The sequence below is a fragment of the Rosa chinensis genome, chromosome 5 (assembly GCF_002994745.2).
Source record: "Rosa chinensis cultivar Old Blush chromosome 5, RchiOBHm-V2, whole genome shotgun sequence".
Classification (NCBI taxonomy): domain Eukaryota; kingdom Viridiplantae; phylum Streptophyta; class Magnoliopsida; order Rosales; family Rosaceae; genus Rosa; species Rosa chinensis.
Genome location: NC_037092.1, coordinates 8,742,814 through 8,853,536, shown reverse-complemented (window position 1 = coordinate 8,853,536; position 110,723 = coordinate 8,742,814). Strand labels below are relative to the sequence as shown.

At 37.3% G+C, this 110,723-nt stretch overlaps 14 protein-coding genes and 1 non-coding gene across 30 annotated transcripts in view; 8 read left to right on the top strand and 7 right to left on the bottom strand.

Moving 5' to 3' along the window:
• Window positions 1-12,052: 12,052 nt before the first annotated feature.
• Window positions 12,053-15,116, bottom strand: LOC112165433 (pterin-4-alpha-carbinolamine dehydratase 2, mitochondrial). Its single transcript, XM_024301936.2, has 7 exons — window positions 15,016-15,116; window positions 14,892-14,938; window positions 14,319-14,416; window positions 13,375-13,460; window positions 13,180-13,303; window positions 12,993-13,061; window positions 12,053-12,439 (listed from the first exon to the last, which is right to left on the bottom strand). The coding sequence occupies exons 1-7, from the start codon at window positions 15,046-15,048 to the stop codon at window positions 12,351-12,353; spliced, it is 546 nt and encodes a 181-aa protein (XP_024157704.1). The 5' UTR covers window positions 15,049-15,116; the 3' UTR covers window positions 12,053-12,350.
• Window positions 15,117-15,131: 15 nt separating this feature from the next.
• On the top strand, window positions 15,132-18,027 carry LOC112165432 (coatomer subunit zeta-1). 2 transcript variants are annotated; one of them, XM_024301935.2, is made up of 6 exons: window positions 15,132-15,284; window positions 16,269-16,428; window positions 16,587-16,734; window positions 16,816-16,893; window positions 17,429-17,513; window positions 17,664-18,027. In XM_024301935.2, exons 1-6 carry the CDS (start codon window positions 15,282-15,284, stop codon window positions 17,721-17,723), a joined length of 534 nt encoding a protein of 177 aa, XP_024157703.1. In that variant the 5' UTR covers window positions 15,132-15,281; the 3' UTR covers window positions 17,724-18,027. The 2 variants fall into 2 exon arrangements, with proteins under 2 accessions (XP_024157703.1, XP_024157702.1); XM_024301934.1 differs by lacking the exon at window positions 15,132-15,284 and adding an exon at window positions 15,551-15,589.
• A 142-nt stretch (window positions 18,028-18,169) lies between these two features.
• On the bottom strand, window positions 18,170-23,210 carry LOC112165431. 3 transcript variants are annotated; one of them, XM_024301932.2, is made up of 8 exons: window positions 22,931-23,210; window positions 21,625-22,284; window positions 20,668-20,856; window positions 20,452-20,543; window positions 19,967-20,026; window positions 19,792-19,861; window positions 18,874-19,077; window positions 18,170-18,774 (listed from the first exon to the last, which is right to left on the bottom strand). In XM_024301932.2, the coding sequence occupies exons 2-8, from the start codon at window positions 22,282-22,284 to the stop codon at window positions 18,388-18,390; spliced, it is 1,662 nt and encodes a 553-aa protein (XP_024157700.1). In that variant the 5' UTR covers window positions 22,931-23,210; the 3' UTR covers window positions 18,170-18,387. The 3 variants fall into 3 exon arrangements, with proteins under 3 accessions (XP_024157700.1, XP_024157701.1, XP_040362061.1); XM_024301933.2 differs by lacking the exon at window positions 22,931-23,210 and adding an exon at window positions 22,766-22,876; XM_040506127.1 differs by lacking the exon at window positions 22,931-23,210 and adding an exon at window positions 22,343-22,727 and having other exon boundaries at window positions 21,625-22,311.
• A 973-nt stretch (window positions 23,211-24,183) lies between these two features.
• On the bottom strand, window positions 24,184-30,674 carry LOC112165430. 2 transcript variants are annotated; one of them, XM_024301931.2, is made up of 10 exons: window positions 30,238-30,674; window positions 29,717-29,760; window positions 29,429-29,540; window positions 29,187-29,313; window positions 28,239-28,819; window positions 27,626-27,896; window positions 27,272-27,545; window positions 26,537-26,695; window positions 25,145-25,603; window positions 24,184-24,723 (listed from the first exon to the last, which is right to left on the bottom strand). In XM_024301931.2, the coding sequence occupies exons 1-10, from the start codon at window positions 30,422-30,424 to the stop codon at window positions 24,433-24,435; spliced, it is 2,505 nt and encodes an 834-aa protein (XP_024157699.1). In that variant the 5' UTR covers window positions 30,425-30,674; the 3' UTR covers window positions 24,184-24,432. The 2 variants fall into 2 exon arrangements, with proteins under 2 accessions (XP_024157699.1, XP_024157698.1); XM_024301930.2 differs by having other exon boundaries at window positions 26,537-26,698; window positions 30,238-30,673.
• Window positions 30,675-32,755: 2,081 nt separating this feature from the next.
• LOC112167928 (carboxyl-terminal-processing peptidase 1, chloroplastic) lies at window positions 32,756-37,484 on the top strand. 4 transcript variants are annotated; one of them, XR_002924007.2, is made up of 12 exons: window positions 32,757-33,185; window positions 33,282-33,401; window positions 33,598-33,735; window positions 34,250-34,354; window positions 34,499-34,667; window positions 35,161-35,237; window positions 35,738-35,782; window positions 36,022-36,105; window positions 36,214-36,252; window positions 36,337-36,399; window positions 36,742-36,840; window positions 36,921-37,484. XR_002924007.2 is itself a non-coding variant. In XM_024305031.2 (12 exons), the coding sequence occupies exons 1-12, from the start codon at window positions 32,799-32,801 to the stop codon at window positions 36,974-36,976; spliced, it is 1,413 nt and encodes a 470-aa protein (XP_024160799.1). In that variant the 5' UTR covers window positions 32,759-32,798; the 3' UTR covers window positions 36,977-37,484. The 4 variants fall into 4 exon arrangements, 2 of the variants coding, with proteins under 2 accessions (XP_040375380.1, XP_024160799.1); XM_024305031.2 differs by having other exon boundaries at window positions 32,759-33,185; window positions 36,711-36,840; XR_005810658.1 differs by lacking the exon at window positions 36,022-36,105 and having other exon boundaries at window positions 32,756-33,185.
• A 6,676-nt stretch (window positions 37,485-44,160) lies between these two features.
• LOC112165774 (major pollen allergen Ole e 10) lies at window positions 44,161-46,344 on the top strand. The gene is made up of 4 exons (XM_024302418.2): window positions 44,161-44,333; window positions 44,778-45,361; window positions 45,685-45,727; window positions 45,809-46,344. The coding sequence occupies exons 2-4, from the start codon at window positions 44,971-44,973 to the stop codon at window positions 46,020-46,022; spliced, it is 648 nt and encodes a 215-aa protein (XP_024158186.1). The 5' UTR covers window positions 44,161-44,333; window positions 44,778-44,970; the 3' UTR covers window positions 46,023-46,344.
• Window positions 46,345-47,030: 686 nt separating this feature from the next.
• LOC112165773 (cold-regulated 413 inner membrane protein 1, chloroplastic) lies at window positions 47,031-48,913 on the bottom strand. Its single transcript, XM_024302417.2, has 6 exons — window positions 48,595-48,913; window positions 48,355-48,513; window positions 48,158-48,253; window positions 47,968-48,032; window positions 47,451-47,520; window positions 47,031-47,367 (listed from the first exon to the last, which is right to left on the bottom strand). The coding sequence occupies exons 1-6, from the start codon at window positions 48,753-48,755 to the stop codon at window positions 47,202-47,204; spliced, it is 717 nt and encodes a 238-aa protein (XP_024158185.1). The 5' UTR covers window positions 48,756-48,913; the 3' UTR covers window positions 47,031-47,201.
• Window positions 48,914-51,125: 2,212 nt separating this feature from the next.
• On the top strand, window positions 51,126-59,102 carry LOC112166106. The gene is made up of 12 exons (XM_024302874.2): window positions 51,126-51,221; window positions 51,307-51,380; window positions 51,475-51,704; window positions 51,952-52,119; window positions 52,551-52,917; window positions 53,017-53,160; window positions 53,915-54,067; window positions 54,171-54,287; window positions 54,611-54,691; window positions 54,870-55,019; window positions 55,638-57,644; window positions 58,113-59,102. Exons 1-12 carry the CDS (start codon window positions 51,164-51,166, stop codon window positions 58,197-58,199), a joined length of 3,636 nt encoding a protein of 1,211 aa, XP_024158642.1. The 5' UTR covers window positions 51,126-51,163; the 3' UTR covers window positions 58,200-59,102.
• A 1,685-nt stretch (window positions 59,103-60,787) lies between these two features.
• On the bottom strand, window positions 60,788-61,424 carry LOC112203065 (proline--tRNA ligase, cytoplasmic). The gene is made up of 2 exons (XM_024344088.1): window positions 61,158-61,424; window positions 60,788-61,087 (listed from the first exon to the last, which is right to left on the bottom strand). The coding sequence occupies exons 1-2, from the start codon at window positions 61,422-61,424 to the stop codon at window positions 60,788-60,790; spliced, it is 567 nt and encodes a 188-aa protein (XP_024199856.1).
• Window positions 61,425-63,278: 1,854 nt separating this feature from the next.
• Window positions 63,279-69,326, bottom strand: LOC112203488. 7 transcript variants are annotated; one of them, XM_024344453.2, is made up of 9 exons: window positions 69,256-69,326; window positions 68,593-68,661; window positions 68,159-68,304; window positions 67,848-68,047; window positions 67,404-67,522; window positions 66,857-66,968; window positions 66,109-66,624; window positions 64,707-65,044; window positions 63,279-64,018 (listed from the first exon to the last, which is right to left on the bottom strand). In XM_024344453.2, exons 4-9 carry the CDS (start codon window positions 68,008-68,010, stop codon window positions 63,860-63,862), a joined length of 1,407 nt encoding a protein of 468 aa, XP_024200221.1. In that variant the 5' UTR covers window positions 68,011-68,047; window positions 68,159-68,304; window positions 68,593-68,661; window positions 69,256-69,326; the 3' UTR covers window positions 63,279-63,859. The 7 variants fall into 7 exon arrangements, with proteins under 7 accessions (XP_024200221.1, XP_024200222.1, XP_040363278.1 ...); XM_024344454.2 differs by lacking the exon at window positions 69,256-69,326 and adding an exon at window positions 69,007-69,240; XM_040507344.1 differs by lacking the exon at window positions 69,256-69,326 and adding an exon at window positions 69,007-69,240 and having other exon boundaries at window positions 68,159-68,210.
• Window positions 69,327-76,550: 7,224 nt separating this feature from the next.
• Window positions 76,551-81,036, top strand: LOC112168142 (phytochrome E). 2 transcript variants are annotated; one of them, XM_024305262.2, is made up of 4 exons: window positions 76,551-78,793; window positions 79,147-79,951; window positions 80,194-80,490; window positions 80,654-81,036. In XM_024305262.2, the coding sequence occupies exons 1-4, from the start codon at window positions 76,711-76,713 to the stop codon at window positions 80,916-80,918; spliced, it is 3,450 nt and encodes a 1,149-aa protein (XP_024161030.1). In that variant the 5' UTR covers window positions 76,551-76,710; the 3' UTR covers window positions 80,919-81,036. The 2 variants fall into 2 exon arrangements, with proteins under 2 accessions (XP_024161030.1, XP_024161031.1); XM_024305263.2 differs by having other exon boundaries at window positions 76,553-78,793; window positions 80,197-80,490.
• Window positions 81,037-81,229: 193 nt separating this feature from the next.
• LOC112168144 (protein MEI2-like 5) lies at window positions 81,230-87,027 on the bottom strand. 2 transcript variants are annotated; one of them, XM_024305265.2, is made up of 13 exons: window positions 86,798-87,027; window positions 85,957-86,015; window positions 85,744-85,869; window positions 85,200-85,669; window positions 84,821-84,979; window positions 84,610-84,726; window positions 84,323-84,474; window positions 83,764-83,855; window positions 82,703-83,651; window positions 82,534-82,618; window positions 82,362-82,430; window positions 82,043-82,222; window positions 81,230-81,842 (listed from the first exon to the last, which is right to left on the bottom strand). In XM_024305265.2, the coding sequence occupies exons 2-13, from the start codon at window positions 85,985-85,987 to the stop codon at window positions 81,723-81,725; spliced, it is 2,550 nt and encodes an 849-aa protein (XP_024161033.1). In that variant the 5' UTR covers window positions 85,988-86,015; window positions 86,798-87,027; the 3' UTR covers window positions 81,230-81,722. The 2 variants fall into 2 exon arrangements, with proteins under 2 accessions (XP_024161033.1, XP_024161032.1); XM_024305264.2 differs by having other exon boundaries at window positions 85,957-86,003.
• Window positions 87,028-90,736: 3,709 nt separating this feature from the next.
• Window positions 90,737-96,471, top strand: LOC112168206. The gene is made up of 10 exons (XM_024305327.2): window positions 90,737-91,027; window positions 91,708-91,844; window positions 91,925-92,059; window positions 92,425-92,535; window positions 92,895-93,179; window positions 93,510-93,709; window positions 94,278-94,536; window positions 95,025-95,135; window positions 95,671-95,862; window positions 95,967-96,471. The coding sequence occupies exons 1-10, from the start codon at window positions 90,832-90,834 to the stop codon at window positions 96,312-96,314; spliced, it is 1,974 nt and encodes a 657-aa protein (XP_024161095.1). The 5' UTR covers window positions 90,737-90,831; the 3' UTR covers window positions 96,315-96,471.
• A 13,655-nt stretch (window positions 96,472-110,126) lies between these two features.
• LOC112201746 (60S ribosomal protein L32-1) overlaps window positions 110,127-110,723 on the top strand; it is a 1,822-nt gene continuing 1,225 nt past the window's right edge. The window contains exons 1-2 of the mRNA XM_024342662.2: window positions 110,127-110,175; window positions 110,306-110,414. Of these exons, the coding sequence (XP_024198430.1) occupies window positions 110,325-110,414 (90 nt within the window). The 5' untranslated portion in view covers window positions 110,127-110,175; window positions 110,306-110,324. The remainder of the gene's footprint in view (window positions 110,176-110,305; window positions 110,415-110,723) is intronic.
• Window positions 110,509-110,592, top strand: LOC112168560. Its single transcript, XR_002924321.1, has one exon. It is a non-coding gene; the product is annotated as a small nucleolar RNA U31b (small nucleolar RNA).

Here is a 110,723-nt window from a genome sequence, read left to right as displayed (position 1 = left end):
GCCTAAAGCCAAGTACAAACTCAGATTGCCCGAGCGAACTCTAGTTTAGCATCTCAAATATCAAACACCACAACTCTCACTCTCATGTCAGAGACCAACCACCAAACATAACCGTAAGTTACTATATACAAAATCATCACAAACTGATTTCTCTGATCCCTTAAAACAAATATCCAGAGACTAAAACTAAACCTCTGAACTAGCTAATTGACTTCGAACTGCATGTCAACGTACGGACGGTACGGTTGAGTTTATTATTCTTGCTTACTGAACAAAACTTTGAAATGTATGTGATTGAAATAAGATCCAACAAGATCCACTTGAATGAAAACGTGCCCTAGATTAAGCAGCGCTATTACAATTACAAACAAGCAATCTAGCTTACAAATTAAATAACAAAATATATGATAAAGTTGCAGACAGTACGTGCTTGTATGGTGAGTGATCGACCAGCTCTACCGTGGACCTTGTTGCCAAGCCATTTATATTTGTATGTTTTGGTCATATTAAGCACAGAAAGTTTTACAAAACAATATCACAAGCCATGAGATTGCGTAGATGAAGCATGCTATGCATTTGAACCACACATCCGGCCGGAAACGGAATTGTGTATGGATATGAAGAATGCAGTGACACCAAAGAAGATGCCAAATCGCTCGAGCACCTGAGCAACTACTGGACAGTTGGATTGAACTGACTTGCTCATAAAGAAACAATTAAAGGCAAGCAGGATGGCCAGGTTGAGAAAGTAGAAGACTATAGGGAGCTGGGAGTGAATTTGAACAGATAGGAGAGCTATCTGAACTGCCGATGCTAAGCTAAATACAACAATTATCTTTGCCCAATCTAGGTTGTGGTTGTGCGGTGCTTGATCAGACACTGCTTCTGGGTCACAATGAGGACTATCAAACGGGTTCAGCTTCTGAACTAGCTGGAGCAATTTAACTGCAGTGAAAGCTGAACTACGTACTGGTGAAATGAACTTGGGTGATAGTCAGAGATAAAAAGATGACAGAGCCAATTAAGAGGAAGTAAAAAAGCGGAAAAAAAAGCAACTAAATTTGATGATCGGGCTCCACTGCTTCTGGGTCAGGAGGAGTTGGAAGACTGCCATGAAATGGGATAAGTTTCTGAACTAGCTGCAGCGCGCAGTTTTGTACTAGCAGCAGCAAAACTCATTTTGGTGCAAAAAAATAGAAAGCGAAGAACAAAGAAAGGAAATTAAGCAAGAGATGTGAAGAAGGAGTTCTAACGTTTGCTTCATATATAGGTACGTTGAACGATTTGGAATTTGGTGAACAGCTCGGTACTCTAGTAAAAGGTTGAACGCGACAATAATTTGTGTAAAAGATAAGCGTAATCTAATGACATAATTCCATTATAAGCGTACGATTGAAGTAAATGTGTCTTGGGCTTTCTTCTTGAAAGTTTATGTACTGATCGATATGTCACTATGTGTCTTGAGCTTCCACCACACTTTCTTCTTGGTGTGTTGCGTGTTTAGAAACACTTACGCACTCTCATGATATCATGATTATGAAGTAAATTTTGTTTTCTTTGTCCATGGAGGTTAATACATACTGATTGTTGTGCATTTTCTTGTGCCCAAGTAGTAGCAGTGTGACCTCGCCACCATGGGACTGTTGCACTTTCATCTAACTTCAGAAAACATATCGACTTAAATGTAAAAATTATGTACTCAATTTTAAATATAGATTAATTCAAAGACGATTGACCAAATATTAGGAGAACACTACTGATCTATGTGTGAAGTAAATAGTAAGGGTATAACCCAATACTAGTGCATATACTACAATCCAAATCCAAACAAGTCTTTTTTTTTCTTTTCTTTTTTTGGGGTAAAACGGCAACTTCTTCAGCTATTATTTTGACTTTAAAAAAGATGATGAATCAAAATCATGTGTTACAAGCTACATATATAAATTGTCCTCCCAGCTTTAAGTTCCTTGACTTTACGCAAGTATTGGTCAATAGTCAACTGTAGAATTCTATTCAGTATTGACTATTGAGCTTAAAAAGGTCAGTATAGGCTACAAGGAGTACAAGCGGCTAGTACTTTTGTAACGTACGGCTTATTACCCCGGTTTGGAATACAGAACGCATGCATCTGGTTTCTTGGAGTCTCTTGATACAAGAAGACGAGCATGCGCTCACGCAATAACCTGCGAACTATTATCTATGTATAGTAATCTCTGTGACAGTAATATTACCAAAACTATAAGGAAAAAAAAAAAAAATTAGTACTGTGCTTACAACATGGCACGAAATCTATGAGACAATTCAATGAAAAGAAAAGGAGTTCAGTTAGTTCATGACAGAAACTGAATATGTTGTTGATCATAACTTAGTTCCTGCTTTAAGAGTCGGAAGCAGAGGTTGATAATCGAAACAGGAGGCACTCAAGCGCTCTAATGAAGGACACAGAATGAATAGTAGCACTTCCATAGTACAACACAGGAAGTTCTATCAAAACCCAGTTCTTCAATGTTGGAAGAACAGTCTTCTTGGTGTTTACTGTTTCCTTGCTTCCTTCAATTATTCTTTCCAAGAAATGGTAACTTGCTACAAAAGGTAGGGTTGGGCACGGGCCGGGTCCAACTATAATTTCACTGGGCCCGGAACCGGCCCGTTGGGTCAGGACCCGGCCCGTTTTGACACAAACAAGGACCGGCCCGTTTCATTTGGGGCCGCGCTTGCAGGTTTTAGGGACCAAAAACCTGTATTTTACCTTTGCTTAGTAGGATATATATCTACTTTGCTATATACCCAGATTTCATTCATTTCATTTCAACCTGTTCAGATTTGAATCAAAACACAATATCAAGCCAAAGTTGAAGCTGCAAATTGAAATATCCAAAATGCATAAAATTCAAATTCAAATACAAGTCAATCACAATACCTGCAATTGAAAGTTTTAAATACAATGTCCCAATTTAAATATGAAGTCCAAGTTTGAAATACAAATATGCAATTGAAATAGAAAGTCCTAATTCAAATACAACAATTTAGCATCCCTTTTTTCAATTCTCTATCCAGCAATTCAACAGCTACCATCGATCAATTGTCGGGTCTGGTTCAACTAGAGTTGTCGGCGATGGAACAATAACCATGCTGCAAGCCTGCAATCACATAGTACAAACTACATTAAAATCCATTTCCAGAAACCACAACTCATAAGCATATTTGCAGTCACTAAAAATCAAATGAATATAGCAATGAGGTCACATCCACTACAGAACATAATGTGATTAACATATAGCAATGAGGTCACATGCTATATCCCACAAGAAGACCGACATGTAGTTCGAATTTCTAAGAAGAACACCAGACAATCACAACTCCAGAGCCACCAATTCAAAGGCCACCAATTTGAAGCTTCCCAAAATCAAACTAGAACCTTAACTCTATCACAATATCACAACAAGTCAACAAAATAAACAAAAAGAAAGAGAAAGATAAAGAAATTGAACAATTTCTGCAACAAAGAGAAATTGAACAAAGAAACCAACCTGCCCAAGTAGCAAATCACGCACATATACACCCATAGTGGTCATTCGTCCATTGGAACCTGGAAATAATTTTTGAAACAGAAACCCACAAATGTTAAGCTCTAAAAGAATTTATGAAATAGAAACCCACAAATACTAAGCTCTGAAACAGAAACCCACAAATTTATGAACAATATGCTACCTGAAGGCTGAGATTGAAGGTTCAAATCGAGTTTGGGAACTGAAGGTTCAGATCGAGTATGCTAACTGAAGGTTCAGATTGAGTATGCTAATTGAAGGTTCAGATCGAGTTTGGGAACAATTGATGAATTGAAGGCTAAGACTGATTAGGTTGCAAGTAAAGTGAAGTGAAGAGAGAGAGAGAGCTCTTGGCGTTGGCGGACATGGCAGAAAGATCTGTGAGGGAGAAAGAAGGAGCTGAGGAGCTGTGCAGCCGTGCAGGTGAAGTGAAGAGAGAGAGAGAGCAGTCCTCACCGTCAAGGCTTCTGGGCGTCACATCGTCACAGCATCTCAGTGTCACAGGCTCATAGTATGGCGGAGGAGAAGGCGAAAATGAGAAAGAAGGAGGCGGCCTCTTGTGTGTTCAGATCAAGTAGAGATTAGAAATGAAGCTGAAGATTAGGTTTAGGTATTTGAGTGAAGAGTAAAATCTTATGTGTTTGATCCTATGATAAGGATTTTACTCTCTATATTAGGACCAATAATATATGGACATCTGTCTTTTATCTCTTAGACGGGCCTGACGGGCTTTTTCCACTTTGAAACACAAGGCCCAGCCCAAACCATTTATTTGAAAGTCAAGGCCCGGGCCAGAACAGTTTGGACAAAAAAAAAAAAAAATAGGGCCCGGCCCGTACAGGTCAGCCTTTGACTGGCCGGTTTTGATTTGCGGGTTTTCGGGCTTAAACGCCTAGCTCTAACAAAAGGGTCTTTCCAAATGCCAAGTGAAAACGATAATGATCTATAATAGATGGGAAGTCTCATTCTAGAAAGATGTAGTAAATGAACAAACTTTTAAGAGTCTGGGGAACGACGCTGATACATATACGTTTACGTTCCCCAAACTTTTACATGGTGCCCAATCGTCGAGCTTGGATTTGACATCCTTGAAGAGAGACTTAAAAATGAAATTCTTGACAATCAGGTCTTTAACACCATCATACAGTGCTTCGAATGCTTTATCTTCAAGACTGCAACCTAAGAAAGTGACGACAGAATCCCAGAAATTCAATTGAGATTTTTTAATCTTTCCTAGCAAATTGAAGATTACGTTTCTGTATCCATTGATTATCTTTCCCAGCAAGTAGAAGGAACCACCGTCGATTGAAAATAGTTAACAGCATGGGATTGCTATGTTTGGTGATCAGGATTGCTAACGCCCCGCGATTAGGTTCGTGCGATATGGAAAACGGGTCACCTGCAGGTACAGCGTTTCCGATAACTTTGCCCCATCTACATTGGAGGACTTACACCTTAGAATCTAATTGGAAAAGAAAAATATATATAAATTAAAAATCATCTAGTAAGAGAAGTTTAAAAGCAAAAGCCAAACAAAAATGTAAAATAAGAGTGAACAAATCAAGAATAAATGCAAATGATTGAAAATATGGTGTACTAGGAGTCTAAGGACTCTGTTTCAAATTTTCTTTCAAACAAAACATTTTTTTACCAAGAGATATATTGGCCCTCCCAAAAAAGTTCTTTTGCACTCCAAATTAATATTTTATTATTTTCAAACACTAATAAAAAGAATACAGAAGTATATAACAACTTTCTGAAAATGTCAGTAACATTGTATGTAATTTGATTTGCATTACTAAAATAATGGAAACACAACTTATCAAAGACGATAGAAATATAGAAGAAAAGACAAATTAAGTAAATTTATAACACAGCGACATACATATTATATAGAAGCTGGTACATATTCTTATCATTGAGTATGACTCTGTTCTTGCTGTAAAAGGGACAGGAGGAGGCTGAAAATGAAAACCGGTGGCAATCCACCACAATCAAGTGTTCCAATGAAGGACACTCAATATCAACAGTACCACTTGCACCATACAACATAGGAAGACTCTTCAAAACTAAGTTCTTCAATTTTGGAAGAATCGTCTTCTTGTTGTTCACTGCTTCAATTACTTGCCAATAACGTCAGTTCAATTACTTTTTCCAATAAAGGGCACCCCTCCACAAAAAGGTCTTCCAATTGAGAAAGACAATGGGCTACATCAGATATGAAGAGACTTTGCAGCGACTGGCAATGGTAAAAAGTCAAATTCTTAAGGCTCTGAAGCATTACCCGTGAGACAAGGCCACTACATATGCTTTCCAAATGACTTAGATCCAACAGATGCATCTCTCTCAGTTTTGATTGTTTCGGCTCAAACTCTTCACATCCAAACACATATTCTAATTTATGTAGACTATTTATATATAGTTCCTCTATATTTGGTGGTCTCTTTGAGAAATTTGATACATTCCCAAGTTATCACAAGAAAGTACATGAAATAACTTCAGATTAATGAGAGACTGAGGTGGTAACTCACCAACACACAACTCCTTCAAGCAGTTCAGGTTCCTCAAATGCAACTGTACCAATAAGTTCTCAAACACCGGTCATTTTTTACCCGTCTTATTGTGTTCATCAAGACTTCCACCTGATCGATATTAGGTATATAACCATCCACGTTCATTGAAGCTTCCACCTGATTGTTTCGGCTCAAACTCTTCGCATCCAAACATATATTCCAATTTATGTAGACTATTTATATATAGTTCCTCCATATTTTGATAGTCTATTTAAGAAATTTGATACATCCCCAAGTTGTCACAAGAAAGTACATGAAATAACTTTAGATTAATGAGAGACTAAGATGGTAACTCGCCAACACACAACTCCTTCAAGCAATTCAGGTTCCTCAGATACAACTGTAACAATAAGTTCTCAAACACCGGTCATTTTTTTACCCGTCTTATTGTGTTCATCAAGACTTCCATCTGATCTAGATTACGTATATAACCATCCATGTTGATTGAGACTTCCACCTGATTGTTTCGGCTTAAACTCTTCGCATCCAAACACACATTCCAATTTATGTAGACTATTTATATATAGTTCCTCCAGATTTGGTAGTCTCTTTAAGAAATTTGATATATTCCCCAAGTTCTCTCAAGAAAGTACATGAAATAACTTCAGATTAATGAGAGACTGAAAAGTTAATACAATAAGTTTAACAAAAAAGAATTCTTCTAACAAATACTATAATCGAATGAAACATTATTCATTGTCAAGCTATAACATGACAAAATTTCCAAATTAGCTAGCCAAGACCATTTGTAGAAAATAGAAAAATACTTTAGTAAAAGGGCAGCGATGACACATTGTCATAATTTATGGAAGTTGGACTGCTTAGACGAATAATTAGATAATTTCTTGGATTTTTTTTTTAATCAAGAAAAACTTCATTAATAATGAACTGCTTACAACGAGTGAGGCAACATCTCTTACACAGAAATGGCCATTAGACTTCACACTGGAACTCTAAAAAGACTCACTCAAGGAGCCAAACAAGGCCCCGACTCCAAACATGCACTACAACTATATGACAAAGACAACAAAAGCAGGAGCAACTCACTTGTGTCAATACTAACTCGCCACCCAGAGTCCACCTGACCAGCTTTTGATCGACCAAGTCAACACTCGTTGTGACCTAAACCTGACCAAAATAATTATCGAACATTCAAACCTGGGACTAAAGTAAACCCAACACCGTCACCACCATATTGTCAACATCGTCAACCCACAGCTGCTTCAAATCGTCATCGCCTCTGGCCCAAACCCAGATAGGCACAACCCACTAGAAGGCCAATAATGCTCGTCTATGACACAATCAGACTTTTTCGCTAACCCAAAACCAGATATGAACCACCCACCAGAAGGCCGAAGCGAAGATTGTCTCTGCCACTTCCTGTAGTACACACGACCCAATAACTAATACCTAACACAACTAGAACGACAACTAATACCACAAACCAAACCTTGGTCGTGGCTTAAAACCAACAAAACAAAAACCAAACCCTAAAATAAAACTGAAACAAAAGTAACTAGATAGCCCAGTCCTGGCCCAACAAGAGGGACCAAGCCCAAGCTTGACCCAGGAGAGAGGATGACCACAGGAAGCCTGCCAAGCCTTTCCCTACGCCATCACACCGCATTCACCTGACCGCCAACTTGAACCCACTGCCATTCCCGACGAGCCATGAATAAGCGCCGCCCCAAGCAAACAAACCTAATCGCAGGCCGGATCCAAAAATTCCAACCCAGAACGGATTGATCCGATTGACACAACGCCTTGCCTCCAAGACCATGCCACCATCGGCCAACCTCCGATCGGTACAACAACACGTCACCAGCATGTCACCGCCTGACCTCCGATCCCGCGACACCGTACTAGTCTGCCGCTGAAGCCGTCGAGTGGTGAAATCAAGCCTGAGAACTGCTGTGATCTCCTCCTCCCCCATTACCGTAATTGCTACCGCGACCCACACAGAGTCAACTAAAGCCCGTCTGACGACGACACAAAGGCTTGCCGCCGGACAGGGATGGAACGCGAGAGAGAGAGAGTTTTTAGGGCTAGGTTTTTAGAGAGAGCTCATGATTGGGGAGTGGGTAGAGTTAGTAAAGTGACTATTTCTTGGAAGTTTGAAATGTGAAGGCGGGCTTGAGCTGATCGATTATAGACTATTAATATTAATGTTTATATACATCGATCCAAACTGCAGACTCAAATTATATTATGTGCTTTTGGATATTAGACAGATCGATGAGAATAGATGAGAAGCTTTCCAGTTTTTATATGTGTATATATATGCTTCAATGCTTGTAGTTTGCATGCATGTTTCTTGTTCCAATTCACCTCATTTATAGGTTGTTTGAGCCCAAAAGTAATTTTGGCAAGATCCTTTAGTGGATTTAGCATAGCAGGCCGATAACTGCTCCCCAAAAATAAGTCTACTTGGAATTGGGTTACAGCTTCGCCAATTCCGAAACCCATAAGGAAAACGAGCCCTTATTGGAGTCAGGTAGTGGAGATTGAATAGGAAACTGCAATCAATAATCCTTCTATGGCAAGGAACAGTCGAAACCCTAGGTATAAATACCAGGTTTCAAGAACAAATCAAGGACAACTCTCAAATCAATCAATCTCTCAGATTATCAAGCCTCCCCGGAGCAAACCTTTAACCTAGTTGAAACCTGGCGACCGTACTTCCAGTCCTAGTCTCTCCAAGAGCCGACTGTTAGTGCTACTGCCACCGATACTACCAGCGAAGCAAGGGTAACGCCCTCGCAACCCCTGCGAAGCTAAAGTCATGCTTTAGCAAACCCTGTGCTTTCTCCAAACTTCCCAGTGATTGCTCTACTCAACCTCCAACATTGAGTATCGATTCGGTGACGCGAAGAGATCACAACCAAAGCCCTTATCCGTAAGGCAATAAGTCCTTTCTCGGAAGGCAGGAAAAGAGCCTTGTGATGAGGTTGGTGCTCTCCTCGTCCACAACACTTGATCAAGAACTCAGGTCAAGGGACGCCCCGACAACTGTACCCCACGGTGCTGGCACGCTCGCACATTCAAAAGAGACAGTTTGTACCACACTGGATTTTCGTGTCAAACACAGATAACACTAGGCAACTCGCCTGTGCAATTGCTGAGAGTTTATGTTTTTATCCCTGAAGTATTATAAAAACCAGTAAACATATATACTATTGTCTCAATCTCCTCAGGTAAAGGTTAGTGGCAATCCTGCAGTAGCTAGGCCAAGCATTCACAACATTTGGTACTTGTAAGGTATACCAAAGATTATAAGAATCTGATACTAATTGACACTCACGACGAACGTACATAACAAAACATCACCTAGAATGAAAGGGCAAGGTCTCTAGTTTCCAGTATTTTGCTTTTAAACAGGCATTCCCTTAATGTTGATTGAGCCGTCTTTCTTTACAATCCATTACCTTCATCCTGAAGATAACATCATAAGTAGGGCTGTCAATTCTGACACGACCCGATAACACGACTCGAAACCCGCACGAAATAAAGCGGGTTGAACCCGCACGATTAAAAAGCGGGTCGGTGGTGGGTCAACCCGCCATGACCCATTTAATAAATGGGTCGGCCACGGGTCAACCCGCCAACACGAAGTGAACCCGTATAACCCGATTGTGCTATGTTTCTTCTTGAAATTTTGGACGTTTGGAGTATTTGATCATAGGATTAGACAATTTGAAATATTTCGCTTTTTAATTATTGGATTTAATTATTTATAAATTATATATAATTATTTATATTTTTCGTCTTGTGGAGTTTTTAGTGAATTTAATCAATTTATATATTTTTTTAGTTAAATGGGTCCCATTGTTAATGTTTAAATGAGTCATTTTATGTAACAAAACACGACCTATTTATTAAATGGGTTAAGCGGGTTGGAAACGGGTGACCCGTTTAATAAATAGGTTGGGTTTGGGTTTAAATTTTTGACACGATTATTAAATGGGTTGGGTTTGGGTTTATATCTTGCGACACGACAAATACCTTGACCCGACACGAACCCAACCCGACACGACCCATTGACAGCCCTAATCATAAGTTGATAACATATTGTTTTTATAAATTTATAGATACCAGGTTCTCTGCAATAGAACCCACAATCCCATAGAACAATTGAACCAATCTCTAGATACTAAACCAGACTCAGACCATTTTGATTGAACAACATAGTATATAAAGCTAATATTTAGATAATAGTAGATCTTCATACTATATATATTAAAAAATAAACATAAAAATTTTCATAATAGTTTGAATATTACTACATATAGTATTATAGTGCATGTATTTTATGTGTATTGAAAACCATAGTATATAAAACTAATATTCAGATAATCAATAGATTTGGTAAATACCGAAACCAAACCAACTTTTTCGTTTAATTTTCGATTTCAATTTTATCAGTCTCGGTAACTAAAAAGTCAGTTTACCAAACCTAAAACATCCATCGACCGATTTGGTAATTACCAAAGCAAGGGGCAGCCCTAGTCACACCAATATCAATCACAAGTAACTAACGACCAAGTCCAAACAAGAGAAATATAGCTGCTACACCATGTCTGTGTAAGTTTTATCGGATCCTACTCGATATAGGAACTTCAGATTTGCCTTCTAGGACTCAAATGTAACGGACAATGTAAGATCCAATAAAACTTCCAGACATGGTATGCATTTCAATTTTACAGTACTATATGCCATAGTAGTATAGCATTGTAACCATCAGTTTTTGATCATATATGCATCATACGCTAGATTATCTCAGTTACTGTGAAATGGACTTATTTGATCATCCAAATAGCTGTGTATGATTGGTCAGTTCCTTTTTTTTTTTAAGAAAAGGAAGATTTTGAAGATAGACTTGGAACTAGTTAAGTGTACTTGAACAAGGAGAGAATTGGGAGAGAAAGTTCTTTCTTTGTCTGACTGTGTAATCCCACAGTGATTCTTACATTTGTAGCAACTTCCGGTCCGAATACTTTGTGATTGGTTTTCGTTGCCTTAGCAGGTATTGCTGTCAAATTTTTACTGCGTTTAGCTGATAAAGAACTGCGTACGCAGAAGTGAAGAGAAATGGAATTTGCTTGATTACGAACACATATTTAAACTACTAAAAGCATAGAGATGCCAAACAAGGTATGGGAGACAAGATTTTCATTTTGATGTATTTGCTTCAGATTTGTCTTGGCTTGTAGCATAAGGATGGACATTGGCACGCTTGTGAGCATAGTGCAGAATTGCTTGAGGCTTCAGTCTGTTCTGGTGCTTCAGATATGATAGAGTATCTTGTCTGATGGTCCACTGCATTGTTTTTATGATTACTAGGATTGCTGGTATGCTGGAATTCTTCTTCAGGTCTTCAGTCCTGTATTAGGACTGATATCAGTTTTCAATCCTAAATTAGGATTGTGCTTGGTTTCCAATCCCATACACTTAAGAAGATGGAGTACCTTATTAACCAATGAAGCAGATTATACCGACATCTTCTGAAATGGCTGTAAACTTTTAGCTTCTTATTACTTCATTAGTGATGTAAGAAACTGTGGAATGTTATAAAGAACTATATTACATGGGATTATGAGCAGGGCGTAAATTCAGAATAAGCCGTGACTATGTAAAATGGCCTTTTGTTGGCCTCATGACTGTGCTTGTAAGATTTATTATGTAATCTGCAGAAAGGAAAATTTATGTTTGGAATTTTACACGAAGTAGCTCAAGTGTGTTGATAAAGTGAAGACCATGCATATACAGCTGGGAGGAAAAAGCAAAGCAGGAAGTTGAGGAAGAAACTCCCTAGTTAGGAAGGCTCGCCAATCTCATTCTAATTTTGAGACATGAACTTGTAAATCTTCAAAATTAACCAATTAAGTTAACTGAAAAGAAAATATACTAACAAAATTAAGGATTGTCAAAGCGTGGTCTAATATCTCCATAGATCTGTCTATGAGTTCTATATTCAGAAAAGAAAACTCCATCCCAAATATGATGCCAGACATATATTTCATTGAGCTTTGAAGATCTTTAAACATAAAAGAAACAGCCACTTCATGTATCTTCAGAGTTCAGACACTAACAAGAAATTTTTGTTGAACTAAGTAAATCCACAGACGCTTGATTTTACACCAAAATACCAACAAAAGACAAACACGTTAATTTCTTTTCAGGAACAAGTGTGAAAATTCCGACCGTTCCATAGGTATGCTTTCCCGGCTGCTCAATCAGTAGCTTTCCGCCTCATCAGGTTTTGCATATCAAGTGCATTGATTTTAGCAGCCAGTATGAAATCATTCTCAGTCAATCCACCTGCAAAATGCAAATAATATAGACTATTATCATTTGCAGTAAATGTAACACACAAAATTGGTTTTGAAGAAGGTCTTGTAAGTTGATTCTCTAGCTGGCAAATTTTTTAAATTGGTGCAAAATATGGTAAATTCAGTATTTGGCTGGTCAGATTTATACAGGAAGAATTCTAACACCACTGAAAAATTCAAGCATACTAGTCTCTCTATAAGCCATAAATCAAACAAACTTATTGGTCCAGAATCAGGTCTAAACTCAGACAAATTTGAGTCAAGTAGCCACATTAAGTAGAGCATCATTGTGCTACATGAATCTTTTCCTTTTTTTTTGGAATAATATGAATCTTTTCCTAGGTATAGCAAGAATTGTCAAAATATTGGTTGAATACAATCTTTCCCCCATGACATTGCAGGTACAAGGAGATTTAAAATTAATAATATAGAAGTGATCACCAAAACGAAGAACATGAAAACCTCCACCCCCAGAGAGAATCTAATGTACAATATAAGATAAGTAAATACACAACATTACTTCATTCATAGGATGCCCTTACCAACTGCATGTGTCCAGATCTCAATGGTCACATTGTTCCATCCAACAAGATGAAGGTCGGGATGATGACCTGCAGCAAACACATTATTGTTGCTAATCTAAATTAGTTATGTTCTAAAATATTTCAACTTAAATCATCCTATATATATATGCAGGGAGCTAAAAATCAGAAAAGAGGCTTAAGATACCTTCTGCTTCTGCAACATCAGCTATGAGCTTAAACATTTCCAATCCTTTTGTGAAGGATTTAACTCTCCATGACTTTTTCAGTTTCAACAAACCACTTTCATTCACCATATTCCATCCATCCACCTGAACCAAATACATACCTTAGAGAGGAAACACATATACTGTAGGTGATCAATACACGGTGAACCACAAACCTTTGGGAGTAAATTACTTGCTGATTCTTCAGTCATAGGTCGCATATCCTTTGAGGTGCACGGCACACACTTCTTTGTTGACAAATCTAATGCAGCCGGAAAACCGTCAGATAAAGAAATAAAATTTACTAACAATGAAGTATCACAATGCTAGTATTAACAAAATTTGATATTAAGCATCAACAACCAGTTGGATATTAGATAAGAGGGCCCACAGATAAAGTCTGCAAAACCAATTAGTATGTTCCTTCCTTATAATGAAAAAGAGCCTCTATATATTAGACACCAGAAAAGTTTATTAAGGAGCAGAGAAAGAAAAAACAGAGATTCAAGCCATAAGAAAGAAGAGGGGGGAAAAACAACTTAGAAGCATATCCCAATTGCAATCTACAAACTATGACACATTCATTGCATCTATTCTTTAACTATGACACATTCATTGCATCTATTCTTTAACTAACTATCAGAGAGAAAAGTACAGATTGCTAAAATGGTATACCAATAAGTGACATTACCCACCAGTAGGAGACATGTGTACTCCTAACTGCCAAAGTAGTACAGGGAGTAATTTTTTAAACTTTGATCATGAAGGTCTTGATTAAGCATATCTTAAAGTTGTCAAAACAGGTATTGGAAGATTTAGACTAGCCAAGGTAATAAACTATGACAAACTAATAGATCACAAAGTTGCTCAAAATGGGACCTTAATAAGTTTTCCATCTCGTGGACTAGGGATTGCACAGTAGAATTATTAGTCTTTCCACGCAATACTTTTACAGGAATCTAAAATTCATGAACGAATGTGTATGAAACAATGACATGAAAATGGCTTTCAGAGTATTATATCAAAGTCATGGGAAATTTTTGGTATATAAATTGAAGTTCCGAGTTGCATCTCATTATCAAATAAAAAATGGTGAATTGAATGAAAGGTCCACACGCACCTTGGCCAGTGCAAAAAGTTCTAAATCCAGAAACTGAGTTTCTACTGGATGACACCCTCACATTGTTCTGAAGTATCTCATAAACTCGGCTACTGGAACTGTATTTTTAAGTACAGAATTCATTCTCACAAACTCAAGAAGGGAAGTACTAAATCACAATAACCCACATTTTAAAAGAAGAAAAGTGGATGCACACTGCACAGACAGCACAGCCATTAAATTGAACAAAAACAAAAACAGAACGAAACGAAAACGAAAACAGATTCTTTCCCCATAAAATTGAAGGCAGTCCATTACATGGGTTGGATTGAACACACCAATAGTACAAGACACATTGATCAGAATGGAGAAGAAACAAAATAAAACCCAATATTCCTTTTTTTTCTCTCTCTAGTCTTCATATTCACATTGATCAGAATGGAAAAGAACCACACTGATCCCACACAAAAAACAAAAATCCAAAGATCATTTTTTTTTTCCAGTCCGATTAAACATTAGCTGAACCCAAAAGCTAAACATCAAGGCCCAGATATAAAAAGTCCAAAACCAAATAAAGGGCATGCAGGAAAGTACCGTCCATGAGCTCCAAACAGGTTCTGAAACACTGATACTACTGCCACCTGAGAAAAACATATTCAAATTTCACAGCCAAATTCAACCACACCAATAATTCCAGAGAGAGAGAGAAAGAGGGCACCTTTGGAAATGGAAGCTGTAACATCCGATTCATGAATATGGGGCTGATGTGTAGCGGTTACAAACGGAGGAGGGCAAATGTGTCGCATTTAACAAAAAAATTGTGGTCATAAATATAAATAACTGAACTTTTGGGGTCCTTTCGTAATAACGAAAAGTTTAGTGGTGGGTTTTGTGAATCGGGGAAGGTATTTATACGTGTCATGGAACCATAAATTTTCGCTTCGTCTTCTTCGTTTCTCAGAGAAAACTGTTTCTCCGAACAAAATGGTTAGTTTAGTTTTTCTCTCTCACTCACTCACTCTTTTTCTCTCTCTCTTTCTTTATATTATATATAAATTTGATTTGATCGAGTAATTTCTAGGGTTTATGGCTTGGTGCCACGTTTGTGTGAGTTTCTTGATCTGTTTGGGATTGAAGAAATCGGACTCGGATCCGAGTTCGTTCGAGCCGGATCTTGCAGATCTTGAAACGACGACGTAATTGGTATACGAATTGTTGGAGATAAATTTGTGTGTGCATGCATTGTTGATCTGGAAACTAAGAAATTGATGATAAATTCACAAGCTTTAATTGTTTGTTTTTGTAATTAATTGATGCTGAGAAATAGAATGATGCAGTGTAATTTAGGGTTAAAAAAAAAGGGGTCGAATTTGACATGTTTATGTGGAATTGAGCTGGCATTGCCGACTGTGGTTGGCATGGTTTTGGTGTTTGTTTGTTTTTGTCTGATTGAGGGTGTTATGGGAACGAAGAACACAGTGTACTTAATAAACTGATTCCAGTTGAGTTTCTAATAGGATCCGAAAAATTTGTGCAGTCGCAATGTTAGATGTGGAAACATCTCTATTTCCTATACATAACCTAGGCTAGAAGTCATGTCTGGTAATTTTAGGCCAATTCTGTTGCTTGTTTGGCTGGTCTTGGTGGAAGCATTGTTGGACTTGGTGTTTCGGTCTATTGTAGGTGGTGGTGTGAATCACATTTTACGTAACTTGGAAGAAATAACTGACTTGTGACTTTGAAAAGTAATGTGTTAAAGAATCAGCTAATGTAAACTTTTACACTTTTGGAGGTGCGATACACAATTACGTGCCCCTCATAAGCATGAATCAGTAAGATATCTGACCCTAATTGGACGTTGCTAGGGTGTATCTTCTAGTATTGGTGCAGCTAAAATAAGTTGCTGCATTGATCTTATTATGTTTCAAGCCTTAGGCACTCTCTGAACTCGTCATTGGATGTTATTTGTAGGAGTCATGCCCTACCATAAAGAACATCCTCCTCCTAGATTCTGAAGGAAAACGTATAGCTGTCAAGTATTATTCAGAGGACTGGCCAACGAATAGTGCAAAAGAAGCTTTTGAGAAAACTGTTTTCACTAAAACTCAAAAGACAAATGCGCGGACAGAAGGTAATTTGTGCTTTAATTATTTATGTTTTATGTTATATGAGTATCGTCAAATTCATTCAACTCTTGTGAATTTCTACTCCTTTGCATGAGGTATTCTATTGTTTTGAATCTTTAATTCTTGACACTTTCATATTAACTTCCTGCTTCTTCGAGTGCAGCTGAGATAGCAATGTTTGAGAACAGCATAGTAGTTTACAAGTTTGTTCAAGATCTTCACTTTTTTGTTACCGGGGGTGATAATGAAAATGAGCTCATTTTAGCCACAGTTCTTCAGGGATTTTTTGATGCAGTTGGAATTCTCCTCAGGTTGTTCTCACATCCTCTGTGTGTAGACAATACTAAAAAGTAGTCAGATTTTGATAATCATTTTGGCTTGCTTTTGTCCAGAGGCAATGTGGACAAAAAGGAGGCACTTGAGAATTTGGACCTCATTCTACTATGCCTTGATGAAATTGTTGATGGCGGGTGAGTTATAACCTTCATGTGAATAAACATTGTTAGTGTTATTCAGGTATTTAAATTTCCAGGGTTCAGCTCAGCATTTTTACTAGTAGAACTGAAGATTTTGCATGATATGATGCGTAGTGCATGTTAGGATGTATTGCATCTCAATTTGAGATTGCTGTTCCCAGTCTACTAGCTGGGGTATAGTTGTGGGTATTGGCTGTACTGTTTGGTAGGCAGGGGGTTCATCTGTGGCTGTTTTTTAGTTCATGCTGAAATGGGAGATTTGAATATCAGGGGAATCCCACTAGTTGAAGAATTTGTTGATTGCCATGTTTTCTGTGGTTGCTATATTTTTGAGATCTCACTTTTGCATGTATCCTTGGTAGTGTGTTTTTGGTGGAAAGGTATTTATCAGTGTATTTTCTTGCCTAAGCTTGGTTACTTTTTGTGGTTTACCTTTCGTTGTGCTCATATTTCTTTTTCAAATCATACCCCACTATACAGGAGAGGGTAATTATTGCTACCTGGACTTAACATGTTCTTTTTTGCACAGCATTGTTCTTGAGACCGATTCAAATGTTATAGCAAGTAAGGTTGCGAGTCATAGTATTGATTCTGGAGCTCCTTTATCTGAGCAGGTATATCAATTTCTCTTCTTGCATGCCTTTCCTATCCCCGTGACAATATCTTTCATAAGTCTAAATCAGACATGAAAAGCAAATCTAGTTAACAACTAGACTATACTAACCATATTGTATATCGATTTATATATCTTGTTTTATTTGCAGACAATAGGCCAAGCACTTGCTACTGCACGTGAACATTTTGCAAGATCTCTTCTTAAGTGAGTGGATGAAAGGAGAAGCCTGGAAAGAACATTAGTCTAATATTTTCTTATCCATTAGGTGTACTGGCTTATAGTATCGCATTTGCTAAAATTGCGTACTGTCAGAATTTATCACTTCCTGCTGAATTCATCTCCTCTTATAGAACTCGAATGATTTAGGCATCAGAACAATTGGGGTAAAAGGTTCAGAATTCAAGTTATGGATTTGAGATACTGAGTTGCATGTTTTGCTGAGTTGAATGACATGGGTACTTGAGAATGTTTCTATCAATATATGGGAACCATTACGAGATGTTTAATGCCAAGTTACGTTGGTTCCACACATCCAATTGTATTGTAGTCACTGGGAAAGCACAACATCTTCGTTTAACCTCATGTTGGTAGGCATTTCAAATCTAAAATCCATTATTCATAAAAGTTATTTTGGATAGGGTTAGAAGTTAGATATAACAGAAAAGTGATATCTGAAATCTAGATTAAATTCAAACTTACAAATACAACTATTCAAGAACATGCCAGATTTCGATTATCTATTTTGTTACCGTATCACTAGGAACCATTCTCAATCTGCCCAACAACAATAATGAAAGACCTGCAGTATTTCCTTCCAACTAGAAGTTATCAAGACGAGAGCTTGGTGCAAAATGTACTTCTGACATTGTAACCTACTCAATGAGGATATAATTTGCGTTACGTGCAAATGCATCTCCCAGTGTTGGGGGTAAATTATTCCGAGCCACATTTTTACGAACCAGGGCATGAGTCTCTGCCTCGTGCTGAAACATCTGAACCAACTCCTGAAGCTCCATCTTTCTAACTTCAACTTGTTCTTCAGCAATAGGCTGTTTCAACCCAAGGTAAAGCAACCCAAGTAGAATTAGCACGATTCCAATAAAGAAGAGAACGGCTGAAAATACGCCGAATGCATATGGTGCATTGTTTGCTCCAGGCATTCCATCAACATTGATTCCAAAAAGCCCAGTGATGATGGAAAGTACAAGGCCACAGCCGCCAAAAACAGCAAGATTATGTGTCACTCTTAGGCTTCTGTCCTGGATTAACATTGAAGAGAGGATGAAATCAACAGTTAATACTAATTAGAAATCAATAAAGTTCCAATATATTTCACGTTATTGTTTGTGTACACAGACCTGCAACCATGCACGAACAGTGCTCTGCATCACATCCTGAATTGTAAATAAGCGGCCACGAACTGCTTCTTGCTCCTCAATCATTTCTCTTGTGCTCTTTCTTATTTTCTCCAACAAGCTTCTTGTAGTATTTCCTCTCAAATGTTCAAGAAGCTCAAACAAAATCTCCTCTCTTGCATGAAGTGACCACTTTACTCTGATGACCTGCAAAGGGGATTTCCGGGAAATCAATCAATTTTGTTGATGTTTTAACTTTGAAGGACAGTCAAACAAAAAGTGATTAGTGACTGTTCTTAACATAAATATCACTGGGACTCAGTTTTTCCACTTCAACAGTCAAGGGAAAAGAGGTCACTAATAAATAGAGACACAACATAACATATAGTTGCTAAAGGTTAGTTTGTCCAAAATGTAGACATGAACAGAGTATATGGGTAAAACCATAGTCCAAGTAGGTTGGAATCAATGGCATCCAAATATATTCTCAGACTCTAAACATTTACTGTAGGTCTTATGTGTGAATCAGAAATCATGTAACAGTTAACCTTAGAAATCATGCTCATTTCCTAATGACTCAGCATCGGCAGTAAAAGGAAAGCAGGATTTAGTCATCACTATATCACTAAGATTCCAAAAACTCATAGAAGTCTTATTCTTACTAGGAGTTGATTTAAAAGTTCAAAGGTTTCTTTATTTCAACAAAAAAAAAAATTTATTAAAAAATAAAAATAAAGGTGTGAAGGCTTCTTTATCACTTTCACTAATCCCACTTGCATTGTTTTGTGAGAAGGACATACGAGCAGAATAGAGTTGGCCCGAATTGTCTTTAGTTATTACTATATTTTAAAGCAATGTCAGTTGATGTGCAGAGGCTATTTCTCATATTTAGTGCTTTACTAGCAAAGAGATGTAACATACCTGTCTCGATAACTTTCTGATTTCTTGGTTGAGAATTATGCTAAAGAGATTCATATCTTCATGGTTTCTCCTATTCATTGAGGAAAGAACATTTATTAGTCATAGACCAAGTAGTATCTACTTATTACTTAATGAGATAGTATCATTTTATGAGGACTTGTATCTAAGGAAGAACCTGTTCATAAACTTCAATTCAATCTCATCTGCGGCACCAAATATGGACTTGCGGAATAGCCTGAAACAACCAACACATCGCATGGAAGGAAATTAGAAAATTGGGAGTCTAAAATCCATTCTGAGATAAATGAACCAACTTTCATGTTAAACAAACTAACCACCCCTGCTGAAAGACGATATTAAAATGTCCAAATCAATAGCATAAATAATTAAAGCGTCTGCTTTTACATATTGCATAAACTGAACTGTAATTGTGTCTTTGTGTGCATGGGGAGCATTTGCACACATACCATTTAAAACCCAATGCATCATTTTTGAATGCATACATTGAAAAGGGGAAAAGAGAAGAAAGCATTTCACATGATTCACTGTATATTGGAACACAAAAGCTAGCATGCATGAGCCTAGACAAATAATTGATGTAGCATTTTTAAAGTAGTATCATAAGCTGAACCATATACAATCAATAAATATCAACACTACCTATCATCCCATCGAGTAAGGCGGCTAATTAGATGTGCTATGACTTCATGCACTGTTCTTGGTACATTATAGCCTCCAGTCGAAAGAAGTTCCTAATCAGAGCAAAGAAAAAATGGAATAAGTATGGCATTACAATAAGTTATTAAGTTGCAAGAACAATAAATCATAACTCAGTCCAAAATCAAGGCCATTGAAGGGAAATTTATTAAGCACAACCTGAACTTCTGTGATGCCCAACACATTTATACTTGATACAGGCCCTTTCACATGCAAAGCAGTAACAAGGAAGTTTTGTGCTTGCCAGGAACGAAGTACAATGGGTATATCATCCTCGTCAACAAATGGATTACCAACTGACTGTCCCAAGAGCTCAAATAACAACCCCCCAGAAACTCTAACTGGGACCTGAATAGAAGTACAAAGCATGATCAATAAACAAGGAAACAAAAGCTCACACAAGTTTAAGTGAAAGCCAAATTCATTCTCAAGAATGATAAATATAGCTCATTTATGAGAGGGCTCAATTTTGTTACACTTCACCTCTGTGGATCCACTTGCAGGATTCACAAGTATTAAGCAACATATATAAACCTCAAAGATATACCAACTAAAGGTCTACTTTCCCTGATGTCATGAATCATGATAAGGGGACAAAAGAGAAGAGGAGAAGACCAAAGAAGAGAGATGTTTTGTGCATATTTTCAGTACAGAGCTTATTGCCTCTCCTAGCAGTCTAATGGTGAGGAGTTAAGACCCTCTCAGGCTTTCACCCAACCCACCACATTAACAATCGCCACAAGGAATTCATTTATTGGCTTAGAAAGCTAAATTTCAAGTGTAAGATCTAATGGTGAGGAGTTAAGACCCTCTCAGGCTTTCACCCAACCCACCACATTAACAATCGCCACAAGGAATTCATTTATTGGCTTAGAAAGCTAAATTTCAAGTGTAAGATGATCCTAACAGTTCATAAAATTATTGGTAGTTTCTAAGTATAAAACTTTCTATATGCAATGGCCATACGTCACAAATCACAATAGGGGTGCACAATCCTACAAGCCACCATCTGCAGTTACGGCAATTCAATCCCAGGTCTACTTTTTTATTACAAGAGGCTTAAAAACTAATTCTTCCAAGTAAATAGCAATTCCATATATGTAAGATGCACTTTACCTCATATAAAAGGTGTTTCATCCTGTCACTAATCAGTCGACTTTCATCTCTTAAAGCTAAACTGACGGCAGGATGTAGCCACTGGGCATTACGGAGCCAATCATCAACTGAGGGGTGACCTGCAGAGACATGGCACCACCAAACAGGCCCCACTGGACGCTCCCAATATGGAGCTGCTAAGTCTGCAACAGTGAAGTCATCTTCATTATCAATCCCAAACTGTTGAGAATCCCAACTGGCATCAGGTTGCACAGTTGGGACGATTTCTGAAATTCTAGCCCACCCAATTGGCACCCAATGATCACCCACTCTTTCACCATCATGAGCTGGGCTGTATTTGTAATCACCACTTAGGGACTTGTTCCTATCATGTATTGGGGAAGAAGACTCTTGAAATCCTTTAGAAGGAACCCGCAGCTTCTCATGGTCACCAACATCTGTATATTGTCTGCTTAGGATTGTTGAGCCAGATTTCAAACCACTTGGTTTCTTTCGGCCTCGAATGAACTCAAAAGCACAGATAAGCCCGTCTGTCCAAAGTTCACTTCCAGGCATGACATCTTTACTATAACCATTCTTATGGCCATCTGGTTTCTTTGGCTTATTGCTACCGGGATGAGAAATGTTGTCACCTGTGTTACTCTTGTTGCTGTTTTCCATCTACACATACACATACAGTTAACAAACCAGTTACTACTCCCAAGACCAGTTAACAAACCAGCTACTACTCTCAAGACCTCAGGCAGAATGTTACTGACAAAAAACAATTTCTATTTCCCTCAGCAAAAGAAACCAAGATGCTGAAATTGATGATCAGAGACAGAGGTAAGCTGAAATTACGGATCAAAGCCCAAAAATGCAGTGTGTGAAATCATCAGATTGAAAACATGCCTGTATTATTACTTCAGAGATATCGACTAAGCCGAAATATAGGCATTTAGCACACCATTGATGATAAAAATTCTAACTTGCCAGTTCTTGGTATCAGAAACTTAACCCACAATGCAAACTTGAAGCAAAGCAGTTCACCTTCATTTCTTACCATTTCACATATTAACAATTCATAAAAAAGCTAAACTTTACCCATAATCAAGAAAAGCTAAAGAACCCAGAAAAGAAAAGGTTATGTCTGATTGTCTACCTTAAAACTCAGATGAAAAATGAAATGATGAACTTGATGAGAAGAAAGGTATTCTCAAGAAAAAAAAAAGCAAAAGGAAAGGGTTTGTGATGCGTTCTAGAATGAATGAGTGAATGAATGAAGAATCAAGATTACAAGTGTAAAGAGAGGAGGGAGGGAGGTTACCGCGGAAAGAAGGTAGAGTGATTCTGAAAGAAACTGCCCATATAAAGTGAAGGCCTTTCTCCACTGACACAATGCTTCAAGTTGTATGGCTTTAAAGCGTAGGAAGCTGCAACTACCTGATTGGGATTTGCGGAGCACTGTGGGAGGTTCTTGTTTGGTAAAGATTATAGACACTGTTTCGAGTTTCTGGGACACAGAGATTTTATGTGCTGTTTTCTTATGGAATCACTTTCACCCATAACAATTTTGTTTGCAAAAGCGTCCACATTTTTTTTTTTTTTTTGGTGGATGGTTGTTCCTGTATCAAAGATGTTACTTGTTTATTCTACTTTTTTGTGGGAGTTATGTCGACGATGATTTTTCGAACTGGAGATTTTTAGCAATGAATATTCGTGGATAAAAAGTAGGAGATTTAAACGAATAAAAATTCGGCAGACGTTGAGAGATGATTCATTCAACTTTTCAAGGGAGGCCTTCTCTGAAGAAAAAAAAATGTCGGTAGAGGTTGAGAGAGGATTCAGAGCACCAACGTGCATTTGCACTAAACATGAATGGATGGTTAAATTACATCATATACAATTTTCAGTTATTAAAAAAAAAATTGATTATAAATATTAAGCATTGAGATCATCTAATAAGTATTGAGTCACTTACACCATCAGTGCATAGAATAATTTCTAGTAGAAATGTGATAGTTGTATTCATTTTTTTCAGAAAAGCTTAACCACGAGAAAGGTGCATCATTTTTCTATGTGAGTTTTCAAAAGCCAAATTGCGCCCTTGCATTACAACATACAGAATGACGCATTTTTTTAAACCGCTTGTAAATTTCTTAACCACATTTTGCGTCGGAAAGTTAGTTTTCACAAAGTGTGAAGGATGACAAAGTATGGACATGAGAGGAATTCCTTACTCCAGCACATGTGAGGAGTATGTACAGGCTTTATGAAGACAACAAGTGAGAATTTAGGCATGAATGGCAACGGATATGTCACAACCTACCAAAGAAAACCAAACAGCGTCATGTTTTGGGCAGCAGAAGCTTCTTAGCAACTCTTTTTTTCCCTTCAACCCAGATGCAAATAGTGAGGTCTCAGCAACATCCATTTTTATATTGCCACTACAACCCTTGTTTCTATGTTTGGAGGAATGCATGGACAAAATGAGAGCAAAGTGTCACCTCATTGAGAACTAATGATCCAGACTTGGACTTGTATTCAAAGAAAAACATAATTTCACTATAAGAAAGGCGATGAAAGAGAAACGAAACAGGGGATAGTATAGTACTTCACTAATCCAAATTAGCACACTGTTCCTACGTTAAGCATGACAGGAAAAATAAATATCTAGAATACAACCTCAGTGGCACAGGGCAGCAGCCAGTCCAGGTCTCAATTATGACCAAATAATGATACATGATGATTATTAAGAGGCCTAATGCCTCTGATTGGCCACTTTCAAACTCAGTATGAGACCCTGAAAAACCTGGAGGTGACCGGAGATTAGTAGCTGTTTTGCCATAATTGTTGAGACTGCTTAGAAGGTTGTCCCTGTGAGCCACCCAGGGATGCGTCCCTTGAACTTTGCTGTTGATGATCGAGGGACATCCCTGTCTGAGAATGATAGAAGTTCGGGTAGTTTAGAGCTCCAGCAAATTGCTGCGACGGTTGCTGGGTTTGCCGGAAACCAGCATGCTGTTGATTCTGCCCCTGGAAGCTGTAATAATTGCTGGCTGGAACAGCGGGCATTGCTCGGGAACCAGGTCCGTGAACCCACATGCCTGAGTTGTCATTCTGAGAAGAGGGCATAAAAATTAACATTTACAATAAAACATAAGAATGGGGCAATAAAAGAATACGACAAATAAAAATAACGTGTGGATACATAATCATTCTTCTGGTCAACCATGTGACAGAATACTTGGTCGCTAATCGTTGGATCTATTCCAATGGTGTTTTTCTGTTAAATGAGATTTTTGAAAGTAAAGGAGTCTGGTTATCTGACTTTTCTATAGTTTATCTGGTTTCTTTTCCAGCATTGGATTATATCCAACCAAGGACGACCAAGCATTCACTGGTCACCTGATGACCAGGAATGTGTGTATGGGGGGGGGGGAACAAAAAGGGACTTATAACCGAGTGGTTTAGAAGGTGTTTAAAAGAACAAAAGCCTAGCACTAATGTGAACTTACAGAGATGGGTAAAACAAAATTACCTGCTGAAGTGACATCAAATGGTTACTGTCCTTGTACTGAGAGCTTATAACATCATCATAACCAATTGTTGTACCAGTAGGTGCCGACGGTGGATTCAGAGGAAAGTTTCCTCCAGGAATGTTACTTGAACTACCAAACCCATAACCAGAGGGAATATTAGCAGACTGGGGCAAACTGCTGACAGAAACACTATTTTTATACTGTGGGAGAACTGCAGCCAGCGACTGATGGTATGTGCTGTTACCAGCAAAAGCTTGCTGGAATGCTGATGGCATATATGTGTAGCTCTGAGGCAAGAAAGGATAACCAATCATGTTGGAAAAATGTCCCAAAGGAAGACTAGGTTGAGAGTAAGGGTGCAACAGCTGTTGTGGAAGAGCAGGTCCAGTCGCGACACCAGCACCAGGTAGGGTCTGTTGAGTAGGTTGAGCAGAAGAGATACCACCTGCTCTCAAAGCCTGCATTTACAAAAAAATAATTGGAAGAAAAATTAGATCTCTAATGTGTCATAATTATGAACTGTTTTACTTGTTTAGTTTTTTGTTTGTTTAATATATTAAACTATGTTCTATTCAGGCAGTCAATTCTCTGACATTTACTATTTCAACTTATTGTCATCAACAAGTTCATGGTATAAATATCATCTTCCAGAAAATACTTCAACTGAGATAAATAGGCATGTCAGCAAGATTAAAATTAATGATAATAAAAAATTATCCTATTCCTGGTTTCCTACTATAATCTACAATTCTTCATGATATTTTGTCTAATCTGATTCTATTGACAACAATATTATCCAACTGAACTAATTCTCTGAACTAGCAGCAGAAAGGAACACATGTAAATGCATCGGCCAGAAATGAACATTTTCATTATCCAGATTTACCATGCATTGGCGAAGTTTGAAAACAGATATCTTCCATAATATTAGCACATGTGCAAAAAACACATAAAACACAAATGACTACATGTCACATATAAGTTACAATCATAACAAATGCAGAAGGTATTGACTTCAAATCACACATGAAATGCAATCCAACAAGAGAGGTAAGGAGAAGGGATTGAATATAAATATTTCCTAGACCTATCTTTAACCAAATCATATAACCAAATTTATTTAAATTAATTCAATCACAAACAGGATCTGGTTACACCCAATATAAGCCTTCATCTAAGAACAAAAAATACCACATAGATTCAGCAAACTTGACGTACTTTGACAAAAGAATTTACATTGAGCCGTAAGGATCTCGATTAAAAGTGATTCATATTAACTTTTTCATTGCACAATAGTAACTTGCATCTGGAGTATAAAAACTTTTTCTTGAAAAAATATTGGTTTCAATGTACCAAACAAACAATAGCATATACAATAAAAGGGAAGTCACCTCTGGCATGGACATGGTGGGACCGCTGATGGAAGAAGGCACATTGCTATACTTTGTAGGCATAGATTGTGTCACAGGGAAAGGTGAGTATGGAAGATCCTCCCTTACATTCTGAGCATTTGAAGCCAATAGAGTGCTAGGCAACGAATTCGTATATCCCTGCTGAAAAGAGAATACGCAAAGTGAGATTCAACTAGATTAATAAAACTCCTAATCCACCTAAACATGGAGTATTCAAAGGAAAACTCGCATATCAAAAAACTCCTTTTCCACCTACTCCTGCATCACTACATGACAAATGCGCATACCAAATGAACCAAATACAACTGAAAGTATAAAGAAAATAAAGGATAAGCTGCATGATCCCTATATTTTCCCAGTTTAGCTTTTTCACTGCAGATTTAACAAACAATGTGTCTTTTGGTATTTCTTTCACAAACCTCAACAGCACCATGCATGCACCATTTGATTCCCTAACTTCTAATCCACTTCTGTGATTAAAGTGCACATGCCCCGAAAATACATTTTCTAGCAGTAGCAATTAGTGTCGTCATAAAACCAAGAAGGCAGGAACCGTTACAAATCTAGTGTTGCAGTTAATCTAAAAGACTAAGAATTTGACATCTCCAACACAGTATATTGTTTGGCCAAGAACTGATCATGTGAGGTTGACTCAATTTCTAAAACTACTGACGATTCTAAATAAATAAATAAACGTCATAGTTTATCAATTACCATCACACTTGAAAAGGGAGCATTGTTTTGTACTTGTGAGCTCTGTGGGTGAGAAAATGCCATATTCAATTGTTGGGAGCTGTCATATGCAAATCCAGGTGCAGAAGGAAAAGTATATTGAATGCCCTGACCAGCTTCAGGGGTTTCCTGTTTTAAGACCTCTGGTTGTGACACTGAAGGAGAATCATAATCTCCAGCACTGGCCCCAGTTCTATGAACCAAACTTCCATCAGAGGTATTTATGAGATGCTCATCTCCATAGTAGTCGGGATTTCTGCACGAAAACATATTTCTTCAAATGATGTTAAACAACCAACTTCTAAAACCACAGGCAATACTCTCTATAGGACATACCTAGCATCTGAGTGCCCGACTGCAGAAACATCTACTGCTACAGATGTCTCTTCCAAGTCACTTTTCACTGGATGGGAGCTCGAAAGATCAGGCTCAGGGCCGGACCGGAAACTTCCAAAGCTCAAGTGCAAGCAGTCTGGAGTATGAAGTTGTAGGTGATTTGGAATCACTACAGGGGGAGGGTTCTCGTCTTCAGGTGGTGCTCCCCTATCATCCTTCTGTAAGTCAAGCTGCTGCAAGTTTGCAGCCATTGATGAAGCATCATGCTCAGCTGAAAAGAAAAAGGCAAGAAAAAAAAAACACAGAATAAGCATTCAGAGGACAAATTGATTAACGTCTATATCGAACCATCCTGATTCAAAAATACTAGCTTCGCAGCAATGTTACAACTGAATTTCCCACTAGAATAGACCTCCTAAATAATTCATCTCAAAATATTCAATGCTTGTGCTATTCATCTTATACAATCACCTAGCCATATATATTCAAAAAGCAATGGTTAAAAAGCCCTTAAAAGTTCAATTTTACCATTCTATAATTAACACTCATATAGAAATAATATGGTTTGGGAATAAAGAGACAGGGTTGACTAAAAACAAAGCATCATATTTACCTTCATTATCCTCAAGGTCATGTCTCTCTGGATGGTAGGAATTGATATCCTCATACAAGCTATTATCAAAAGCAGATGCAGTTGCCGAGTTATCTTCTTGCACATTTCTACCGGAAACAGAAGTAGGTCCATCATGGCTTGTATTCAGTGCCTCGACCTCGACAGAACCATCATCTTCCGTCTCAACCTCATCTAGTTGGGATTTTATATGTTGATTAGCTTTATCCAAGGGCACGCTAGATGAATTAGCATAGAGCTCAGAATTTGCAGGTGCCCCTAAAATGGAGGACATGCTAACACCTGGAGGATGCTCAATCAAGGGCCACTCATCAGCCAAGGGCTCAGTCTGCGATGAATTCGAATTGTATCCTGCTGCAGGAGGTGCCCCTGTATCATGATGATTGACACTATAAGTTGGGGGTGCCTTGGCTTGCGGCCTACCCTTCTTAACAATGTCAGCCATTGAAACTTGACCTGGCACCCCTCCCCATGCAGACTGATATCCAGAGGAAGGCTGTGAGGATGAAGATATTCCGTCATCACCTACTGACATAATTTTATTTTCAGCTGCCACTGGATCACTGCAACACATATAACACATAAATGAGCACATAGATGCTATTGAGAATGCACATACCCATGATTCCAATGCATATCCAAGAACAATGAAAGTAACAAAAAAAAATTCACAAACTATAGAATTGAGTCGTAACAAGTTACAAGTTAACAGATCACCTGTGATTTACATATCAACACTCGAGACACAGAAAAAGCTTAATTAGAGAATTGAAATGCCATAACAAGTTAAAGATTAACAGCATCTGACCATCTGTATGATTTACTTATCAAAACTCAAGACAAAGGAAAGGCTTATTTTAGTAACTTCCAGTGCAAATGTAGCACACGCAAGTTCGAAATGCCATCAGTTTGATAATTTAAAGTTATAACCTGTAGGATGGAGGTCGTCGGCTCAAGTTATATCCAGTTGTGCCAGCTGCAGAAGAGGAAGAACCTGCATAGGCAGGTGTTCCATTTTCCTTTCTGTACGCAGGTCTACCATGCAAAGAACCAGACTCTGAGGGAAAAAGTAAAAGAATAGATGAGTTGATACTCGGTTTATCAAGGCTTCACATGAATTTTTCAAACTCTTAAAAGAAAGTATCATCCATTAAATTGTCATGGCCACATACCATTTGTGCTAAAGTGGTTTGATCCGCCACGTGCAGCATAACGATCACCACCTCTACCACCATGATTTGAAATATTAGCACCACGAGACCTAGAATCCGTTGGCTCCTTACTCTGCAGCAAAATGAGAGATAGATAGAGGTGAGAAAAGGATACGAAGACCATGACAGCTCTATTTTCATACATTATAATATCAAACCATGAAGACAGCACTGCTGGGAGGTAAATGACAATGATCACTTCAAACGATGCAAATTGCATAAGTTTAAACACTTTCAAAAGGCACGCACCTCCTTTTTCTTCTCTCGTTTGCTCTTCACTTCATGGAAAGGATCTACAGAAGCAATAAGCTTTAGATTAGACATAAATTTCAGCAAAACATGTTCATACAGGCTCTGAGACATCTAAAACACAACACACAAGAAAGCAAACTGCGGACAGCAGATCATATTTCAACTGAGATTTCTCCAACTTCAATAACATAAAAAAATATGCTATACATAAAGGTTTAACAAGTTCAATACTTCCATTACTCCTGCTATTAGCATTGGATTAATAAGTTTCCTCGAATTGGGCATTACTCCTGCTATTAGCATTGGATTAATAAGTTTTTCAAATTGGGCAAAACGTAAAACCAAAAATCCAATCTTGCAAAGCAAACATAAACCTCAAATAGTATGAAAATGTCAATGAAAATATGACAGAGCAGATTAACGGTAAAACAAACTTTCACAGCTGACCGAGAATAGCAAAAACCTAAAACCACAAAACCCAAAACTCGAAAAACAAACTGGAGAAAGAAAGTTTGGACCTTGAGCTAGGAGACGATTAACGGCTTCATTAGGGTCCATGTTACAGTCTTTAAGCATAGCATAGATCTCCTGCTCAGTGCAGTTATTGACTATCTCTTTCAAGCTCTGAACCATCTTCCGGGACCCAGCTGGTATTCCCGATATTCCAGTATTGCCCTTCCCATTGCCGCCGCCTCTCCCGCTCATTCTCTCTCCGCCGCGGAAAAGAAAAATAAGCCCCTCCTCCGTCAGATCTGACGAGTCCGCCGATACGGCTCTCTGGTTTAGGTTTTTCTCTCTGGGGTTCCGCCGCGGACAAAAAAAAAGAAGACGGAGACGAAGAAGAAGAAGATAAATATCCCCCAAACTCTCTTCTCTCTCTTTTTGCTCTTTGCTTCCGAAAACCCTCGCTTTCTTCTCTCTCTCTCTCTCTCTCTCCTTTTGCTTTGCAACTCCTCTGCGACTGCCAATTCTTTTTTATTGTTTCGGTTTTCGCAAAAATTGAAACCACCCGCGGCTGTTTTTAATTTTTAATTTCTTTTACTTAAATGTTAAAACCTTGTGTGATTAGGCATCTGTTTTCCCAATTTTGTCAAGAGTTTTCTATATTTTTTGGTAAGTATTTTGTTGTGTAAGGTAATTTTTTTTTTCCTCTCGTGGACCGTTATGTTGAATGAAAAAATAGATGGAGCGGTTAAGAGACGAGGAGCATCCTCGGTCGAGCATCTTTATACTCCGAAACATGACAAGAGTTTCTCTCGATAAAAGAAACTCAACAGTGGAGTGGAATTAAATTACGATCGAAAGAATGGACGCAAGTGAGTCAGGCCCAAAACGTGGAAGAGTCTATCATCACTGGGGTAGCATTAACTATAGTGGAGAGAGCTGAGTTTTACGAGGGGGCACTAATCGACAAAAGTTGAGTCACGATCAAAACGTAAAAGAGACTCGAGACCGGGGTAACATTGATTATAGTGGAGAGAGTTGAGTCTTGGGAAGTAGCATTAACCGACAAAAGTGAGTTAGGTAACACGTATTGGTGAAAATTATATAGTGCAAGGTAAATTTTTTCTCGTAAATTGTTACACTTAATAAAAAAACAAAGTTTGAAAAATCGCTAGACGCTAGTAGGGCGGTGGCAAGGGAACTAGCACCTAGACGCCTAGACAGTTTTGTATTTTTTAATTCTTACTTTATTTTTTTAGCTTTTATTTACGAAAGTTTTTAGTTTTTACACATGGCTATAAGATGCTCAACCAAATAAGCATCTTATACTCTGAAACATGACAAAAGTTTTCTCAATGTAAGAGATTCAGCACTAGAGTAGCATTAATTACAATCAAACGAATGGAAAAAAGTGATTCATGCTCAAAACGCGCAATACACTCTTATTGCTGAGGTAGCATTAACCATAGTGGAGAGAGCTGAGTCTTACAAGGTAGTGGGGTCACGCTCAAAACGTATAAGAGACTCAGCATCGAGATAGCATTAATTATAGTGGAGAGAGCTAAGTCTTGTGAAGCATCATTAACCAACAAAAGTGAGCTAGGTTCAAAATATATTGGTCATTAGGATGGTACCATTGTCCACAATACACCCAGTGGTGCTACTATTATCATTACAACATAACCAAAATCCCAATGTTACAAGAATTGTAGAAGGATCCACCCATAAAAGTAATAAGTTATTGTTTAGGCACGATACACCAACATTACTAACGTCAAGGAGAGTCCCAATTATCCGTAGTTTTGAGCTTGAATATGCTCTTGGAACCAAATTGTAGCTAGTATCACCACATAAAGAGCACTTGAATCATTCACTTTTTATAATAACTTGTTCAATGACTTCGATATGAATCAAACAAAAATCATCATAGTACAAAAGTAACACAATATAATCGTCGAGAAATACAATATGTAAAAAGTAAATATATCTCTACATCAAAGGCAAGATCACCATTACACAATAAAATATAGAATTTGAGAATCAACTTTAATACTCGTTATTTTCACTTTTCACCGTTCTATTTATCATCCTCCTCCTCCCCCCAGTAGCAAAACAAACCCTAATGAAATTATATTGAAAAGAAAGCATCCGTAATGGTCACATTAGCAAACTTCTAAACCAAAATTGGCCATAACCCTAACTCCAATAGTCATCATTACTATATTCCAAAAATAAAGGCAGCAATTCTAAAATTGCTTATCACAATGACAACAACGAATCGATTGATCTATATTTTTTATTTACATTCTCGTATAAAAAATAATTCTACAAATTCCGTGAGTGGTAGGGACGCGCCTCCAACGCGAGTTGGTTTCGCGTACAGTACATATTAAATGATTGTGCTTATCCTAGTCCTTCACATATACGCATAGTCACCATACACTGAACCAACCTTCCTAATATAGAAGCTCCCAAACACGTGGCGGAAGATCGCTCGCGGTGGGCCCATGCTCCCCTTATCCAGCTGGCCCATGGGTCCGAAGTCAAACCCGAAGGCCCTAAAGTCCTTAACGGTCGTTAACGGCTTATTTAAACCCCCTTAAAAAAAAAAAAAGCTCTGGAATTTTTGAAGAAGATGAGGGTCTTGCTGGTGAGCAACACCACCACACTCTCACTATCTTCCCCGCCATCACCGAAACCCCTAGCTCCGTCGCGTTTGGGCCCAAACTCGATCCATTGGGCCAAGAAAGCTCTTATTGGAGCCCTAGGCGGGGCTCTATCGCTCGGTCTTCTAGTCTCTTCTCCCGCTTCTCTAGCGTTTGAGTCTTCTTCTCCCTCCTCCATTCCAGCTCAACCTCCTCCTCCTTCAGAGTATTGTAAAGAAGACGAAGGTGACGTCATCGCCGAGTCGGCACCGGAGCCGGTGGCGACGAATGAGGGGATTGTGGAGGAGGCTTGGGAGATCGTCAATGACAGCTTTCTCGACACCGGTCGCCGGAGCTGGCTGCCGGAAAACTGGCAGGTACGGCCCGTGTACTGTACAGTAAAAGTTGATAAAGTTGTTGAGTTTTATGTGTGAAATAATAGAAGTTACTGTGATGGTTTTTGTACTTTTTAGATGAAGAAGGAAGATATAAGGACTAGTTCAATCAAGTCGAGATCAAAGGCTCATGATATGATCAAGCGAATGCTGGCTAGTTTGGGTGATCCTTATACGCGTTTTCTTTCGCCTGATGAGGTAACATGATTACGTGGTTGTTTATGCCTCGAAAGTGTTTTCGGACAAGTTTAGGTTGAGAAAATGAGAGCTTTCCGTTGTGAATGTTATGCTTTTAGGAGTGTGCGCTTGTTGGCTTTAGTTATGAGTTTCTACAGCGTATCTTATTCCATGGGGTGTCGGTTTTTTTTTTTCTTTTCGATGTTGAAAATGAAAGTTCTCCAAGATGGCGAGGTATGACATGAGTGGTATTGGAATAAACCTCAGGGAAGTTCCGGGTGACAATGGAGATGTGAAAGTGAAGGTACTAGGACTTTTATTGGATGGCCCTGCACATGCGGCTGGTGTGAGGCAGGTATCTATCTATATTACCTACCTACACTGACGATGTTTATATGAGTTTTAGCTTTTTTCACCACTTGATATTGATTCTCCATCACTGAAAATGTCCATGACTTTTGCGTCCACATTTGGTGCTGCTATAACCTTTCTTTATAAAAGTTTAGATATAATTGGATATGGTTCTTGTTACGTATAAGTATATAACTGATGGCTCTGGGCATTATCTTTACATTTCATCCATAATGTCACGGCATATTCTAGGTAGTGTGGAACCCACCTGTGTGCATTTTATTTTAACTTAAGCAACAGAATGCAAAATCTATGTTCTATACTATTTCCATTGGTACTAGAAAAAAAATAATAGGAAAAAAAGTCAAGAAGCTATTTTGCTCAGTTCAGTTCTCTGATGGTGATTATCGTTCCATATTCTCCCAGAAGATTCCTTGTTTATATGCATCGACTGTATTTTTGTTCTAGTTGGTGTCAGTGAAACTGTTAATGTTTTGAATTCTCTTCTCTTTTCCCAGGGAGATGAAATACTAGCTGTTAATGGTGTGGATGTGAAAGGGAAATCAGCCTTTGAAGTGTCATCCTTGATACAAGGCCCTAATGAAACATATGTTACTATTAAGGTTGTGATTTAATTGCAGCGTTGTTGGTTTTGCTAAATTAGATTTTCATTTGTTAGTAATCTTGTTAATGAGTTCACCGCTGTTACCAATTTGATGTCCTGCTCTCACAATGAGTCTTGAAAATAACCATTGCCATGGTTTTAGGTCAAGCATGGCAATTGTGGGCCTATTCAATCTATAGACGTTCAGAGACAACTTGTTGCTCGTACTCCTGTCTTTTATCGGTTGGAGCCAATAGAAAATGGAACCAGATCTGTTGGCTACTTGCGCCTAAAAGAGTTTAATGCATTGGCGAGAAAGGACTTGGTAATTGGTAAGTGGTTTTAGGATATTCAACTGAATGGTATTTCTTTACCATCTATAAGTAGGATTACCTGTTACCTGTTGCTATGCAGCTATGATGCTTAACATTTCTCTCCTTGCATTTGGGTTCTAAACATTAATGTAAATGGAAGGAAAAAGGAATAGTATATGCTCTCCTTTTTCTATGTCGTTCTCTAAATGGAGGAACCTTATAATGAATTCAAGTAATCAACTTATTTTACTATAGGGGAGATGGATAGAGTTTGGGAAAAAAAAATTCTCAAATGGAATAGTTGAGTACCCGCGTTTTATAGTTCACCACCAGCTTTGGTTTTGTATTGAAGTTCTTATAAGCTGTCCAGACACCCCCAAAAGTATGAATATTGTCTCCAGTGTTAGTTGTTGTAAATGACTAATGATTTAGTTTTTATTGTGACTGTATGCTAGAGTTATGTACTTTCAGTTAGTTTATGTTATATTGAAGGAAATAATGATTGTTGCAGCTATGAAGCGACTTCAGGACATGGGTGCCTCATTTTTCATCTTGGATCTTAGAGATAATCGTGGTGGACTAGTACAGGTTTCATTCTGCATCTTAGAGATAACTCTGAGTTAATATATAGCTTTGATGCCTTGGGCTGTCTGAATATACTTGAAGTCACCTTGACAATTTGATGCCTTGGGCTGTCTGAATATACTTGAAGTCACCTTGACAACACACACACACAACAGACACACACACAACACACACACACACACACAACACACACACACACACTTGAAGTTATCATGACTGACTTTCTGAGTCATGGTAGGATTTGTCTGTTTTAAGTAGTCAATTTAATTTTATTGTATATTTGAGAAATTGCAGCAATTTAATCATATGTGAAAAGTTACAATAAAACAGAATATTTACACCTTCAGTAGAAAGTTATACATCTATTATTTATAATATTTAGTCACTCATGTCCACTGAATGCTTGGCACAAGCTCAACTGTGTCTGTATGTCGAATGTTTGTAGTTGTGTAATTCAAAGTTTTTTTATGTTAATTTTTTTTCTACTCTTTTGTATATTTCAGGCTGGAATAGAAATTGCAAAGCTATTTCTAAATGAAGGAGAAACGGTATGTTGATACAGATTTTTTCTCTTCTCAGTTATCTTCTTCCTTTTAATTTCTCATTAATATCCCAATGCTTGGCAATAGTCTTGTATATGCATTATCCTTCGAATCATTCGTCTTTGAGAAGAAGTGAAGAGCCTTACAGAGAGCTTTGCATTATCTGTTGTATATAAGTTATTTAACTAATTACATTGAACTCACTACCTAAATGTGGTGTATTTTTGTTGTGATGTTTGTGACAGGTTATTTATACTGTTGGGAAGGATCCTCAATACCAACAAAATATTGTTGCAGATACTGCACCATTGATTAAAGCTCCTGTTATTGTATGCCTTCTAGAATTTTTTTTTTTTTATAAATTTTTTAAGTGGGTGTTTGTAATTATAAACTTCTGAAGTTTATGAGAAGGCTCCTGACTGAAACTTCTAATACAGGTTCTGGTGAACAACAATACTGCTAGTGCGAGTGAAATTGTGAGCAGCTTGCTTCATCCTATTATGTATGATTCCTTTTGCTTGTGGAACTGTAGAAAATTACATTGGTGCCTTTTGTTGCAGGTTGCTTCAGCTCTTCATGATAACTGTAAAGGTGTTCTTGTGGGTGATCGGACTTTCGGCAAGGTATTAATTGTAGTTGATGTTTACGTTGCTACTATCTTTTGCTACTATCTTTAGTGCTTCATCATTACCTCTGTAAAGTAATGCACATCTGTCTTGTCGTAGAACTGCATTTAGATATAATGCATTTGTCTAGTCCAGGAACTTGCTTTTTATATCGTGATTTTCCCCAGTCGATAAATCAAAATATGCCCTTTTATGGTCAAGGGTAGAAAGCAGTTTTTTTTTTTTTTTTGTCTTTTTCTTTTTTCTTTTCCCAAATTAGAGTAATTCTTTCTATATGATTTTGATGGTTTGCTTTATGCTTTTGATAGGGTCTGATTCAATCTGTTTTTGAACTTCAAGATGGTTCTGGCGTGGTTGTGACTGTTGGCAAGTATGTGACACCGAATCATAAGGACATAAATGGAAATGGAATAGAGCCCGATTATCCAAATTTCCCTGGTATAGTTCTTCATCAGTTCATCACATCTTGCATTAAGTTCTTCTAAGCTTGTGTAGTCTAAAGAACCCTTTATCTGCAGGTTGGGGTGACATCACACAACGGCTTTCACAGTGCAGTACGCTTCCTAGGGGATAAATGCTAACCGGTTCTGCAGGGCTTCTGCCTATAAAAAACCAATGATCAAACTAAGAATGGCTTGCACGAAGGCGGCGGCGGCAGTTATTGAAGTTTCACATAGCATCTATAGAATTGGTTTCCAAGTATGATTAACTTGCGCAAGGGCTATACTGCTTCGGAAGCTGATATTCAAGTTTCTTAACCTAAAACATCTGCTTCCTTTGCGCTTTCAATACATAACAAAGCTGCAAGAGATGGACATTGGCCAAGGTGTGTGGAACTCGTAGTTTCAAGTTTGGTAACTGAAGGATCCAAGAGTCACAGACGGGTGTGGAATTTGGATGCGATACAATAGTATAGGAATATATGTTGTAGCATTTCACACTTTATTCATGGAGAATATATGTTATACGTTGGCTGTACCTTTTCTTTTCTTTTCTTTAAACTAGAATTAAATAAGATTCTAGCAAAGGATCAGAACAGAATCTAAGTCACTGAAAGCATATCACAATACTCAAAATAAAAAGTAAGATGAGTTCAGTTCTCCAAATCTGTCCTCCCTCTTTGAGATATACTCGCATCCAATTCTTACCTTCAAAAACTAACGAACTAGAGTTTGTAAAAATATTTACAGTTGGAACTGATCGAAGTGCTAATTGTTTCTTCAACTAAAACTAAATTTTAAGCAAATCCAGAGGTTGCAATATAAGAACAAACCACAACAGAGAATCTAAATGAATGTTAAGTTTAACTTGACCACTACTGAAAACAAATTACAATACTCAAAACAAAAATGAAAAGTTGATTAAGCTAGCGCTGATTGTATCCAAAGAAGTTGATTCTGAAGAAGATGATGACCAAAGTAATAGGTATGACATAGATGAGCAGTGCATGAAGAACATACATGAGCAGCGCCTGAAAGGCATACGTGACCGCATGAAAGATGTACTCCATAAGCGGCTTAGTTAGCTGCTCAATTAAAAGGTAGCACAAGACGTAAACAAGCATCAACCTCCCAGCCAACATGAGAACCTTATACATATCCCACTGCAGCCTCGAGGGTCAAGATGGCTGCACGCCGGCGAGCCACATCAATGATCTTGTGGACCAGTATTTTATGGTGCTTCTTCTTAGCTCGCCGGCAACAGGTGGGCACCCGTGGGTTTGGTGTTGTGTGGGCCGGTTTCTTGTGGGTCTTGGTGGCACAGGAGCGGCCTCCACAACATCTATTGTGTGTCGGCAAACGGGACACAAGCCACCATTGCTACCGATCACCCTCCATTTTTCAACACAATTCGCATGAAAAATGTGTGAGCAGGACAAGCGAGCAATAGGCTCATCATTATCAAAGCTAGAAATTTCATCCATACAGATAGCACATTCCTGGATCGTATTTTCTGACCTATCACGTCTCGCTTCATTGGTGCCTTGGATTCCGGTAGACAAGATGTTATTTGCTCCGACCATAAACTCATGTCCGATGCTACTGACCGTAGCTATACTCATTCGCACAAAGGCGGTTATATCGCTGATGGTGGACATTCTTGAAGTTGTTGAAGATCAAAATTAACTAATATTAAGTAAGGAGAGTCTAGTGTCATCAACTTCTGCTGCATTGGTTATATGTAATGTAGGTTTCAGGCTTTAACTAGCCCTAAATCGATGAGGAGATCAAAATACGTAAGCCTAAAAGGATTAGAATAAAGGTGATGCAAATTTTGGTAAGAACATAGTGTGGATTCTAACCAATTTTCTGATGGAATTTGTTTTAGTGTTTTACTTTAAACTGTCAGCTAGAATAAAGGTGATGCAAATTTTGGTAAGAAAATAGTGTGGATTCTAACCAATTTTCTGGTGGGAATTTGTTTTAGTGTTTTACTTTAAACTGTCAGCTAATCCTAGATAGATTAGGAGATCTAAAATGCACTTCTTACCAATGTTTGGATGGCTGTTAAGGCAAAGTATATATTTTATGAACTTATTAATTAACATCTGACCCATGCAATTTATATTCTGCTACAAATCCAAAAGGATGAAGAAATATGATTTCAAACATCATTATTGGGTGTGCCTAATCATATTTCAAGTTTATCCAACAGGGGAAAATTACATTGCCTATCTCACAGAGTTGCAGCTGTATATATATTTTGCCCAGAAGATTGCAGATCACAGCGGCAATTCGGCTTAGCCATTTTCTAGTTAAGTTCTGTCAGGTTGGTATAGTCCATTCCTTGAGTTTCACGGTTGCTTGTAATGGTGACATCTTATTCCAAAATTTGAGTTGTGGATTAATCTCATTAAACGCATTCGAACATCGTGTATGAAAATTTGCTTTTGTTTTCTACATTTCAAGTTTCAATTTTGGATTGATCTTTTTAACTATCGAGTATACTTATATCAGTTACATATTTTATAATTTTGGCAAAGAAAAAAAACAGTTTTAGCGCAAAATCTTGGTACTTTAGTAGTGCAATATATTTACACTTAATGCAGATGGGAAGTACATTTTAGGTTTGCTTAAATTTTGAGTACCAAATTCTCCCAAACCTTTGATTTAATTACCAGCACAACTATCCCTCGATCGAGACTTGGAGTTGTAAGTTTTCTGGCAATTGAAGGTTCCTAATCCATCATATAACAAAGGCAAATACAAATTGAATACAGGGAAGTACTAATTAATCTCTAATCAAATTGAAATCATTTCTCTGTCTCCCTTGATTATTCTTCAACTAGAATTGAAGAGAATATTAGCAAATTTGGAGAAAGCGGTTGCAACATAAGACCAAATGAGAAAAAGAACGACTACACCACTATATATTAAATGTATACCAAACCTTAATAAAATGGCAAAAGCAATAACCTCAACTGGATAATATATTAATATATACTAAGCGGGCAAAAACCCGCACTAACAATTACTAAAAACACAATATAAGAAGGTTTTTGAGTACGCTTGTTCTATCCTATACACTGCCTCCAGTTAGCGAAAAGATGATCACCAAAACAACAGTAACAACCATAACATTTTTCTTCACTCCATCAAAGAACCCCCTAAGCGACTGCATTGGTGGCATAAGTACACACAAGCACAAAAATACTAAACACACAGTGAACATGATCATTAGATTATCATTCCCTCGAGGTCTTGGGGGTGGCGGCGAAAAAATGGGTGTCCGTGGCCCAGCGGGGACAAGCAATTGTAGGCTTGAGGTTTGCGGTTGGTTTTCGACTATGACCCACTGGCCATGTGTGGGGGGTAACGGTCTCGGTGGCTCGGCCATAACAGGCCACGGAAGACTTGGGATTTGCGGGTGGGCTAACGGTACTAATGGCTCGCCCACAAAGGCCAACTGCGGACTTGAGTTTGGTGGGTAGTTCCACCAGTACTCTTGTAGAGAACTTGAGGGTAATGATGGCTCCCCCGCGACAGGCCGATGCATATCATTGTGTTGGTTGTTTTCGTCTCGTCTGGGGCTTGAGGGTCTTGATGACTCGTCGACCACCTCCGCAACATCCACCGACTGACGGCACAGGGGGACAGAAGTTATTAGTATCCAGCCACGGCGTTATGCAATCTGTATGAAATAAGTGCGAGCAGGGCAGCAAGCGAGTAGCAGTCTCATTATCAAAGTGAGAAACGTTCTCCAAACAAATAGCACAGTTATCCCTATCTCCCATGATGATCAGTATCAGGATTCACTTCGTCTGAATAACCTTCAATTGATGATTCGGTTCCAGAAACAAACTCGTTGGTTAATGTATAGGCTATGAGGTGCATATTCTAACTTAACAATTTTCGGATGCTAGTCCCAGATCGATGAGGAGATGTAAGATAGTCTAGAATTCTAGCTAGCAGGATATATATATTTTTTTCCATCTAAGGATTAGGAAGGAGCTAGTTTTGTTTTAGGTAAGTGTTCGTTTGGAGTACAATATTGCATTATATTACCCATGCACGTTTGGATTCTTGTTCAATTAATCATATGGCAATTTTATGATCTTCTTTTGTTTTTAATTACTGTTCTTAAATCTAAAAAAAAAAAAAATTTGTCCAAAGTAAGAACATGTCAGAAACAAACTCATAGTGAGGTTTCAACTCATAATGGAAACTAACTCAACAAGATTTGAGTACCTAGTTCTCCTAAACCTCAGTGTTAGAACATGGCGAGTTGTGAATTTTCAGTGCTTGGTAATTGATGGTTCTTAATGTACCAAGTAAATAGCAAACTCACAAACAAATTGAATACACATAATTTTCCATCTTTATATCTCTAATCACATTTGAAATCATTAGCAAGGGCACATTACAAAACAGAGCGGGATCATCAGCAGAGTAGTTACAGTACAGCCAGCCACCTCAATCAACCCGCGCTCGCGCCACGAGGGTTCGGGTAGCGGGTCCGTGTCGACATCTTCTTCATATATGTATTGGTACTGCGGAGGCCGGGACAATGTCGACAACGAAAGTTGTTGTGACGGCTCCCCGGCCATCTCCACAATAGGAATTGGGCATCGGCACACGGGACACGAGCACAAGAGACGACTCTTCTGAGTCTTCTCTTGCCACTTCAGAATGCAATCTCCATGATAAATGTGTGAGCAGGGTAAGTGCGTAACGCTCTTGGGGCCAAAGTCAGAAAGGCCCTCCAGACAAATAACACACTCCTCCTCCTCCTGTTCCTCTTCCTTAACTTCCAAGCTATCAAATCTCACTTTGTTCGAACTTTCATCCCCACCACTGCGCTCTTGCACGGTGACAATGTCCTTGATGACCACGCAGATAGGCCGGAAGGGGACGGCGACTTTCAAGGCCTCGAATATCTTTGCAACAATAGCAGGCTGCTCATCTTGTGGGACGCCCATGCTGGAAAGAGTCCCTGTGCAGGTTGCCCATGTGTCCTGAGTCCTCAAACACAATAGCTGGGCACGAGAGAGTGGTTTAGTTTGTCTTTCGGAGACAAGCTTTGCTTCTTCTAATCCCTCACTAGTAGCATTTTCATCTTCTTCAGCTGTCCGACCGCTGCTTCTGGTGACCTCGAAGAGCTGGAATGTAATCGGGAACAGGTCGCTGCAGGTTGGAATTGAAACCTCAGTGAGGGTTTCTGGTTGCCACACTTCGCTATGGAAATAGCGTCTTATCATGATTGAAGTTGAAGAACAGAGCTAAGTATGTTAATTAGTAATATGGTAAGGGAATGAAAGGTGTTCATGTATATATATACATTTCCCACGTACATAGCTATTCCTAAGTCGATGAGAATACCTAACCTAACCGGGAAGGATATTAGCAAAGAAGTAGGAAAATATTGGTTTCCTTAATAGACCTGGATCCTTTTTTGGGTAATATACCTGGATGGTTTAGGAAAGTGATCTGAGGGATGAATGTTTTTGCCAAGTTTTACTCTGGACGGTTGTAATTGAATTTGTAATATATGGTAATTAATTTTCATGTCCTATCACATATAAGCTAGGGTTTGTGATTTATAAAGTAAACATACAAACGCGTAGAGAAATGTTAATGTTTTTTTATTTTTTGACTTGATCAAGGGGAACCCAAAGACTTCCTAGACCCAAGATAAAGCACAGTGGCTGACCACTTTGACAGCTTCGGGATTCGAACCTAGGTTGGAGAGCACATCCAACTAGACAAGAACCACTAGGCCACTTGCAGTGGTTAGAAATGTTAATGTTAAAAGGTACTTCTACCTTCTCAGTGTACCCATTGAGACCTCCCACACTATCCTCTCTATAGGATTAGCTAGGGAGAGTGAAACTAGGAGATTCATGGTGAATAACTGAATATTGCGAGTATCCGCTGGGTCTCACGGTGGATATGCTTCAAGTTGTTCGGGCAAAGATGGATTCAGTAATGGGGAGTTAGAATATTATCTAGTATCACCTATAACCAATTTAAGTATTGCATGCCCATATGTATACAGGCAATATAGTGGTCGATCTAAACCTAGAAGCATTAGGGAAAAGGTGGTGTAGCATATGTATGAGCTATCTTCATATTTTAGGAAAGTAGATTTTCGTGAAAGTTCAGGTAAGAAGAACTCTTTATCTACATGTCACTACCTAGCAATGGTAGGCTTTCTCACCAATCCTCTTTATCTACATGGAAACCTGAATTCTGCAAGAATTCATCTTAAGTTCTTTAACAAAATCGAATCTATGATGACTGAGGCAAGCATAGATAAAAAATGCTTCGTTTTCGGTTGATGGAAGTTCGTAAAACAGGGTTTGTGTCTATAGCTTCAATGCATGGTAGAACAATTGCCTCCACACCCAAATTAGTTCGTATTAATTCGACTAAATTTGTTGTTAACTGCGTTCCTTCTCTTTTATCCATTCAACCAACTAATTTTTCGAAGTCACCGTCTCCGAATTCCTTTCCTAATCTGGCCATGCCATTCTGCTTTTGGGTAATCTACCTAAGCAAGGACCTTTTTAAAACATGAAAACCGACTCCAAAAGAGAGAAAGCAATAAACCAATAGTTCCTTTTGTTGTTTCTAGTTTTGACTTCGATCAACCAAATGTTGTTTTTGCAGAATGATGATTAAAATGAACTAGCTAGGCTTAGATTTGGGTTACCAGAGAAAGAACATAAATTAAACCAAGTCAAGTAGGGCAAATACCACATGATTTATATATATTTTATACAAAGGAATCATGTTTTGTTTTTCTTCCTTCATGGGCAATTGGCACTTTCACTAAAATAGACTAAGATCGACCAGGAGACAATATTCTTGATTACAAACCATCAGATGCCACTCGCAAAATCCCAGTTGCCCAACTTTAACTTTTTTGATTCAGTACCATGAACGAGAAAATCTGCAATAGACGAAACAAAGTACAACAAACACAGTAAAAAGAAGAGTGAAAAAGATAAAGGAGAAACCCTGCAAGATCAGTATATCACCGTCATATAGATACTCGATTTATCAGCGCCTAAACAACCAGATTTAAAACCCAGCAGATGGCAGATCACTCATTTGCCTTTCCCATTCATACACACTTTATTGAACCATCTCTTGCTTGCAATATCCAACTACCCAATGCCTCCTTTCTCAAGTTTTCTCATATTCTCGATCCCTTCTCTCTTTTTCATTCTCTCTTGGATCCAAGAAAGCTATGATTCCTCAAGATATATATAATAAAAGGCAGGCAAAAGAGGTAAACTCTTCTTTTGCAAATACACAGAGATTGCTGTTTCTCTTGCGTAGTATATCTTAGCTTCTTCTCCACCATTCTCTTGCAATAACCCAGAAGAAAATATACAACCAAAGTAGAGAAGAAGCAACTAGGAGAGATGGGTGTTAGCTCTCTTCGGCATTCTGCATTATTTTTCCTGTTTCTCTTCTTTAGTTCAGGTAACTTGAATTGAATAGGATCTCCATTGCTGTCTGCTTATGCGATTCTCTTGTGTATATCTGCTTCATCATGAACATGTGCTAACTTTCCAATATGTTCAATTTTCATTCATCTAGACAAGTAATCTGCTAACATTAAATTATTAATTAACATGAATATGAGGAAAAACTACAGACTTGCATGCATGCATCAAACACCTAAATCCGATGGCAAATCTCATCCATATTATAGGAGCATCTATTTCAATTAAATCTACTTTTGATCTCAGAATAAATAGATATTTACAATCTCTAAAACAATTTTTCAGGATTGCAATTTGTTTTACCTTCATAGTAGTTGTGTACATAGAGCAAGATGAGTTCCCCTCATACAAATCCTAGCAACTCCTCCAATGATTTCAATTGAAAAGAAAAAGGAACTTACCATGCTTTCAATTTCTTCAGGTTCAAGTGTCCCAAAAATCCTCCATTGGAAGCAATCCAACAAAGCAAAAGACAAGTGATTCATGAAAACCATATACTTTTCTCATCTGCAGTGTCTACTACCCAGCCTGATTCGATTCCTGTCGTAAATCCAAGTCCAACTGTAACAACTCCCACACTTGTCTTCCCAGCATCCCCACCACCACCAACCACCATGACAACCCCCACCACTCCCACCACAACCCCAACGACTCCCACTACAATCCCGCCGACTCCCCCTATCCCGCCGACTCCCACTACAACCCCGACGACTCCCACTACAACCCCGACAACTCCCTCCACAACCCCTGCATCATCAGGTGGTAGTGGTAGTTGGTGTATAGCAAGCCAATCAGCTTCAGAAACAGCCCTGCAGGTAGCTCTTGATTATGCTTGTGGCTATGGAGGTGCAGACTGTTCACCAATTCAACCAAGTGGAAGCTGTTATAACCCAAACACTCTCCGGGATCACGCTTCCTATGCCTTCAATAACTACTACCAGAAGAACCCAGCTCCAACCAGCTGTAGTTTTGGAGGAACAGCACAACTGACCACCACTGATCCAAGTAAGACATCTATGAACTTTAATCCAGCAATATTCTAAAAAGAAAGTGGAATCCAAACCTTACCATTTGTACAAAAACTCTGCTGTAAAGTGAAACTTTGCGTGAATTTTTCTCATTACTGGAAGTATACCTCTCCAATATTATAGAAAGAAAAGAACCATCCATTTCTTAGAAGAGAAAGAATCTTGCTGAATAGTGTAGCCAGCTCTACCACTTTTGCCAAAATTTCCAGATGAAGTTAATATATTTAAATTCCCAACCTCATAATTCTTGTTGTATGGTGTTTGATTAAATGCTGAAGTCCTCACTCTGTCTTATTGCAGGTAGTGGTAGCTGTCGCTATTCATCATCCACAGCATCAACCAGGTAATCTTTCATAACCAACTCCAACTTGACTATGGAGACATCAAGCAAATATAAATCTTACTCTTTTTTCTCCAAACTCAGCTCGAGTACACCACCTTACCAGACTCCACCATCAACACCGACAAGTATGACAACGCCACCATCCCCGACCACCCCGCTTATAGATACTCCAGGTGGATCAACAATTTATGGTTCGCCATCAGAGTCCCCCAACGCAGCCAACTCTATCTCATCTTGCATGCTTCTGCTGTCCACCACACTCTTGGGGTCACTTCTTGCAGCAATTTACCTCTGAAATGACAGGAAGTTCAGATTATTCTATCTGCAATTAGATGGCAATTCATTCATTTGCCAGCAACCCACATAAAGTCCGAGGCACTGAGAATTGAAGTGAGCTATCATGTTCTCTCAAGGCCTTCTTCTCACCATTTAAATTATTGTCAAACTTCATCTATGTATACCTCTTAGTTGACTATTAAGCCTGAGAGAAAAGTCAGAAAGCATAGAAATTTTTTAGGTACTTGTACTTGTAGACATATAGGTCCTTCATCTACAGTATTAGCACAATAAATTATTAGCTAATCAACCAGGCTTTAGGCTATTATATATATATATATATATATATATATATATATATCATATTTATGAGTATTGATGAGATGCTCAGTTACATGATATTAACTAGAACATTATCTATTTTGATCCCAATGAGCAACAAGAATACAACAGAGTAATAGGTTCACCTATGAAATTCTTTCACCTAGTTAATAGATGTAGAGTAATTGGTAGAAGAATGACTCATGTCCTGACTGCTAGTAGGACATAAACATATGAAAATTTGACCATATAACTCCAAAAAAAAATTTGGAGGATGAAGGCAACAGATATTAAGCTCTTCCTCATTTGCTTCATAGAACAATGTTTTTCAAATTTCAACAATTCAAATCTTGCTCATTTCATTCATACTAGTATTTTTCATGCTAGATCCCTATATAACCATAAAAAAGAATTTATCCAATCTTGTGATGCCCGCTAGCTTCTCAATAGAAACTCTCACATCAGCAATGAATTGTCTAAAGGCTTAAATAACAATTCTCAGCAGTGCAACAACATAGGAGATAAAACGGGTGCAACATGAGTAGTCTAAAATTGATGAAATGCAATACACTCAAGTGCCATGGGTACAATCCATTTTTTGAAGGTGTAGAGTTCCATTATAAAGCAATATTGTTGCACTGTATCAAGACTCTACCCTGCACATTATGAATAATTCATGAACAAAATTTCAGACGAGACGCTACACTAGTTGACAATATTTCCTTATATTGAAAAAAAATATGAACACTGAGAACTTTATTCATCTTATACATATCTAGAAAATGAACATAAGCGGTTCAGCATTTATGACTGTTCTCAGGTAGGCTTTCAACCTTTACAGCATCACTACTTTACTTTTAATTATTTTACAATAAACTCAGAACAGGAGCAAGCATGACAGAACAGTGATACAAATGATGGCTAAGGTTGCAACAATTGAACCTCGGTCAAATGATTGGTTCAAGCTTCCAATGCGTGAGAAATGCTGAAAAGCCAAATATCCTGCAATGACTAGGGAAATAATAGCACCTTCTTGTCTTCCCCTGCCAACAGAACATATTGAAACATAAGAACTAGGAAAGTTACTTAATGGTCAAGGTTGGTGTAGAAAAATGCATATGCTTACCTGAGTCTCATAACTTGGTGTGGAGCAACAATCACCACGAGTAATGCTACTAATGGCAATTCAAGTTCCCCTGAAAAAGAACAAAACGAGACATTATAATTGGGATGGATAGTTGAAAGTATAAGTGAACCACTCAAACTTGAAATTAGGAGCAGAAAACAGAACAAAGACTTAGAGAATGGCGCGCGCGCACACACACACACACAGAGAAAGAACAGAAAAAGAAACTCGGACTAATATATAGATCAGTAGTCCCACTATTCTGAAAACTACGGGCAGAATCTTCAATTACTGGTGAATATATGCATGATTATAAGAATGATGCCCCAAAAAGGTATCTTTAAAAGTAAATTGGTCGTCTCCACTAGCGAAAAGAAATGAACCAATAAAGTCAACAAACCATGCAGCAATTAAAAACTTGGAATCAAGAACACCAAGAATAGTATCTCTACCTGCATAAAGCTACGTCTAGCCGTCTACACTAGCACTCAAACCAAGGAATCGAAAGAGGACCTACCAGGAATGAAGAAGAAGAGACGAACAAGAAGCGCCAAAAATGCGGCCCAGATGCCATATTCACCCCTGCAAGCCAAACTCAAGTCATCTCAAAAAGGCTATAACTTGATTCAATGGATACCTCACAAACACCAAATTTACAAATTAAGGAAAGAAGTAAAACAAAGGAATAACTTCCAGAAAAGGCTCACTTCATCCATGAGATGACGTGACCCGGTGCTTGTAGAGCAAACAAGGGCACAAGAAACGATTTCTGCACAGCAGTTCCTTTCGCAAACATCAGGATCCTGAAAAAATGTAACACAAATTGAATGACATACCGGAAAAGAAATTGATTTCGAAACAAAAAAAAAAAAAAATCCGGAAATTCAGAAAATTGGAGTCTCACGCAGATGAGATGGTGGCGATCCACTGGATAGTATCGACTCTGAGAGGTAAAGCATAACAAACTGTAGTCATTCCCCTCCTGATCTTCTTCGTCGTCGTCTTCTTCATCAACTTCAACTCATCGTTCCCACGAATCGAAACGTTTCTACTAATCGAAACTCTATAAAACAAAGAATCCAGAGCTTCGAATTCAACGTCGGTTTCATATAAACCGGAGCTCGATTGAAATTACGAAACTAACCTGAGTGGATGGTAATGGAGTGAGCTAGAGGCGCGGGGGAAAACGCCGAAGAGCTTCTTCCTGGCCTGAAGCAGAGGCGCGGTGGAGACGACCTTGCTTGTGCTGCTGCGGTGGAGAGAGAAGGTCTGCGCTGGCGTGGAGGACAGTGATAGGCTCGCCATTCTTGCTCGTACGAACAGGTTAGAGAGTGAGAGTGAGGGTTACGATTTTATTGACGGGAATGAGGCGACGAATTCGGATCCAAGTGGCGGGTTCGCGGGTCTAGGTCGGATCCATAGAGTCGGTGGATCAAGCTGAGATCTGCGACACGGGTGTAGATAATCTAGAAATGGCTTAAATTTGGAGCCTTTTAAAAGGAGTTCCTTTTTGACCAAAATTGGACTGAAAACGACTTCAACGTCACAGGTCACCTGATCATTATGGTACGTACATTTTTAACCACCTAGGCAGCTATTAATTCGCCGCTACTTTTTATGTTACAGAGAACAATGATGAGCATAGTCCAGAGTTTGAATCCAATGAGAAACTCCACGAGTTATTGATAACTAGGTGAGTTTTTTTCGACAGAATAACTAAGTGAGTTGATACAAATGAGGGAGATAAAGAAAATCATATTTAAGGCGGTCGAAGAATTATTGACAATACAAGTTATAAGTTTTTAGCTTATAAAAAAACGTGATTTATAGATAATGAAACGAGTAATTACATAAGAAATTACATCAGAATCTTTTAGTTTGAAATCAACATCGTGCCAAAACCTAATTCTCATAATCTACTTTATTATATGCATATGGGAGTATAGAACTAGATTATATCCAAAGAACAATGTTTACCTTTGGTAGCCAAGAAATACTCAATGTAATCGCTTTGCTTGGGTACACGCTCTTTTAATTCTTAATCGGAGTCAAAATCGATTTGAGCCTAATCAGCAGAACTGGAAGAATGGCCGTGTATGTTGGTCTTTCAAACTTTCTCGTGCCTTTGATCGTTGGCGTGGGAGCCGTTCTTACTTTCACCTTAACTGGCCATTAGGGAACGGACAAGCTAGTTGTTCAGCTTTTATTCGCTACAGCTATATATCCAGTGCGCACGACTACGACTCCAGTCATTGCTTCTCTCCTTAATCAGCTTAAGATTCTAAACTCGGAACTTGGACGGCTCGGATTATCTTCTGTACTCATCAGTGACATATATAGCTTCTGCTGCCACCGTCGGTGTTGGATCCACCGCTAAAATCATGGACTTTTATTTGTTAACAGGTGCACGCAACTCGGCCGTATATATTAGTGGCATTTACTCTGTTTGTTTTCTACTTTGGTCGCCGAATTATGCATTGGATGATAAAACAAACCCCTAAAGGAAGACTGGTGAAGAACACACATATATGCCCATTGTACATCATGATGACGTTTTTGTTCTTCGGGTTGATTACAGTCATTGTTGGATGAAGATGAATATGACTTGTTCATAGTTGGGAGACGACACAACGTGAGGAGTGCTCAGACAATAGGTCTTGACGACTGGAGTGAATACCCGGAGCTTGGGGTCATCGGAGACATGCTTTCATCCACCGACTCGGGTTGCAAATCTAGTGTCTTGGTGATTCAGCAGCAACAACAAAAATGAGCAGTTGCTCATCGACTAGCTTAGCTAGCTAATTTTATTTCCTTTTTGTTTTCTAGGTTAATTGTGTAGATTGCAATGCAATGCCGGAATGAGCAGTACTTGTTCAACTTAGATAGTTAGAGGAAAACCAATAGTTATTTGCAGAAATGTTCTCACGGTTGCTTAGTGATCAAGAAGCCGTCAAATGTAGCCACTATTATGTGTTTTTTTTTGTGAATTTTCTTTCCTCAATTTAAATTGATAGATTTGTTAACTTTAAGAGATCCGACACATTTTTTTTTTTTGGTTGAATTTCGAGATCTAATTTCTATGATGGGGATTGCCCATCTTCTAAGTCATATTCGCCTACTCAATGAATTTCTTACAACTGCTAAACTTTCATTTGATCAAAATCCAATGATAGGAATAATGAGGAAAAAAAAATCCCAACTACCATATTATTATCCACAATGTAATTTGAGTGTAATAATAGGCAAAAACAACTTAGTCAGGTGAAGATGATTCATGATTGTCTCTTATGATAAAGTAATTACAATCGTAGATATGTAAAGTAAGCTTGATTAGGACTTGGTTTAGGATAGTACTAGTTATAGCTTTCAGCTTATGAAAGTTGTTTTTTTACAAACTTTTATAAGCAGCAGTTTAATAATGTGACATTTGAAATAAGCTACTTCATAAACACATTTTGCTACTTAATTTATAAGTTGAACAACTTTTTGCACAACATAAACAATGTCAAACCGGACCCAAGTCTAACCAAACGATGGCTCGATTTCTCCCCGATAGTGGGCCTTTCTTCTTTTATCGAACACAAACAAAATTATCACTAACCATGACTTGGGCTTGGCCGATATGAACTAGGCCTACCCATAAGGTCAGCCCTGACCCATCCACCTCTTTCTTGTTTCTTCTTCTTCTTCTTCTTCTTCTTCTTCTTCTGTTTATGAGTTTGAGCTGCAATTCTGTACCAGAGGCTGAGCCCATGGAACCAGAGACTCCAGGTAAAACCAATGCCTACACTACTTACTATATTCTCTGAATGCTGAAGCAATCCAACGCTCAAATACTTTTTTCCTTTCTGCTCAGATGAAATTCGCCGAGCTTCGCTGGACTTCGATCACTGGACCTCACTCATTTCGCAGATAGAGAATTCCCATCCTGTAAGAAAATCACTTTCTTCTTCTTCTTCTTCTTCTTTTCCTTTACCCTGTTCTATTTGTCATAGTAATTTCGGCTTTGCGAAATTTTGTGTAGGATGATGTAGAGAAAATATGTTCAGTGTATGATTCTTTCTTGGCCGAGTTTCCGTTGTGCCATGGATATTGGAGGAGGTATGCTGAGCATAAGATGCGTTTGTGCTCCATTGACAAGGTTGTTGAGGTCTTTGAACGAGCTCTGCAAGCTGCAACCTACTGTGTTCCGCTGTGGGTGGACTACTGTGTTTTCAGTATGTCCTTTTTCGAAGATCCTTCCGATATTCGCAGGTAATGATGTTGATAGGCTCCCACATTGTTGCAATGTAGTTTAGGGTTTAGGTCAGTTACCTGTTTAATTTAATTTACAATCGGTGAAACAGTAGTTAGTGTTACTGCACTATTCCTAAGTGTGTTGTTTCAACAAGCAGTTTCGAGCTTTGCATGCTGCGTCGAATTAGTTGGCTTTCTTGCTCTGTGTGTTTAGTATCTCTGGTCTGAGTGAAATTTATTTGCCTATGTGAAATTCTTCCTGCAGACTATTTAAAAGAGGGATGTCCTTTGTTCGAAAGGACTATGGGTGCTATACTTTGTGGGACAAATACATTGAATTTGAGTACTCTCAGCAGGAATGGAGTTCACTGGCCCTGATTTACATCCAAGCTCTTAGATTCCCTACCAAGAAGTTGCATATTTATTATGCGAGGTATATGTTGCATTTATTGATTCCTTGGTTTTCAGGTTTTTAAAAGCTAGAAATCATCATGTTCAATGAAGTGTGTGCACACTATGTTACATCTGAAATAGAACTTCATAAACTCTTATTTGCTCTCAAGAAGTTCTTATTTTTAATGGGAGTTACTGCATATTAACATAGCAATAGTATGGTAGGGTGAAGAAGTTAAATTAGTAACTCCATTCTTTGAATGGCCAGTCATTTGGAATACTAGGGATTTCAGAATACCTCGATTTGCATGGCTTTTGACAAAATGCGTATTGCTGTCATAATTGATTTCTATGACAAATATTTCTGTTTTGCTTTTGGAATAGTATGTTTAGTGTATTGTTGTTTTGCGTATTCTATTTGAACCGCATAGATATTATTCTTACAAGGCATGAGTTCCATGTTTTCTTCAGTTTGAAGAAGTTGGCTACCTTGTTTGAAGAGGAGATGAAAAGCCAGAGTAATTCTACTGTGGATTTGCAGTCAGAAGCTTTATTTGATGGTGAAGTACCTAGGTTTTTTGGAGATGATGAAATTTCTCTTGTAGTCAAAGACCTTCTGGATCCAGCAATTGGCTCAGGAAGGTCTAAAGCACTGCAAAGATACATATGTATTGGGAAACAGTTGTATCACGAAGCATGCCAGCTTGATGAAAAGATTGGTACTTTTGAGATTAATATAAGGAGGTCTTACTTCCATGTAAAGGAGCTTGATGCGGGTCAGTTGGAGAATTGGCATCGCTATCTGGACTATGTTGAGATGCAAGGGGATTTTGATTGGGTATGGTCTTGATGGTGTTCTTCTGCATATGCAGCCTTGGCCAGATGCCTTTCTTCTATCAATGTCTGAAGTCTGAACCCTTTCCTTCATTGAGTGCAGGCAGTGAAGCTTTACGAAAGGTGCTTGATTCCCTGTGCTAATTACCCCGAGTTTTGGATGCGTTATGTGGATTTCGTGGAAATCAATGGAGGAAGAGAAATTGCAAACTATTCTCTTGACCGAGCAACCCAAATATTTGTGAAGGTATTTTTCTTGAAACCATGGATGTCATGCTTATAATTTAAAGGTGCTTAGTTCTATGTTTCATTACAAATTCTTTCAACAGTATCTCATTGTAATTCAAGATAAATTGCACCAATATTTCGCTTCAATATTTCAACTGTTTGGAATAAGTAGATTGATGACTAGTACATTTGATCTTTTCATACTCTTCTTTTATTGTTATACAACATATATGGACGTAAGATAGCTGAAGCAACTTAATTTAGTTACCATTTTACTTCAAAAGTTGGTACGACTTCCTGAGAAATACATACTATAGTCTGCCTGATCCCTTGATAAGTTACAGGACAGTCTTGAATTGTTGACAGTTTTTGCGGCAATCATAATGAGCATACTTTATGGTGCATCTCTGTTTAGTGATCAAAATTGAAACCTTCACATTGTGAAATGGGCGATCAGATGAGATAGCCTATCTTAAGAAGATATGAAGGTTGGGCTTAGAAAGGGCTTCCCAAAAATAAATTCCAAATTTTGTTGCCTAAACTTTTTGTTTTTCTAGTATTTCCATCTTTTATTGTTCTGAAGGCTGCTGAGGACAACTTACAGTAGTACCAATAAATTGGCTTTATCAGAATTCTCCTTAGTATTAGCACCTGTTTGACAAGTTTATTGCATGCTGAAACTTGCTCTATTGCTGCTTTCTATAGGATGCCTTGACTGAATTGCTTTGTACATGACCGGGGATGTTTATGGCCATCCTCTTATGTTCGTGCAGAGAGTGTCGGTGATTCATCTTTTGAATGCCAAGTTTAAGGAGCAAATAGGAGATGTACTTGGTGCCCGTGCGGCTCTTCTTCAATTTAATGCAGAGTCAGATACACACTTCGTTAAGAATGTTATCTTAAAGGCTAATATGGAAAAACGTTTGGTATGCAATAAGATCTTTCATCACTCAAACAAATATTAGCTGTATATGTTGTTAGATTAAGAATCAGGGCTAACACATGCTATTGCCTTTCCTACATTATTAGGGAAATTTCACAGCAGCTTCCACTATATTCAGAGAAGCTCTAGCAATGGCTGCAGAGAAGAAACAGTCGCATACTCTTCCTATTCTATATGTTCATTTCTCTCGCCTTACATTCATGGTAGGTAATTAATGAACAAGGAAATGCTGTTTTCCTATTCTACTTTTGTGTGTGTGGCACTATGTTTTTACAAAATACGCCTCTGTTTGAAAGAAATAAGTTATTTGGTTTTTTATTTTGAGTATGCTTGTTTAATTTGAGAGCTCATGTGCCGAACCTTGGAACAACAATTGTATAACCTGCAATCTTTTAGGAAGTGCATATCTTAATTTAGATTGACATTCTTGTTGTGTTTGCATTGTTCTGTTAGCATTTGACTTTTGAAGTTATCATTATATTTCATTGTACATGAGGTTATTGACTTCTTGCCTTCCTGTTTAAAGATGACTGATAGTGCAAATGCTGCACGAGATGTCTTGATAGATGGCATCAAACAATTGCCTCACTGCAAAGTACTTCTAGAGGTACCTCTCTTCTTTTAGCATTTACTCATGAATATTAACATTTTTTAGATCATGAACACACCTATTGTTAATATATTCAAAGAGTCTGCACCTGAACTTCAATCTATACCCCAATGTGGTCAACCTTTGCCATACCATGATAGACCTCTAACCATTATTGAAAAATTAATGTCTGCAGGAGTTGATAAAGTTTGCAATGATGAATGGAGGGAAGCAGCACATAAATGTGATAGACTCTGTTGTAACCCGTGCTATATCTCAGGAATCAGGAGTATGCAATGGTCTGAATGCAAAAGATGCTGAGGATATTTCAAGCTTATTTTTAGAGGTCAAATTTCTTTGAACTTATTTATTTGGCAGATGCTGTCATTTCTAGTCCTAGGGAAGTAGTAAAATTAGATGAAAAGGTATTGGTTTATGTCTCTCCACATTTCCAAACAACATGCTCCATATACTAATTAATCAAGCAAAATTGCATTAACGTGCCTTGAGGTGTACTTAACTTACAAAATCTTCCTTTCTAATTTCAAAACTTAACCAAACTTCCCTACTCCTGATAAATTTTAAAACAACTTTTATTCCTGGACTGAAAAGATTCAGAGATAAATATTACAACTAATTTTGTACAAAAGGTTGAAATTTTGTTTTTAATTATTTTCTAAATTTTAGAAGTTCTTATATCCAAGCGATATGAAAACCATGAAAAGGATGGAAGTGGTGAAACTGAAACAATTTTTCTGGATACTGTGATAACCGAGAAGGGAGAAAGAAGTTGTTTTTCTGGATACTGTGATAACTGAAAAGGGAGAAAGAAGTTGTTTTTTCTAATATGGGATGATTTTGTAATTTTGTCAAATCTCAGGGCAGTCTCCATAATAACTACAAAGAATTAGTTATTGTATTCCATCTAATTCCTCTGGTTTTAACTTATATATGGTGAACACAGTTTGTTGACCTCTGTGGAACCATCCATGAAGTAAGAAAGGTGTGGACTCAGCATGTACGATTGTTCCCTTCTTCCATTAGGCCATCTTCCTTGGGTCAGCAGTCTGCCTTTAATGTTTATGATCAGCAAGCTACATTCACAAAGTCTTTGAAATTGCCTAGAGAAAAAGAGGAAACTTCTGCTGCTATGACTCAGCAGCCATCTAGAGATTGTACTTCTGACTCCATGATTGAGCTCCCGTTGCATGATGAAGAAATGTTATTGCCAGAAAATCATACTAAAGAGTGTGGCCAGGATCCCGCATACCAGCTATCAGACCAGACATTGCCATCAAAACAATTTGAAAATCTACAGGAAAGATTGCAGCTGACATCTCCGGAAGTTTCAAAAGAGCAGTCCCCAGCTAATGCACCAGAAGCAAATATATCCTCCACCGTGGTAGAAGTGAATCTGGTATCTCAGGAAGTATCTGACAAGGCCCCAGAAAATGCCCCTGTAGCAGAAGTGAAACAGGTATCCCGGGAAGTTTCTGAAGAGGCCACAGAAAATACCCATGTAGCAGAAGTGAAAAAGGTATCTTGGGAAGTTTCTGAGGAGCCCACAGAAAATATCCTTGTAGTAGAAGAGAAAAAAGTGTCTCAGGAAGTTTCTGAGGAGCCCAGAGAAAACATTCCTAAACCAAAGATGTCGTCTGTAGAATTAGGATTTCAAGTTGCTGAAGGAAATGATTCTATAGAATCTTCACAAGAAAACACCATGGGAAGCAATGTTGATCGAGAGTGTGACTATAAGAGTGAACAAGACCCAAAGCCACTGTCCTTGGAGAGTCTTTCTTTGAATTCCGAGGAAAATACAAATTTGGATTTAGTATCCTCCACTTCTCCCAAGTCTGAAGCTTCTCCAGAAACCTGTACTTCAAATGGAAAGAAGCTAGAGAGTGATTGCAACTCTGATCAAGGCTCTTATATGCACAGCCCACGAAATGATAGATCGTTAGAATCAGCTGGAAATGAATTAGTCAATGCTATGCCTATCCCGGTGTTTTCTCAGCCACCTGCAAATAGTTATGGAGACTGGAGTCAAATTAATCGTTCTGATAAAGTTGGTAAAGATTCCAAATTGGGCTTTCGGATGCAGTTACAAAAATCACATCCACAGCAGCATGTTCCTCCAAAGAAATACCCGCGAACTGAAGCAGGTCATCCAATGCCTGCAAGTCAAGGTCACCCCTCTATATTAACACCTTCACAAAACCAACAAATTCAGCAAGGCAGCCAGCAGGCCCAGCATCACAATCAGTATCAGGTAGCAAGTGGTCATGCTAATATAGCAGCACCTAATTCCGGGCCTATACCAAATGTACAAGCCGCCAATGATGCCTCTTCATCTCAGTCTCTATTGCCTGTCCAACCTGTTGCTCCACAGATGCCTCAGTCATCAGTATCAGGCAATGGGCAGTATGCGATGCAGAATCCTCAAGCATATAATCAGATGTGGCAATATTATTACTACCAGCAGCAGCAATCCCTTCTGCAGCCACAGCAGCATCATCCCCAGCAGCAGCAGCAGTTGTTATTGCAACAGTATCAGCAGCAGCAGCAACTTCAACAATATTATGTTCAGATGCAACAGCAACAACTTCTTTTCCAACAACAGCAGCAATTTCAACCAACACAGCAACAACTTCCTTTGCAACAACAGCAACAACTTCCTTTGCAACAACAACAGCAATCTCAAGTACTAAAGCAGCTTCCTTTGCAAGAGCAGCAGCAATTTCAGCAACTACAGCAACAACTTCAGCAATTTCAACAACTGCAGCAACAACTTCCTGTGCAACAACAACAACAATTTCCGTCGCAACAACAATACAATCCGCAATTGCAATTACAACAACAGCATCCATTCTATGTGCATAAGCATCAACTGCCACTCCAACAACAATCACATCTACAGGAACAACATCAAATCAATCAGTCATCAATTCAGCAGAACTACTCACACCATCAGGTAAAAACCTTTAATTAGAAATTACGTTACTGCATTGTCAAGGAAATTAGGAAATGCATGCTTTTATTCGTACTTTAAGTCTTTAACTTTGAATTGAAGTATTCAACCACTTGGCATATGTTGGTACATAATTCAGAATGTACCATCATATAATCTAACCAGGAAAAGATTATATTAAAAAAAGGTCTTTGTTAGCAGTATGACGTTTTGAAACCGTCACAAAGCTAGATAGTTTACTGCTTCTTTGTTATATATTCCCTCTTCCGTACTGAGGTTCTGTTTATGCTCGATCTGTTGTAAAAGGAAAAACTGTGAACCAATGCGTTAGAATTTCATTTTTTTCTTGATATTACTGGAGCTCTTTACAGTGGCCATGTCTCAGCTAAATGTCAGAAAAACAATATCAGCAGACTGGTATCATCCGTGTTGTAATTATAATCATAACTACTATGTTTGTGGGTTCTGTAGGATCAAGCACAAAATTCAGATATTCATGGTGGGACGGTCATATCCTCCTTATCTCCTCACAGCCCAGTAGAACCTCCCCAGAAGTGAAGGCAGATGCCATTTGCTTTTTTATCTACTTGATGAGGCAAATGAGGCAACTCAGTGGGTGCCTTCGAATATGGAGAATTGCAATCTCTATTTGAATGTCGTTCTTGTACAAAATTAAATCTTTTTTTTTTTTTGGTTCCAGAAGGGGCAATCAGCCCAGAAAAAACAAAACAAAAAAGAAACTAGCCAGCATCGCTGGCAGTGAAACTCCTTGCAATAGTAGCTCCAGTAATGTCATCTAAGATCGCTTCAGTGATCAGAGCTGGGGGATCATGCAGGTTGCAAATTCCTTTAGCATGAAGCGTGCTATTCTTGGCCAGCAGGTCAGCAACCATGTTACGCTCACGATGGATGTGCATGAACTGAACTGACTCAAACTCATTCAAAAGCTTCCTGCAATTTAAAATCAAGGTTCCCAGCGGATGCAATTCAATATCGTCGCTATTCATAAGGCTTACCAGCCCCGCGGAATCAGATTCAACCTCCAATTTAAAGATGTTAAGGCTCAAAGCAAACTGAAGACCATGAAAAAGACCACAAGCCTCAGCTTGGAGTACATTACCAGAACCAACGTTAACCATGAAGCCACCACACCAACAGCCAGCATCATCCCTTATGAGGCCACCAGCTCCAATAGCACCATTACTTGTTCTTGAGCCATCAACATTAAGTTTATAGAAACCAATGGTAGGTTTAGTCTAAGCGAGCAATTCAGTCACCTTATTCTGCACTTTGTTGACCTTAGCAGTGGCCCTGGTCCAATCCTCAGCATAGCTAAAAATAACTTCAGAGGGATTGTAAGGATAGTGGAAAGTAGGATCAAAAATGGCTTTACATCTCCATTTCCACAAGAACCAACAACAAAAAATGAAGAATATGTTCCAGCTCAAGTTCCTCATGTAATAACCTTTCTGAAACAGATTAGCCAAAATCCAATCCTTCCAATTTAAAGTGAAGGTGGTTAACATGTTTGCAGGTATAACAAAAGCTAAACAGGTAGCATCCCGTACCTGTTTAGCTTTAGGGCAATCCCGAAATAGGTGCAGCATAGTTTCCTCAGAATTGGTACAACACTGACAGGATGAACTACTAGTAAGCCTTCTCTTAAGGCGCTGCTCATTAGTTAACAGCTTGCTTGAGGCAAAGGACCAAAGAAAAATCCTCCTTAGGAGGGATAGGCAGGGACCAAATCATATTCCATAAACTACTTTGGCACTCTTGATCCTCACAAAGAAGCTTATAAGCCGACTTCACCGAAAAGATCCCCGAGGAAGTGCCACTCCAGATTAGACGATCAGGCCTAAAACTATTAGCAATGGGGAGGACTATAATTCTATCAACAATCTCAGCAGGAAGATTTGCATATAATAAAGGCAGATTCCACTCATTATTTATCCAAATATCATGCACAGTAGCAGCCATATCAATATGAGAACGGTTTAACGCAAAATTGCTGAGCACACCACAGGTAGACCACATATCAGACCAAAATTTGATAGAAGCACCATTTCCAATTCTCCAAATGAGCCCTTTGCTTAAAAGGTTAGCACCATACACAACTCCAGACCAAGTACTGGAACAATTGAGAGACTTTTTGAAACTTTCATGAGTAATAGAATCAGAGTGCAAATACTTAGCTTTGTAAATCTTGTTCCATAGACCCTGATCATTCTGGGCCACTCTCCAACTTGCCTTTGCCAGCATAGTGTACAAAATTTAATCTTCAATGCTGGGTTAATATATATTCCTGCCTTCTGATTTATTTGAATTGCAATCTTTATGTCAATGCCATTCCTTCCGGAAAACTATATTTGAGGTTTGTTTATGATATGGAGGTGAATGCTCATAGAAATTATACAATAAAAAAGGACACGTTTGCCTACAAATAATGAAATAAAGCCTCTCATAGAAATTTTAAAATAGAAAGGAATAAATATATTTGTAGGCAAAAGTCTCTCATGGAAGATTTTTGAAAAAAAAGGAACAAGGGGAATGGTTTGTTAGCTGAAGCCTCTCATTATCGCCCTCGCTTGAGTAGCTCTATGTATTTTTGTTCTTCTCTAATGGTACAATAACGATTGTTTGTTACAATACCTATGAAGAGACAGACATACGAGCAAATGAAAATAAAATTATCAAAATAGTTTATTAAAGTGTTCGATAAATTATCTCAAGAAAACTGAGACAATCTAGTCTATAAAAATCTTCATATCTCAACCCTAAACTCCAACCAAACCCTTCATTCCAGCTTTTCAGTTTCATACCAGCTTGGTTGTATGCACGGATCGATGATCATACAGCTTGGTTCTTCCCCTATTTGATCTCAGTTTCTCCCAACTCCTATAGAGATGAATCTCAGTATATATTTTCCGAAAAGGGAATCTCAGTTTCTATTCCGTCACCGGTTTCGTTATATATAGCAAACATTTTTCATCAACAAAAGGAACTTCGGAATTCATCAAGATTCCAAAAACGAAACAAACTAACCGTGTTTAGTTTTTCAACCCTTCAATGTGCGAAAATAATAGAAATTACATGGAAAAAATACAAATAAGTATCTAGCTAGGTTTTTCAACCCTCCGTATCTTCTAGTAAGTCCTTCCCCAATAGGTCCACTTCCTTGCTGGCTTTCCAGAGGCAAAGCAAAGTGTCCCTTCAGCAAGTTCAGGCTGCCCAAATGGGGTGCAGAGCGACTTAGCTGCTCCCATTTCACCTTCATCCTTGGTTCGTTTTTTCACATCCTTTTCGTCACACCAAGGAGCCAAGATCATTTTCTTTTGCTTTAGAGCTTCCGTAAATTCCTCCCATGTCCTTGCAACTTGGATACAAGCATCTCGTTTTTCCCTTGCAACATCAAACATGTTTTGCTGAATTCTATCCAACGTCTCCTTTACTCGCTCAACCAAATCATTGTTCAGAGGAATGTCCACTTTTTCGGACTTGTCCCGACGAACAAACCGCACTTGATTTCTGTCCTATTTCAATCCTCAGAGGAACACCCTTCATCTCCCAATGCCAATACTTCTGACCAGGTGTAGGGTTTCTACTCAAATCTGCCTTGACACGAAAACCGGCTTTTTTCAAGGTGTCTAAAGTTTTCCGGCAGGCCTCCAATATGGCTTCTGCATCAGCATTCCTAGAAATCACTGGAATCACAATAGCCTGCAGAGTTGCCACTTTAGGTGGCATTACCAACCGTCTGTCATCTCCATGCACCATCACCATCACTCCAACCGAGCAAACTAACGCGTCAAGTTTTTTCAACCCTTTCGGGAGCATTAGATTAGAAGCATTACCCACCAATTTTTAAAGATACGTATGCCACTTCCATTTGATGGCTCGGAGAATGCCAGTCTCGATAGTCATGAAAGAACATGGCATAAGTATTTATAGTCAGTATTCAAACCTTAAAGTAAGACATAAGGGCAACATCCAAGCCCAGAAATCATGTAGCTTAAGATTATCAAATCATTGCAGGACCTCTACTAAATGGTAAAAGAAAATAACTAAGAGCTGGATTTACATATTTCAGATTATCAGAGCCATTGGCAAGTCTGAAAGAAGCAAATGACAAGGGTATCAAAGGAAAGAAAGTTAAAGAACTAATTACGGTAAAGGACACAGATTTCTAAAGTAACACAACCACCTTGATTCAAATGTCAATCTATAAATCCAGAGAGTCCGGGGATACAGTCAGAAAAGAAAAAAAAATCCTATGCTCATTATATATACATATCTCTACAGATTTTTCAAGAAAGAAAGTAAGAATATAACTCGACATACTCACTATCTTTACATTAGCAGAAAATGTTAAGAGGTCTCCGCATGACCTGCAGACAAGGCATGCAAAATTGTAAAAGTATAAAAGACGAGTTAAATTAGATGATCATGTCCAGCAGTCATGGTCAGTTGATTTAACGACCCTTCTTTTCTCCCAACAATATCAGTTAGTTAAACCCTTCTGTCTGTACAATGTGTACTACCGTGTCAAATAAGATCAACAGGAAAACCTAATCAGGATGCAGCTTAGACACAGACATCTCTTGATACATCAGTAATTTCATAATCCTGCATGCACAATAATCACTTTCCATACTCTAATGCAGCATTGTATTTGGATACATCTGCTAATCCAATGCCAGGTCATCATGAACTGGCACAAGCATCGTCATGAATATTTTAACTTCTAAGTTAGATCAGTCTGATAAGCACATAATTGAAGAGCCAGAACTAAATCACATAACTTTCCCTGCCTGGACTTATTAAAATCCTATGTCATCATTACTTTGTTTTATTTACTGAAATAGCTCAATTGAAGAGGACTTTCGATTCTTAATGCAAGAAATTGGAAGCCTAGAGGTTCACAGACCTATAAACAAACACGAGTCAATTATATACACTCGAGGAACACATGAGACTAGAACTAATCTCTACAACATAATTTAGCCAGAAACAAGGGGCGAGAAATCTTTTGTAAGTATGATCCCAGACATGTGGACATTGTGCAAAGTTGTCTTTCTCTTTCTGGTCTTCCTGTTTCTTGTTCTTAGCCAGAAGTAGGCACTCTTCATAGAACAACAGACAAGTTCTGGACTTTAGTTAGCATAATTTGAGATATCATTAAGTAAAAGTAAGATTAGTTCCCAAGTCACAAAGTAATCAATGCTGTTCAATAGTATAGAATATCCAGTTGTTTTTCTTCAGTAATCTTCTTTTGTTTGTGATAATCATTTATTTAGTACGATATATAGTACTACACTACTATAGAATAAAACTGCAAGTTATGGTCATTATTACTTCCATGACTATGTTTGAATTTTTCACTTCACCCTCACAGGGGAGAAAAAACAAAGTAAAGCTGTTCAACATCATACTTCAAGATTTCCTTACTAATAAGCATCTAAGCAACATGATATGACAAGAGAATGATACGAGGATTTCTGCTTTCAACTTCATTCAGCTTTAAAGAGATTTTTCTTCTGCAAGCCATTTACTACATATGCTTCCAGTTCCAATTTTAACACAAGGTATTAATTAAATTTCCAGTGTAGCATAAGCATTCAATTATCAATCAGAGACTACAAAGGAAGCAATGAGTAGATTTCAGTATTCAATAGTTGTTCATGTACACACGCCTGATATAGAAAGCCTAAAGCTGTACATGGATAAAAGACGTATTTTACAATTACCTTGGAACAAAAATTAGACAAACCCTTCCATGGTGTTGTCAGCTGAAATGAAGAAGAAATAAGGTAACAAGAAACAAGAGCTGATTGAATAAGGGAAAATACCATTTTATTGTCTGTCTAATCATCTTATGAGGTTAAAACAAAAGAGCATGGCACTAGATTAGAGGCCAATATTATCTACCTAATCTCATGTATCCACCCTGATATAAAAGCAACTTAAACTGAACAATAATTACCTTTGAACAAAATTAGACAAATCATTCCACAGTGTTGTCATCTGAAAGGACAAGAATAAGGGAACAACAACCAAAAGCTGACTGACGGTAAGTAAGTAAAGAGTTTATTGTATAGCTAATTATCTTGTGAGCTCAAAAGAGAAGGAGAGCATCTAGATTAGAGGCCAATAGGTGCTAAGATATATGAGGGACAAGGAGCTGCTATATTCAAGCAAATGAGAAAGACAAGGGACTCTTATTCCTTGTTACCGAATTTCTTGGCAATTATGGGGCGGACATCATCAGCATTAACCAGGGTCTCTAAGAAAGGAAGTAATGAAATCAATGCACTGTCGGATGGATCATCAAACCAACTCTTTATGGGAATTCCATTATTGACTTGCAAGCGGAAAACCTGAAATGATCACAAGAAAATAAGAGTGAAACAGTCAGTTTATCCAGTAACAACTAGGTTCGTTTCTTTTCATTTTTTTTACTTGCTAACTCGATATTCTTTATTTCTCAACCTTTTGCTGAATTATCACTTCTTTTTCTTTCTCTAACTCTCCTCATGGAGGGCAAGGGTGAGCACACACAACCTTAACCTAAAGCCCACCAAGAATATGTTTGTACCTTTTCTTTTCTTCTAAAGTCTGATTATGATATGTACTTTTACAAGAGCGCGTATTTTTTTTTTCTAATAGTAAGAAACATACAGTCCAATCATAAAAGTTTGCAGTGGGAACGAAAGAAAGAAAGGGACAGAAAAAAAAAAACTAAGCAATGTAAAAGTTTAAAGTGGGACATGGAAACAGCTGGTGATGAAAAATGGTTACAAAATCAGCTCCACATCAGATAATGAGCCCATGAAAAAACTTCAATATTTTATTAACACATACAGTGAGTTCAAGTCTACCAACGCATAAATGGTACCGATTTAAGCGGGAGCTAGTGCAGGCAAGTTCTTGAGCAAATAGGACAGTCCATAAAGTGGAAATACGACGAGCAACACCAATTGCAGAAGGCAAAAAACAAAACAAAAAAAAACTAAGAAACGGCTAGCCAAGGGCTAAGCCATTAAACAAATTTGCCAGAGGATCTACCTGTGGAGTATTATCAATAATGGCAACTTTTGCAAGATCAACCCCCAAGACTGTCAGATCTTTAGTGTAACTGCCATCTGCGAAAATGCATGATTCACGATAAACTCGGCGAGATATGAACTTTCGATATGGATCCAATATATCAAGAAGTTGCTCGGCATATATGCTTTGGCTGGCAGTGAAAATAACAACATCAAACATTTCTGCAACTCGCTCCAAGAATGTTTGGAGGTATGGCCTCTGTTTCACATATACCATGTGCTCTTTCATGTTGAAAAAGACAGTAAATGTGAAGTCTGCGTCATCGCAATGTTCTAATGTAGAATGAACCAGTGTTTCTGCATATATAATGGCAGCATCACCATATATCAGTAACATAAACTTCAGCAGATATTTCTCAGATTACATTCTGGAAAAAGATTACAGTAGACTTGAGCAGAATTTCAAAATAAAAGATCGGACTTGTGTACTCTTAGTTGATCCAACCACATCAAGGGAATAATTGGCCTGGCACTATTTAAAACATTTCATTATATCTCATTTGAAAAAAGTATTTATGAACCATTAAAGATTTCCTAAATTAGTCCAAAAAGAGCCAATCTCGTTTCAAACAGAATTGACCCAGCAGAGAAAGAAAAAGGAAACACCAATTTATCTTTAGTGGCTTGGTGCATCTTATATTTACTCAGAATGACCCAAATATACGCATTGTATATTAACATATGAATGTATCAGTACACGCACACATACATGTACATATAAAATGTCAAAATCAAATATAAACATAAAGATACACAACTAGTGGGCTGGAGAGAAGCCAGATTGTATCTGTGCGGTACTGGGTCGCATTTTATTTTGTTATGAGCATAATACAAGGGACTATAAATAATTCTAAGAGCTTTAGGTTTTCTTGTCCACCAATGTGCTGTCGAAGTTCGAAATACGCGGTGGATACAATCCTTGGTTGTTTCAACAATACCAACAACTTTAAAAGAATGTTGGGGGTAAGACTGCAACCAACTTTTGCCTTTCATAATTATCAAAATTAATGGCTCCCAAATCTTGACCTTCGGGTATTTTGAAAATTTACCATAAAAGATGTGGAGTTATGACAGCTACCTCTACCAATAGAATAGATCACTAGGGTTTGCTCAGCTTAACTAAACAATCCCAATATAAGTTCATCCCAAAGGCATCTAAGAAATATTTGAACATAGGAAATAACATTAACAAGTCAAGGTGCCATAACTAGTAAAGGAATGGGCAAAGTGGTCTAAAAAACATGTGAAAAATTATATGAGATGCAAGATAAAACAAAATCATATGGGAACATATGCAAATATTGGGTTACAGACTTGCTTATAACGTATGCAAATCATGTAAAAATTATAACATCACTTACCATCCAAATCAAGTACAAGAGTTACAGACTTGCTTTTTGAAGCTTCCTCAGGCAATATATTGGGTTGAAAGTTCGATACCACATCTGATAATTCTGGTAAGTTTTTTATAAACAACTGTGGATCGAAGCACTCTGCCTGATCTGAGTCAGAAGAGTTAACAACAGTATCCTGGTGGCAGGGTCTCATTTGACCCATTTCTAAATACAAGCCAGCCCGATCTGTATCCATAACAGCTTCTTGACATAATTTATCATCAAGAGTATTAGTATTACTATTTCGGACAGTGTCTTCTAGGAAAGGCAATACCATGTATTGCTCGGAAACATCAAACAAGATGTTTGATTCAGCACATTTGTAGTCCGGAAAGCAATTCGTTTCACAAATATCATCAGTAAATGCATCCCCACTGAAGGGTAAGCTCGAAATGATCATATCAGATATGTAGAAATCTGAAACATCACAACTTTGATTGTCACATGAACTTCTGTTATCATCACTGTCACCAGCTCCCAACCCTGAAAAAGTAACATAAGATTAGCAGATAGATTGAACATGACACAATACTATAGTAGATAGACATTATTATTTTATCAAATAAAGTAATAACGCCAACTTAGAAGGGCTTGTTGTTTCACAAGTGTGGCTTCACTGGAAAAACCGAATTTTTGGTAGCTTTCCCACCAATGGAGGTTAAAAGTTATAATTTATTGATGTCTGAGAAGTTAATGAACTGAAGTTGAGGCTAACCTGCATCATTCTCCGCATTTGGTTCACTATTTGCTTCGCTACGTACTTCAATAGGGTCAAAAGAAGGAGAGAAAATTGTCTCCAAGTTTGACGGGCAGGTGGGGAAGGATTCCTGCCAATGAGCATTGTGATACAAGTGTATTAATATGAAGACATTTTAACAAGAAAAATACGTAACTATTATTTAGTATGAATCATAGTTGTACGGCCATCCAGTTTTTCCTACAGAAACAACTTTTTTGATGATTATAAGAAAGGATGTAATACAAGTGCACAAGCCTACAGCAAGACAATAACAGAAAACAGAAAGCAATCTACTAAACGATAAAGAACTAGATTGCTTTGATACCACCTTAGTTAAATGAATATGCACTTTAGATGGTTTGCATAATTTATTTGTCACTGATTTCCAAGGCTCAGCAAATAATGCAAACTTTCCTATCAAGCATAAATTGTAACATACTCTAAAAATGACAAACTGACAAGAAAAAAAAAAAAAGGCTTTACAATCATACCACAAGAAGTCATTTGGCAATCAAACACTTACCGCTCTTTTGGTTGGAGAATCGCATGACTGAATCAAAATTTTATAATCTTCTTCATCAAGCTCATCAATTGCTTCACCACTTCCATTTTCCTTCGTAGAAACTTGGGCGCTCGAAGAAACTATGAGAAAAATCAGATTTACTCTTAGAATCAAAATGTAGTTCATTGTCCATCAATTAATGTCCTTAGCTCAACTTGCATCACTCACTTAGAATCCTAAGAAGCTATTGAATAAATGCACTTTACATAAACTTGCATGTCTCCAACTATAAAAATAGAAAACTGGGTCATTTTGATAATACAATCTGAGAGATTAATACTATCTATTATCATATTTGCTATCTTAATCAATATAGTTTAGTCATTTTAAAAGCATAAATACCGGGTCTTTACAATAATACCATCTGAGAGATTAAACAACAATTTTTTATGTTCAGTTGCTTACCCGCCTGACATTTACAAGAGTTGAAATCTGCCGTATGTTCAGATCTCTTCACATAAGAACATGCTTGCTTGGAAATCACACATGACTTTTGACATACACGAAGAGCATTTTTCTCTTTTAAACATCCTGTGCTTGATTGAGCCTTCATTTTTAAAGATGGCATTTGATCAGTACTTGTGATAAGCGCCACAATCTTGACTCTGTAAGAGAAATAATCATATAATAAGTATAATAAGTAGAAAAAAGTTCACCAATTTACAGAACCTATTAGAAACAACAGGAACAATGCAGCCCAAAAAATAAGCACATACTGTTTGGTAGTGAGATGCCACAATGTGTCTGTGTCTGTGTCTGTGTCTGTTTCTGGTATCAGATCAAAGATAATAATGATGTGGCAATCTAAACTCCAAGTCTTTCAAGGGCTTCTCAAAAGAGTATCGAAGTGTTGCTAACTCACCTGTTTTACGGAGAGAAAAAGTATTTACAAACTGATTCGCAAATACCATAGACAGTATATATATATTGGCACCGTTATGTAGAAACACAGAACAGGGAGTAACTCCCCTCCTTTCCATATATAAACCAAAATGAGAACACGAACCGATGAGGATGATACTTCCCTTACAATCTAACAAAACGAAGCCTAAAAAGGGTTGAATTCAGGTCTACCAACCAAGTCAGAAAATACGCTACTTGAAACAAACAAATCGACAAAAATACGGCTGACTAAATTCCGTTTACTAACCTGACAAAATTTCATGCCATGCTCAAGACCACTGCTTCCTTCAGCACAGATGCCTCCTTTGGCACCCCACTGTTCCAAAAACCATTACCAAGTCAAACACTATGTTTCCATATGTATATGTCTAATCTAAACATCATATATTGGAATCAAAACAGAAACTTCAATCCAAAAATTGGCTTTGGCCTCAAGATTTACCATCAACTATTCACAACAACATTCAATTTTCTTTTATCCCAATTCTTCAACAAAAACCCTATCCCTAAAGCACCAAAATTTGCGAGTAAAAGATAAAGATTCAAAGTCAACCACCCAACTGAGTCAGACACCCAAACATTCTCAAGGTTCTACAAAACCCATTAACAAAAAAGGAAACTTTGCACGGATCACATAAGCAATTCTCAATCAAAACCCAACCTCGAACTGAAAAACCCTACGGAAAGCTCCAACTCCAGTAAACACAGTTAAAACTCCCAAATTCACAGCCTTTACAGCAGAAAGTTACAAACTTTAACGAACCCAATTGGGAAAAAAAATCTAAATTTCTAGCAACAGTAGCATTAAGCTGTAATTAATTAGCTTTGGGAACTAAAAATGAAAAAATGGTAGAAATAAAAAGAAGGAAAAATTAGAGAGGAAAATAGAAAGAAAAAAGAAAAAAAGAACCTGAATAAGCAGCTGACTCTTTCTCTTTCTCTGTGCAGTCTTGTTCTTCTCTCTCTTAACGGTCAGAGACACAAGTACTATGTCGGCTTCTGTTGGATCATACGGACGGCTCTGATAGGATCTTCGGTAAGTGATTTAGACCAATATGGGTTCGACACGTAAGGCGTACAGCCAGCTCACCATGACGCGTCGACACGTGCACCCCTCTCTCTGTTGTGGTAGGCAAAAGAGTCCCCAGCCCACGCCAACACTTTCTTTTCTTGGGCGCGTAGGCGCCACGATGGGACTTTTTTTTCTTTCTTTTTTGGTACTTTTTTTCTTTTTCTTTTTGGGTACTTTTGTGAAATAGAATTTTGTTGATACATCGAATATGAGTAGTCCATTGGATAGACGAAAAGGTTAAACCTTTTATGGTTCTATGAATACACCCTTCAATTCAAGACAATCAAGCATAGTCCGAGTCAAATGATTCGTTGTCTCACTACATATGATAAGTTGATATAATCAAACCAATATAGTAGAATAAATTGACTCCTGTAAAGTTGTGATAGGTAGAATATTTAGTAATTTTTGAAGCAAAAAATATCCTAATTTAATACAAGTTAATGTTTTTTTTTTTTTTGTAGGAAAGTCTAATGATAATTTCTTCTTTTGCATTGGTGTAATGGTCTTACAAAGGTTTTCACTAACTATATCTACATTATAGTACTTATCGACTTGGTCTTGTTTTGATTTATTATGCTGCTCTTCTTGCGTTCTTTCTTAAGAACTTGATTAAAATTGATGCATTCAGACATATTACTTGTAGAGTAACCGGTGAAATAAAATCTTTGTCACACCCGCAAATGTTTCAAGAGAAAAAGTATCTAGAATTGCTCTCATCTCTATCCTGGTTAGAATGTGATTGTTGGTAATTAACTTGGTCTGAATAACAAGTTATGTACTCTTCTCCCAGCCTCCTTCTAGCTGCTGTACAGTCCTCATTGCATCGTACGTTTTCCTAGATATATATAAGCACAACCCTAGAACTCTAGTAGAAGTTCGTCCAATTAACCAGATTCATCGAGTTGTCTAGATCATCAAACCCCAAATGCACTAGAACCCTCTTTATTTCATGGACCGAAAGCATGTGGGATAGAAACCCCACAGAGTGGCAACTTGAGGGTTTTGGGGTTTAGGGTATAAGGTTTGGAGTTGCTTATTCAAAAAGCTGTTTTTTGTAGAACTTAAGCTAGCTAGACTATGTGTGTGCTAACCAAATACAATCAAAACAGTTCATATGTATGAAAACTCATCAAAACTTGATCATCATCATCATCTTGGTGATTGAAACCCACCCAGAAACATGGTCCAGGCTTCGATGCTTTGATAATAAGCACTTTACGAGCAAAGTCATGACAAAAGTTAAGAGTTGTCCTAGCAGTATGATGAAAAAGAGACAAGAAGAGAAAGAAAGGGGGGCAGAGCCATTAAGACTCACATCAGCAGCAACTGGATCGGTGATGATGATTGTAGCCATGGTACCACAAGATGTGATGCTCAATCCATCCACCTAGGTCCTAGGTCATGGCTAAACCATACAACAAAAGAAATTAAAATAAAAGGGAATGGTGGCTATTTTATATGTGGACCAAAACAGAACACAGGAAAAAGCATAAATGCAGCTGATATTGTACAAATGGGTTCCATTAATATTTCTACATCAAAGGTTCAACGATCATATCTAAACAAACATCATCACAAGATGGAAATTTAGGAAGAACACAAGATATATCAACTCTAGGTTGGCAACATGCCTCCTGGTTTTGGGTTTCCGATCATGTCATGTGATTGAATGGCTTGTTTGTTTTGCATATTTAGATCATTGAAGGCCGACACATATTTAGATCATTGAAGGCCGACATGAAAAAATAAAGAAAAAAAAAATCAATTTTTGTGTTTGATTAGTGTATGTTTGAGAGAAATGATGAAGGTGGCCAAACTTATAAATAATGACATAATGGAAGAAATTAAAACTCTTCAAGATTTGTTTTTTCTTTTTCGTTTTATGAAATAAAATGTATTTTCTGATAAATAGAGGTGTAAGTGTGTAACTTTGAAAATGAAAGCAGTTCTTCATGTAACGGACATAATTTCATCATGATAAGGAACCACACTGATAAATGCAGCGGATATTGTACAAATGGGTTCCATTAGGGAATCTGTTAGAGTTTGAGAAGAAAATGATGCTAAATCTTTTACTTTTGCTTCCCTATTATACAGAAAGGAAAATGATTTGTAGCCTCAATGAGGCCTAAGATTTGTGGCCTCAATTCTAGGTGTCATGCCTTGTCACCTACATACATCATATATTTGTCAAATCATGCCATGTAATTCTTGCGTAAAAAGACTATCTTATCCTTCTAAAATTTAATGGCTCTAAATTATTTTGGTTTTCATCTAAAAATAAAATATATTATTTTGATTTTTTTCTTTTTCTTTTTTTCATTATATATAATTATATATATATATATAATTCGTCAAAAAAAATTATATACAAATATGTGTTTGTGTGTATAAATATATATATATATATATATATATTCACAAACATATATATATATATAATTATATATGTATATATATAATTCGTACAGAAATTTATATATATATATATATATATTAATGTCATAATTCCAACCCACAAAATTAAAAAAAAAGTCAAATTTAAAATTGATTCTACAAAAATGGAAAGAAAATATATTAATATCTTAATTATAACCCATCAAATTTGGTAAATTGAAGTAATATTCAACTCTTTTAATAAATGAATTTAATATAATTAATGGAAGATTAGTTTACCTTACACTAACAAGTTAATTAGAAAAGTCAAAAATTAAATTGGATCCACAAAAATGGAAAGAAAATGTATTGAAATCGTAATTAAAACCTATGAAATCTGGTAATTGACGAGGTAAGAAAATATCATTAATAAATTGAATTGATAAAATTCTAGATTCCATCATTTCAAAATTTCTCGATAATATAATATTGTCTTATCCAAACACAACATTAGGAAATGTTCCTTAAAGGTCAAGTGAGACTTCATTAATACAACTGTTCGTTTATTTTTACATGAAAAAACAATCATAATGTTATTAATACTATGTAGAAATTCAATGAACAATAGGTGTATAAGAGTATCTCCAACAGCTTCCCTATAATTTCTCTATTATAGGGAAGCAAAAATTAAAAGCTTCAAAAAGATTTCTGCTTTAACTCCAATAGATTCTCTATTTTAGAGATTCTATAATTATTCCCTAAATCCTTCCCTAAAATTTTACAGATTGCTGTAAATATAGGAAATTTTGTTTTCTCTCTCATCACTATCTCTATTTTAGGGATAATTATAGAGAATCTGTTGGAGCAAAACAGCCAAATTTTTCCCTAAAATGGAGAAAAATTAAGATATAGGGAAGCTGTTGGAGTTGCTCTAACACAGCAATAATCGAAGAAAAAGTGCAATTAAGGAAGATGTAAAATAGAAGTCATCGTCCACATTAACATTAAAGTTAGCTAACATGTCTTATACGAACAAATAAGTAATAAGTAGCTAATAATGAGCCAGTAACGTTTATTGGGGATTTTTCCCTAATGGCATATTTACACTGAAATAGGAATCATCATCCACACTGAAATTTAAAGTCAGCTAACATGTCTTACAATAACAAATAAGTACTAAGTAGCCAATGATGAGTTAGTAGAGTTCACTGGAGATCTTTACCTAATGGCATATTCACACTTAAATAGAAGCCATCATCTACTGAAATTGAAGTAGCCAATGATGAGCTAGTAAAGTTTACTGAGGATCTTTTCCTAATGGCATAACTACACTAAAATAGAAGTCATCATCCACATTGCCTCACAGTGACAAATAAGTACTAAGTAGCCAATAATGAGCAAGTAAAGTTCATTGGGGACTTTTTCCTAATGACATAATTACACTAAAATAGAAGTCATCATCCACACTGAAATTTAAAGTTAGCTAGCATGTCTTACACGAACAATAAGTACTAAGTAGCTAATAATGAGCCAGTAAAGTTTACTGGAGACCTTTTCCGAATGGCATATTCACACTAAAATAGAAGCCATCATCCATTGAAACTTAAAATAAGGTAGTGTGTCTTGCACGAACAAGTAAGTAGTAAGTAGCCAGTAGTAAAGTTCAACGGGGAATTTTTCTCTAATAACATATTCACACTAAAATTGAAGCCATATATCATTCACATTGAAATTGAAAGTCAGCTAAGTACTAACATGTTTTATACGAACAAAAAAGTACTAAGTAGCTAATAATGAACAAGTAGAGTTCACTGGGAACTTTTTTCTAATGACATATTTACACTAAAATAGAAGCTATCATTCACATTTAAAATTCATTATTGTCTATTGAAAAATTTGGGATCAACAAAATAAGTATACTTTCAAAAATTAATTTCCTCATGTGCAATATATTGTATTCCATATTAAGCAATTTCTTTTCAAATATCAACTTCCCAATCAATTTAGATATCTAGGTTTTCAGTCACCAGATTTTATGAGTTAAAATTACGATTTAAATACTTTTTCTTTCTATTTTTGTGAATCCAATTTAATTTTTGACTTTTCAAATTAACTTGTTAATGTAAGGTAACTAATCTTCCATTAATTTTATTACATTTATTTATTAAAAGATTTAAATATTACTTCAATTTACCAGATTTCATGGATTACAATTATGATATTAATATATATATATACACCACATTAATTCTCCATCGAAAATATATAAATTTTTTGGACGAATTATGTATATATATATATAACTTTGTTTGTAACGAATTTTATATATATATATATACACACACACACACACCCATACTTTTTTTTGAATATGTATAATGAAAAAAAATCCAAAATAATGAAAAAGAAAGAAAGGAAAAAAAACCAAACAATATATTTTTTAGAAGAAAGTCAAAATAATTTAGAGCCGTTATATATTTAACAACATATATATATATTTTTTTTTTTGACAAATTACAGATAAATAAATATATATATGTATTCACAAAAATATATAAATATAAATTTTTTTAGACGAATTATATATATATAAAAATAATAATAATAATATATATTTTCTAGAAGAAAACTAAAATAATTTAGAGTCATTAGATTGTGCAAGGATAAAATAGTCTTTTTATTCAAGAATGACATGACATGATTTGACAAATTAGTGAGGTGTATAGGTGACATGGCTTGACACCTAGGATTGAGGCCACAAATCTTAGGCCTCATTGAGGCCCTATATCATTGCCCAATTTCCCAGAAATTATAGGGAAACTGTTAGAGTTGTTCTTAGTATTCCTACATAGAAAGTCATATCCAACCAAACACCATCACAAGATATTTTGGAAGAACACAAGATACTCTAGGTTGGCAACATGCATCCTGGTTTTGCGTTTTAGATCATGTCATGTGATTAAATGGCTTGTTTGTTTTGCATATTTAGATCATTGAAGGCCGACGTGAAAAAATGAAGAAAAATATCATTTTTTGTGTTTGTTAGTGAATGTTTGAGAGAAATTAAGAAGGTTGCCAAACTTGTAATTAATGACATAATGGAAGAAATTAAAACTCTTTAAGGCCTGTGTTTTCCTTTTCGTTTTATGTGTTTTTTTTTTTTTTTAACTCTGAAAAATCAAGGTCTAACTCTGAAACTGAAAACAGTTCTTCGTGCAACGGAAATGATTTCATCAAAAAGGAATCAGATCGACTATTAACTCCTGGTGTTCAAAATAGTAAGCATGTTAATTCGTGGTCTTTTGTTTCCTGGTGTTCGACTATTAACTCCTGGTGTTCAAAATAAAGTCTTTTCTTTTTTGGAACCTTGGAAAAATTGAGGTGTAACATTGTAACCGAAGACCATTTGGAAATGATGTCATCAAATAGCGAATCAGACCAGCTACCAGCTCTTGGAATTTGAAATAGTAACCAGGTTGATTTACGCTCTTTTTCTCTTGAAATAAAATCTTTTAATTTCTGAAAGGGAACTTCTATTCATACCTCTTAAATTGTTATTTACACTTCTATTGATTTTTTTTCCCTCAAAATTTTCCAATTTTATCCCTCATTAGTGTTTCTTTCTAATTTATATACCTCCTTTCTTTTCAATTTGCACTAGCCCTTTCTACCTTCAATAACCACTTTGAAACTACTGCTGTCAAGACCAGATCGTGTGGCCCTTATTACCTTTAATCCTCTATCATGGCCGCTAAGAAGAAACTGGTTCCCTTTCTTTCTATTGAAAAAAACGAAAAAAGAAAAAAAAAAGCAGGAAAAGAAGAAACTGGTTTTGCAATGTGGTGTTCGAAATGAAAATGTTTGATTGAAACTTGATGGGACCAACTGAAAATTTAACTAGAGAATTTAAGATGATGATAAGTCAATTGGTCCTCTAGAGATTATTGGTGCATTTAATTAACTCGTCTTTGACAACTTACACAAAAATGAAATTGCGTAGCTGGTGTGTGAAATGAAGACCACCATACCAACATATCTCTACCTCCTCAACTCATTACCACGTTGTTCCTCCATCCTTGCCGACTCCCTCGTCCTTCTTAACTTCCAAAAAACTTTCAACCATTTTCATCTATCTACTCCATTGCTCCTATGTTTCATTCTTGTCTTCATTGGTCTTTTTTTTTTTCCTTAAGGGCAAAATTAGATTAAAAAATTACCAAAAAATAGAGAGGTCAACGTACTAATTTGAGAAGTATAAATAGAACCTCCCTTTCTGAAATTGTAAAGCTGAAACAATTTATCAAAATGAGTAGACTAATTTGGTGCCAAGATTAATGAGTTTCTGTCCCTTTAAGGAACCGTAGCCTCTAAATGAGTAGAATTGCTGGCCCCAGAGCACAACGTTGCGGTGAATGCTAGAGCAGAGCCTCTCAAGTTGACAGATCACCCTTGTACGAAGCATCACTCTACAATTTCTTTTTGGTTTTTAATTTTCATTGAACCAATCCCGAAAAAGATTTCATGTCTATCATTTTTCTGAATTGGCTATTGAAACATGACCAGACCAAAACCAATGGACCCAACAGCCTTGTGGCTTTTGTATGTCGTATGTCTTTTGCTCCCAACATCCATCACTTTTTTTTGCCTCTTCACTTTTTTTTTTTTTTTTCCTAAGGTCTCTTTCATTTCGTGGTGACGCGTATATCAAATTTTGCATGGCGGAGGAAAATCCAGGAGGAGAGAGAGAGAGAGTACAAAGCAGAAGGGGACTGATCAGACAAAGCTTGATTATTAGGAATCTATAAAATTGAGTAGCAGGAAAAAACCCCTTAGCTTGGGAAACGATGACAGAGACATGTGTAAGCTGCTACAAGAAGAAACACCGAACAGGAAGAACGGTGATGATAACAATAAATGTCCAAATTACTTGGGAAGCGTTTCAACAATAAAAACATGGAGCCTGAGAGAACCACCGGTACATTCTCATCCTCAGCTACAAGCAACGTGAGGCCCAACAACAACACCATGATCACCGTCAAAAGAGATAAAGCAATTATTGCTCACTACAATGCAGACGCTGGACTTTTAAATGAGTTTGAACAGTCCACTGTGTCTGGTAAGTCCTTTAACTATACAAGATCAATGCTTCATCCACTTCAGTCTGTCCCTGAGGAGCACATAACTGCTTATTTCTCAAAAATCCAAAGAGGCGCTCTTGTTCAGTCTTTTGGGTGCATGCTTGCAATTGATGAACCTACGTTTAGGATTATCTGTTATAGTGAGAACTGCTCTGAGTTTTTGGGTTTGGATGGTATTTTTGAGTCAAAAGAAGAAAAGGGTCTGATTGGAATTGATGCTAAAACTCTGTTTTCACCCTCATCTGGGGCTTCACTGGCCAAAGCGGCCGCTTCGACGGAGCTATCATTGCTGAACCCAATTTGGGTGTATTCTAGGACCACCCAAAAGCCATTTTATGCTATATTGCATAGGATTGATGTTGGGATTGTGATTGATTTAGAGCCTGCCAAGTGTGGTGATCCTGCATTGTCCCTTGCAGGGGCTGTGCAGTCCCAGAAGCTTGCGGTTCGGGCAATCTCGAGGCTTCAGTCTCTCCCTGGAGGAGATATTGGGACTCTGTGTGACACTGTTGCGGAGGATGTTCAGAAGCTGACCGGATATGACAGAGTTATGGTGTACAAGTTTCATGAAGATGATCATGGGGAAGTTGTGTCTGAGATCAGAAGGTCGGATTTGGAGTCCTATTTGGGGTTGCATTATCCTGCCACGGATATCCCTCAGGCGGCTCGGTTCTTGTTCAAGCAGAATCGGGTGCGCATGATTTGTGATTGCAATGCAAATCCTGTAAAACTCATTCAAAGTGAAGAGCTGGAGCAGCCTCTGTGCTTGGTGAATTCAACTCTCCGGTCACCACACGATTGCCACAGAACATACATGTTAAACATGGGCTCAGTTGCATCACTGGTCATGGCGGTTACTATCAATAGTCCTGATTCCACCAAGCTTTGGGGGTTGGTGGTGTGCCATCACACTTCACCCCGCTATGTTCCTTTCCCTCTTCGCTATGCTTGTGAATTTCTTATGCAGGCATTTGTGTTGCAGCTTAACATGGAGCTTCAGTTGGCATTACAATTGGCCGAAAAGAAGATTCTCAAAACACAGACTTTACTTTGTGACATGCTCCTCCGGGATGCCCCGTCTGGTATTGTAACCCAATCTCCTAGTATAATGGATCTTGTCAAGTCTGATGGGGCTGCATTGTACTATAGTGGGACGTGTTGGTTGACGGGTGTCACACCAACTGAGTCACAGGTTAAAGATATAGCCGAGTGGCTGCTGAAGAATCATGGGGATTCTACAGGACTGAGTACTGACAGTTTGGCTGAAGCTGGTTACCCTGCTGCAGCTCTACTAGGCAATGCGGTTTGTGGTATGGCTACTGCAAGAATCAGTTCAAACGATTTTCTGTTTTGGTTCAGGTCTCACACCGCCGAGGAAGTCAAGTGGGGAGGAGCTAAGCATCATCCACAGGATAAGGATGATGGTGGAAGAATGCACCCAAGATCATCATTTAAGGCTTTTCTTGAAGTAGCGAAAAGTAGAAGCTTGCCTTGGGAGGACTCCGAGATTAATGCCATCCACTCTTTACAGCTCATAATGAGAGACTCGTTCCAGGATATGGAGGAAACTGGTCCTAAGCCAATAAATAATAATGCTCGTCCTGGTGATGCTGAGATGCAGGTGGAGGGGATGGATGAGATCAGTTCTGTGGCATGTGAAATGGTTAAATTGATTGAGACGGCTCAAGTTCCGATTTTCGGGGTTGATTCAGAGGGTCTCATCAATGGATGGAATGCAAAGATGGCTGAATTGACAGGATTACAAGATGGTGAAGCAATGGGGAAGTCCCTTGTTAATGATATTGTTCATGAGGACTCGCGTGGAGCTGTTGAAAGTATCTTATCCAGAGCGTTACAAGGCAAGTCTATTCTTATTTATAGAGTACATGTCTTATAAGAGTTTTCATATATGCAACCTACATGTCATTCTATTACTTCTCCCTTTATTTTATTTCTTCGATCTTTCTTTCTATAATCAAATTATCCAGCAAACGAAGTTTTTATACACCCCAGATTATATGATGATTATGGCTGATGGGTTTCCGTTTTTGTTTTCTTTACTTGTATTGTATTAAAGGGTTGTCTTAGAATTTATTCCTAAAGATACATAGATTACTTGGGGTTTGGACTTTCTTTTCTATATATGGATATCCTATTGGTTTTCACAAAGAATACTTTTATATGCCCATTTATCGATTTTTATACAATCCAGGTGATGAGGACAAGAATATTGAGTTGAAACTGAGAAATTTTGGACTTGCTCAGCAAAACTCAGTGGTATATATCGTGGCCAACAGTTGCACAAGTAGGAATCATGCAAAGAATGTTGTTGGCGCATGCTTCGTGGGTCAAGACATTACTTGTGAAAAACTTGTTACGGATAAATTTATCCAGTTGCAAGGGGACTATAGGGCTATCATACAGAGTCCTAGCCCATTGATTCCACCAATATTTGCATCTGATGAGAATGCCTACTGCTCTGAATGGAATGCAGCAATGGAAAAGCTGACTGGTTTGACAAGAGATGATGTTATTGGTAAAATGCTCCCTGGAGAAATCTTTGGAGAGTTCTGTCAATTGAAAGGTCAAGATTCGCTAACCAAATTTAGGATTGTACTATATCAAGGAATCATTGGGCAAGACATTGAAAAGTTTCCATTTGGGTTTTTTGATAGAGAAGGGAAGTATGTTGAGGTGCTCTTAACAGCAAGCAAGAGGACTGATGCCAATGGGAATATAGTTGGTTGCTTCTGCTTCTTGCAAACATTTCTACCAGACCTGCAGCCAGCCATGGATGGACTCGGACAAGAGGATAAATTCTCTTCAAAACTTAAGGAATTAACTTACATGCGACAAGAGATGAAAAATCCTTTAAGTGGTATCCGGTTTACACACAGACTCCTTGAAAATACAAATGTTTCAGAATATCAGAAGCAATTTCTTGACACTAGTGATGCATGTGAGAGACAAATCATGGCAATCCTTGAGAATCTGGATACGAGGAGCATAGAGGAAGGGTGAGTCTTCTTCTTAACTGGTCCATGATATGAATAAACTCTTTTAACTCCCTTGATGTCATTACTTTAGGGATATTTTCTTTTAAAAATAGCAGTGTCCTCATCTTTTCATCATAATGTCGGTTCGTTTTTTCTGAAATAATTACACGGTAAATTAGCACGTAACACATAAATGACATTATCCTTTTAGTGTACTTGCGAATTTGTGCGAGAATAAGCCTCATGTGTTATCCTGGTTATAGCAGCAATGTGAAGCTGAACATGGAAGAATTTCTCTTGAGAACTCTTATAGATGCCATTGTGAGTCAATCAATGATCTCATTGAGGGAAAGAAATCTACAGTTATTTCATGAGATTCCAGAAGAACTCAAAACACTATCTTTGCTTGGCGACCAAATCAGGCTTCAGTTGGTCTTGTCAGATTTCTTGCTCAATGTGGTGCATCATACACCTTCTCCAGATGGCTGGGTTGAAATCAGAATTTCACCAGGTCTAAAGCGAATACATGATGGCAACACCTATATCCGTTTACAGTTCAGGTACCTCAACCATAGCTAGTCATATCTTGACTATGCACAGCTACTAAATTTAACCTCAAGTGTATTGTTTTGAAGTACTTTTTTGAACAGATGCCGTTCTCTATTACTTTTGGTCGTTCTTACGATATCTTATGTTTCCCCCCTTATGTTCTTGTGCATGTAGAATGACTCACCCTGGTCAAGGAATTCCCACTGCACTTATTCAAGATATGTTCGCCGGTGAAGATCAGTGGAATACACAAGAAGGACTTGGGCTAAACCTGTCCAGAAAACTTCTCGGTAGAATGAATGGTCAGGTCCAGTACGTAAGAGAGCAAGGTAAGTGTTACTTCCTCATTGATATTGAACTTAGAACAAGGAAAGAAAGGCAGAGGGTGTTATTGTCACAATCTGATAGGAGCACGTTACTTAAATTTTCATCGGAATAAGACTAATGATGTTTATGGCACAAGCAAGGTTGTATGAATCGAGGTATTGTACCTGTATCTGTAGTTCTGTACCAACTTTAATCTATGTATGATAATAATAATGTATACCTAGTTCATACGTATTAAAGGCATCATGTGATTATTAGAGCTGTAGAGAACAACACACTCAATTTGTGTAAATGCAATCCATAACTGATGATAAAAATTCCCTTGATCGAAGTAAATAGGATGTATATCTACCATATGCACTTTCCTAATGGTAAAAGCTGTGTGGACTGTTGAATGCAGATAAAAAGGGAAAAAAAACCAAATTCAAAGGTGAATAATTTAACTTGGATAAAGATGGATACAACAATTTCTAATTTCACATCATACACATAGCACATTTGGATTTTCCATTTCAAGAACCCCAATAAATGCCAAAACATAAGAATGTTTATCCCCCACTATACAGTTCTGTACCCGATTGCTCAAAAACACATTTACCCAAATACCTAATGGATGTATTTGCAGACTAAAAACTATCCAATCCCTCAAGACCAAAAATAAGGGACCTGCACAACTATGACAAATGCATCTGGCAGCTGGGAGAATTCGATCCGCCAATATGCTCTACCTTTAACTGCACATGAAACAAAATGCTGCCGTTTCTTCTAAAGCTCTATAGAACTACGACCAAAAGGAACTAGAATACAAAATCTGCATGCCTTGTCCTTCGACTCCTGCTTTTATACATGATATATGAGGCTCAGAAGCCACAGCCACCACCAAACTTGGGCTGAGGGCATTCTTCTTTAAGTACACTCAACTTTTGTTCTCATCAAACCCGCCAGACTCCGGGCTTCCTGATGCACCAATGTCTGACTCCTTTGGCTGAGAAACCTGGATGTTCAAATTATTGGAGGGAAGATGTTCCTGGATGATCTACATAAAATAAAAAGATAAAGAAAAGATACGCATGAGATCATATCAAGCACGTGTATGTAGTAATGTATCGATGAGTACGTAACTTCTACGTTTAACTAGTTTCAAGAAGCTATCGCCAAAAAAAAAAAAATCTAGTTTCAAGTAGCAAATGTCATGAACGTTATAAGTTTCAAAAGGCAAGTGCTTTATTGTGCTACCTGATCACCAGCCTCTGAACTCTCTGAGATAAAGAGAATCGGGCGACAGCGTTTGTCTTCATTCATTAGGCTTGAATTTTGAAAATGGGTCACAAGAGCTGCCTTCCCCTGGATTCGCCCATAAGCCAAAGAAGCAACTTTCTCACTATTAAACTTCTCCCATTTCTTTCCATTGAATGCCTGCATTATAATGAGATTGGTGTACATTGATAAAGACTCTGTTTCTTGTGTGCAACATATACATGTCAGTGGCTAAGCTAAAACTAATATTCGCAAGGGTGTTACAACCGACCCCCCAAGAACAAGAAAGACAAAGTACCTCATAAAATGGGATGATGTGTGAAGGAGACAGCATATTGATAAATGCATAGCCCACGTTGCACTTATTCTGCATAACAGGAATAAATTAACACAGTATAAGGGAAAGTGAAGTTTAAATAACATTACTGAAGAAAAATGTACAGCCTACCCTTGAAGAAACCAAATATTACCTTAAAATCAATTGGAAGATAGAGAAAATCATAAGTACCCTTGTGATTTTCATCTATTGCAGCAAGTAGCATTTTTGAGGTGTACCTACAGAACAACAAAGTACAAAAATCGTTACAACTGGCCATTAGAAATTTAGATATATGAGAGGATTATGAAGAAGAGTCTTACTTATTTGGGATATTTTTTATCATTAATGTTGTTCGGGTATCTTCCCCGCTGACAATCTTATCCAAATCAAGTTGAAACTGTTTCTTGCTATCAATCTGGTTCCCATTATTCTCAACTCGTCTGCTCCTCCCACGCTCGGTCAAACCATCAATGCTTATAGGAGGCAGTCCCATGTATGGCCCATTACCTAAAAACACGGGGCTAAGCTTCGGTGAGGACATCATTTTAAAACTGGAGGAACTACTTTCAGGCACACTTCCTGGTATGGAAAAGCCAACATTTGTAGCGGTATGAGTGCCCCTATTAATCCTAAAATTTCCACCACTGGGGCCTAATCCCATGCCTCCATAGGCAACAGGACTCAAATATGAAGTTTCCGCCGACTCTGGGACATAACTAAAGTGCCTGTCGAATGGAATGCCAGATGGAGCAGATCCAACATGATGATGGTGAGGGGATGAGCTGAGGAAAGAGCTATGAGGACCTGAGAATGGATGGGTATGCCCCTTCCCATTTGATGCAAGTTGATGTCCCACTGCTTTCTGAGGCCAAACAGAAGAATTGGTTTTTTCAACAGTTGGACTTCCCCAAAGAAATTGTGGACCTGATAATGTTTCCACAGCTGATGATCCACTTGAAGTTGAAGGTCCAGAGGAGTGCAATGTGCCATGGAAATGGCTTAACTGTGGCTCTGGAACTGAATGTGATTGTTGAAATGCAGATCCATGTGCTGAGTTTGTATTTGTAAAGATCTGATTTGAAATACCCCCCCTTCCTGGGCTACCAATAGGTGCCACTTTCAGAGTGTTTGATACTTGGGGATGCAGAATTGACGCTAGTCCAGGCAAATAGTTGCTGTTTGTCGGACTCATGGTCCTGAAACCAGGAGATTTACTAATACTGTACATAGGACTATGTTCAGTGGGGCTGTTGAACTGCACCCAGCTACCTGTTAAGAATGTGCATTGACCTCATTTTTGAAGAAAAATGTAAACCAAAACACTTTGCAACTAATATCTCAATGAAGGCATATATGTCCAAGAAAGTATCTAAAATGTTACCTGGTGGAGAGTTGGTTACGGGTGAACCCACTGGATGTAGATAATTCCGAGATTCATCTTGTTCAGGGTCTTGATTCAGTTGCAACATCAAGCTAAAAGGGATAGAGTGCAAAAGGGATAGAGTGCAATTAAACAAATACACCAAATTAGTTCCCAAGCAATCAAACAAACCAAAATCCAAGAAGTAAAAACAAACAAGAATAAAATAAAATAAAACACAAAAAGGGTGGAGTTGGGGGTCCAACGATCAAAATCAGAAAACCAAGAAATAACAAACTGAAGATTAAATAAAAAGAATCATAGATTAAACAACCTTTATATACGGTGATGTTTGCAAACATAAAATTAATGTGCCAAACAATAGTTATGTGAAATATATGACTAGAATTAGTTCTCAGAAAGAAATTTCTCAATCAGAAATAGAAGGAATAGAAAATGTTAATCAAACAAGCTTCAGTAACCATTCAAGAAAAGTTAATCACCTAATTACTCTGGTGGTCATGAATTCAATTAGAAATAAATAGCTCTATACATCATATTATCTAAGTAACATACGCACTTTCGACGAGCTCCTCCAGGGCGACTGGGTTCCAACTTTATGCGTTTACCAGCTATGTCACTCCTATTTAATGACTTAAGTGCTGCTTCTGCAGCTCTGACATCATAGTACTCAATAAACTTATGGTGTCTCTTATGCGGCGTTTCCCTTATCTGCTTTGTAAAACAAACAACAGAAATCATGTTAATCACCTCTGATCCTTAAAAATAAAAAGGGGCAAGAACACAAGAAATGAAGGAGGAAGGTTTGGGGGGGGGAAGGGGAATAAGATAAACATATCACATCACCTCTTTGACCTCACCATAAGCCCCAAATATTTGAAGGAGGTCTTCATTTGAAACTGATGGATCCAAATTAAAAACTACCAAGGTCCCTTGATTAACGTCCTTCTCTGATGGGTTATCCTGGTGTAGTATTGAGACAAAGAAAATGCAAAGTTTAGGAAGTCATAAAAAGTGTGTCAAGAAATTACTAGTAAGAAGTGGAAAGCCGTTTGACCTTCGGTATTGAAAAATGAATATCAAGTTTCCTCCGTCGCAGTGGCTTGTTTTGTAACAAACGCATAGCAGTTCGAGCAGCACGAATATCATAATAAGATATCATCACAAAGCCCCTATGTTTACATGCAGTGTACAGTGTTCTGATATCACCATATTGCTACAATATAAATAATATATAGGTCAGTAATGTTTCATTAGAGATGCTCCATGATCTTAACAAAGACCATGATAATTTACTATATTGTCAAGTTATATTCAGGAAGCATATGCAATGTATCAGCAGACTTGCACAGTACTTATGTGAACCAAAGTCATACCAGATCAAATGAACAAAAAATAAGGGTATTACTGCAAAAAAGCATCCTTATTTGAATTACCTCAAAAAGTGCTCTTAGTTCTGAATCCTCAACATTACTGTTGATATTTCGCACAAATAGTGTTCTGGAGGGATGCTCGCCATATGGATGTTCTCCGGCAACAGTTCCCACACCGTTTGAAAGGGCAGAATTAAGCATCCCATTCCCCATAGAACCATCAGATAAACTTACTTTTGAAATGCCAATTCTCAGACTATCCTGTGGATCGCTTTCCAATTCCATGCCACCTCCACTGCCAAAGAGATCATACTCCTCCAAGTCTTCCAGGGACCCAGGCAACCCACTGAGGTCAAGATCATCCGCTATGCCAGCTAAAAGCTCCTCCTCGTCCCCAGGAAGCAAGCTACCAATTGCATGAGTTTCAATATCATCAATTGGATCATTACCCTCCAAATTTTGATGGAGTTTCTTTAAGCCAGACGAGAGATCATCAATAGATTGGCGGTCATTTTCCACATCATTCAAGTTCACTGCAATAACACATAATCTTAGCATTTATACTAAACTTGAGAATGAAAATCTTAACAAAATGGCTCGGACATACACTTTGGATGAGGAAGTACGGGTAATGAGCTTGAGAAAAGGGTAGCATCACTTGAGGTATGATGGGCATCAGATCCAGATAAAATCCCCCATGCTCCTCTACCGACCATCTGAGTTTTAGTAGAACCTACAAAGACAAGTTAATAGACATGTCAATCAGAAAACAAACAGAATATAGTCTGTAGAAAATATGACACACAATATCGGGAGTTACCAGAAGATGAAAAGTTCCAAGGCTGACTCATTGCATCCGGTCTCTGACTGCAATGAACACTACATGAGGTTTAATTTTAGTTATGGTAACATAAGTAGAAAAGAAATAGAGAAATAGCAATAGAGAACTAGAATATCAGAGATTTATACACAGAAAGTATATAGATATACACCGTGTGTGTGTGTCATCACTAATCTAAGATCTTACGACTGAAAGGGGAAAAAACAAGGTCTTATTCTTGAGACCCAAGGGATCTCGACATCGAAATGCATTGCACATGAAATTTATATCAAATTGTTAAGCAGGTAACCGTCCATTCTCAATCAATTGGAACAATTTACAGCCATGAACAGCACAACCAGCATAAACTCACAGATGTTAAGCACACCTTACCATGGGACAAACAAAAAAAACCCATATTTGCATTTAGGGCATTAAAACAGCCTCAAAAGGAAATTAGATAAAATCCCACAGACGCATATTAGTGATTAAAGCCGTTAGTATTTTGACAGAAGAAGCATGCATATGAATGAATACCAATAAAGCTCAAAACTTTTTATTCCAATTTTCCAAATTTACAAAACCTGAAGCAAATCAAATACTCAATATGAATTATGAACAAATAGCATAACGAAACAAGCAGCATCAAAATCACCTTCCACAACCCATTTGATCAAACTTGCATAACGGTACAAATTGACAACAAAAGCTCAAACCTTTATTTGCAATTAACCAAATCAAACACTCAACATGAACAAATACTCAACTCCCACAACTCAACTCTGAAGACCCATTTGAGCAAACTTGCAAAAGACTTAAAATTGAGAACTGGGTGTTTTACCTCAGAGCTTGTTCACAGTGTAAACGATCGCAGAAACAGAGTTGAAGAGAAGCAGGGCTTCATGCAACTCCTGAAACTTTCTCTCTCTAGAAACCAATTTGGAGCTTTTTAGAGAGAGAGAGAGAGAGAGTGGTGATGATTGGACAAGGAGGAATAAAAACCAAAAAAGGAGGGGAGAATGATTGAGAAAGAGGGAGTTTTTGGGTTTGGGTTATGATGATGGTGGTGGTGGATTTAAGTGGGGGTATTTAAATTGATAATGATAATGGTGCCTCTAAATCCTGGTTTGTTTGTTTGGAATTTTGGATTTGTTAATTAAACAAATGTTGCTTATTTGGTTGAATTCTTATCCTCAGTATATGCCTACATGAACATATATGGTAACTACGTGGTACTCCACATTGGCATATTATATAGTATTTTAGGAATCTTACAGTGATTGTGATGATGGATTAAGGAGGTTAATTTTGACAGAGTTTGGATTAAGGGGCAAGACGAAAAGTGGATAATGTTTTTTTAATGAGCCACATCATGTCAAAGCTCAAACGTGACGTCTTTAGAATCCTCCGTTCAATAGTTACCATGTATGATTGCACCTTTTTATTAATGTATTTGGATAAAAATAAATTGGTGTATCCGATACTCGCGATCGTGTAATTTATGATCTAAATCGATCTTGTTGATTAGTAAAAGTGTCGAATTCAATAAATTTGTTAAATGTTGCTTGATTTGGACGCAAGTTTCTTTATCATCGATCCTTGTTCTTGATATCGTACATTAATTAAACTTTTGCATGATCACGTACAACTTACAAAACGTTCATTAATTTAATAGTTTGTTACGACATATCTAAGTGGGTGGATTCGGTATTAATGGCATTATATAGATTATTCGAGATTAAACTTCACTTATATAAAATGACATAAACGGTGTTGGCAAGATTCATATCATTATTGTTTTAACTTTTTAAACTTATTGCACGGTGAAATACCTAAAACCGTATTATTGCACAAATTCATATGAGTTCTTATATTATTTACACTTTGGTCAGGGAATAAGGATCATGAGAAGAAACGAATGGTTTGATTATAAAGAAACAAGTACAAATCATATTTCCTTCCAGAGGTGAAGCAACTTAATTTTCATTAAAGCAGAATTTGTTTTGCTGTTGATAGTATCATAGTATGATACCAACTTATGATACCAACTTGAGTTTTAAGAGTCTACACTTTGATCATTTGGAGAAAACTTTCCTTAAAAGGATATGCATATTGAAAAGGTTAGCTTTAAACTTTCTAATGGCGACTCTTGACTCAAACCCAAAGACACCCTTTGGTTATGGACAAAGAAAGGAGCAATGAATTAGAAAGCATGAATTCGTTTCTGTAATGAGCATTCATTGGAAACAATCCGTGGTCTGTATATATACAACTTGGCTGCATCAATTTAGGTTGGTGTGATTTATAATCCAAACAAACTTGTAAGGGCACTTTTAGTATTGAAATGGCTAAAGCACCATTTCAAAATCTTGACAGATCATGGAACCATACAACATCTTTCTAAAAATATGATTACAACACCAATACAGCACAAATGACTTTTTGGATATGATTATACAATCCTATATATGTAGGCTAAGATTCCATAAAAAAATATGATTTTACACGTTGTGTCAAGCTGTGTTGTCTTGATCATATTATGGATTGATGGAAGATATATATTATATCATGTATTTTGGGATAGTATGGGAGAAGTGTACAATAAAACTCTAAATTAAAATTGATAAGATATTAACTGTATTTGATTTTTTTTGGGCTGCCACAAATTCTTAAATACATTCTTAACATGCAATTCGTAGTTAAAAAACACTTGCATATTATAATAACACGTATATGCGGATATACATATTGATTAATATCTTGATTAATTTCGCCAACTCAATTAATTTCCATCAATATCTCATATCTTAGAAGGATCCAATAGTTATTGGATTATGTAGTCATGACTTGAGTTGATGCAATAGGTTAAATGCCCTCTTATCACGCAATTGACATGAGTTGTTTACTTGATAAAGTAATTTAAATCTCATGATCGCGTTGGAATGCAAAACATGTCCAAAAGTGAAAATATTGAATAATGTTCCAGTAATATCAAGTCAAAGTATATTTCTATTTTCTAACTTATTTGTAATTGGAGACCCTAATTGATATTCAAATATGGAAAATCACTATTTCGATGGTTGTTATCTCAAACACTTGGCACGAATATAATTTGTTGAAGCTAAATAAAGCTACATGGATCCTGGTGCCAATGAAGCACGCCATAAAAGCCAATTGGGAGTTGTTTTGCCATCTTGCTTCTAAATCTAATTATATGCATAATCCATCACAACCAATGATGCAAACCCCTCTAGTAATTAAGAAAAAATTAGGACTAGACTAAATCAGAGATTCGATTCCATCGAATGTGTGAAAGGAAAAAAAAAAAGATTTTACACGTTATGTCAAGCTGTGTTGTCTTGATCATATTATGGATTTCTTTTTCCTTCCCTTTTTTTTTTTTTTACTTTTCATTTCCCTTTTTTCTTTTCTTTTTTTCTCCTTTTCTTTTTTAATCTTCCTTTCTTCTTTTTATACTTTTTTCTTTCTTTCTTTTTTTACTTTCCTATTTTATTATATCCATTTATTATGCAAGGAACATAAGGACTCGGTCAAATTTTCGCACTAGATCTCTGAATTCTCAAGACCGGCCCTGGCTAAGATTCCATAAAAAAATATGATTTTACACGTTGTGTCAAGCTGTGTTGTCTTGATCGTATTATGGATTTCTTTTTCCTTCCCTCTTTTTTTTTTTTTTTTTACTTTTCATTTCCCTTTTTTTTTTTCTCCTTTTCTTTTTAATCTTCCTTTCTTCTTTTTCTACTTTTTTTTTTCTTTCTTTTTTACTTTCCTATTTTCAAGTTGTGTTGTCTTGATCATATTATGGATTGATGGAAGATATATATTATTATTATATCATGTATTTTGGGATGATATGGGAGAAGTGTACAATAAAAATCTATTTTTTTTTTTTTTTGACTCTGGACGACAATGTAACTCTCCCCCCCACTCTATACCTGATGTCAGTGAGATTTGAACCCGTGACCTCCACAGTGTTAGTTAGGCTAGCTAACCAACAAGTCACGGCTCACCGACAAATCTAAATTAAACTTGATAAAATATTAACCGTGTTTGATTTCTTTTTGGGCTGCCACAAATTCTTATATACATTCTTAACATGCAATTTGTAGTTAAAAAACACCGGCATATTATAATAACACGTATATACCGATATACCTATTAATAAATATCTTGATTAATTTCGCCAACTCAATTCATTTCCATCAATATCTCATATCTTGGAAGAATAACATAACTATTGAATTATGTGGCCACGACTTGAGTTGATGCAATAGGTTACATACCCTCTTATCACGCAATTGACATGAGCTGTTTACTTCATAAAGTAATTTTAAATTTTAAATCTCATGATTGCATTGAAATGTAAAACATGTCCAAAAGTGAAAATATTGAATAATGTCCCAGTAATATCAAGTCATGGTATATTTCTATTTTCTAACTTATTTGTAATTGGAGACCCTAATTGATATTCAAATATGGAAAATCACTATTTCGATGGTTGTTATCTCAAACACTTGGCACGAATATAATTTGTTGAAAGCTAAATAAAGCTACATGGATGTTGGTGCCAATGAAGCACTCCATAAAAGCCAATTGGGAGTTGTTTTGCCATCCTGCTTCTAAATCTAATTATATGCACAATCCATCAAAACCAATGATGCAAACCCCTCTAGTAATCAAAAGAAAAAATTAGGACTAGACTAAATTAGAGATTCGATTCCATCGAATGTGTGAAAGGAAAAAAAAACAAAAATCTAAATTCCTTAAGATATATTAATGTACAGTATGTACTTGAACCGTCATCCTAGTATACAACTCAACAGCGCAGCATATTGTCAGTGAGTCCGCCCAAAAATGCAGAGAGCTTCCATTCTCTGTTGTTCAAATCCACTCCTTCCCATCCCCACTTTCCCACCCACCACTCATAAACTCGCTGCCGCTTCCCTTCAAACTCGGCACACTCGTCTTGACTCAGTTTCCTCACCTCTCCGACTTCCCCTGAATCGTCTGCACAATTACCACCTTGCCCTCCCTCCCCTACACAGCACTGGTAACTTGCACTTCACTTCTCAATAGGACTCTACAGTCGTAATTTGGAGTCATATGGTTGATGGGTTTTGTTTGTCTCAGTGTTTTGCGTACTGGGTCTGCTTAAATTTTAGTTCTTGATAGCCTTAGAAGCTAAAAAATGGAGGAGTTCAGTAAGTTTGAGTCCAAGTTCATATCTTCAGTCGAAGTTTACAAGACACATACTTGTATAAGACTGTAAGTTTATCCAACTAGAAATATTTTTGGCTCTGGTGCTGTACAAAAGTTTGATACTTTAATTTCATGGACCATGGTATTGGTTTCTAATAGCTTTAGAAGCTAAAAAGATGAATCAGTTCACTAAGTTTGAGTTGAAGTTCATATGTTGAGTCTAAGTTCTCAGACACATACTTGAATAAGTTTATCCTTGTAAGATAAGTTTTCGTCTTTGATGCTGTGTGGAAGTTTAATACTTTAATCTCATTGATTGTGTTAATGGCGCTTTGTATTATGCATAGGCTTGTTCTATTGTTTGTTAATAATCTACCGGTTGCGAATAAACTATGTTGGTGGAAGTACTCTAGGAAACGGTATATGTGATAAATGAATAATCAATTGTCTTTGCAGTGTCTATGGAAATTCTATACTGTAGCTAGTAAGTTGTACACCAAATTAATTTGATTGTCTATTTTGCCACTTCAGCCACTGAAGAGATTGTTGAGACTGCTGAGGCGGTTAGAGGATTCGTTAGTGTTGGTTATGTTGCCAATGTCCATGGGCTTCAAGGAGAGATTCGTGTGAAACCTAGCACTGACTTTCCTGAATTGCGGTTTGCTGAGGTAAAACGATCAAACTGATGTGCAAGTTTTCCTTGAATATTGTAATTTACCTTATTGGTAATTTGATGTTTTTGTATCAGCCTGGAAGAAGATGGCTGCGACAACAAATATCAGGCCAAGAAAGAGTTGAAGAAGTTGAACTGGTGGAGGGAAGAGGACACCCTGGCCAGAAGAGTTGGATACTTAGATTGAGAGGAATTGACGATGTGGATCAGGTGAGCTTCGTGTGAGCTACAGTAACTTCTGTTTTATGTTCTTTATTCACTTGTTTCATTTTTTCAATTACAGTCCCTGTTAGTCCTGAAACACATTAAAGTATGGGGATTAGCCTGACTTGGGTCTTAAAATATTGTGTTAATCTCTCTCTCTCAAAATTTCTTTGTGTTCTCTACATGCATAAAACATCAGGTTATCCTAATGTGTGTTTAAAATATTTGTCAAACATACACATGTTAGATAAGAGAGTTTCATGATTATGCTTCCCTGGCACTCTCCTCTATTCTTGTGAACAATGAAAACTTTTTTTGTGTTTAGAATCATAAATCTTGTATGTGCTTGTAACCATAAATGATGTTTTCAGGCTAGGCAGCTTATTGGTTCAACTTTACTTGTGAGGGAAGAAGATAGGCCAGAGTTGGAAGAAGGTGAAATCTATAGTCGTGATCTCGTCGGAATGAGAGTTATTCTCAAGGTTTGTGTTGATAATGACTGTATTCTTATAGATATGGCTTTGTGCACAAGCATTTGTATGTGTTTCTTACAGCAAGTTTCATTTGTATCCCGGAGGTCTACTTAAAGAAAGCAGTATGATTTTATACTCAAATTCTTCCTTTGATGGCCTGAATTTTTGGCATCTGTTTGTGTGACTGCTGAAATGTGAATAAAGTCAATGTACACACACATTTGTATTTCCTCATCATCTTTTCCCTGAAAAGTACTGTCTAACTTTTGTCACCAGCCTATATTGTTTAATGTCATAAATTATGTTTGTTTGTTTGTTTGTTTGTTTTTTTTTTCTGTTAAATCATAAATTATGTTTCTTGCTTTCAGGAAACAGGTAAACCTGTGGGAAATGTTGTTAATGTTTTCAACAGCGGAGCAAGCGATCTTCTACAGGTCATGCTTGATTCATCGCTTGATATTCTTGACTCAACTGGCAAGCCAAAGCCAGCAGGAACAACATTATCTGGTCACCTTGTGTTGATACCGTTTGTCGAAGAAATTGTTCCAGATGTTGATATAAAGAATAAAGAAATGCAGATTACACCTCCAAAGGGACTCCTTGAACTAAATTTACGCTTTGATGAGAGATCGAAGAAAGAAAGGCGCCAGATTGTGAGGCACTCTCTTGTTCTACCTACAGAAACGAGTTATATATTGTTACTTAAGTCCAAACTTTTCTAAAATGGCAAATCTAAATTGCATTGTGATTCTTTTTTTTTTTCTTCAAGCTTTTCATTTAAAGTATTACCAATTGAAAGTCATATCTATCGGTGCTTTTGTTAAAATAGATGTACACAAGCAATCAGTAAGACTTTAGTGAGCTAAAGTTTTTAAGAATTACAAAGGGATATTGCAGTGCCTTTTAGTGGTAGACTAATGTCCTATTGATTTCTTTAAGGTGGCGTTTTTGCCTTTAGTGATTCATGTTCTGTAACATTTCAGGACTGGAAAGAGAGAAAAAAGTCCCAGAAGCGCCTCATAGCAGCAAAAAAGAAGCTGTGTGAAATGGATCAAAAACATGTGTTTGATGGGTTAAGATTTGGAGAGAAAGCACAACGGAGCTTACTTGCTGATCAGATTGTTGGTGTTAATTCACTGTTACTTCAACAAGCTCTAGAAAATGTTGAGATACGTTCTAAAAGGTGAGTTTGATATATTTCTTTACATTTAGTTTCTTGATTATCTCTATCATGAAGGAGAAGCAATGTGTTTCTGCTTCATGCAGTTTAAATTCAGAAGGAAAGTGGGTTCACCATCAATCAATAATATCTGATCATAGGAATCTGTCTCTCCTGGCTTGCGACATGCGAGTCAGAACTGGGAATGCTCCTGCTTGGGTAATATGCTCTTGCAACTGAGCTTAGCAAACCAAAGAAGAGAACAAAAATTAGGTATCACTGGGAATGAAGCTGCTGAAAATGGCACCAAAACAAGTCTTGTTTAGTTTTTTTTTTCTTTTCCTAATTTAAAAATCTTGTAATTCGATAATACCCCCAGAAAAGTTGGCAATTCTGATTAAAGAACTCAGCTATTTGGACACGTTAAAAATATGGACATCAATATATGCTTATGTTAAGACAAAAATATGGTTGAGTCACTTACATAAAAAAAAAGTTTCTTTAGATGAAACTGTGCATTCACTTTATAATAGAGGTCTGCTCTACTGTCAGATGTATTTCCATTTAACCTTTTTCTGACTTCTTGATTCAGATTGAATGTGACTGAGATGGTCAGCGCGCTTAAAGCAGAAGAAACAAGTAGTACTCTGGAAATATCAGAGAAATGTCAAATTTCCTCTGCAAGTGAAGATAAGCTGAGTACACATTCCCATCTTCAAGAGAAGGGAGTAGATCTTTTATCTAAAGGCAAAGTTGCCATTGCTTTAGTTGTAAACAATTCTTACGACTCAGAGAACACTATGTCTTCCTTTGTTCAGACATTACTTCGTGACGATCAGAGACTTTTAAAGGTGATACTAGTTCTTTATTTTTCTTGTAGGGTTTTCCTGATCATTTTAAACACACACACACACACACACACACACACACATATATCTTTCTTTCTTTCTTTGTTTTTTTTTTTTTTTGGCCATTTGTTACTTTATATTGTAAGATTTGCAACAAATTTGTGATCACAGCAGGCTCTGGCTGGAGCCTTGTTGTTGTTTGTTTCAGTTCTCCACTTCAGTTTAAACTATGCACTTAATATGGACACTCTTTCTCAATTACATTTAAGGGGTCAAAAGAATGTCACTCATGCTGAGATTTTCTTTTCCTTTGAAGATACACACTAGACTGTGCGGATATTTTACTGATATTCATGCTCCCATTTCATTTTGAAACTTAGTTCACTACTTATAGGTTACTAAAGATTCGTGTTTTAGTACTGGGATGGATGGGCTACCCCTGTTTGGATAATGTTTTAACAGCATGGCCTAATGAACATCTCTTGTTGCAGATGGAAGACCGTGCCTTGGTTCCTTTGATTTTGGTTTGCTCAGCTCAGAAAATTGAATCTTTAAGGATGCATTTCTCAGAAAATGATTACTTCGGCTTTGACTCTGGAAAGGTTTGTAGTTACAGCATCATCCCATCAAGAGTCTCTCTTTATAATTACGATATAGCACTATGGCATAGCATGGTGCTAAAGCAGTAATCATGTTAGTTTCCATAAATTTGTAATCATGCATGTATTGGATGGAAACACTGCCAACTGGGCATGTATGATATTCTTATATAAACTCACCTTAAAACATGTTCTTTCATTGTTCAGATATGCTAGATTCTGATCACTCTTGGTTATACTGATGGAATAGGGAACAATGGTTTGATTTAATTCACAGAACAATTCTCATTCCACATTGAACATACTGTTTGAATTTGAAATGTAGAACCTAATTATGATATGCAATCCAACCAAATGATATGATCCTCTGACCCTGTTTGATTGGGTGTGTAAACTAGAAGTTTAAACTGATCCCTTTATAGAACATGTGAAATTCACTTACTTTTTACTTCTTTATCGGATGCCAAGGTGTCTTGTCTTATATCTGGCATTTGATTTGCAGTATGTATTTCTTACATTCTCTTTGACCCTCTCACAGGTCCAGTTCTTTGAGGAAGAGAAACTTCCAGTTGTCAGCAATTCAGTGGAAGAAGAGAAGAAGCATAAGATTTTGATGAAATCACCTTGGGAAATTCTTCAATCACCAGTTGGATCAGGAGGAGTTTTCAGCTTGCTTTCATCACACAACGTTCCAGAGAATCTAAGTGAGATGGGTGTCGAGTATATTGAGGTTAGTGAACTTCATTACATAGTGTAGAGGTTCAATTGCTCACATTATTTTCTCTTGGAGCATATTATTTTCTCTTGATAAATTGCTTCTGTACATTCTATCAGATATGCAGCACCAATCCAAGAAATGTAGGTGCCAACTCACTGCTTCTCGGGTTTGTTAATAAGAACAAAGCTGATGTTGGGATCCAAATCTTCAAAGATACAAATGATTTTGAAGAGAGTTTCGACGTGATATTCTCAACAGACTATATGAAGAAGTTGACAAAGCAACTCAATAAACTCCAGTTCAATGCAACTACAAAGCAAAATTCGTATGTTGAGATGGTGGACAAGGAGTGGGTTGATGTTAACCCCAGTTCTCCCAACTCATATGAGTTTGATTGCACGATTTACAGCTCTTTAAAGGCCTGTTCTTTCGATAAGGTCTGTATAATGGAGGTTACAGAGTGAACTTGCAAACCAACTTAATATACTTTTTGTCTCATCTAGTTGAAGGAAAATCAAAAGGAACTAAAAAAGTATACTTTGTAATAAAATAGGCACAAAAATACTCAGGTGATTATAGAGATTACATATGCTGATATGCTAGTTTAAGATTACAGTAGTACTGGTGGTAGAGAGCATTTATCCTCACGTCTCCGAAGTTTGGACTTATAGTTTGGACTTCTTCCTCCAAACTGTAATTTATCAACTTTTAGAGGGAAATTTGGCTACATACCTTTGGAAATTTTGTAATTATTATTAGGAATAAGAAGTGATCTACCAACAACTAAGCTGTGAATCTGAGCTAAACTGAATTGGTTGCTGGATATAGTTTCGATAAATATTCAATTGTAATAAGCACAAAAATGAAATGAGACAAAATTGAAAGTCTGAGCTTTAACAAAAAGAAATTCCAAATTCTAATGCCAGGATTCTAACTTGGGAGAAATAAACATTTTCCACGCATGCATGTACAACACCGGATTTGTTGTTAAGGATATGCTTTATTTACAATTATTAATAAGACATTAAAATAAGACAAAATTGAAAATCCAAGCTTTAGCAAAAAGAAATTCCGATGCCAGGATTTGAACCTGGGAGAAATAGAAATTTTCCAAGCATGTGCTACACCAGATTTGTTGTTAAAGATATGCTTCATTTATATTTATTAATAAGACATTAAAATAAGACAAAATTGAAAATCCAAGCTTTAGCAAAAAGAAATTCCAGTGCCAGGATTCGAACCTGGGAGAAATAGAAAATTTCCAAGCATGTGCTACACCGGATTTGTTGTTAAGGATATGCTTTATTTATATTTATTAATAAGACATTAAAATAAGACAAAATTGAAAATCCAAACTTTAGCAAAAAGAAATTCCGATGCCAGGATTCGAACCTGGGAGATATAGAAAATTTCCAAGCATGTGCTACACCAGATTTGTTGTTAAGGATATGCTTCATTTATATTTATTAATAAGACATTAAAATAAGACAAAATTGAAAATCCAAGCTTTAGCAAAAAGAAATTCCGATGCCAGGATTCGAACCTGGGAGAAATAGAAATTTTCCAAGCATGTGCTACACCGGATTTGTTGTTAAGGATATGCTTCATTTATATTTATTAATAAGACATTAAAATAAGACAAAATTGAAAATCCAAGCTTTAGCAAAAAGAAATTCCGATGCCAGGATTCGAACCTGGGAGAAATAGAAATTTTCCAAGCATGTGCTACACCGGATTTGTTGTTAAGGATATGCTTCATTTATATTTATTAATAAGACATTAAAATAAGACAAAATTGAAAATCCAAGCTTTAGCAAAAAGAAATTCCAGTGCCAGGATTCGAACCTAGGAGAAATAGAAATTTTCCAAGCATGTGCTACACCGGATTTGTTGTTAAGGATATGCTTCATTTATATTTATTAATAAGACATTAAAATAAGACAAAATTGAAAATCCAAACTTTAGCAAAAAGAAATTCCGATGCCAGGATTCGAACCTGGGAGATATAGAAAATTTCCAAGCATGTGCTACACCAGATTTGTTGTTAAGGATATGCTTCATTTATATTTATTAATAAGACATTAAAATAAGACAAAATTGAAAATCCAAGCTTTAGCAAAAAGAAATTCCGATGCCAGGATTCGAACCTGGGAGAAATAGAAATTTTCCAAGCATGTGCTACACCGGATTTGTTGTTAAGGATATGCTTCATTTATATTTATTAATAAGACATTAAAATAAGACAAAATTGAAAATCCAAGCTTTAGCAAAAAGAAATTCCGATGCCAGGATTCGAACCTGGGAGATATAGAAATTTTCCAAGCATGTGCTACACCAGATTTGTTGTTAAGGATATGCTTCATTTATATTTATTAATAAGACATTAAAATAAGACAAAATTGAAAATCCAAGCTTTAGCAAAAAGAAATTCCGATGCCAGGATTCGAACCTGGGAGAAATAGAAATTTTCCAAGCATGTGCTACACCGGATTTGTTGTTAAGGATATGCTTTATTTATATTTATTAATAAGACTAAATTGACAATCCAAGCTTTAGCAAAAAGAAATTCCAGTGCCAATCCTGGGAGAAATAGAAATTTTCCAAGCATGGGCTACACCGGATTTGTTGTTAAGGATATGCTTTATTTATATTTATTAATAAGACATTAAAATAAGACAAAATTGATAATCCAAGCTTTAGCTAAAAGAAATTCCAGTGCCAGGATTCGAACCTGGGAGAAATAGAAATTTTCCAAGCATGTGCTACACCGGATTTGTTGTTAAGGATATGCTTCATTTATATTTATTAATAAGACATTAAAATAAGACAAAATTGAAAATCCAAGCTTTAGCAAAAAGAAATTCCAGTGCCAGGATTCGAACCTGGGAGAAATAGAAGTTTTCCAAGCATGTGCTACACCGGATTTGTTTTTTTTTTTTTAAAAGGAGGTACTGGGAAGGACCACAAGGAGGCACGCAATGGCCTTTTTTACCCGAAGTCCAGCACAGTGCCACGCCAAAGACGCAGCGACACCCCCCCTCCGGGCATCGAGTACACCAAATAGGTGGGCTTGCCCTCCCCGCATAGTCTTTTCCATACACAAGGCTCGAACTTGAGACCTTTGCCTCAAGTCCCTCAACTTGCTTAAGGAGCACAGTAAACTTGCCAACTGAACTGGACCATGTGGGTTGCTACACCGGATTTGTTGTTAAGGATATGCTTCATTTATATTTATTAATAAGACATTAAAATAAGACAAAATTGAAAATCCAAGCTTTAGCAAAAAGAAATTCCAGTGCCAGGATTCGAACCTGGGAGAAATAGAAGTTTTCCAAGCATGTGCTACACCGGATTTGTTGTTAAGGATATGCTTTATTTAGATTTATTAATAAGACATTAAAATAAGACAAAATTGAAAATCCAAGCTTTAGCAAAAAGAAATTCCGATGCCAGGATTCGAACCTGGGAGAAATAGAAATTTTCCAAGCATGTGCTACACCAGATTTGTTGTTAAGGATATGCTTCATTTATATTTATTAATAAGACATTAAAATAAGACAAAATTGAAAATCCAAGCTTTAGCAAAAAGAAATTCCGATGCCAGGATTCAAATCTGGGAGATATAGAAATTTTCCAAGCATGTGCTACACCAGATTTGTTGTTAAGGATATGCTTCATTTATATTTATTAATAAGACATTAAAATAAGACAAAATTGAAAATCCAAGCTTTAGCAAAAAGAAATTCCAGTGCCAGGATTCGAACCTGGGAGAAATAGAAATTTTCCAAGCATGTGCTACACTGGATTTTTTAATTTGTTCTCTATTTTTTTTTTTTACTCTCTTTTCTCTCTTTTTTTAACTCACTTTTCTCTCACTTTTTTTAAACTCTCTTTTCTCTTTTTATTTGTTCTCTCTTTTTTTTTTTTAATTTATTCTCTTTTTTTTCAATTTTCTTTTTTTTTAATTGTTTTCCTCTTTTTTTATTTGTTCTCTCTCTCTTTTTTCTTTTTTTTATATTTCTTTCTGTTTACCTCTTCTTCCTCTTTCTCCTCTCTGCTCTTCGGCCCTATTTTCCTCCTTCCTGATCGCAGCTCCAGTTTTCGGCGACGCCTGGAAGCCGGAATGGTCGGGTTCTTTTCCCTTCAGATTCCAGCCCCTTCGTGGTGTCGGAGCTATATCAGAAGCTTTCTCTCGACGTCGATATCGTTTCTTTGGTGTTGGTTTGCTGAGATGATGAGCCCCTTCGTGGAATGATTTGATTTTATTTGGGTGTGCTCCGATTTGGTTTGGAAGCTCTGTATGGAGAGGGGTGATTAGGAGAGGTGGGGATGCTTGCTAGCATGACGGGAATGTTGGATGGATGCTGGAATGGCCAGCACTTGCTTGGAGCGGCGGGCACGCCAATAATGATTAGGAGAGGTGGTGATACTCGCTGAAAATTGGAGCTGCGATCAGGGAGGAAAAGAAGGCCGAAGAGTAGAGAGGAGGAAGAGGTAAATAGAAAAGAGAAAGAAAAAAAAGACAAATAAAAAAAAGAGGAAAAAAGTTATAAATAAAAAAACAGAGAAAAAAGAGTTAAAGAAAAGAGTAGGAAAAAAAAAAGAAAAAAAGAAAAAAAGAGAGAGAACAAATTAAAAAAATAGAGAAAAGACAGTTAAAAAATGGAGTAGGAAAAAAATCAGAGAACAAATTAAAAAAATAGAGAAAAAAGAGTTTAAAAAAAGAGAGTAGGAATAAAAAAGAACAAATTAAAAAAATAGAGAAAAGAGAGTTAAAAAAGAAAAAAAGAGAAAAGAGAATAAAAAAAATAAAAATAAAAAAGTTTTTTTTTGTCAGTAAGGGTAAAATAGTCATTTTACTGTTGAAGGAGTGTCACGTCAGCAAGATAACTGATTTTTTAACTGAAAATTGACGGCAAGGACCAATTGGGTGAAATTAGAAAGTTCAGGGACTTTTTAGGCGAAATTGAAACGTCAGGGACTGAAACGTTGAAACCCTATAAGTATAAGGAGTAAACAGTATTTTGTCCTATTTATTAATAAGACATTAAAATAAGACAAAATTGAAAATCCGATGCCAGGATTTGAACCTGAGAGAAATAGAAATTTTCCAAGCATGCGCTACACTGGATTTGTTGTTAAGGATATGTTTCATTTATATTTATTAATAAGACATTAAAATAAGACAAAATTGAAAATCCAAGCTTTAGCATTCGAACCTGGGAGAAATAGAAATTTTCCAAGCATGTGCTACACCGGATTTGTTGTTAAAGATATGCTTTATTTATATTTATTAATAAGACATTAAAATAAGACAAAATTGAAAATCTTGCTTTAGCAAAAAGAAATTCCGATGCCAGGACTCGAACCTAGAAGAAATAGAAATTTTCCAAGCATGTGCTACACCGGATTTGTTGTTAAGGATATGCTTCATTTATATTTATTAATAAGACATTAAAATAAGACAAAATTGAAAATCCAAGCTTTAGCAAAAAGAAATTCCAGTGCCAGGATTCGAACCTGGGAGAAATAGAAATTTTCCAAGCATGTGCTACACCGGATTTGTTGTTAAGGATATGCTTCATTTATATTTATTAATAAGACATTAAAATAAGAAAAAATTGAAAATCCAAGCTTTAGCAAAAAGAAATTCCGATGCCAGGATTCGAACCTGGGAGAAATAGAAATTTTCCAAGCATGTGCTACACCGGATTTGTTGTTAAAGATATGCTTCATTTATATTTATTAATAAGACATAAAAATAAGACAAAATTGAAAATCCAAGCTTTAGCAAAAAGAAATTCCGATGCCACGATTTGAACCTGGGAGAAATAGAAATTTTCCAAGCATGTGCTACACCAGATTTGTTGCTAAAGATATGCTTTAGTTTTATTCATTAATAAGACAAAACTGAAAATCCGAGCTTTAGCAAAAAGAAATTCCAATGCAAAAAGAAAACAACCAGACAACAAATCAACCCAAAAACCAAAATCGAACGAAAAAACACAACCCCCAAAATCTAAGCAAATCAAAGCTTCAAACTTTGGAACCTCACTGATTTCAACTATTCTAGAAGCAAAACAATTGACCAAGCTGATTGTAAAATTCTTGCATATATATTCAATCAACCAAGCATGTAAACAACATCAGAATAGAAAGCCCAAATATTCAACAGATGATAAAAATAAAAAAAACAGATCAATTCACAACCAAAAGCCTTTTACATGAGATCTATTTCGAAATCACAAAAAACACAGAACGATTCAAGCCACAAATCCAATACCTTGCAACCGATATATTGTCACCGAGATCTCTTCCTTTCCTCTCTCTTCTTTCGCTTTTTCTGATGTTGATGTAAACCACTCAATTCCAGACCCTATCATGATAGCTATCCAACACTAACAAAAGCAAGGACGAAGTCGACTTTTCCACCACCTTGATATTCTCCTCGAACAATGAGGACAAACACGCCTTTTCCAACTCTAATGAACAGTGTAACTGATACGATCCCCGAGATCATAGCCATGGTATGCCATAGTAGAGAAATGAAGCAAAGAGAAATTCTAGATAAAACTAAGAAAATAGAAATACAGATTTTCATTCCTCCTTCTCACCAACATTACAAATGGATATATAAAGCAGTAGCAAGACCCGTGCAGTGCACAATAACCTACCAACAAAACGAAGTCACTTGACTAATTAAAACGGTGCGTATCCATTCTAACAATAGAACTCCAACTCAAACCTGGGACCAATACTTGGATTCATAACAATCCATCCCCCTCAATAAAACTTGACCTCAAGTTTCAAATGAGAGAAATTGATAATTCCATACCAAGCAGTTAGCAGCAAGAGGATGTAAATATTCAGCACTGCAATTTTGCAGAGAGAGTCACTCTTTAGCTTTGATGTCCAGACGGTGTCAATGCACTTTGGCTCACCATGAGTTAATAAGCAGAGAATAAGATGAAGCCAACCAACAACACGTGTGTTCAACATCTCAACAACAGTGGTGACAATGCAATTGTCACCAAGATCATAGGTAAAGGTGTCAAGATTATCATCTAAATAAGTAAAGAAATCAAGGACCTGAAAAATGACATTGAGAAACAAATGCTGTTCAATTTCTTCTGATACCAAGTCTGTATTGCCCATTGGAATAATTGCAAGTGCAACACATTTTTCATTGATCTCTTGCTCAAGTCTTTTCATCTGCGCATGACCATAATTACCCAAAGCTGTACATGCATTAGCTTGATTGAGCTGAGAGGAAAATTCAATGACCTTGTCATGTAGCATGTGGCCTTGAGTAGTAGCTCCCGAGGTAACCATGTTCTTAGCAACCATGTACATTTTCATGCTCAATACTTTTCTGAACTTCATCTTTGCAAACAGCAGCTCCAACCCAAGTGTTGGACTCTGAGAATCTAATGAAAAATCATGGAGTCCAATATCTGTATACAACCCCATATTCAACTCCATCATAGCTTTCCCATTTGCTGTGGATCTAATTGCTTTCACAAACTGATCTAGAGCATTAATATTTCTCATGCAGGAAAAATGACTTGCATGAACATCTTTGATACCAGAAGTTGTAAACATTAAAACCCTTGAGACAATGACAGAAATCCAAGGGTCAAGTGCTGTTGAGCATTCCACCAAGATAACCTCCAAAGTCTCAAACTCATATGCACTCCTTGTCATCATATTCAACTTCTTATATATCTGAGCAGCTTCCTTTGAATACGATTAAACAATTGTAATTGCAATAACAGCTTTGACATCTATCGGATCAATATGATACTCATTTTGATACTCAATTTGCAGCAATGCCAAAATCGTAAATTCAACTTTTACACCAATTGTTGGGTCTCCATTTAAAGTAAGCACATAGGATGTACCAGGTACAAGGAATATATCATGCAGGTCAATCTCTGGTGCTGCATAGACTTCCACCATAATTGGTTGGCTCAGACTTTCATGCCTAAATTGCTGCAAAGCACTGACAGAGAAAGTTGTGATCCCAAGATGTGAAGCAAAAATCTTGAATTTTGGGACATTTATATCTCCACCACCTGTGTTTGACATCTCAATAATTTGATTCACAACATGTTGAACACTAATGCAGGCAAACTGGTAAGCGTAAAAAGTTCTCCCATCACTATGCGCCTTAACACCAAACTTGCCACCTCCTTTGGCACAAACACCCAATATACTTGACAAAGAATGCACACCGCACACAATGAATGCCATATTTTGTGTAATCCGTTTGTTGGCTGCATCATCAACACGTTGTGTCTTCAATTGGCGGCAGAGATAGACAGAAAATGCTTCCCATATATTCTTGAGATCCCTATCAACACAAAAATCATGGAATTGATTCAGATTTTTTCAAGCATAACCAATGAATTAAATACCTCTTTCCAGGAAGGAATGTCAATTTCATGAGGAGAATCATGAGTGACAGCATCGATGGCAGACTGCAAGATGCTTTTAGTCACTTGTAATACGCTGTTGATATGCTTGTGGAATCGTGTCTTCAAAGTCATACAGCTATAGAAAGTAATGCTCAGCAATATCAAAACATTCGTGGCGAGGCTCTCAATGTACAAAGGTAAGCATGAAGAAGCTTTATCAAGAGCAGTTGTGTTTTTTCCAATGTTTCTGCAGTCATACCACACTAAACATATTGCAGAACTGAGTAGATTGTCCACTAGTAGCTCTGGATCACATTCTATGACTTGTGCCCCTTTTTTCTCCATTGCAAGAATTTTTTGATAAGTACTTCTTCTGAAGACCATCCTTTCCTTATCTAAATGGTCAAGTTTCATTGCAAATGGCATAAAAGGAATAAGTGGGGGAATACTGCTAGCTTCAACTTCATCTAAATCTTCTTTAGATCTCATATCATACTCTTCTTGATAAGGAAAACTGTTCAAAAGTTCCTTTGACTCTTGCTCATTTAAATTCTCAACTTGAGCACATATAAAATGAGATCGTCTTCCCTTGGTATAAGGAACAATCTTATCAACTGCCACAACTGCACAATCCCTATTTCCATCCGATGGATTCAAGAGAAAGTCAATATCATTGAATTGTGACATAGACTTGAAAAGCACATGCACATCACGCCCCAAAATACCTCCCAGAGCATTCACTTCATCAAGAATGTTGTGTTCTTTATCTGAAAATTCAATACCAACACAAGCAATAATAATACCGCAACAACATGATCTATCAACCACAATTGTAGAAGACTCTAGCTTCTGAGCGTTAATAATCAAAGGTGCCAACTCTTTCACATTTATGTTATCAAGAAATCCTCTAACAACTCGATAATAGGTTTCACCATCCAAATCCAACCATTCCCCATCATCAGGAGGCCAAATTTCTGCTCCAACTTTACAGGTCAAGGAACTAAGATTATAGAGCTTAATCACTTTGGACAAAAAACTCTCAAAAGATCTTCTAACATCTTGAAAGTTTAAATTCAGAGTAGTGGATACCTGAGACAAAGAGCTTTGACTCAGATTGGTAGTCATTTCCACCAAAAATTGGCTCTTCACTTTCCCCAATTGGGACTCGGACTTCACCATTTCTGCATAGTAGTCCTCAGGTCTCAGAAATGGAAGCCCCATTAACTCAAGCTTCCTAAAGGCCATCCTCATTCGAGTTAGAGCTTGTGTATAAAATGCAAGCTCCCTTGTCAGGCCATCATGCACATCCACCGGCACATCCACCGGTTGCTCTTGCTCAATATCTGATGTAAGGTTGTCCACCCATTTAGCATTCTCAAGCCAACTCATATCTCTGAGCTTCTCTAACAGACCTTCTTTGTTGTTTCTCATCAAATCATCATTTCCCTCAAACGTTACAATCTGCCCATCAACTCTCTGAGAATCCTCATTATAACTAAAAGAATGGTCACCATAACTCTCTGCACCCGAGTAAGAACTAGTATTCGACTCTCGTTGCAACTCTTTCAAGAACTTTTTAGAAGCTGCAGAGCTCCCAAATATCATATACTCATTTCCCCCTTCATCATCCTTATCCTCATTATCATCTTCACCATCAGCAATATCAGAAAATTTAACTCCATTAACACCTCCAGCAATATTTTTATCAACATTTAACACAAGTTCTTCAGTCACCACCGCTATAGTGGTGTTCTCACTATGATTTCCAGTAATTAAAGCAGTAGCAAAATCCTTATTCAAGCCCAAAATAACTTCATGGGGACTAAGATTGAAGTTAGGTTTTTCAGAAATCCGTATACCTCTCGATGACACCGACAACATTGATGACGAACCATTAGCCGCTGTGAGAGCGACGGAACCCGCAGGTAGTGACCCAATCTTCAATGGACTCGAGGTCGGCTCCGGCTCAGTAATCGGAGTTGTTTGACCCACAAGTAGCTGATGAAGCTCCTCCATAATCGTAACTGTCGCCTTGGCGTTGTGGCGTGGGAATATATCGCTGTTTTTGGCCTTGATGACCCATAGACCACGCCTATGGTACCTCTTGGACCTCGAGTACTTACCCACATCACGGAGCAGATCTTGGTTTCGGGTCTTTTTGGAAACTCTCGCTTTTGCACCCATGACGACTCGACATCTGCAACCCCGAAACTGCTTGCTATGGAGAGAAAGAGGTTTTGGATCAATAAATTGGTGTTGGGGCACAAAAGTGGAGACTGAGGGTGACTGAAAAGTTGGAATTGAAGGAGCAGAATGGTAAACAGGTGATGTAGGCATGGTTTTGGTAGAGACGAAGTGTGAATTGACACTGGTAACCGATGGGTCATAGGAATGGCTTTGTGAAATAGAAGGATAGATCCAGGGATTTGGGTTAGAATCAGGTGAATGATGAGTATGGGTTGATGGAAATTGATGAGGGAAAACAAACCCATTGATGATTGTGTGGGAAGGTGGTGGTGGTGGGGAGTAACTCGGTTGGAATGGAAATTGAGAAGGAAGTGGTAGGTAGCTTGGGTGCGATGGGAACTGGGTAACGTGAGGATGAGAAGAAGGAAGGCAGTAGTACCCACCGCTGTAACCCGTCGGACTCGTCGGAAACAGGCCCAGTTGCGGGCTCTGATACCAGTTGATACGATCCCCGGGATCATAGCCATGGTATGCCATAGTAGAGAAATGAAGCAAAGAGAAATTCTAGATAAAACTAAGAAAATAGAAATACAGATTTTCATTCCTCCCTCTCACCAACATTACAAATGGATATATAAAGCAGTAGCAAGACCCGTGCAGTGCACAATAACCTACCAACAAAACGACGTCACTTGACTAATTAAAACGGTGCGTATCCATTCTAACAATAGAACTCCAACTCAAACCTGGGACCAATACTTGGATTCATAACAGTAACAGTAAACTAACCCTTTATATATAGAATAATTTTCCAAGCATGTATGTGCTAGACCGGATTTATTGTTAAGGATATGCTTTATTTATATTTATTAATGGGGGGTGAAATTTACACACCCAAAATTACAAACTACACACCCTTTCATTTTTTTAGTAATATTTCATCTCACAGGGTTTTACACTTCCTAAAATAACCTCGAAGTCAAACTTTTTTTTCTTTTTTTCTTTTCTTTTTGAGTCCTCCCTCTCTCCTCCAAAACCAGGAAGAGTTTTGTTACTCCTCTCTTTTTTTATTTATATTTATTAATAAGACATTAAAATAAGACATAATTGAAAACTGCAAGCTCAGTTCTTTGAGTCCAAAACAGTAAAACTGAAAAATCCCACATGAGGTGAGCTGAAATCAATTGAATAAGACCACATTCGACATGGAAAAGTACTAATAAATCAAACTAAAAACCAAAGCAAGAGAATTTAACAATGAGAGAATAAAGGAAGGAACTTTTGGGTGAAAGAGAGAGAAAGGCTTACATGCAGGTCTGCATTGGTGGAATTCACCGCCATGGGTTTGGACCCAGTCGACGTCGTCGTTTCAGAAGATGAGTGACTTGGCTTTCCGGGCTGTGGAGGATGGCGAGTAAGTACTCAGAGCTCTTCCAGGTTGTCCGGCCACTCGGGCTCGCTTGGGAATTTCAGAGAGGCGAAGGCGGCTGAGAATGCGTCCCTATATGCTCGATGTAATTTTTAGAAAACGATGGGGACAGAATTGAAAATTTGGTATAATTCATTAATCTTGCACTGTTGCTCCGTGTTTTTCACAGAAGCAGCTCTAAAAGCTACGATTTGTTGCTTCTCAATATCAGCTTTCCGGAGAAGCTATTTGGCCCAAAAGCAACTTCTAGAGGACTTTACCAAACACCATCAAATAAGCTCAAAAGCAGAAGCAGCCCCAAAAACAGCTTCAAAATCAATCCCAAACGCAAAAAGAAATTACAGTGCCAGAATTCAAAGTTTCGAACATGGGAGAAATAAACATTTTCCAAGGATGTACTATATCATATAAAGATATGCTTTAGTTATATACTTACTAGCCTTCTTGCACGCGTGTACGTGCGTGCGGAAGGACCGCGCTCACACGTGCGCATGTTTCTTTTTTATTTTTCATTATTAGAATATATGTTTATTTTCATCATTATTAGTATAACCAACTCTTCCGCAGTTGCATAAGCCCTCATCAAAGAGTTGATATTAGGAAACTCAAGCGGCCATAATTTACTCAAAGTAATATTAAAACCCAAAGAAAAACAACATCAATGTCAATTCTGAAATTGAAGAGAGTAAGAAATAATGAGAAAAAGAAACCTAAGAGAAACTTACAATGACTAAAGACTGAAGAAAAAGAATTATTCCAAGTATTTTCAGTCCATGTGAAGTTCACATTTGTGAAAAAGAGAATTTATTCCACACTTCTTTGAGTTCTTTCTAAAGCGTACGTACCTATATGCACTGTGTTTTAAAAAAAGAAAAAAAATATGCACTGTGTTTTGTTTGTGCAGGTGAGAGAGGAGAAGAAAAGAAACGTAAAGAGAGAGAGACTCAAGATGGTTGTTGTTAGTGGTATATTGCTAAACTGGAGAAAAACACGCTTGGTTAAGAGTTTAGGTTTTGGTTTTCATTTTTGAATTTTGTTTCCTTTAAATATAATGGTAATTGTTTATGGTTGTTGTTAGTGGTATATCGCTGAACTGGAGAAAAACACGCTTGGTTAAGTGTTGGGGTTTTGGTTTTCATTTTTGAATTTTTTTTTCCTTTAAATATAATGGTAATTGTTTATTACTTTGCCCTTGAAGTATGGTTGTTAGTGGTATATCGCTGAACTGGAGAAAAACAAAAACACGCTTGGTTAAGTGTTTGGGTTTTGGTTTTCATTTTTGAATTTTTTTCCTTTAAATATAATGGTAATTGTTTACTACTTTGCCCTTGAAGTATGAATTTTTTTCTGTTAGAACATGTTAATAAAAAAGAAATTCTAGTACCAATGCTTGGTTGTTCAAGTGGTAAGGAGCTTGTTCCCCTTAAGCAAGGTCTCGAGTTCGAGCCTTGTGAATGGAGCAGTCAGTATTGGGAGAGCTTCCCCCCTAAATGGGGTCCAACCCGGATCGAGAGGGATTAGTCCTTACCTATGGGTGGGGGATACCTTGGTTTAACCAAAAAGAAATTCTGGTGCCAGGATTCAAACCTGGGAGAAATAAATATTTTTCAAGCATGTGCTACACCTGATTTGTTGTTAAGGATATGTTTTAGTTTTATTTATTAATAAGACCTTAAAATAAGACAAAACTGAAAATCTAACCTTTAGCAAATTAAAATTCCTGTGCCAGGATTCAAACTAGGAGAAATAAAAAATTTCGAAGCATGTGCCATAATAGATTATCTGTCCCACCACATTGCTTGTACTGAGAGAGGTCAATTAACGGTGAATAATAACACCCGTATGGTAAAAGAGGATCTATCAATCAATTTTAACTACTCTACTTGAAGTGATTACTGAGTTATTTTTTTTATTCAAATGATTAGACACGTGCAAAACAGGATAAATGAGCTAGTTCACCATCTTGCAAATAAATTTACCTTCTCGAACATCTTGCAAGTCAATTGACCAAGCCATACCATGTTTGTGCCTCTATATTTGTTTGAATCTGAATTGTGACCAAGAGGGCAGGTCAAAAAAGTACAAATAACCTCTTATTATTAAACCGAGAAAGACCAAAATTTTATTATGGGCTTTATATGGATGGGTTGGGTTAGGATAACCCGTTTACCAAACGGACCCTAATTTCACAAAAACCCTAATGTACCCGATGGCACACTCTCTCCGCTTATATAATGCCCCACCAAGCCCCCAACCTAAAACTCGAGCCAGGCCGCCGAGCTAAACCCTAAGGTCAGCCTCCCCCCCCCCCCCCCCCCCCCCCCCCTTCTCTCTCTCTCAGGGTTTCAGATCTATTTCATAAATATCATTCGACTATTTGGTTTATCTAACTCTGTTTCAATCTTCTGTTTCGATTTTTCAGGAGGAGGAGGTCAGTGAAAATGGCGGTTCCGTTGTTGAAGAAGGCGATCGTGAAGAAGAGGGTCAAGCAATTTAAGAGGCCCCAAAGTGACCGCAAGATCTGCGTCAAGGTATTAACTTTTTTTTTTTTTTTTCACCATTATCGCTATTAGCTCTGTGTTTTGTTTGGCTTGCAATTTGTAAAGTTGGATTTGGTTTTTGGGTGAAAATGATGATAGTGATTGTCGCCCCAGTCTTATTTGCATCCATGAGATGCAAGGTGGTGAATGACTTACTTATATCTGATTCCAATTCCATTCATGTAGAAATTGTTACCAAGTTTTAATTTTTATGCAATGGGGTATATCGGTGATTGTCTTTCTGATCTGGTTTTACAATGGTAATTTTGTTTTGTTTGTCTGGGTTACTGATTTCTTTGG

Coding starts and splice junctions, on each gene's coding strand:
- LOC112168206 (XM_024305327.2), top strand. CDS start 90,832: ATGCAGAGAGCTTCCATTCTCTGTTGTTCAAATCCACTCCTTCCCATC. Junction 92,536..92,894: donor GAATGAGAGTTATTCTCAAG/GTTTGTGTTGAT, acceptor TCTTGCTTTCAG/GAAACAGGTAAACCTGTGGG. Junction 94,537..95,024: donor ACGATCAGAGACTTTTAAAG/GTGATACTAGTT, acceptor CTCTTGTTGCAG/ATGGAAGACCGTGCCTTGGT.
- LOC112165431 (XM_024301932.2), bottom strand. CDS start 22,284: ATGGAAAACAGCAACAAGAGTAACACAGGTGACAACATTTCTCATCCC. Junction 20,857..21,624: donor TGAAACACCTTTTATATGAG/GTAAAGTGCATC, acceptor ACTTCTATTCAG/GTCCCAGTTAGAGTTTCTGG. Junction 19,862..19,966: donor GAATTGAAGTTTATGAACAG/GTTCTTCCTTAG, acceptor CTCAATGAATAG/GAGAAACCATGAAGATATGA.
- LOC112203488 (XM_024344453.2), bottom strand. CDS start 68,010: ATGCCATCTTTAAAAATGAAGGCTCAATCAAGCACAGGATGTTTAAAA. Junction 67,523..67,847: donor CTCTTGTAAATGTCAGGCGG/GTAAGCAACTGA, acceptor TTTTTCTCATAG/TTTCTTCGAGCGCCCAAGTT. Junction 65,045..66,108: donor TCTTGTACTTGATTTGGATG/GTAAGTGATGTT, acceptor TTATATATGCAG/AAACACTGGTTCATTCTACA.
- LOC112165430 (XM_024301930.2), bottom strand. CDS start 30,424: ATGAGCGGGAGAGGCGGCGGCAATGGGAAGGGCAATACTGGAATATCG. Junction 28,820..29,186: donor CGACGACCTCCATCCTACAG/GTTATAACTTTA, acceptor TATGTGTTGCAG/TGATCCAGTGGCAGCTGAAA. Junction 27,546..27,625: donor GTCGGGCACTCAGATGCTAG/GTATGTCCTATA, acceptor GTTTTCGTGCAG/AAATCCCGACTACTATGGAG.
- LOC112165773 (XM_024302417.2), bottom strand. CDS start 48,755: ATGGCGAGCCTATCACTGTCCTCCACGCCAGCGCAGACCTTCTCTCTC. Junction 48,254..48,354: donor ATCGCCACCATCTCATCTGC/GTGAGACTCCAA, acceptor ACATTTTTTCAG/GATCCTGATGTTTGCGAAAG. Junction 48,033..48,157: donor CACGTCATCTCATGGATGAA/GTGAGCCTTTTC, acceptor TTTGGCTTGCAG/GGGTGAATATGGCATCTGGG.
- LOC112165433 (XM_024301936.2), bottom strand. CDS start 15,048: ATGAATCGGATGTTACAGCTTCCATTTCCAAAG. Junction 13,304..13,374: donor CAAGTAATTTACTCCCAAAG/GTTTGTGGTTCA, acceptor TATTTGGTTCAG/GTGGATGGATGGAATATGGT. Junction 12,440..12,992: donor GATCTGGACACATGCAGTTG/GTAAGGGCATCC, acceptor TGCATTTTGCAG/GTGGATTGACTGAGAATGAT.
- LOC112167928 (XM_024305031.2), top strand. CDS start 32,799: ATGAGGGTCTTGCTGGTGAGCAACACCACCACACTCTCACTATCTTCC. Junction 33,186..33,281: donor GGCTGCCGGAAAACTGGCAG/GTACGGCCCGTG, acceptor TGTACTTTTTAG/ATGAAGAAGGAAGATATAAG. Junction 33,736..34,249: donor ATGCGGCTGGTGTGAGGCAG/GTATCTATCTAT, acceptor CTCTTTTCCCAG/GGAGATGAAATACTAGCTGT.
- LOC112165432 (XM_024301934.1), top strand. CDS start 15,566: ATGATAAATTCACAAGCTTTAATT. Junction 16,429..16,586: donor GACAAATGCGCGGACAGAAG/GTAATTTGTGCT, acceptor CTTCGAGTGCAG/CTGAGATAGCAATGTTTGAG. Junction 16,894..17,428: donor GATGAAATTGTTGATGGCGG/GTGAGTTATAAC, acceptor TTTTTTGCACAG/CATTGTTCTTGAGACCGATT.
- LOC112168144 (XM_024305265.2), bottom strand. CDS start 85,987: ATGAGTCAGCCTTGGAACTTTTCATCTTCTG. Junction 84,980..85,199: donor AACTAAGAGCACTTTTTGAG/GTAATTCAAATA, acceptor TTTATATTGTAG/CAATATGGTGATATCAGAAC. Junction 82,619..82,702: donor ATAAAAAATATCCCAAATAA/GTAAGACTCTTC, acceptor GTTGTTCTGTAG/GTACACCTCAAAAATGCTAC.
- LOC112168142 (XM_024305262.2), top strand. CDS start 76,711: ATGTCCAAATTACTTGGGAAGCGTTTCAACAATAAAAACATGGAGCCT. Junction 78,794..79,146: donor CTTATCCAGAGCGTTACAAG/GCAAGTCTATTC, acceptor TATACAATCCAG/GTGATGAGGACAAGAATATT. Junction 79,952..80,193: donor ACGAGGAGCATAGAGGAAGG/GTGAGTCTTCTT, acceptor TCCTGGTTATAG/CAGCAATGTGAAGCTGAACA.
- LOC112166106 (XM_024302874.2), top strand. CDS start 51,164: ATGAGTTTGAGCTGCAATTCTGTACCAGAGGCTGAGCCCATGGAACCA. Junction 54,288..54,610: donor TCTCTCGCCTTACATTCATG/GTAGGTAATTAA, acceptor TCCTGTTTAAAG/ATGACTGATAGTGCAAATGC. Junction 57,645..58,112: donor AGAACTACTCACACCATCAG/GTAAAAACCTTT, acceptor TGGGTTCTGTAG/GATCAAGCACAAAATTCAGA.
- LOC112203065 (XM_024344088.1), bottom strand. CDS start 61,424: ATGGTGATGGTGCATGGAGATGACAGACGGTTGGTAATGCCACCTAAA. Junction 61,088..61,157: donor TAGGACAGAAATCAAGTGCG/GTTTGTTCGTCG, acceptor GAGCGAGTAAAG/GAGACGTTGGATAGAATTCA.
- LOC112165774 (XM_024302418.2), top strand. CDS start 44,971: ATGACAACCCCCACCACTCCCACCACAACCCCAACGACTCCCACTACA. Junction 45,362..45,684: donor ACTGACCACCACTGATCCAA/GTAAGACATCTA, acceptor GTCTTATTGCAG/GTAGTGGTAGCTGTCGCTAT. Junction 45,728..45,808: donor TCATCCACAGCATCAACCAG/GTAATCTTTCAT, acceptor CTCCAAACTCAG/CTCGAGTACACCACCTTACC.